Raw genomic sequence first — 119,151 nt, forward strand, 5'->3', positions numbered from 1 at the left:
AGCAGTTGTCCTGTAGTGATACACAGATTACCCTGGACATGTGGTGGCTAATTGCCACAACAGTGCCCTCCAACAGGATGGCATCACCCTGGGATAAAACACTGAAGACACAGCTGAAAATGATGTTGGTAGAGAATGACTGAAAAATTCATTTTCCATTAAGTTTTTTTCAGCCCACACTTTGCTACCCAACGTATTTTATTTACTAAAAGCTGAACACAACAACCTACAGGTCTCCACAGACCTGTGCACTTCTGTCACAGGTTGGCAGTGCACATACTTTGCATTAAGAGGATTAATCAGATTACATTCATTAACCAAGGTGTCATCCTGAGACTGCACACTGGCATTGATTACACAGAGTAGCCAGTAATTTTTGAGGGCATTCTTTTAAGGATTATTTCAGTTGGCTTTGGTGTTATTATTCTGTGGTTTGCCAGCTTGCTGCTGTAGGTGCCGCTGTAGGAGAAAGATGTATCTCTGCATTCTTCTGTGAATAAAAATAACTACTTACCAATGCATAAAATTCTAATTTAAAACTACATTCTGAAGAAGTATTTGTACTTTCAGTTTTTCACTAGATATTTAAATAGAGTCATCTAAAGTTTTATCCTCCCAGCAACTCAAAAGATATTTTTTATTTATTCTCCAAGATAAATCAACATCTGAAATAGCTCAGATGTACTACAACTTTCACATACAAAACTGTTACCTTCTCATAAAAGTTTTCTTTCTTTGGATAACAAACAGAAAATAGAAATTTCCAAGCAAAAAGGGGGAAAAAAAACTTCTATAGAACTAGAAAGAATTTTTAAGGTGTTTTGTGAAAACCATAAAAGAAGTTTGAGACTGTTTACATCAAGTATAATCTCTCATGAAGTGTTTTACACAGTAACATAAATACCCTATAATATTCACTTGGAAATACCACACAAAAATAACTCCTGGGTACTTGAGCAAAACAGGAGAAATATAATGAGCAACTCCAGAATATGTTGGTGTTATCTGAAAAACTCACTGTGTCTCTGGAAGATATTATACTGTATAAAATGAATTCTTAATGCTAACAGACACAGAGAAAAAAAAGACTACTTGGGAATATTGGCCCACACTTGGATGCAGATTGTGCATATTTTCCAAATCCTTATAGAAAAAATTGTAGTGTCTGGAGTTTGTCATGCAGCTCTCACATATTTGCAAGTGAATGAGGACAGTCACTCCTTCTGCTTTTATTGTGCACATAGCTCAGATACTCCATGTCTTTCCCAAATCCTGTACTTTTCATTAAAATCCTGCTGTAATAATTCTGCTTTTTATTCAGTGCTTTGATAAAAATACTGGTAAAGGTAAATTTTTGCCAAAGAAGGTTTGCAGGAAGATTTTTGACATTCTCTGACTTGGTACATTCCTCAAAGAGCTGGTCCATGAGTCACTGCTAAAACCTCCACAGACTGCAAGACTGGGTCTCAGGGAAGAGCCCCCACTTCAAAATTATCTGATGTAAATTGGTAATTTTTACACAACCATCACTAATCTTTAAGCCCATTCTCATTTCATAGATTTTTCAAGGCACACCCAGCTCAGCAATGCAAGTGCCATGAGTTTCCCCATGGAATTGTTCTGGAACTCCTGCCAGCACTTGTGGAAGCCCTCCCTCAGCCACTGCAAGGCTGGCTGTACAGCACAGCTTGATTTCATTCTGTACCCTTGATACAGGACAGTTCAGGTTTGCTTTGTCCTTTTTCTCCACACTGATGATAATGAAGTGCCTTGTAAAAGAGGTTAAATTTTGCAGCAGTTCTGCTGCTGTGTTTCTAATTATGAAAGTAGTTTTGTGCTTTGGATAGAGGCTGGATTGAATGAAAGTTAAGTATTTTATACTTCCTGTAAGAAAGCCAGGCTCTGCCAGGCTGGCTCACAAGCTCCTTTTAGGTTGGTATTTATTGCTCACTTTCCAGTCAAACAGCACAGGCTCTTGTACTAACAATAGTACACAGGGGGGGCTGAACCTTACTCTTCAACGTTATTGTGATCTACAGCCTTACAAAAGAGATAAAGGCTTTGTTTAATATAAAATTCTTCTTAGAGCCACCTTTGTTTCTCTCTCACACACTCTCCATATGACAGCACAAATACTTTAAATTTCACACAAACCACAAATGAGACTCTGCGTGAAAGGTGTGACAGTCAAATTATAAGGCTCTAAATCCATTGAACCTGGGACACTCCAGCAGACAGCCCTGCAACCCATCACAGACGTAAAGAGTCATTTCTGATTTTTCAATGCTGGAGAAATAAGAAAACCAGAATGGTAAATATTTTTAAACCAGACATTTCAGGGCCCTGGTAAGAATTATTTTCATAACTAAGCATGGGGGTTTGAGATAACAGTATTAATATTTGTTTAAATTATTATAGCATAGGTTGACAAGCAAAAAAGCAATGAGCACTATCATGAATCCTTAAAAAAAGAGAGCGATTAAGTGTACTTGCTTCTTCTTTTGGCAATAGAAAAATAAAACTTCTGTTGCTGTCTGCAATGCAATTTTCTGATGCCAAAGCTGTGTCTCCAAAATCCTTTCAATATCCTTTCAATTCTCTTCTGTCTTCATTAAAACATAAATAAGTGTGTAAGAATGTTACAGCTCAGTGAGTGACTTTGGATCCCAAACATGCCCAGAACTTTACTGAGCACAATACCATGGGTTTGCCGTTTCTGCAAGCAAAGAATTTGCTCATAGAATGCCACAGTACTAAACACTGTCACTTCCACAATTAGATGAAAAATTACCCTTTCACATTTACTTTGCCCTTTTTTGGCCTTTTTACAGATCCTTAATGTTATATGACAGATAGGATCTAAAAGGTAGTGTCATCTTGGGAGGAAATAAGCTAAAATTTATATTAAAAGATACCAAATGGTAAGGAAAAACTAGGAGGGAAAAAATCCTAAGAGCACTGAAAATAAAAACTAGATGTCCTTTCAGCAAAATTCTGAAAGGCCGTGTTCCAAAGAATCTCCATGTGGTCATCCAGATAAGAAGCTGGAACAAAAATTAATGAGTGAAACCTAGACATTTTTTGTAACTTGGAGAAGGACATTTTTGTTATTCAGCATCAATTATGCAAAGAGATCTACTATCTGAACAAATGCTTTGATATGTTCAGCTATAATGGAAAAACTTAGCTGCTGAAATTTTGCAGACACAAGAGAAGAGCTGTGTTACAGAATATTCCAAGGTCACCCAGAACACCCTCAGCTCTAAGCAGAGCTGTGAGGCAGCAGCAGATCTGCAGCTCACCCTCGAAAGTGCCAGAGGTGTTTGTATTCCATACACACAGTAAAAAGCAGCATCTGTAATTCAGGGAATCTCTGTGAGACTGTGCAGGGGATTAAAATTTTGAGATGAGCTGCAGGGGATGCCCTGAAATTTCCACGTGGTTATTAACACTTTGAGGATGTCCAGTGTTGCTGCTCTTGAATTAAACATGTAGGTGATTGATTGCTGGTTAACTGTAATTAATAAATCAATAAACCACTTATTCTTGATTTAAACCACAGAATTGAACACTTTTTCCACGTGATGGTCATTAGGGAATAAATAATGAAGAAGGAATAAGTGCTCTTTTTTCTAGTACAGGAATACAAAGACATCAAATGATGCAAATTAAAAAGAGGAGTTACTTCTCCAAACAATGTGTAAAGAAATCTAAGAATTATTTTCCAAAACATGCTAAACAGGCTAAAAATTGATTGAAAGAAATTTGTGTGAAGAAAATGGATGTTAAAAGTAATACATGTATCTGCTAAACTACAAATTATTGAAAATGATGAATATATTCATTATACTGAATGTTTACAGGGGTGAAGTAACACTACATGTTTGGGCTACCCAATATTCGAATTTTTTTTTTTCCCAGGTACTCACCAGCAGCCACTGGTAGAAAAGAGATGGATAGATCTTTGGTCTGGGCAATTGTCTGTTGTTTTCTCTCTCTAATGCAGGATTTCTTTTCTCTATTAAAAACTAATCAGAACTATTTCTGCCATGTTTCTTCAGTACTGCATATAAATCTCTTTGTATGCCACAATAAATACCAAGGATATACTGAATTTTCAGAAAACCACAAGTAGCAAACTTCATAAACCAGAATGAGTCAAACTGAATGAAATTCCACTCATTATGCTAATGAAGTTTCAAAGTCCCCTGAAAGCCCAGAAATGGTGGCAGAGAGCCCAATTTATATAACGAGCCTGTGGAAAACCCTTAGAAGTGCTGGAGCAAAGCTCTGCTTTTCCCCACCACAGGAATGATCCACAAAACTACATAAAAACAGTTCTCAAATCAGTGAATTTTAATCTAGACAAAACAAAGAAGAGAAGATGACCATAAGCTGGCTTCCTTCACTTTCTTGGAAAGCTTTCTGCTATCAGCATATGCTAAGAGAGAAAAAACAAATAGTCCTCATTTTCCTAAGAATTTACATTAAATGCTGCAACCAAACAGTAAATGAAGGGCCATTCCTATGTGGAATTGGAAATCACTTGCTTTAAAATGCTCTCTTTTTTTTTTCTCTCTTTCTCTCTAGGAAATATTTTTTACTAGAAAAAACAGTGTTGTTTTGTTTTTCACAGCCCAGTTTTGCTCCAATGATGAATTCTAGAACCACGAAGAAGTAGATGTCATATCTAAGAAACCCAGTTTTAGGCCTATAAAAATACTTTTCAATACTACTAAACTTACTAAGTTTAATTACAGTAACATCCTAATCTTTCTAAGAAAGATAAAATAATACATCACAGTTCCACTTAGTTTCAAGGGGAAGTGTTTTCAGAGGAATTGTGATAGCACAGCACACTGGCAAAATATCCAATGACTCCATTGTTAGAGAGATATTGGGAAGGGCATTAAACTGATTAAATATTCTCTAACAGAATATGAGGATACTTACCCTGCTCCAAAGACACATGCTGATGTCAAGACAATGTGCTCCAGAAAATTCCAAAGTTTGAAACAAATGTCACAGGGAAAAATTCAGTCACTGGGGTAACATTTTGCTGTAGTTAGGCACAGCACACCTGAAGTGATCTTACCTTCAAATGCAGCATGTGGAAGGGGTGAGTGAGGCAGGAAGGTTGGACCTAGACTAGGATTTACTGGCAAACTACTGATCTACTACAGGCTTTGTAGAAAGTAAATTCTGGAGACATCGTGTCAAAGATTGTTTAATGCCAGCATCTTACAGGACAATAATAAAATGTTTCATAATATCAACATAAGTATTGATTCCATTCATGCTTTTATTGAATGACATTTACTCATTTTGATTCCCTTCTTCTTCTCTCCTCATTTACAAGTATGGCTTAAACAACTATTTTTCTAGAAAATGTCAATATTGAGATCTGTTTGCAAAAATTTCTGAGACCCCCCCCCATTGGCGTAATATTCAAGTAACAATTCTGCATGAGTCCCTATGTCTTCATTTGCCAGTTCAGTCTCTAATGGTTGAAAGAGTGATGCATTATATTACAAAAATAATTTGCAAAATTTGTTTGTGTATTTTAAGGAAATTCTGAAAGTATTAACTTTGTCTTTAAAAAAATCAGACTTACCACTTTCTTTACTATTCCATCTGGCTTGTTGATTTGCCTCTTTTTGGAGATTACAGATAGGGTTTTTAAAAACCATAAATATTCTCCAATGAGGAGAAGTTTTGGCTCTGATCCTGGAAACATATGTGTTTCACACAGCAACAACATATATTCCCCCTCCTAGAATACCTCAGAGTTAGAGGACTTATGTAATGTAGTCTTTTGTAGGCAGATATACAATCCTTTGTGTATTGCACAGTATAAACAAATAAAAAAATGTTTTAGAAGTGTGTATTTCAAATTCTTAGTTCTATCAAACAAACAAGTGTGATATTCAAAAAATTATCCCTGTACTCTAAAGTTATCTAGGCCAGATTCTGAGATCTGTGTGTGCCTTTTTGCACAGAATTATGTGCTGACAGCAAATAAGAAGTCAGCCTTAAGGCCCTTGGAAAGTCCCAGGCCATCACTTACCCAGGCCTGCATTTCCATTACCATCCGCTGACCCATGTAAATTTGGCAACTTGTCCTTTCTTTAATTTAGGTCCTTGAACATTTTACCAATGTATGAACAGAATAAAAGTAGGGGGAATAAATTATGGAGTGATGTGGAAGAAGTTTTACAGAGAGCCAGAGAGAAGTTTGACAAAAGGATCCATGTTTACCCCTGAAAGAATTTTCTACCAAGGTTGTTGACATAGAAACCAAGAAAGAAAGAAGGATAAACAAGAGAAACCTACAACTGCCTATTCCAATAAGCACTTTGTTTGTCTCTCATGACCAATGAGTAAAGTGTAAACTTAGGAGTTTTGTAAGAATGTATAAAAAGCATGCATGCTATAATAAAAACAGCTTTGAAGCCTTCTGAAAATGGAGTGTGTTGCTTTGTATTGTCACTCAATTACAACAGAGTGATACCAAAATTTTTAAATATGTACCTTTGTTTATTTACTGAAACTCCCTTCAAGTAAGGCACATTATCAGTAAACTGCCCTGCTAGTAATATTGGTGTGTTGCTGATTCAAAGGCAAAGATTACACTGTTACAATGTATAATTGATTTGTCAGCATATTACACTTTGATTAAGAGGCGAACGCAATTTACCTCCTCAGCAATTAATGTTTCATATATCATACATGATAAACATGATTGTGAAAATGATTGTATCAATAAAGTATGATTTCTCTCATAAAAGTATCCTGAATCCAAACATTTTCTTCAGTCTTTTTCAAGACATTGGCACTTAAATTATATGCATAACAGTTTGCTTTGATTTCATGAAAAGATTCCTTCAAGTAATAAAAATTGATCTGTTTCCTGAATAGGCTTAAAATTCATCTACAGTAGTCTATGCTACTTTAGTGTTAAATAATGAGGTAGCACATTGTTCCAAAATTGTTCTGGATTATGTAAACCATTTGCTACATGACGTTTGGATTTCACATTTTGTTTAGAGCTGTTTGGTAAAGCAGCACTTCCTGTCTTTTCTGACTTCCTGGGTTTGCTTTTCTTTTCTGGAAGTTTACTACTATAATTTTTCCTTTCATCTTTTGCTTTTTCCTCTTCTTCTTCCTCCTCATCCTCATCTTCTCCCTCATCCTCTTCTTCCTCCTCTCCTAAATCCCCTTCCTCCTCATCTCCTTCTTCTCCCTCTTCCTCTTCATCTTCTCCCTCCTCTCCCTCTTCCCCTTCTTCTTCCTCCTCACCCTCTTCCCCTTTTTCTTCTTCCCCCTCTTCTTCTTCTTCCTCCTCACCCTCTTCCCCCTCTTCTTCTTCCTCTTCACCCTCTTCCTCTTCCTCCTCACCCTCTTCCTCTTTTTCTTCTTCCTCCTCACCCTCTTCCTCCTCTTCCCCTTCTCCTTCTTCTTCTCCTTCTTCCTGTCCTGCCTCTTCCCCCTCCTCTACCTCTTCTTCTTCCTCTCTTGTTTCCTCATCTCCCCCTTCTTCCACTCCTTCTGCTTCCTCCTCATCTTCCTCTTCTTCATCCACTCCCTCTTTTCCCTCATCTTCCCCAACACTCTCTTCTTCCTCTCCTACTCCCTCATCTTCTTCCACTCCTTCTCCCTCTTTATCTTCCCCTTTCTCTTCATTTTCCCCCTCCTCTTCTTCCTTTTCATCTTCTTCCCCCTTGTCCCCTTCTGCTTCTGCCTCTGCTCCTTCCTCTTTCTCATCTCCTCTTTCCTCTTCCACTTCATCCTCCTCATCTTTTCCTTCTTCCACTTCATCCTCCCCATCTTTTCCTTCTTCCATTCCATCCTCACCCACTTCCTTAGTTTTTGTATTTGCATCTTCCTCAACCTGCTCTTCTTCAGATACCTCTTCTTCCTTCCATGCCAATGATTCTCCCAACTCCTCCTCTTCACCCTCTTTGTCTTTTTCATTTTCCCTTTCTTTTTCTTCTTCATCTTCCTTTTCATCTTCTCCTTCCTCTTCTGCCTCTACCTCTTTTTCTTCCCCTTCCTCTGTATCTTCCCCTCCTTCCTCACTCTCATCTCTTCTCTCACTTTTAACCTGTTCTTTGTCTTTTTCAGTGCCTTCCTCTTTCTCATACTTCTCCTCCATATCCTCCTTTTCTCCCTCGCTCACCATTTCTTCTTCCTCCACCAACCTGCCTTGCTCATCTCTTTGCTCTTTGCCATCTTGCTGGCTGAGCTCCTCATTCTCCTCTGTACCCTCATTCCCACTTTCTCTTTCAGCTTGTGATTCTTCTTGTTCATTTTCTTCCTCATTATCTTTTCCCTCTTCATCTTTTTCTACTGAAACCTCATCTCCGTCTTTGTTAACCTCACTCTCTTCTTCCTCCCCTAATTTACCTTCACTGTCAATTGTTTCATCCAGTTTTTCTTTCTCACTTTCACCCTTTTCACTGCTTTCATTCTCCTGCTCCTGATCAGATTCCTCCTCATTCTTAATTTCTACTAGCCTGTCTTCATCAGGTTTATCATCAGAGCTTGTTTCTTCCTCATTCAGGCTTTTTAAATCAGTCTGTTCTACACGTTCTTTCTCATTGTTTGTAGCTTGCATCTCCTCAATCTCACTGTCTTTTTCTGAGTCCAGATGTGTCACTGTCCTCCTTGCCCTCTGCACAACTCTGTGTTCATAGAAGGCCTCTTCCTTAAGTATATATTTTTGGAGATCATTAATACTTTCCTCAGTTGAAGATGATGATGAAGATGATGAAGTTACAGATACTTGTTTCAAAAACTGATGCTTTTTTTTATGATGCTCCTTCTGTTCTGCACTACTTTCTTCTCCTGTGACATTCATTCTTTCATACTTGTCAGATTTTTCAACACCATCCTTTAGTTTGTTTTGACTATCTGCTGTTTTTTGACTCCCTTGCTTTTTAACAGGATTGTATTCTTGTACAATTAATGATTCAGCCTGGGGCTGATCCCTGGGAGCAGAAGGAAGTACCTCTATTTTAAGGGACTGCTTAGATTTAACAGCTTTTGGCTTTTTATTGGAAGAATTTATTTTTTCAGTCAGAATTTGATTTTCACTGGGAAGATTATATCTTGCATCCTCTCTGAAAAATTCAGGATTTTCCACACACTCTTTTTCCCTTTTCACTAATATGCTTTTGTCCTCAGTAATTTCTTGAGCACTGCTTTTCAAAGTACTATCACTTTGTGCATGCTCAGATTTACCCTTCTTTATACTTTTTCTGGCCACAGGCTTCCCTACAGAGGCACTACTCTTTTCTAAATCTTGTCCAGTTGACTCTGAAAGTGAAGACTGCTTTTGTAAAGAGCCAGACTCTAATTTTGAGCCCTCCTTTGTGGAATCAGAATCCTTGTTTTTCAGCCCACCCTTACCATCTCTTTTCAGTTTCACATTTTTATTGTTCTTCTATTCCACATGAGAAGCAGAAAATTAAAAAGAAAGAAAACAAGCATTAAAGACAAATGGCAGCAAAAGAAAAAGGTTACAAAAGCATCTGAACAAGAAAAGAAACAATTTGTGAGAGGGGACGAAAAGACAGCATAAAAGGTAGAGTATTTCACATGAAATGAATTTACAAGTGCACATATTAGAAATGCAACATCCTGGTAATGATCAGTGTAGTGCTACATCTTCCCCACTACCCAAGGAAATGCAGCAGGAACTGTGCAGCCAGTGCCACATCCCATAAACCAGAGCAGGGGCAATGCATGAGGCTGTGCAAGCAGAAGGAAATTCATACAGTTCTCTTACATCTTCCTCCTTTGGAAATCTGATGCACTCACTGTTATGCCCTTTCTAAGAAGTTTTAAAATATGTTGTATTTCTGCTTTAAATTTTACACTTATTTAACAAATTATGAATTTAAAAATCTAAAATAAAATTGTAATGAAATATAACAAAGTGCTGAAAAGCTGGGATCATTTTAGGAGTGAAATATAAAGTACTACAAAGTACTTTAATTTCATAATTAAGACCAGTATTATTGCTTCTTTAAATATACTTCATGGTGAATATCTGTAAATAAAATCTTTATTTACACTGTGTCCCAAAATATTTTCTTAGCAACAAACCAGTAGAAATTTATGTTACCACATGAAGTTACAGGGTGTATACAATAACCTCTAGCTTCTTAAAATAGTGAAATATTACACTCTTAAACTGCACTGGATATGTGGAGTTCTAGGTGCCTCCCCAAATTCTCTCTGCCTTCATGCAGCTTCTTAGAATTTTAGGTCATGGATATTCAGAAAATTAGCAAGAGGAGGTCTATAAAATTTGCCTGACTTTTTAAAAACTCAAAGCAAAATAATGAAGTAGTAGGACAATACAAGAATTGCAGATTTTTAAACATCAGTATCAATATAAAATATGTAATTAGTTACAGTACCTTCTGTTTTTGGAGCGGTGATAATTTTAAGGACCAGTCACCAGGATTCAGCTTCATTGCATGTGTCTGCAAAAAATAAGATCTCTATTAAAAAAATAAATATATTTAATACAGAAAGCAGCATCAAAGCCCAGTTTTACTAAACAGAGCTAGTTTATGAATATTTTAATATTATGCACAGTCAGGGTGAGACAAACCTGTATGATCATTCAGCTCAGCTATTTCACTTCCACACCATCATTTACTGCTTAAAAAGAGTGTGGTGAATAAATGTCAACACCTAAACTGCCTGTAGAGATGGAACACTACAGACATGTTTGAGATCCACCTTCCAGCCCATATAACCTCACCTTCCCTGTGAGGTTACAAATAGAACCGTACCTCATTATCATCACAAACTTAAACTCCACATCCAGTTTGGCACCACAGCCTTGAAAGAACATCTTCAAAGAAATGTTGCACAGCAGAATTTTTCCTTGGAATCTAATGCTTTTATCTCTTCCACATAAAGCAAGAAACCAAAAGGCAACAAAAAATACTACTAAGTGGGAATATATAATGAAATTTTGCTCATCCCTTGCCATATATTCCAAATGACAATATAATAATATTGTTTGCTGTTGATTGTTAACTGCTCATGGTTTAACTATATTCTTTTTCAACACAGTAAGCATGAAGAGTTCTGGTTTCAGACTCTCAATAATTTGTATCATCAATATAACATTAAAGGTTGTTCCTCCTCTTGTCACATGTATCAATAAGATGTATGTTGCCACAGTCTAGGAAAATTGAAAAAAACTATGCTGTAGCAGATTGTTTTCATTCAGATCCAAGAAGAGGAACCATTTATCTTGTATTTTGGCAAGTTTTCCTGATAGGCTTTTTTACAAATTTATGTTTAAAATTTTTTACATGTTTTAAAATTGATTCAGGACAGGTATAAAACTGAAAAGGAGAAGGAAGTCTAGCACATAAAGTGTGTAACATGCAAATAATGCTTCAGTAAATTAATGGAGGCCATGCTGTGCATTGGATCTGATCACATTTTTTTCTTGTAAATAAAAATGAAGTTTTATAATGTAAATTACTAAGTACTTTTAAATGCAAACAAACAATAATTCCTGTAGATGTTCAATCCCTCCAGCATAACTGTGGCTGCATTAAGGCCAGGACATGTTCCTTCTGCTGAGAGAACAAAATGTTTTGGAAAGTTGTACAAGTGATAAGGTGAACATGTTTTTTAAATAAAAGAAATATGTAGGAACAAGCTGGGGGATCACCAAATAATAAAAATGTCTGGATTTTGGCCTTCCCTTTAATATGATCCACCTGTATTAAAAAACCTTTTCTCAAACAGGAAAAGATGCTCTTCTGCTTCATTTCCTGCATTTCTCTGTTAGAAATCATCAAGAAAAGCAAGGTCAGAGATAGAGATCACCATGTGGCCTCCAGCATCCTTTTCCTTTCCTTTCTGATTTCCAGAGCTAAAGCATGGGGAGGCATTGCACTACTTGGACTGCTTCATGTCACAACACTACTTTGAAGATTAAAACATATTTTAGCATTGGGTGATGATGATACAAAATGCATGCTCATCTAACAGTATATCAGTATGATGTGTGTCACATATGATCTTCTGGTAGTCAGGAATTCTGCATTAGAACCTGGAACACAATTCAGTTTCTTTGTCTTCCCCTGCAAAAAATTACTGAATTATAGATCCATTACTGGAATATATTACCATATTTAGGATGTCAGTTGTATCCCCAAGGTTTCTGTCGATATTTTCATTATCTGAATCTTGTTCTGAAGAGTCTTCACTAGGTTTATCATTTTGATGATTATTTTCTACAAGGTAAAACAGGGGTAAATAAACAAATGTCACAGGAACAAGCACTGTACAGCAAACAGAACACCCCACTCTTATAAAATAGAGATTATTCCTATTTTAGTAACATAGAACTGAAATCCTCAGATTCTTCACTCCCCCAGCCCAAGACACAGCAAAACCACTTCCATCTCCTTTCATCATTAACAACAGAGGGAGCTCAGCAATCTGGTGAGTTGCACAGTGGTACAGTGCACTGTAGATCTCTGACCATTTCTGCAGGCGTTAAAAGCCTAAATATTACCTGGGAAAGAGATTCTTTTGGATAATCTTTTTAATAATAGTGTAGCAATTAGACCAAAGTAGCTGCAGTTGTGTTATATCCATTGCACCTTATCTGTGTTATAGATGGAGAGACAGTGAGTTTCATGCAGCATTATAAAAATGTCCCTAAATCATTAAGCTCATCAGGTCTATGACCATTTTGTACAGCACAAAACCTGAGGTTTTAGGTCTAAGAAAACTCCAAAAGAAATTGAAATTTCACTGCATTGCTTTCCTGGAACCAGAAATGCTACGGGACATGCTGGCAGATTTAAAAATAACCATCTTCATTCTATGAATGAATTACTTTCAAATTAGATTTGGCTGTCCAGTAAATCTGAACTAACAGTTACACAGAAGCTTTGCATCCTGCACTCTTCAGCATTGTTCTTTCTAGGAAATCACACAGGCCCAGGATGCCAGACAAGTCCAGAACTGCTCTAGAGAATCTGCCAAAGTCCAGTACTCTATTATGGTTATCCAGACTTTTCCATCAGCTGGAATATTACAAATCCTTATTATCTTAGATAACAAAGAGTGAAGAGTACTTCTGCATTTCCAAGTGAAGAAGAAAGGTCCTGTAAGAATTATTAGACCTCTTTTCTTATGTTTTCTTATCCAAGTTCCTTGTAGGCTTACCTGTGTCCTTAACATTGTTCCTAACTTCTTTTTTTTCTGTAATTCCTTTTTTTGTGTGTGTGTGAAAACAAAATAAGTAGTTAATGTTCTTACAGTATTTTTGTGAATCTTATTTCTAAAGGCTTAAGGAACCACAGGTACAATCAACAAATTGTTTTTCTTTCACTCAAGCCTCCTCTTAATCTTTAAACTTGTTTTGCAAACATGAACAGTGTGAGGCAATTTTTGTCTGCATTTCTCTGCTTTCATGCCTGTATGCTGCCAGACTGTCCTGAGGTAAGACTGAATCTAAACCTTCTTTCAGGTTCAAACTGCACATTTGTTTATGAATTTTGAGTCAAGTCATTCTTATCAGAAAACAGCAGCAAGATGTGGGGGCACTTCACCTTTCTCATGGTCTCCATTCCTCCCAGATTCAGCTTTAGGATGACTTGCAGAAAACCAGAATGGGCTGGTGTTGCTTGCCACAGGCAATGAAGATTTTAAGAAGCTTTTCCCCATTGCAGGCAGAGTTTGTGCCATTCGAGCAAACTGCTCTGGTGACCTTTCCTTTAGGAGATTGAAAAACAATAAATTGAGAAAAAAGCTAGAAGAACAAAATGTAAGCAATCTCTCAGACTAATCAGTGGTATTTGCTGTTAGCTTGGGATACAGTGTTGCAACTTAATAAGCAGAAACAAATATATTTTAAAATTTTAATTATTTATAGTCCTAGAAAGTGGACAGGTACATAAGGAGATTTTTAAGATCATCTCTATGGAATGATTTCAAGTAATCCTAAAATACAAACAAATGAGAAAAAGAAGTTTTTCTTTTTATCTAAAATGAAAATCTAATCTCTCAAATAACATCAAGGTATTTAATCCACAACATCAATGCATTTTTATAGAATAAATTCATGTTTTGGTACAGTTAGTTCTCAGGTAAGTGAGGAAATGATCCAATTCATTGTGATATTTAAGGAAATCACCTGGAATGTGTAGTGGAGATATAAGAGCAGAAAGCAATATTTTAAGTAGCTACATCTAATGTTCTCCTTTGATATTTTATAAATTATGAAATTGTTAACATATTAAAGGATTCAGAGGGAACAGTGAAAGAGTCAGGTTCTTGCTATTTTTCAAAAAATATTTCTAAGTTTATAAAATGCAAAGGAACAGGTTCTACATTTTTAATAAAAAAAAAAAATTACAAATCCAATTTGAATCTCCTTCACAGAAATAATTAAGCAAAATCCGCCTAACACTTTTTTCCTCCTGCATCAATTTTTGGGACCAGGGTAAATATCTGTTTTTCATATTATACAATAAAATTAAACCCTTAGTTTAAGAAGATATATTTAACTGCTTGGCACATGCTGTGATTTAGCTTTTAAAGTGGTTTTGATTCCTGAAAGAAGTATTGCAACTCTGAATACCTCTGAGCTTACCCTCTCTCGACGCCGCATTCGTGCTGCTGATAACTGCAAAGTATTTGCCAGCACAAAGTCCCCTCTGCTTTGAGAGGCAGCAGCAGTCAAACGAGGCTCATACAAATCTTCCAAGGCTATTTCAGATCCTTTAGGCCTTGGAGCAGCAAAAACCAGCATGTGACAACCCCCACAAGCAACCTACAGCTCAAAAAAAGGTCTGATTAGTTCATTTGCAAGTATCAAGGATGCACTTTTCTTACAGTCATGTCTAGGGACTTAGATGATAAGAAAGAAATGTAGTAGAAGTAAGACATAGCAATTGGCTTCAAATTTAGTTCCAAATTACACCAAGATAAAAGTACTTAATTACGTTTATTAATGATTAGTGATCTATGTTCACTTCTTCTTAGTTAAACACAATGTATTTGTACTGAACAGAAGACAGGACAATCACATTTTTATATAAAATATAGCAAATATGTTTCCACTGATTTTCAAGAGACATTAGCTATTTATGTTGATAAAAGTCACTTGAAAGCAATACTGATAGTTTCAAACCTACATGTTTTATTTTTTTACAAAATCAGCAAAATGTAAAATAAATTCAACATCCTCCAGTAGACACAATATTATTATATAAAGATGAGAGGTTTCACTTTTTAGAAAGTTTAAAACACTCACTGCTTCCAATAAAACTTCCTTCACCTCTAATTCCAGTAAACAAACAGAAGTGATCAATAAACTTCTGTTGCAAATTTTTTTCAATCTTGAGTCATGTTAACATTTTTGATGCTGACAATTCTCTGACATTTCCTCCACACCTCAAGAAGCTGATGAAAACAACTTCCCTTACACAATTCTCAAAAAAACTACTATTCTTGCTTTCCTGTCCAGTTTGGATTTAAAAAAAAACAAACTCAAATTTTCTTGAGGTTTAAAAATATCCCACTGTACAAAAATAGTCAAAATTTAAAATATTACTCTCTCGTGTTTACAGAAAATATATAAATTTTCCCATACTTCCAACTATCCAGGAGTAATAAATAATTCAGTTTATGAGCTACCACAGCTCTGAAGACCAAAACACCATAGCACAAGAGTACTGAATAAAACCCTGAAGATGAATCTGTATGTCAAGCCCAAGTCAAAGACATTCTAAACTAAATGAACACTGTGATAAGCATGTAAAATATCCTCTTTCCTTCAGTTTCTGTTGTCTACTATTTAAATGTTATAGAAAGAAATAATTCTATAATGATATTTCCACTCTCATTAATAATCTGTTTCATAAAAAGATAAATATTATGATGTCTGAGAGGAATGAGCAAAGGTTTTACCAAAAGGACTGTGAACTTCAAGAAATTGTAACACAGAGTGGGATCAAACAGATTTGTAAAACTCTCTTCTCCAAATCCTAACTTGCCATGTCGTCCATCTCCAAAAGTAAACATCAGGCCATTCTCTGCATGTGGGAATAAAAAGGATGTTAAAACAAAGATTCAATAGAAAACCAGGACAGAACCATCATAAAGTAACAGGCTATGAAAGTAAGAAATATTTCCCTTCCCAAAGCAAAATCTGAACAATTATTTTTAGATCTTCAACAGATGAATATTATTAAAAAATATGCATGTTTTCAGACAAAGTACTGTCTGAGATGTTGGTCTAGACAATTTGTAAAAAAACCCACACCAACTAATAATAATAAAATTTAAACTATACAGAAAAACAATGGCTTCTAAACAAGAATATTTGTTAGCAAGGCATAATTAGGAGGTTATAATTGCCCAAGAGATCCAGAGTTATGCATGGCATGGCTGTGAGTCAGAAATTCCTGTTGAAGTCACCTTTCTCACTGGCTCATTTCACCCTTAGAACCAGTAATGGATATGTCTGCTCATTGTATAAGGAAAGCTTTTACAGCATAATAGAGAGTTCTAGAAGTGGTTCCAGAATTTTGCACTCCCATACCTGCTATCACAGCAGTGTGGTTTTCCCCACATGCAATGTTGCAAATTTTATGCCTCTTCAAGTGTTTCACAGGCTTTGGTACTGAACTTTCAAACACAAAAGTTCCATGTCCCAGTTGCCCATACTGTCCAAGTCCAAAAGTGTAAACATCTGTCTCTGAAAATATACAGACAAAGTTAACATCAAATATGCTGATACATATATTATTTATACACGTATTTATTTATTATATAATTATATAATGTATTATACTATTATATTATTTGTTATATTATTTATTATATAACTATATTATTTATAAATAATTATATGTAGTATATAATTTATACATATATTTATATAATAGCCTAAATTCTATTCTCCAGATGGAATGACATAAACATCATTCAAAAAAATGTTTAATCAATTAAAAATGTGACAACTAGTCAATTAATTTATCAATTATTAACATACAACAAAATTTAAAAACAGGAATTGAAGCACTGAAGTATACAAAGAAAAGAATTGTAAATGGTTCAATGTGTGATATGTTTTTTAACATCAGTGCAAAACAATCCATGGATCATATGTACACAAAACAAAAATTTAAAAATTGTATGGGAACTTACATACTGCAATAAATTAAAGACTAAATGTTTATACATTTATATGCATTTTCACAATAGCCTTATTTTAATTACTCATTAGCTCCATGAACACTGTATGGCCCTAAATACAACAGACAAGACCTCATAATTTGTATGTGAGAAGAGACTGCAACAGTAAGAGAATTGGTTTCAGTATTCTGCTCAGCTACCAAATCAGTCCTGCAATAAATACAGAGAACACTATAATTGTGCTATCTTGTGACAGAATAATCATCTTTCCACATTTATATTTTGTCTGTTTAATGGACTGTGTGTGCCAGGAAAAAGAATGAGAGCTTCTCCAAAGCAATAAAGATTCCTGGTGTGTCCACCCTTGGCACTCCATGACTACAGGGGAAGATTGTGAAGCTTGGAAATCTTGATGAGGTCATGCTTGAACTGAGAAGTTCTTTGGGAAAAAAAGGAGAAGTTTTCCTAGAATTTCATTTCCTGCCTGTTTTTCTTTTGCGTGTAGGCAACAAAGGAAAAGTGAGAGAATTCCTACTCAAAGCACTTGAAAAATTATTATGAAAAAATGAAAAAGATTATGAATTGACAAAAAATATTCTATGTTAAGTTAAAAGAACTTTCCAACTTCAAAGGAACTGTGATGAAATAGTATCACTACATATGGAAATGTTCTTTCTAGGAAAGTATTTTCATTTCTGTTCCTTATAAATTGTTCCATAATAAGATGTCATGAATTCACACCATAAACAAAAAAAAGCACAATGGTCTCAAATTTTTTATAAATTGTAGACAAAAAGTATTGAGCAAATCTGGTTTATTTTACTAAATGTAATGGTAAAGCTCCCTCTGCTGGAAATTTTAGTGCAAGACAGTAAAACCTTCTTGGGAGCTTTATAAAGTAAAAGAAGTAGCAAGAATTTTCCTATAATATTTAGACTTCCTGCATAATAATCAAGAAACTACATCTGAAAGCTCCTGAAAGACAGGAGCTTTCTCTAAGCAAACAAAAGTCTCGTCTTTATTTTAGTAAACTGTTTTCTCAGGATGACTGATTCAAAAAATTCTGTTTAGAAGTACTTAATTTCTTTAAACAATTCTTTGTAAACTGGCAGATATTTTAACTACATGGCTTTATCTGATTAACATAATTACTTTGAATGAACTAAAAGTTTTTTTTTTTTCTTTAATCCTAGCATCAAACATGCAAAGTCTTCTGCATTTTTGTTGAGAGGGAGATGTTCTCAAATGTTAACTTTAAAAGTGCAGGGAATTTTTTCTTTCCTGTGTTTCTACTGAAAATGAGGAAAAAGGCCAATCCCAAGCCAGGTTAGAGTGCCTTTATATGATGAAGAATTTCTTCTGCTGCCCTTATGGACCAGTGGCACCTAAATGTGCTCATCCTAAATTTGCTTTTTAGTGAATTATCAGGGTAGAGGAAGAAAAAAACCTTGCACCTTTCTTAAATGATTCACCACTCTGGTGCAGAAGTGGGGTCACACCTCACTAACAACCCCCTTCAGTAGAAATGAGGTATTTCCTCCCATCTGTCCTTATAAACGCATGGAAAGAGGAGAGTATGGAAAAGCAACCTCACACACTTGATAAAATGGCAGGGGTGAATTTCATCATTCTGAGCACAGCAGCGGCCCAGGAGAGGGCCCTTGAAGGATAAAGAGAAATGGTTGCAGAGGATGCACAGAAGACAATGGCTTTGCTGTTCCAAGTGACCTCCAGCACCTGAGTGCTGGAAGAGCTGCTTCTTTACTTCCTAGTCCTCTTTTTGGAAGAAAGGGGATATTTCCCTGTAGCTGTGCTATCTTCCATCTTTGCAGGCATCTTTTGTAATCTCTGTGATCATTTGCACTATCAATAAAACACTCCTAGGCAAAAAGCTTTATAGCTTCCATATTATTTTTTACAACATGCCATTTGCTGACAGAACTGTAGGGGCTCAAAGAATGTTTTTCAGAATCATGCATTCCCTGCTATGTATCTAAGGCTACAGATGAAGCTAAAAATCCACAGAACTAAAAAGGTAGCAGACAGGTAAGCTTATATCATAGTAACATAGAATGGTTTGGGTTAGAAGAGACATTAAAGATTATCTGGCTCCAACATCATGCAATGGGCAGGGATACTTTCCATTAGACCAGGTTGCTCTCATCCAGCCTGGCCTTGAACACAGGGATGGGACATCCACAACTTCTCTGGGCAACCTGTGCCAGGGCCTCAACACTCTCACAGTAAAGAATTTATTCCTAATAACCAACCTAAACCTGCTCTCTGTCAATTTGAAGCCATTCCCCCTTGTCCTATCAGTCCAGGCTCTTGTAAATAATCCCTCTCTATTATTTCTTGTAGGCTCTGTTCAAGTACTGGAAGGCTGGAAGCCATTAGATCAGCCCAGAACCTTCTCTTTTCCAGGCAGAACAACCCCAGTTCTCTCAGCCTTTCCTCACAGGGGAGGTGCTGCATCCCTCTAATCATCCTGATGGCCTGTCCAAATTCAATCCCCTTGAACATCACCATTATTCTTATTATTTTTACTATGACTATTATTCCAATGAACTATTCACTCTCACAATAGCTTTATTTTTAAACAGCTTATGCTGAAAAATGTTACTGTAAAAAAATCAACTGTCAACACAATGTTCATTAATTCAGAATTAGTAGCTGGATTTGGGGATTTCAGTATAAATAGTATACAGACTTAAGAACAGTTTGAAAAATCTAATAATCCTATATGGTATGAATTGTGAGTTCTGACAGGAAAAGGTAGAGTTTTTTCATCCTTTTTGTCCCCTTTCAAAAGGGTGCCTTGGCTTTCTTTTCTTTTTAAAAGACCTTGAAACAGAAGATGAAAAATCCAACATTTTACATATTAACGCATTAATGTTCTTATGTCAAACATTTTATTCTCCAAGGTCTGCTTCACTTTTTCCTTTGAAGAGCTATCTTTGCTTTCCTTCCTTTCAGAGAATGAAAGGAAGTAATATATCCTTCTATAGAAAAAATTATTCCCAGAGGATCTGTCCTCATCGGAAAAAACTGCAAGAGATTAAGGCCACTCCAAATAATCTGTTTCTTCTTTTCCAATTTCTAGATTCAGATTCATTATTTTTCTACCTTTTAAAACACCTTATTGAAAAAAGCACACAAATTGGGATTGCTGCTCACCCATATTTAATTTGAAAGTGATGACACCAACAGCTTTCATTTGCAGCAGGAAGTACCTGCAGGCATTGGGGGAACCTGGTGCAATTCTCAGTCTCTGAGTGAATGAATCTGAGATGAGGACAGGATCTTCTCAGACTCGCTGACAGACTGCCATGAAGTGAAAAGCTTTGTGCTATCAAGATTTTGCATGATAGAATTTTTAAATGCAATTCTGCTTATTTTCTAGAACAATTGCAAATATTAAAGGCAGAGGTAACAATAGAGTTTGTAAAGATGATGGTTTCCAATACCATACTCAATATTTCTAAAACTAATCTTTTAAAAATTGGGCTTTTCCTTAAATTATTGCTCTTGACAATTTAATTCTTATTTTCTGGGAAAAAATAATTGAGTTTCTCATTTTAGAATTTCAGAGGAAAAAAACCCAAAGAATTATTTTAATATATGCTTTCTACCTTTTACTCTGATGCTTGTAGAGATTCCAAGCAGTACCTTTACTTAAAAACCCAGATAACAGTGGTTCTCACCACACAAAATTGCCAATACTATAGACAACAGTCACAAAAAAAAAAAACCAAAAACATATGAAGTGCTTTGGAATAGACTAATTACACATGAAAGTCAGGAAGAAACTTTCCGTATACTCTCTAAGATAACTGAATTATGCTTTCTTATAATTTGATAAACTCTAAATAGAAATGATGTTGAGAAATGAGCCAAGATGAGCAAGAGTTTTTCCATAGGACATTTTCTCTTGTGTTTTTGCTATGTCAAATGAGATAGATGAATCAAGGGAATATTCAATAGTCACACAGTCAATTCTCATTTCCTGAGACTGAAATGTCACATCCTGAAAGGATGAGAACCACACCAGTACATATTGTGTTAATAAAGGCAAGCAGCACCCATTTTCATGGAGGATGACACTTGAAATTCAGAGTTTCTTCAAAATTGTATTACTTTCTTAATTTATGAAAATGAGCTTAAAAGAAGTGTAAATTTCTGCCCCTCTTTGAAGATATCTCATCAGAATTCTCTGTTTCTGGTCACACCACTTCACCTCAAGATGTAATTTAGGACCAATTTCAAGTGAAGTTTCTGGTGCAAAGCCATTAATGTAAGTATGTCACAGTCTCTTAAAATTTTTAGTACCTGTATCTACCTCTTTTCACAACTTTTTGCTCAAATTTTGCTGTGAGTCAGAAAATGTTCTCTGTGTTAACACTTCTGACGAAGTATCTTTCATTTGATACAACATCGCCACTATTCTCTACTGTTTCACTCAAAGTGTCTTAGTCAGAAGTTCACATTTGTCACTTTTTTAATAACAGCTGAATCACATTAAAAAACATCTATTTGATTTTTCACTCTTATCACAACTATTAATCTTCAGGAAATGTATTTTGTTGGAGGATATAGTTTTCCTCTTTTTTATGACTCAACTAGGTCCTCTGGCACTCAACACTTTGATCATCAACTGCCAGCTCAGCCAGCACTGAATTTCTTACTTATTCTAACAAAGAATTTATTTTCATAAGCAAGCAAATCTTACATATATGCATATTTATTACAGTATGTTTTTCACTGCATTTTTCTATGGCATTTATATTTCCCTCTTTGTTCTAGCTCTAGTACAGATTTCACTACAATGATGATGGCATCCAGGTCTGTACCTTTCTTCTAAATCTCTATAACAGTCATTGGTTATAATGATTATTTTTATCACATGAAACACCATAAAATCAAAATATCTACTGGTTGAATTCAGATTTATGGTTAAAAAAATAATCAATGATGATAATCAAATTCTTTCTACAAAACTTCACTTTATAACTCATAAAATAATGCTATGATTTATGCATTTGTTGGTCCCAAATTTATGGCCATTTTCTCACTAATAATGATAATCTGATTTCACATAAATAAATTTATTTTGTGACACAGAATGGCCAAGTTCATCCTGTCAGGGTAAGACTGTATCTTGGTGGAAGAAGGGAGACAAAGGCATTGAAATGTAGACAAATGTTTATATTCCTTCCTGAATTAGCTACTGCTATTTCCTCTTTATAGTTTTCCCAAAGGAATTTTAAACTAGCCAGAATCCTGCAGCTTGACTCACTACATAATCTTTCCCAGCATTTCACTTCCCCTTTTACTCTTTCCAATGGCTTGCAGCACAACACCACTCACAATATCCCTCAGTTAGATTTTCAGTTTATATTTAGAAAGTTTGGCTACATAACCTTGAATGCACACCACAAGATTGTCAAGAGACAACCACAGAGAATACAGATTAGAATACAGATTTAAGGACTGGTATCTATATATCTAATATATATATCTTGGTTATATATCTAAATATATCTTGGTTTTGCAGCTTTTTTATTTTGGCAGAAGAAAAATCGTAAGCTATTCAGTTTTACACATATTATATTCATTACAAGCTAAAGCTGCTATTTTTTGAACTATCTTCAGGCAAAGTCAAACTTACCTTTCCTGCTTCTACACCACTCTAGGTCAGGATAGGATTTGTGGAAAGAAATGGCTGGCACTGCTTTGCATGAATGCCTTGGAAAAGCTCAGTCACCACTGGCAGACAACCATTTAACAGTTCAGTAACACACAGCATTTTCCAAGTACTATATATGTGGCCCTGTGAATTAATATGTAACATTTGTATTTGCTGATTTTCATAACCTGCACAATATGTCAAATGTCTGTACTGGTTTCATATTTATGCTAAAGATTCTGCTCAAAGGCACAAGCAAATTCTGTATCACAATAAGAGATATTTAATCCATTCAGGCATGCAGTAGATAGTGAAGCTACTTGAAAAGTGACTTCCTACATACCTTCCTAAATATTCAAGAGCATTTAAATTTACTACAGAATGGAAGCTTTCCTCTAGAATTTCCCTCTCACTGCAATAATAATTTCAAGCTCCTTAGAGGAAAAAAAACATCAATCATCTGTGTTGCACCAGGTGGTGCTGCCTTATTACAATTCCAGTAAAAAAGGCACTCAGCCTATGTAAAGTTCTCTTAAAATGTTATTTATTGGAGGTAAGACTATAAGGAAAAGAAGACAGGATGAATAACCTTCTGTCCCTTCAGAGGCTGGGAGTCCCGACCTATGTGGAATTGAAAAGGACCCCAGCACACTCTGCAGATCCTATCCATGGAAGGCTACCTCAGTTTGAGCTCTTACAGTATTTTCTTATACACAAAACCACTCTACACATCATTTATACTGATAACTTCAGCATTTTATACTGAATAAAAAGGACATTCACATTGCTGAAGTTCCAGATAAAGCAAGGACAGGCAAGTGGTGTCAACCAGGAGCTGTCTGTTAGCCCCTCCGTTAAAATCACCTGGCCAAGTCCATCCTGTAGCCAAGGGACATGGGCAGTGCAGCACAGGCCTGCCTTAGCTGGGTGGTGCATGGTTTTCTACCTGCTTGGTGTACAATGGCCCTCCAGCTAGGAACAGCATCCAGCACTTCAGTGGGATGTAAATTCTTTAGAGTGAATGGAGTTTAAATTACAGGGCTGTAAGAAGAGCCAGTTAAATTGCATACCTGTCAGCACCACAGTGTGTTCTCCACCACAAGCAACCTTATTAACCTTTTCCATAATTCCCAGTACAGGCTGTGGGACTCTATTGTTCTTCAGCTGTTCAGGGAATAATCCCAGTTTCCCATTCACAGCTTCTCCAAAAGTATAGAGCTCACCATCTCCTGTGAAAATACAGAACAAATTATGGTTTCTAGCACACACTCAGGAGCAAGAATGGGTTGTCAAGACTGCTGCAGACACAAATTATAAAGACAGAAAAATGCATGAACATTACAGTATACATATTTGTATAATGCCCAAACAGCTGTGAAAAGCACAGAATTCACAGAATTGACCAGGTTGGAAGAGACCTTCAAGATCATTGAGACCAACCCAGCCCTAACACCTCAACTAAACCCTGGCACCCAGTGCCACATTCAGTCTTTTTTTAAACACATCCAGGGATGGTGACTCCACCACCTCCCCAGGCAGACAATTCCAGAACTTTATTACCCTTTCTGTAAAAAACTTTTTCCTAATATCCAACCTATATTTACCTTGGCACAGCTCAAGACTGTGTCCTCTGGTTCTGTCAGTGCTGCCTGGAGAAAGAGACCAACCCCACCTGAGCACAGGCACCTTGGAGGGAGCTGTGGAGAGTGATAAGGTCACCCCTGAGTCTTCTTTTCTCCAGGTTAAACATCCCCAGCTCCCTCAGCTGTTCCTCACAGGGTTTCTGCTCCAAGCCCCTCACCCTCACTCTGCTTTGATGGGACACAAAGGTGCTAGATCTGAGTCCCTTACAAATTCCAAATCACATTATTTAGCCTGCAATGAATGTAGTCACAGGAAAAACAAAACCACGTGCATCCTGCTTCTGAAAGGTGGTAATTCCCTCTGTAATCAATATTTAAGTTAAATGACGAATTGCTTGTAAGAATCTGAACTGAAACAGAAAATAATTTTGTGTAGAATTTTGATGGAAAATCAACCCGCTCAAGCAGGGTTATCCTTAAGCACATGGCACAGGATTGTGTCCAGACATTTCTGGAATATCTCCAGTGAGGGAGGCTCCACACCATCTCTGGGTGTCTGTCCCAGTGCTCAGTCACTGCACAGTGAAGGAATTCTTCCTTGTGGTCAGGTGGAACTTCCTGGCCATCAGTTCCTGCCCATTTCTCCTGTCCCACTGCTGGGCACCATGGAGCAGAACCTGGTCCATGCCCTGACCCTCCCTGCAGACAGGGATGAGATTCCCCCTCAGCCTCATCTCCTCAAGGCTCTCTTACATTCTTCTACACCTCTTTTCTAAGAATTTTTTGCAGTCATTTCAATCTTTCTGTGCTTCTTAAGAACCAGCAAATTACCTCAGCTGCAAAAAGCACATTTCATTACATTTTAAACCTATGAACTTAAGCTTCTCTGTTCAGTTTGATTTCCTGTTTTAATTCTGATTTTGTTCTTATATCTATATGCAGAAATACTTTGCTGTTATTTGCATCAGCACCAATTTTCTGTTCTAAAACAGTGGCCCAATTAAAAAGATAAAAATCAACTGCAATGTGAGGTTTTCTGTAACCAAAACATTCTGCTGACAAAAAGAGATTTTAAGCATCCTAAGTGGAAAGAAAAAAAAAAGCAACAAAAAGAATCCTGTGTTTTTTGGAAGGTAAGTATTTTTTCAGTACTCTTAGATCAGCCATATATTTCTAAAAACAAGTTTAAAAAAACCCAAAAGCACTTGGGAGATAACTACTTGTGCAGTTCTCTTTGAAGAGACCAGCAGTTCTTCTTAAACACTATTGCACTGAAAAAATTAATCCAATCATTATCTAATTAAGAGGATTAGAGATTCAAATGGCCAAGCCTCCCAAACTCATCAAGTTTATTACATTTTTTCCACTTAATAATCCAGCTAACAAAGATAAACCCATTTACCAAAGCAATTTTTGAATACATTACACATCCCTTTTAGGCAAATAGTGGTCTAAAAACTATGAAAAATAGCAATCAAGCATGAACAGAACCCAGTCAAACCCAGATAAATTTTGAGTGCATCTGCATGCTGAGGACATGATGTACTGTGTGGAGTACACCTGAATTTTAAGGACACTCTGTTCACAACAAAACCTGGTTATTTAATTTGTTCCTCTCATATGAGTCACACTCTCACACGTTGAACTTTCCCTAATGTGATTTTCTGTATCACTAAACTTAAAATCAAAGGAGCACATCGAGAAAATGGACAAATGAATGGAAAATGTCCCTCAAAGGGAAATGTGCATTTGAGTGCATAGATAAGAGATCTGGCTGGTGGAAAATGAGGGACAAAAATGAGTGGACAAAAGACTTGGATAATTCTAACGTTTCTTGAATAAATTAAGAAGAAAAAGAAAAGAAATATCTATTAAAATCAAATTGGTTAAAACTGTCTCAAACACTGAAATTCAGAGCATGGTAGTATTTGTGGCATGAATGATTCTTAAACCAATCCTTAAAAATAATGACAAAATATATTTAAAAAAAGAATTCAAGGAACCTGCAAAACTCTTTATGAAAAGATATCTTCTCAGTAAGAATCTATCTTGACCTTGATTACAGTTACAATTCAGGCAGGGGAAACACCAGAAGGGGTCTAATATATTCAATTCCTTTCTGTCTCCACACATCTAATTCTGCTGTAGAAGCCAAGCAGTGGTGAGATACATCAGCTTTTCCTGCTCTCCATCTCCTGCAGTGGACAAATGAGCTGTACATGCTTGCCAAGCTTAATGCTTCCTGAAAAACTGTCCCCTCCTGAGTGTGTGATCAAAGGAGAGTCAAATAAAGATCTGTATAAGTGCTCAAAATTGTTGCTACACTCTCCCAACAGTTTATTTCTCTTGTTGATTTGCCTGAGGCAAAACCCTGACACTGGGACACAATGTCCAAAGCCTGCAAAAAGGAAGGAAAGAAAACACACTGAAAAAATCCTGAAGAGAGCTGGAAGCTACAGACTAAGAACTTCTTTTCAGTGGAACTCTTTGACAAGCGCAAAGGAGAGGGAAAGGGAGCAAACAATCATCTTTCAAATATGAACTGATTAATCAGACTACTTCCTAATTTGCATATGGAATTGAGTTAGCCATTGCCTGTGCATGTTCATAGTCTAAATTCCAGAAGGTGGGGTTTTTTGTTTAAAATATTCAAGATTTATTCTGTTCTTCTATTCTACAACCACTTTGGCATCAGTGGAGTCCACGTGTACATGGCAGAATACAGGTGACACATGTTCAGCATTTAATTGTCTGCAAAGAAAGCCTTCTAAAAGCAGAAGGAAGAAGGGTGACATCACTTTTTGGAACTATAAGAGGCATTGCTCTTGTCTTTATAGCAGTTAACCACCTTAAAGTTAAAAGTCTACTAAAAAAAAAGTCTAAAACCCAGCAATGTCAAAAAAAATAAGAACTTCATTTTAAAAGGAAAAAAAAAGCTGGCATCTATGCTTTACCACTTTTTTATCCAATACTCTCTTATTAATGAACATCCTGCCCTGGAGAGGGCACTCTGTGTCCACACTATGTTTCCTAGTGTCCTCATGAGCCACCTTTTAGTTTTAACCCAGATATGTCTGTGTTCCCAACAGGTTTTTCAGCCAGCACACACCTTATGTCAAACATAAACATATTAAGAAAGGGAGCCATATGGTGCCATGTTTATCAGTTCAGTCTGACAGCATCTACCAAGTTTGAAATCCTGCAAGTATGTTACACTATTAAAGAGAGTGTATTATTTCATGTTTAAAAATCAAAATGTGGTAATTCTACAGTATTGTAATAACTGGTAAGTAACACATCCTGTGACTATGGTATACTCAGAAAAAATGCATAAAGCTAATTTTTAAACACTGTGTAGATACACACTGACAGCAGTGCAACAGAAGATCGATTCTGCAAAAGTACTTGGATGCCCAATATTAAATTTTTATGGCAGCTGAAGTATCAGTCAAATAAAACTGATGGCAAGGGGACCAAGGAAAGTACTAAAAAAATTTATGCTTTCACCACGAACAAGACCACATGTGTGTCAGTAGCTTCAGTGACATAGACTGAATTCATGCAGGACTTGTAGATATTAAGGCTAAAAATTAAGATTTTCGACCTCATACTCAGGCCTGTTTAAGTAGTAATAGGTTCACCAACTCCTCATTTTTACAGGTGATAACCCGTTCATTCTTCCTATCAATATTTTAAGAAGCTCCATTTTTCTTAGCCAGGTACAACTCTAAGCCTTTTTTCTTATCCCCTTCCATCAAAAGTTTCCACTTCCTTAGGGCACTTGGCACACACTGTTCTCTCTTTAATCTCAGATGTTTCTCCTCAACCCTTCTACTAATAAGAACTTTTGTGACACCCTGCTGCACTCCTGGAACTTCAGCCCTTGGCTCAAAGGCAGAGATGCACACATTACTACTACATCCTTGAAGCAAGCATCTTTTTTTCCCCCATTTATTCTGAGTCCAGGAAGCTGTGTTTTTCCTAACAGATGCTGAGGTCCTGATCAGTCCCAGACACTTAATTCATTTACTGTAATAAAGCATTTGTAATAAAAAGTTGCACACTACCAGCCTAACACCTAATTAATATTTGTGCACTGTAGCAAGCTCTCATTCTGTTAACAGCATGTTCTCAGAGAGCAATAAAGATATTGTATGTGGAAAAGTAACATTTATCAAGTAATCTGGGAAAGGTATCTGATGGAATAGCTCCTGGGTACCCATTAAAAGCTTTACAATCAAAACTATTGATCCTTTGAAATCTTTAATTACTCTAAGGGGACCAAACAGTAAAGTTTAATAATGTAAATCTATATGGCTGAGAGGAATTCATAGCTGCTCATACATAATGCCATCAATACTGGCTGATCATTCATCCATACTGGCATTATTAAAAGGTGAGTGGAATCTTCACTTTGGAAACCAATGGAGAGCTGGGAAGAGAGAGGTGGAAAGCAATAGGGAGGTGGTTTGGTTTGGTTTGGTTTGGTTTGGTTTGGTTTGGTTTGGTTTGGTTTGGTTTGGAGATCAGGCAACAGCTCACTGCAGCATTGCTTCTCCTCTATCACATACTGCCAGTTTAAATTATTTCAAAACTTACATTTAAGACCAATAAACAAACTTGGACAACAATCTTTTACTTCTAACAAGATTAATTTTTCCTCATAAAATAGCATCTCAGTTCAATATTGGTATTTCTAGAGAAGATAAAGTTTATTGTTTGAGCACCAAAACAAGAAAAAACTCAAAAAAGTTGGATTTTTGAAACCATGGTTTTAATCCACAATATATGCAATAACCTTTATAAAAACAAACTGTAATAAGATACTTCATTATTTCTAATATTCTTTCACACAACAATGTGCAAATGCAGAAAATGAACTGCAAGTTTTTTCTCTACATAGGAGGCTTTCTGTCACGTGGCAGTTTTTAACAACTATAGAGTTTTAACAACTATATCAAGTTTCAAACAATATTTGAAAGCTATTGCCTTGTCTCCACTAACCTCTATTCCCATTCTCTCACCTGAAATCAAGGCAGAATGATAATATCCACAGGATACAAAGGAAACAGGTTTTCCAATATCCACTTTGCAGGGGACACTGACAGAGGCTTCACTGGCCAGGCCAATCTGCCCCTCTGAATTATCACCCCACACAAAGAGCTGCCCATCCTCTACAATGAAGACACAGATAGTTAATAGATTTAAAACAAAAACTAATAAAAGTTAATCTATTTATTGAAAAGTACTTCAGAAACTCTCTATATGATACTAGTGAATGTCATGATCTCAAGGATATAAATGATAATTTGGCTCAATGCAAAAAGGAATTGGAAATAAGAGGGTTTTTCCTAAGCTTTTCAAAAGTGACCCAGAACACTTACACATAACCAACATTAGGCCATAAAGACCAACAGAAAAAATACTGTGTAAAAAAACATTCCTTCAGATAGAGGAACACTGAGTGAGACAATTCAGTTGCCAGAGGTCAGTATGTAAATATTACAGTGAATTTAAGGTATCATCTCATTCCTAGGTGTAAGTCACCCCTTTCTCAGTCTTCCAAACTTATTTTCTGTTCTGACTTTGGTAGGCATCCCAATTATTCATGCTTTATCTTTCAGTTCTCCTCACAGGTAGTTATATTGACCAGCTTCATTCTCCTCTCCTTAAACTACAACAGTAGATGTTCCAGGTTTATTAAGACCAGCTTCTATTGAAACAAAGACCAATGGCAATAGTAAAAGAAAAAAAGAACTAAAAAAAAGGCGGTGAACAACATGAAAAGTCTGTAGATTCTTCTAGAAGATATAAAATCTTATAAACTCTTCTCTGTGTATGTATGTGTATTTCTTATTGGTGGTAAATAAGTTGTGAATAAAAAGTACCACCTACAGTACTACTGAGGTAGTGTTAGGAGTTAAAATAATTCAAAATTGTCCCAAAAATCAAAAAAACTCAGGAGAATATCAGCAATTGGCATAAAAAAACCCAAAAACCAAACAAGCAGGCTAGCATCTCTCTCAAGTTCTGAAATTACAGCCTCAATAACTTACCCTGAACAGGTACAGAAAAAACTGCTTTACAGCAAGACATGAAAAATTGCATTATAGGGTAATAAAGGACCACCCATCCAGTGACTGGAAGTATTGTAACTGTGCGGATTTCAGCATGTTGTGATGTAAAATTGGTACAATTCTGCCACCTGAGAAACAGGTGAGAGGCTCAGCCTCTCCCAGAATTAGTAAGGAATGACACAGCAGTGCAGCCTGAAGCAATGGACTGCAATAGCTGCAGTAACAGATGGAATTAAAGATACTTAGTCTTCATAGGATTCATGTTTTGCAGCTGCTTTCCCTGGAAATAAACTGAAGATTTTTTTTTTCCATTTTGAGGGTATTCATACCACTCCTCCTCTGTAAGTATTTCTCCTAAACTTTCACAAAAACTCTAAGAAGTTTTTGAGACATACACCCCTTACCAGACTGTTGAAATAGGAAATTGACTGACAAAAAATGGTTGTGGCTACCAAGGAAAGAAGACAGTGAGGACAGAAAATGCACCCACATATACAGACAGAATACTGGACAAAATGTCTTCCTGGAACCAGGTTGGACACACATAAATAGATTTTATTAGCATTTGTTCTCACCAGTTACTGCTGCTGAGGTGTACGACCCAGCTGATAGTTGCTTGATCTTGTGCTGGTTGGTGAAAAATCTAATTAAATGGAATGTGGTCCTTTCCTCTGTGTCACCTAATCCCAACTGGCCTTCACTGTTACCTCCAGCAGCATAGACATTTCCTTTTTCTGCATACAGAAAAGCACAGGTAATACAGAGAGAAAGAAGAAAGCAGAACAAGTGATTTAATTTTCAATGGAAAAAACATCACAAAAACATTAGGGTCTATTGCCCAGAAACACCCTCTAGCTGAAATTAGCAGTTTCTGTTGCAGCTAGCAAGGTTTTCCTGCACACACTTGGAGCAGAACTTCCTAAAGACCTTGCTGCATTTCCCACTGTTCTGGAGACTGATGTAAAAATAAATGTGATTGGAGGTTCTGCAAGAGCTCTGAGAAAATGAACTACCAGTAGCCCTGGCAACCAGAAGCAGCTCCTTCCACAAACAATGTATATTTTGAGATGAAGCGGGAGGAAAAGGGTGCAGGATGTTACATACAAGAAAAACTGAAGCTGTATTAGTACGTAAATTAAACAAATTAATAACTTGATAATTTTGAGTATTGTGAATGAAATATATTTCTACTCAGTTTTTTTATTAGAAACATTTTACTTATTTTAATATTTAAATAACTTCCAATTAAATTAACCAGGTGGTTTTTCTAGAATCTTGAATTTAACACTGATGACAGATATCTTCAACAAAAAATCTTCAATTTTAAACTTCTCTTTAGAGAACTTTGAGATTTATACTTTTAATTTTAGTATGTTTCACATCTAAAGTGCTCATCTATGAAGAAACAGATACATCCTATTATTGACAGAAACCCAGACAGAAATGTGATAAATAAACTGACATATAATGGCCACAAATTACCTAGCCAGGGTGTACACCAAAGGTGACTTAATATTTACCTTGTGCAGACTTGCATTCTCAATTGTTATTAATATGATCTATTTTATTCAAACAATCTTACTTACATTGTTCAGGGTCTCCATGTATATAAACCTCCTAATAATCAAACAATCCTCTTTACAACATTACTGAAAGCTAAAGAATTGCAACCACAGAGATGGCTATTCCATTACATAAATTATAGAAGCATGACAAGAACCTTCATAAATTCTCTGTATACTGTGTCTCTACACATTTTTTTTTAAGTTCATATTTACAGTTTATTTATTTATAGCTTAATAAAGCAACTTGTCACTGAAATAGCAGACTATGTTGTGTAACCAAAAATGCAGGAAAATTTGAAGACTTGAAAACACTCAGTTCTACTATATTTATTCAAATATATATTTCACACTAATAAAGATTATTTATCAAAAGTAAATTTGAGTACAGATGTATATAAAATTAACAATATATCTTTACAGGGCTTAAAGGACATATTAATAATTGTTAACCACACCTAAAATGCCAGCAAGAAATTTTTCCATATGTCTTTTGGTAGGAAATTACTATCTAACATTAGTTTATAAATGCATTTGCTCAGAATAAATTTAAAAATTCTAAAAAATTCGGAATTCTAAGAACTGGATGTCAAACCCCTGAGTTTTAGAAGACCGTTTTTTCCCCTTCTTCAACACTTCTGAGGTTCCTAATTAATTTTGCACGAAAGCAAAGGAAGAAATGCATCTTGAATATGTACGAAATAGAGGTTACATACCTGTGTAAACTAAGGTGTGGTTTCTTCCACAAACAGCAAGTTTTGGTTTTTCTGGTTTTAAAGCTAAGAATTAAAACCAAAGAGGAGGGGATGTTATGAACAAACTGATAGCTGGTTCAACAACAACATGTTCTATGCTCTAGAGGGAGCTCTGATTTCTTCTTTTCACATTTTTACAAACAGAATTATTACAAAATTCATTGCACATTTGAATCTAGCACATGACTTATCAAATCAGTATTCCCCCGAGATAAGAAAATAGGTCAAACCTTAAAACTTAAAACACTCAAGTTAACTTGATGATGGTTACTTCACCCCAGTGCCACAGTCCCTGGAATTTGCCATTCATGGGATATGCCTCAAAGAAAATATTAAGTTGCAGGATGAAATTAATGATTTAAGCTGTCTTCAGTTTTCATTAACAGTGTTATTGTTACGACCCCCTTAGACTTTTCCCAGTATTGTAAATCTTTGAAACCATCCTGTTCCTTTGCCTCACCATTCCTACCTCCCTTTGTTGTGCTCCCATCCCTTTTCTGCTGTGCTCTGATCACTTCCTGGTCCCCGATCTCAACTGCCAAGGGCAGCCCTACCTGACCAGTGCCTGCATTTTTTGCCTGTGTCACCCTGTCTCCATTTCAGCTGAGTTAGCACCGATGAGACTCCCATAGCATGTACTACTCTGCAGTCTGGTCACTTTGAAAGACTGGGAATGGATGTGAGGGGAGTCAGGAGTTATTTTGGTGGGAAAGAGAGAAAAATACAGGGGCTCCTCTTCTCCTATGAAAAGTGTCTTCCATTTCAGAAATAGAGAGGAAAAATGTCTCTCTGAATTTTCCATCCTTGCTCCAGTTACTGTTTATTGTCAACAAATTATCTTTTCTCAGTCATGTCCATGTCCCCTATACAATGCTCTAAACCAGGATTATTTTTACATAATAAATATTTAATTGCTTTTCCATTGCACTAGTCCATAACAAAGTTAACAACAATCATCCCTTTCACAAACCCTTTTTCAGCCCTTTCAGATCAGCTTTCATCAGCTCTTTAACATCCAGATTAAGGTGCCTTCTACCAAGTCACCAAACAAATCTATCAACTTAAGCATGAACTGCCCCTGCTCTGTCACACAGACAGAAACTTAATTTGTCCAAATTCAGGTTCCTGCTTCTATCCAACACCTACCACTACCATCAGGGTGGAACCATAACATTTCCAATGGTGGTTTCTTCCTACAATCTTTATGACCCAACACTCTTCGGCTTCAGAGATGGTCTTAATCAGCTCTTCAGAAGCCTGTGATCCCTAAAGTTCCTCCTACTTAAGCTAACCAATTGTATATTATGAAACATGTTATATTTACAGTGTTGCTGGTGATTTTTCATAACCAATGTCATTAATCTCTAACCAAGTCCCAGAAATACTTTTTTTTCAGAAACATGCAGACATAAACATTTGGCTCCAAGCAGAAAATTAAAAGTATCTTTGCAATCCCATTCCCAAAGCCAAGTGATGACCAAAGGCTAGTGTGAAAAGCTCCAGGACTTCCTCCTGCTGTCTACTGCCAAGAGAAAAAAGACACCCCTCTTGTGACTTTTTTCAATGGATGCCAGGTCTGGTTTGAATTGCTGTCATCTTCTCTTCATCTTTTATTCTCCATTGCAATTCAACAGCAAACCCAAAACTTGAAACCAAATCTATTTAAGCCAAGGTAGGAATCAATCTCTCACATGGCTGACAGAAGATGTGTACCTGATAGTAGCTGCATTCTCAATCTGAAGAGAGATGGAGGCAGGAGCAAATAAAGGACAGTAGAATAAACTAAATCAGGAAGAACAGAGTTTGAACAAGCAGGATAATTTGTTTTTAACAATAAGCTAACAGATCGATCCGCTGGCAGAAAGAGTGAAGATAAACATTTAATAGTGAAAAGAAATGTGCTAATGGGATAGATCTGACTTGACATAAGTAAAAGGATAAGGAAAAGTATTGACTCAGCTTTGTTTGACAAGATAAAAACAGCTAGGAAAGATCAAAAAGATCACAGTGCAATGAAAACATATTTTCCAACACGTGAAAGAATACAAGAATTTATTTTACTGCCTCATAAAAATGTATTAACATTTATGTCCCCTGGGGCATTTCTCATACTTGTTAAAAATGTAACAGTACTTGTGAAAAGTTTCTGATAGATTTTTTTAATTTACAAAGTTGCTAAGAAAATAGTGACACAGAGGTTACACAATGCTGCTGGAACTATGCCTTCAAACACATCGACCATGCAGAGACCAAGCATCTGATTATGGTCTGCAGTAAAAAATGAAGATGTGGTTTGAGAGAATAGGCAAGTACTACATAAAGTCAGAGCCCTCAAAAATTACAGGATTCTATGTATCTGAAGTAATCCTCAGATGCAAAAGGACTCAGAATCTGAAGTAATGGAAAATCAATAAGGGATCCTTTAGAGCTACATTTCTGATCTTGTGCACTAATGTGCACATGTGATGAAAAATAAGAATCAGTTATTTTGGAATTGCATCCTATGAAGTACCTTTTCACAAGGGTTTTTTTTTTTTTTTTAAAGACAAAAAAAAAGAAAAAAGAAAAAGCCCACAAACCTTTAACACAGGTTGGTTTGCTGACAGTGCTTTTTGATCCCAGTCCTAGCTGGCCCCAGTCGTTACTGCCGAACATGTAGAGTTTGCCTTTCCCTGAAAAAAATCACAGACAAAATCCATACAGGGGTTTGAACACCTCATTCCAGCCAAAATGGTCATTCACTCACAATGAACTTATTACTTCCTTTCTAATGTAAGGTTTAAGTTTAGGCAATTCAGTACATAAGTGTAAACAATAATTAATATCTTTGTGATTTTACAGTTCAAAAATAGTAATTGCATTGTTTAAGTAAAAAATCCCCAGCCAGAAGAAGAAACATCCTCATCTTTAGTTACAGCACAGATGAAGTGCTCTTCAGAAAACAAGATGTACTTTTGGGCAGACCCTGCAGTCCAGAAACCCCAGTATCTATAAAATAATATATAATACCTTATAAAATAACAACACATCTAACTGAGCACTCTCATCTTTTACTCCAAAGACATGAATGAATAATGCAGCTATTTGATAAATACAAGTACAGATTTGTAACATTTGACTTCTTTGATTGTTTAGGGTGGGATATTTATTTTACTGCTAAATGTCTTAAAATTATTTACAAATATGCATTTCTATCAAATGTAGTTTCTGATAAATTTTCACAAACTCTATTAATTTGTTATTTTGCATGTAAAGACAGAATCTATAAAGCCACCGCACAGAGAGTTTTGTAAACCTAAATGCAGATATTAGGTTACAAATGTTCAACAGGGACAATGCTAGAATCACCTTTCAGAAGTTCCTATGATGTGTCATTGGACTTGCATGTTTGACCATTGCAAACAAACTGTTACAATTCTGAACAATCAGTGTTTTTTTCTGAGGATGGTATATGAACAGATGAGAATTTTGTCATCTGGGATGAAAATTAGCCAAAACTGACTACTGACAATACCTTAAAATGAACTCAATTAATTTCATTTTTTTAAATTATCACACCTTGTAAAACTGTAAAGTTCCCTGGAACCGGAAATAAAACCCTTGTTCCAACAGAATTCTTTGCAAAACAACAGAAACTGATTTATCAAAAAAACTCACAACAAAACAACATCCTCTCCCCAAACTCCCACCCTTTCACAACAAATAAAAGGAGTTTTTTACTTCTGAAGGTGTGCAGAGCTTTGTGCTTTAGACTCCATCATAATGTTGTTATCCTAGACAGAAATTTGGTCATAGAGCTCGTCACCCTCATAATCTACAATTACCACAACCACAATCCACAACTGCAATTCCATATAATAATGACAAAATAATATGGCTGTTCCCAGTGAAGGTTCTGATTGTGATTTACAGAAACTTTGAAACATGATATTGCAATGTTTTAAACATTACCAAAAATCCTATTCTAATAAAAATATCCATTCATTTTCTTAAATATAACCACATAGTTAAAAAGAAAAAAACCACACCAGTGCTTATCGGTAACTAGTATCTAAAATCCTGATTGTTAGATTTTACAATTCTTGGCACGTGGGACTATGTGTCAATATTATGTCTTTCCAAGAAAGCTGGAAGGGAGGAAAGACAGAGGTCAAATTCATGCTCACAGTGTTCTACTTAACAGGATTTATATCTCCATCCTAATTTTGATAATGCAATCATGTCAAACACATGCAGAGCTGTCCCTGACAGCAAACACACCTTAAACAGAAAGGATTTTTATCAGCAAATGACATCTATCCTATATTGGTATGGCTTCCTTGTATCCTTGCTTTACACTTTCCAACTGCTTTCCTAAGACAACAGTACTTTTGTGGGAGTATGATGCCAAGCTGCCCTAATTCAATTTAAGCACATTCTCTTTTATCCATGCAAAATTCAAACAAGGTCATGCTTTTCATCCTATAATCTGCTGGGTTTTATATCAGTCTTTAAATTCTCAGGCATTGCTTTGTAAGTCAAGGAGCTTAATGGATGAGAGGAATTTTTCCACATTCTTTTACAACTGACTGACAGCCTTTTGTAATTTCAGGTTTCCTAGGAGTATAACAGAAAATAACAAATCTGGGAAGCAGTTAATTTAGAAAGAGAATGAGAATTAATAGGCACTACAGAGGAACCTAAACAAATGCTTGTAATGAAGCAATGTTTTCCAGTCTGTACAACAAATCAAGTTTCAGAACAGACATGATTCAGTCTAAGCTGTCCGAGAAATCCAACATAATTTTGCATGCAAAAGGCACAATTTTCATAACTGCATACTGAGATATCCCAGCCATCACACAGACACACTGAATCCAACAGCAGACAAATAGGCAACAATCAAATTTCAAAATTTTGTAAACTCAGATTGCTCTTGGTTTCTTTGCTTCTACTTTGGTGCCACCATCCAGACTGTGGCCACCTGCCAGGTGGAATGGCTGGCACAAGAGAGAGTAAGACTGTGACACTAGGCAGGAGGGAAACAATAGGATACAATGAAAAGGCCTACTCAGACTGTTTTGGTGATGAAAACACACTTCCACCACCTTTATCCTGATGCAATACTGAAGTATTTCTCCCAAGCATGTGTTCCCTGGCAGGTACAGCAGCAGATGTTTCACCAGCAGCAATTCAGGGCTACCAGGGAAGCCACAAGACACTTCCATGTGTAGCAACAGAGGTTTTGTGGGACACTTCAGTAAGAGATTGTCTCCCCCCTCATTTCTCATGAACAGTTGCTATCACAACTGTGATTCCTGGCAACCCCATCAGTCATGTGCACTTGGTTCATGGAGTGCTTTTAAAGGCAATCATTGGGCAGCTGGGAAATATCAGCTGGAATCCCAAGTGCTTTGTCATAGCAGGCAGCCAAGTACTCTAATCACCTATGTTGAAAGGTATGTTTTACATATTGCCCCTTTTTCTTTTTAAATTATATGAGTGTGGGAGAGAAATAAGATGGGGAGGCAATGTACAGGCCTTGAATATTTACTATAAGATCCTTCTGAGAAACTGTATCTGAATAAAACATAAAAGGTAGTATTTTGTACAGAGTAGCAAATGCCAAGGAACCACGATTATTTTAAAAATTATTTTTATTTGAGCTATTTAGTGAATAAATTATGTTAACAGTTGATTTAAAACTCATATAGAAGTCAAATAAATCCCAGGAAAATAAGAGTGGCATCAGTTTCTTTAGACAAGTCATAATATTTTCAGAAACTTTATTGAGCAACAAGCACAGTCATGCTTAGGACATTTGGCATCACACAAGCAAAACCAGCACAGAACATTGCTTGCTCACATACATCAACACAAATGTGTACTAATCTTTCTCATCCTCCCCTTGCAGCTGATGCAAAAGGTATTGTGCCATGTTCTGATGACCTACTGGTAAGCAGAAAGAATAGAGAAAAACTGGTGACAAAACACCTGGAGGGTTTCCAAGATCTCTGATGAATGCTTAATGCCTTACAAAACCTGAAATTATGAGTATACTATCTTGTGGTTCCATATGCACCTTTCACTCCCACTTTTGCAACTGATACTTCTTTCTTTCCTTCTGCTTTCTTGTGTTGGGGGCTTCAATTCTCTCCAGGGCACTCAGTTCAGAAAAGGTGTCTTCATTCATCAGCACTTTCCCCCTTGAGAACAGGATCAGTCTCTGATCAAATGTGGTTAAGCTGCCTAGGATACTCTAATCAAGGCAAATAAACAATAAGATAGCTGTTAAGTTTGAGGGTTTTGTAGGAAATAAAATTTAATACACAGGCATTGGAATGAGGTCTTAAAAGTACGCATATTCATACTTCTTCACACCAGCCTCATGAGGATGAATTAATTGCTTTCCAAAGCCTGCAGTTATAGAAGATGCAGTATCAGTATTCTTGGGCCAAAAAATACAGAAATGAGGCAAGAACCATTATGAAACATGTTACAAGTGATGGTGGAATATATATTGCTCATCACTGCATTAAAGACCTAAGGAAGACCACTGCTTAAAAAAATTCCTGCTTGGACATTTTAATCAAGCTTATGCCAATGATATGCAAAAGAATAAAGAAACACAAATTTCAATCCTAAACTTCCTTCCTGAAGAAGAAAACATTTCAACTAGCTCAGCAAGCCAACTCAAAGTCTGCAAGTAACTATCACTGGTGCCTTCAATTCCAACATGCAGCTACAGCAGGTAAATAAAATTTTGGACTCTTAACTCCTGACCTAGAAATGCAAAGGATGGAGTGTTTTGTATTTATTTTACACTTGTCTTTATAAAAGTCATATGGGAATATTGATGCTGGATTAGATAAAAGAAGTATTTGAAAGGTTCTGAATATTTTGTTTGAATGCTAAATATCAGTTCTTATACATTTTCTTCATTAGTATTCAGTCAAGATTTGATGCTAGCTGTAGCCATCTCTCCTGCCCAAGTCCAGCATTAAGGAATGATTTGTATCAGTTTGGGGATGATTGTTTTATTTAGGATTGTTGAGCCATGTTAACTGTAAATTTGGTGTATTTCTCAATTTTAACCTACCTCATATTCCTACTGTCCCCTAAAAATTTACCTCTCACTCCCTCTTTCAAGGTGTGGGAAAAAAAGGAGGGGGGAAATTTTGTGACCTGCAACTAAAGACTGAAGGTAAAATGAAGCATGCATTAACACACACCTGCTTGAGATACTTTCCTTCCTTGGTGATGTTTGCATTTTATCTCTTCCAGGTCAGGTTCAGCTGAAGAAGATCCTGGTCTCCCACAGGGTCTGCACCCTTCTCAGTAAACTCATTATCAGCATGAGCTTCTGGACCATTTATTCCAGCTGTTACTGCAGCTCAGGGTCATTCCCAAGGACTGTATTATCCAATTCCATCTAACTGCAGAAATGTGAGGTGCACATGGGCATGCACTGGTGTGAAGAACAAATGAGGGAGAAGAGCTTTTTCCTTCCTTCTTCACTTTTTGTGTATGACTCTTGCAGTTTCTCTACCTTTGCTTGTTGTTGATCCACACTTTACTTTCACTTTTGCCTTTACTTTACAATGACCCAGAAAACCTTTTGCTACCAAAAATGTCTTTTTCTCATGCTTCTACAGTTCCTTGAGGGCAAAATCTTTGAGGAAATAAAGATCTGATCATCTAGAAGCCTCCCTGGTGATGTACCTGCCCACTACAACAGCTAGGACAAGCTACAGAGACACTTTTGAAAAAAGCTGCATATACTAAAGTAATGGAGAGAAGGAGAAATTATACAGAAATGGTGCTGCATGAAAATCTCTGCAAGATGACCTCTTCAAAAGCTTTATCTAAGTGGTAACTATTACAGTGATGTGGGAATTAGGGGATTGTTGCTGACTGGGGTTAACAGTGCTGGCCCAGGCATTTAAATTTACTGGTTTAAATTTAAATTTACTGGTTTAAACACAGAACTATACCTGTGTTATTTCAAACTGGGTGTGAGCATATAAAAGTATATGTTAAAAGGAAATGCAAAAGGAAAATGCCACAGTGCCCCAGGTAACATCCAGATTAGTTCAATGCAACAGGTAATTTAATATTATTGGTTCAATCCAAGAAGAAGTGCCAAGCTTTGTTCAAAATAAACTATTAATGTATAATTCATCTGCCGTGAAGTTAGGCTTGAAAAATTCATCACGTAATTTCACCTCAGGGTGTTCTGCAGCCCATGAAATCTACAGTCTTTTTTATCTTGCCTGGAATAGTTCTTTCTAAAAATTCAGCATCTTCAATGTTGCTTGTGAACATTGCAAGAAAGCCTCAGGAAATTATTTAATACACAACAACCAATTGTAAATTGATGAGCAATAACTACATTCCAATTTTAAAAGTCCTGAAAAGACACATATTTTTTTTTCAACAACAAAGTCTTATTATCTGTCAGCAGTTGATCGTCAATACAACCATCACACATGCTCATCCACAGAAGAGTAGTTCCTTCCATGTAAAATAAAATGAACAAATTCTTTAATGAGTATTTTTTCCATCATTTCAAAGAAAAGAAAAAACCATTAATGATGCTCCCTCTATTACACCAGAGTTTCTTTGAACGCTTTTTCCATTTATTTCTGATTTTTGTAGGATTTTCTGAAATCCTTTATTGACTTGCTCTTTCAAGGGCTATTTTCATCTGACAGGCAACAGTAATTCCAAGCTTAATTTGAGAGATACAATTATTGTTTCAAGGAGATTTCTAGTGAACTTGTGGTGTTCAGCAGTTACTGTTACTTCCATGATACAATACATGTAACATACTAAACATTGTCAGATTCATGAGAAACATTCAGCCTGAACTAAGTTACACTTAGTTTAAATCCTGTCATACACTCAGTTGTTACAAACTTCCTCCAGGCAGCTCTTGGGCAAGTCCTGTAAAAACCTTGGTTTTCACTAAGGTTTAGACCAAAGATTGGGAAAAATTTCTCCATGGAACAGGATGCCCAGGGAAGTGGCTGAGTCCCCATCCCTGGAGGTGTTTATAGATGTATAGATGTGTTTATCTATAGATGTATAGATGTGCCACTTGGGGACTTGGTTTGGTGGTGAACTTGGCAGTGCTGGATTAATAGTTGGACTTGGTAATCTTAAAGGTCTCTTCCAACCTTAACAATTCTGATTCTATATCCTCCATTTCCAATACTGACCTGTAATAATAGCTGTATGTTCATCTCCACAGGATATGAGCACAGGCTTGTCATTTTTGAACCAGAACTTGCTAGGAATATCTTCTGCAAATTTGCTTTTCCCAAATGTGAAAACAGCACCTGACTCTGAAACAGAAAAAGATGTCAGTTTTAGTGAAAGCAAATTTTACTTCACATATTTTGAAGTAGATATGCTGTATCAGTTCAGTGGCACATTTTATTTTCTTATCTTTCTCTTCTTCCTTCTCTCAGCCTTCAAAACATGGGTTGGAAAAACTCTAATTTCACCCAAACAGGAGGAGGAACTTTCCTGTGTGAGTGGCAGAGCACTGGAGCAGGCTGCCCAGAGAAGCTGTGGAGTCTCCAGCTCTGGAGATACTCAAAACCTGTCTGGAGGTGATCCTGTGCAACCTCCTCTGCCTGACCCTGCCTTAGCAAGGGGGTTGGACCAAATGGTCTCCAGAGATTTCTTCCAAGCCCAGCCATTCTGTGATTCAGTGGTAGGACCATGAACTAAAAAATCCAAACAAAACCACCCCAAAATAAAGTCCAAGCAGCTCTTCAGGCTTTGTAGTTTGCCCGGCTTCTCAATTCTTCCCCCTCTCAAATATGTTAGCAACATAGTTGCTAAAACACAGAATGTTAACTATTTGTTCAGCTTTTGGTTAGGCATGTGGTTTGACAGAAAATGCCAATTCTACAGAAAAATACATGAACTTACAAGTTAAATAATTTGTCAAAATCCTTGCAGACAATGTCAGCTCAGATATAAAATCTCAATTAGACTTCCTATTTTAAAATGTCAAAGCCTGTGCTATAAAATAGAGATGTTTTTAAAAACAAAACCAATAATAAACCAAACCTTTTCCTTGTAAATTTTGTTAGCACGTAACACATTAGGAAATACACACAATAACAGTAGACTGTTTCTGAAAATGACATTGAGACAACTTAGTGCTTTAACTTTCAAAGAAAACAATCTCATCAACAATATGCACCCCAGCTCCAAAACCTAAAAGTTCTTTCTTAAACTGTATATTTGATTTGCATTTAAAATAATTATTTATTGCAAAAGCTTCCCCTACTTCCAAAGATGTTATTTTATGTATCAGATGGGGCAAACATGTATAAATTGCACTTATTACCTCACTAGATGTGGTTTTCATTTTCACTTGCTCAAAAAGCTTTGTGCAGACAAACTCAAGCCTTTTTAAAGAAGAAGTTGAGCTTTTTCCTTATTTTACCTAGACACACCTACAACTACAGACAAGCTAAACAGCATCTGAAAACTCTGTTTGAAGTCTTCATGTCTAGCCGGACAGCCATGCACTTCTGAACTTTCTTAGCAATCTCTCCAGCAGGTAGAGAGCTCTCTGGTTCTTTTCCCTTCAGAAGGGTTAACATGAAAACATTTTATATTCTTTATTCAATGCATACAAAAAGCTGATACATTTTCCAATGCCTTTTGTATCTCGTTCATTTGACTAAGCCACAACATATCACATCTGGACACAACTGCTGTTCCCTGTTCTGGGCTCATCAGTACAAGTGAGACGTGGAGCTCACAAAGTGGGTATGGGGAGAGGCAATAAAGACGTTTGCGGGACTGGAGCACCTCTCTTATGAGGAAAGGCTGAGGGATTTGGGCCTGTCCAGCCTCGAGAAGAGATGGCTTACAGGGAACCTTAATGTGTATTTATATACACCTAATGTGTATAATTATCTGAGCCCAGGGGGTGCCAAGAAGATGCAGCCAGGCTCTGTTCGGTGGTGCTGAGCAATAGGGCAAGAGGCAATGGGCAGAAACTGACGCTCGGCAAGTTCCACCTGAACAAGAGGGAGAAATTCTTTCCTGGGCAGTGACCGTGCATGGTGAGGAGTATCCCTCACCGGACATACCCCAGAACCATCTGGACACAATCCTGTGCCATGAGCTGTGGGATGGCTCTGGAAGGGACCAGACAACCCGCGGCGGTCCCTTCCAGCCTGGCCCATTCTGCGCTTCAGCGCTGCCACTGAACCCCATTGATTCGGTAACTTTGGAAACTGAACCCCACCAACTCGGTAAATTAAATCACACAGGATATACACGAGGCGTTTGTTATCCCAGCAACGAGGCGACGTTTAAACATTACCCTGGGCCAAACCGCGACACAAACCAACCATTAATGCTCCGAATTAACCGCGTCCCCCGAGCGCCGGCGCTGCCCCCCGGCCCCGCCGCTGGCGGGGCTGCCCCGTCCGAGCTCTGCCGGCAGCGGACGCGTTTCTCCCCGGACACCGTGAGGCACCAGCCCGGCGCGGGGCCCGGAGCCGGGGGAGCCCTGCAGGGAAGAGACGGGCAGGGCGGGCACAGGCAGACGCACCGTCCCCCCGGTGCCTCCAGGAGCGGCCGCACTCACCGGGCACGGGCAGCTCTGTCCCCGCGGCGGGCGCGGCCATGGCGGCCGGGAGGAAGCCCCGCCGGGCCGGGGGCGCCGGGGCGCGGGCAGCGCCGCCTGGCGGCCGGCGGGGGCGGCACCGGGCGCGGCCGGGCCCTGAGGGCGGGCGCGGGGAAAGGCCCGGCACAAGGCTCTGGGTACGGCATCACCAAAGGATCGGCTGTGCTGGGCGCGGGGAAAGGCCTGGCACCGGGCTGTGGGTAGGGCATCGCCACAGGATGGGCTGTGCTGGGCGCGGGGAAAGGCCCGGCACAAGGCTCTGGGTACGGCATCACCAAAGGATCGGCTGCGCTGGGCGCGGGGAAAGGCCTGGCACTGGGCTGTGGGTATGGCATCGCCACAGGATGGGCTGTGCTGGGCGCGGGGAAAGGCCTGGCACCGGGCTGTGGGTATGGCATCGCCACAGGATGGGCTGTGCTGGGCGCGGGGAAAGGCCTGGCACCGGGCTGTGGGTATGGCATCGCCGCAGGATGGGCTGTGCTGGGATTGGTACAGGGCTGTGGGCACGGCATTGCAGTATGGGCTGTGCTGGGCATAGGGAAAGGCCGGGCACGAGGCTGTGGGCACGGTGCTGCAGGATGGGCTGTGCTGGGCCTGGCACAGGGCTGTGGGCACAGCATTGCAGAAGCGCTGTGCTGGGCAGGGGGAAAGGTCTGGTAGAGGGCTGTGAGCACGGCATCACAGGATGGGCCGTGGTAGGCAGGGGGAAAGGCTTTGAATAGAGCCGTGGGCACAGCATCGTCACAGGATGCTGTCCCCTTCCTCTTATTGGTCCATGTGGGAATTGGGGTCAGGCAGCCTCTGTACAGGGGTGTGGTAGATTGGCCATCGCTGGACACCAGGTGCCCACCAAGACACTTCATCTATACCCCTTCTCAGCTGGACAGAGGAGAGAAGACAGGAAGCATAGGTTGAGAGAAGGCAGTTTCCTAAAGCAAAAATGAAATGTTGCATGCACAAAAGCAAATTAAAAAAACAAAGAATTTTTTCCCTTCTTCCCATCAGCAAGTGATGTCCAGCCAATTACCAGGAAGCAGGAGTTAAGCATCTCACCTTTGCTCCAGAAGACACATATTGTAAAATAATGAATGTTACCCCTTCTGCCTCCCTTCCTTAGCTTTTCCATCTGAGCTGGCATTACATTATATAAAATATCCCTTTGGTTAATTTGGGTCAGCTGTCCTAACTGTGTTCCCTCCCAAGACCTTGTCCACCCCCAACCTACAGATGGATGAGAATTTGGAGGGACAGTGTTGGTGCTGTGCCAGCACTGCTCAGCAGTCCCCTAAACTCTTGGGGTGGCATCAGCACCTTTCCAGCTGCCAGTGCAGAGCCCAGCAATGGCAGGGCTGCTGTGGGAAAATGAGCCCAGCTCAGCCAGACCCAGTCCAAGAGGCATCAGCAGTGTCCCCTCCCTGGACAGTGTCCCTGCACTGGAGCCCTGGGCACCTTGGTCACATTTGCTTTGTCTGCTGTCTTTTCTCCGGAGCATCACCAATGGCACAAGCTCAGTCCCAGGGGCTGGGCTTGAAAGTCATGGGAGTCATTTGCCAGAGGACAACCAAGAGGGAAAACATGGCCTGACATTTTTCTCTTTCTACCCTTTCTTCCCTTTCTTCCCTTTCTTCTCTTTCTTCCCTTTTCCCCCCACTGCTCATTTCTCTAGGATTTTACTTCTGTTTGACATTTCCCCTGGCAACTGCTGCATTTCCCAAGTATCTCAGGGTTGGTTCAGCATGAGCAAATCCCACCAGGAGCTATCACCCTGCATGATGTTTTCACAGCTGTCTGTCTTTCCCAGAAGTCAAACTTCTCTCTTGTATGTTTTAATTATAAGTTCCTTGAATTGTAATTTCAAGGTATCACCCTCTCTGACAGATATGCCATCACCTTGATTTACCCTAGTGAGTCTCTCTTTACAGGGAGGAAGAAATGAGAAAGTAATGGTCATATTTCAAAACCACCTAGAGTGCAGGTGACATAAAATCTTATCTGACAATTATATTTGAAGGTAGAAACTTAAATTAAATCACTTTAGTATTTAGCAACTGACCTACTTCAGATTATACAGCAAGCAGTTTAGCCTTAGGAGGTAGGCAGGCTGCAGTATTACACTTTCTGGGCCCACACTGTTGAACACTACCACAGCATAATTGAAAACTTGGTCCAAAAATAATTTACAAAAAGAAACAACAACAGAAAACAAACAAACAAACAAACAAGCAAAAAGAAAACCCCAAAGGAAAAAAGAAAAGAAAAAAAGAAAAAGAAAAAAAAAAAAAAAGCAAAAAAAACCCCCCACCCAACAAAAACTGCCAGGAAAATGTAGATTTCTTTAATGCAGACTACTTCATTCTTGTCAGGGCCCCAAAAGCATGAATAAATCTTTATGTCCTGCCCGGTTCCTCAGCCAAGGACCCAGAACCCTCATTTAGGCTCAGATCAGGGCCAGCAGTCCCTGCCTGGGCTGTGCTAAAGCCCCCATGGCCACAGCCCCATCCCCTGCTCATGCTGATCCTGCAAGTCTTCTTTTGCGTTTTTCCATCAGCACATGCTCCTGTACAAATATTTAACCCCAAATAGCTATGAAATAGTATTGACACTAGTGATATGACATGATGAGCCCACACAGAGGAGCACAAACTGCAAGTGGTGCAATGGGCCCTGGGAGAAATCTCTGTATCTGCAGGGTTTGACCAAAGAAAAGGTTCAGGGTCAGCCCAGCCTGGCCCAGTGCTGGCTGAGACAGCCAAAACAAGGACCTTGGTTCTTGGTTTTCCCTCATTTGCACAGCAGCACCGCTCACTCTCTGCTTCCTACACCTTCCTTTCTCATAACTTTATTTGTGGCTTAAGAGAAGCCTTGATGCAGACAGAAGATGCTGTTTAACAGGAGGAATTTCATCAGTATTGCAAAACTAGCAGGGACCAGCAAGAAGCTGCTGCGACAGTTTTGGTGAGCTTATCCTTTAATTTTATCTGGTGTGTGGTGTTTCGTCAGAAACCTGGAGCCAAAAGCAGCAGAATGCTGTGAAGGAGTATTTTGGAGAAAGGCTCTGGGGGGCTTTTCCCTGCAATTTTAGTGTCCTTTTACCTCACCAGCCAGCAAGCTCTGTGACTTCAGGAGATTGGAGTATCATCTGTTTTTAGTGTTTGTGAAGTACCATTAATTTGTTCTGTGGGATTTAGCTGCCAAGTCAGGAAGGAATGTTTATTCTTGAGGTCAGTGTGTGCTGCAGCTACTGTAACCAGTATATAACTAGTGAATAATCTGAATAAAGGTGATCTATCTGCATTTAGACATATATTGTAGCCAGTTCAGGTGGGGAATTCTCTCCTTGAAGCTGCAAGGTGAATCTGTGTCTCATTATTTTGAGTGTATATATACCCTGGAGGCATGCAGCAAAAGCATGATGTGAGGGGAGATTCAAAGTCAAGCAGGCAGATCTGCCTCTGTGACCTGGCTTTGGGTTCTTTCTGCACCCACATAGCTGTGCCTGCTCCCCCAGTTTCAGGAAAGTTCCTGTATGACAGCATTTCACTAAGCTGCTTCTCAGGTTTGTCACATCTCCAAAATCAGGTTAAAATTTTAGAGCTGAAAGTCAATTCCATGTTTTCTCATGGTTTTAGGTCAGCTTCAATAAGAACAGAATTAACACTTGTTACATAACAAGTCATTAGTTCTAGAAAACAATATGCATAAATTTCACATTCACAGCAATCCTAATATGCAGTAATTTTTGTTTATAATTTCTACATTACATCATATGAAAACCAAATGTTTTCCAAATTCTATAATTTATTTGCTACAGATTTAGAGCAGTCCTAAAGGCTGGATGTTAATTTTCTTATGAATTTTGGGTTTTTACTGAAGCCAGTTGGGAAATTTCTGCAGCTCACAGAGGTGATGGAAAAGCAATTTTGGAAAACAAGTGTAGTAAAGCTGGTTTTCCAAGGATGAAATCCGATTTGTTAAGTTCCACACACAGCATTGTTATTTTTATTGGGTTTTTTAACATTATAGCATAATATTGGCATAAACTATCACCACTGTCTGTGGGTATTCCCAGCTAATAGCACAGTGTTTAATATTGCAAAATAACCTAATGTATGTCAGTCTGTGCTGAGTCCAAAGTTATGTGTCTTGCTCAGAAAGGAAGAAGCCAAAACTGCTTGACCTTGCAATTCTGCCCGTTACATTTTAACTTTGGTATGTTGTCTCATGCTCCTTCTCTGGAATTAATTTTTTCCACTTCTGCCACTCTTTCACATATGGATAACAGGGAAGGGAGTAAATTTCTTGGAGGTCATAGCAATAAAACAGAATCTTCAAGAGGTCAGGAGCAGATCTGTAGTCCAGCTTTCTGCTTGCAGCCTGTCAAACACCATATGGGAACAGCTATGCCTTTGCTTAGGCACCTCTTGAAAATACTTAAGGATGGTAAGTCCAAATCCTCTCCAGCAACAAATTTAAGTGCTTCACTATCTGCCAGTGGAGAAAATAGTGATGAATATTTCTCAGTCCACTTCTCAATCATGCCAGATGGTGAAACAAGAGCAATGAACAGAAGTTGTTGTTTGGCAAGTTGAGATTAGATAATCTCTAAGTCCCTGGAAGGAATTGCAGGCTGAAATGAGAAAAACAAGGAGCAGCCCCAAAGCTGTTCTTGAAATAAGGAGAGTAGGAAGCAGCAAGAAATTGCATAGATTTTAATGCAGAACAAGTTTGTTTTTTTCCCCACAAACAAGTTAAAAAAGCAAATCCCTGTTCTGAAAATTTAAAGTAATTAAAGAAGTCCCAGTTATAAAACTATTTTCCTTTAGAATATGCACAATGAAAATTAAAGCAAATCTCATTATTATAAACTGCTGGTATTAAAACTCTTGATATATAAGAGTGGATTTCAGTAGCTTATCTTGGTGGGCTGTTTTTCATGGTGTGGTAGAAACTACCTGATCCATGAAAGACCCTACACTTGCTCCCATTTTCTTCCTTCCTCTGTTTTGAGCTGTGAGTGTGATTGAAAATGTCTAGCAGACAAACATTTCCCATCTGCTCTGAGAGCCCACATGGCTTTGGGACCTTGACACCTTGTCACCTGCACCCTTGGGAGGCAGAGCAGAAACAGCACCCCAGGAGCCCCAGTAATTCCCCTCTGTGATCCATAGCACACCCTGCAATGGTCTGGAATTCCAGTTTCCAGCAAGGAAAAGATGTTCCTGCCCTCTAAGGCAAAGCTCTCAAGGGCTGAAGCCCAAGTGGAGCAAGATTTTACAATGACATTTCACTGCCAGCCTTCATGACTTAACCCAGGGCTGTTTCAGCACATGGACTGGGGAAAAAAATCAGGGGAGAGTTTTTGGCTGGAGCTGCATTGGGAAAAGACAGATAATGTGAAAGAAACAGAGCAGGCAAAGAAGGCAGAAGAGAAAGGAGGACACAAAGAGCACTAAGCTCAGAAGGTGCCACTCTGAAAACCAAATCAGAACCTACTGAAAAGGAATGGGACAGAAATAAAGAATTTGGAAAGCTCTGAAATGGCTTAAACCTGCAGGAACAAGAGCCCTGAGGGACAGCCCTCATCCCTGGCCTGCAGTGCACATGGAGCCCCTGCCCACAAGTCCCAGGCTGTGTCCATCTGGCCAATGCTTTGTGCCCTGCTTAGCCCACCCTCCAAAGCCAGGGCTCTGCACTGTGGGGCTCAGGCTGTTGTGCGGGATTGTGTCCAAAGCCTCATGGGGGTATATCTGGGCATATTTTCCTAGCTGCGGACTTCAGGGCTTGGCAATTAGCAGGTGCTCCATCTGAGCCTAGTCTCAATGCTGAGCTAAAGGGAAATATAAACCACAAACACAACTGGAAATAGAAAAGTATTAACTGCACTCAGTCCACTTTTTTGCACTGCTTTGGTCTCCATTTCATTTGTTCAGTCTAAATAAAATACATGTTTAGCTCATACCCTTCAAAACCTTAGCAAGAGCAGAGTGTGGGCTGTGTAGTGCTAAGGGGAGCTGTAAATACAGGGCCAAAAAGGGCTGAACTGCCACACCTCCCTGTTAACCTTTAGCCTGTGAAACAGGGGCTTGGACAAGACTTTCATTAAGATGCCTCATTTAATCCAGAGGAAATTTGATCATGTAACTTCTGTGGGTGATTATCAACATCCAATTTCATGTGATTCTGAAGTCCTAAATCTGGATGGAGGCCAGAATACGCTGAACAAGCACCACATGTCCAGAATGTCTCGTGTGGTACAGCAAGGCTGTTTTGTTGGGCTTTTTTACCCTTTTCTCCAATGTAATGAAGAGATTTCATACACACTTATAGAAATGCCACCTTTTGTGAGAGTGGGATTGGAATGTGGCAAGTATCTACTCATGCACACAGCAAAAAGGGGGAGAAACAGCACCAAGATCCATTTCTGTTGTTCTGTTCCCAGCTTTGGGGCCTACACATAAGTCATTTTTCCAGGTTCTGACTTTATTTGATAGGCAGCATGCAGTTGCCATATGCATCTCAGAAGACAGAAGAAATCACATCTGAGGTACATTTTGTAACACAGTTTAAAACATTGTTACAGTGGCCATAGATGCAGTGCATAGTGGCATGTGGTGCCTGTCTGACCACATCTGTTAATTATTTAAACTAATTAACAAAGTCTATCAGGATGATCCAGCTGGGTCATGTGAGGGAGTGGGAGAGATTTCAGGTGCTTGGTCACTGGCTTTAGCACATGTATAATTTAGCATTGAATGGCAAAAAATTACACATTTTCTGCTCTTTTGACACAGGTATGGGATACCAGCTCAAATGAATGTTGATCTGAAAGGTCGGGACCTCCTTACTCTACAGAACTACACAGATGATGAACTGAAGTATTTGCTGTGGATGGCATCAGATTTGAAACAAAGGATAAAGCACAAAGGAGAGGTAAAATGATTTAACTGTCATTTAGGTCCCTCAGATGTTGAAATAAATACTGTTCTGAAGGGTACTGTGAAAAAGCTTTTCAGCTGTCATGTCCTAATCAAAATCTCCTGAGGTCTTAAATACTGTAAATCATGTGCTGCAAATCAAAGAACCTTCCTGCAAAGTGTCCAGAGATATTCTTTAAACACTTTAGAGGACTTTGTGAGTGGAAAGGTTAAACAGGTTTGTGCAGCAAGTTCCCTGTTGTCAGATAACCCCATCCATCCACACATGCAGCACTAAATGTAGAAAATATAAGACACTACCCTGCATGGGATTAAATTAGTATCTGAGTTCTCCTTAATGCTGGCTCAAACTGAGTGCCAAAATGCAGTTGCTTTTGTGCCTAGAATTACTTCTTTGCCTTTAACCTTTCCACTGCTAGTAAATTTATTGAAGGGCAGGAGAACAAAACTACAGGTAAGAAGCCCCACTTTTGGAACTTTTCTAATGTTGAATTAAATTTTGCAAGAAGTATTTCATACTTTAAAGACTATAACAATTATAAAATTGAAATAAGTTCATTTTTCATGTTTCAGTATTTGCCTTTGATGCAAGGCAAATCTTTGGCCATGATTTTTGAGAAGAGAAGCACAAGAACAAGATTATCTGCAGAAACAGGTAGGTCTGAGCAATGGCACAATGAGACTTTATATCAAACTATATACATTGAGTATGTACTGAAAAACACTGCATAATTTTGCATTTAGCAATTTCTACTCAGGAGAAACCTAAGCTTTGAAAGGAAAAATAAGAAAAGAATGGAGGCTGTTTGTGTTTCACCTTGCATAATAATTTCACAAGCACATGGCTCTGGTTGCTGAAATTTTGTCAAAATCAGAAATAATGTAATAGGCAGAAATAGGTATTTCTGGTGTAAGCTCCCAGCTGTATTGGCAAGATGTACATTTCCTAACATCTACTTCAGTAAGCATGACAAATTTAATTTTTTGCAAGCTCTAATAAATATTTTTCTAATGTAATATGCATTACCATTGTTGCATTTCAAAATCTGTGCTTAGGCTGGGAATACAGTAATGCCTTGATATAAATTCAGGGGAAAAATTAACATGATTACCTACAGGAGAAGATAACTTGATGGAGACTCAAGGATATTAGCCTAATCATATCAGGCACTGGAACATTTTTCTTTTGGGTTACAGTCCTGAAACATTGAAACATGTACCTACGGTATCTTTATTTACACAGTAGTTGTTCTGAATTCAATGACACTGCTGAAATTAATCACTCATCAATCAATCATTCATAGCAAGAAATAACTCTGATCTGGTGATACATCAAGAAGAACTTGCTCTTCTCTCTTTTAAGCTGACCCAGTATCCCTCACTTCTCCCTAGTGAAGGAACAGGAAACCTGTTGAGTATTCCCATTTCTTTACAAATTGTAAAGAGAAGGTAAAAATAATGGAAGGAAAAAGCAGATACATTAATTCCAAGCATTTCTGAATTTGCCTTTGTATTGTCTGGCACAGCCATTTGCCTGCTGATCCTGCTCTTTAAGCAGCCATGTTGTTGCTTTCTGTTTTCTCCTGATAATGAGGACTTACTAATGCGCATTCCCTCTCTGTGAAGACCACCCACTTTTTAATTCCTGAGTTTTTAGTCCAGTTTCTTGTTTCCTGCCATCCTGGTGTATGGCCAGGTAATGAATTCTCTGGATCTGTTTATCCTTCATTCTTCTGTATTCTGAGGGAAACACTGCTTAGTCCTTGGCTTTTGAAGGCTTATGGAAGGGGGAAGCTCAGGAAAGTTTGAATGAATTAACTTAAGGATGGGAGTTAATGCACATAAATTCATCCAAGGGAGAATTAAACTCCAGTGAAATTTATTTCTGAGTGAGAGCTTCCACAAGAGAGTTTAATGCAGTTTAGCCTCTGTGCATTAACTTCACACCTTCAGTTAATTGGTCTTAAGTCTGTTAAGCCTAAGACTTTGCTTCAAAGGCAGACTCAAGTATTTTCTGTCCACGAAAACTCTATACATTTCAGCTGCTTTTTTAACATAAATGATTCCCTCCTTTGAATTTCTAACTCAAAATAAATGTGGAGCCACATGTGTTCCTTTTAGCTAAACAAGATAATTTAATACCAATTTTCTAATGTCTAGTGAAAGTGGACAATTGCAGTGGATTGAAGTGTTTATTTATAAAGTTCCTGAGTCATCTCAAATAGCTCTTCCCAAGAGTTGCCCCTTCAATAGCTTGAGAGAGGTCACTTGTAGGGCAAGGTCCTGATGAGGAGATTAATCTAAACAAACCTTGCAACTCTCAGGAACTGCTAAATCAGTGCATTTCATTACAGAGCAGAGACTTGGAAAGCACTGATTACAAAATCTTCCTTGTACAGTGTCTAGGAGTTTGTTGGGACATGCTAACATCATGGAAGAGTTTTCAGAATTCCTGCTGTCCCTATGCCTATAAAGAATGACATTATTGAAAAAGAAATAAACAGAATGGTTGAAGTTGGAAGTAATCTCTGAAGGTCGTCTGGTCCAATCCCCTGCTCAAGGAGGGTCTTATAGAGCCAGTTTTCCAGGACCATGTCCAGAAGCCTTTTGAATATCTCCAAGGATGAAGATTCCACAATCTTCTGTGGCAACCTATGCCATTGCCCAATCAGCTTTTCAGTAAATAATTTTTTTTATTCAGAAGGATCTTCCCAGTTTGTGCCCATTGCACTATTGAAAAACACCTGGCTCTGTCTTCTTTGCCTCCTCCTTCAGGTGTTTCTGTACATGAGCAATATTCCCTCTGAACCTTCTGTTCTCTGGGCTGTGCTGTCCCAGCTCTCTCAGTTTTCTTCTTGTCTCAGTTTGGAAAGACAGCACTCTGTTAAGGAAGGCAGGAGCCTCCCCTGAAATGGAGAATGTAAACCCTCCCCACCCCTGAGAATTGCTATAAATTTTAAATTAAGGGGCTCTCAGGCAAAAAATATGGGAGCAGGAAATAACAGTTCTTTAATAGGGAAGAAAATAAAAGGATAAAATAACCAATGCAGTACACTAGAACAATACTGGCAAAGGCAGAACCCAACCTGATAGCCTGTGGGTCAGGGTGTTGGTGGCAGTCCCATTGGAATTGTGGCTGCAGCCCTCCTGGAGTGTCAGGGATGGTTCTGCTGGAGCAGGAATCCTGTAGAAAAGGGTGTAGTCCTCCTCCAAAGATCCAGTGGAAGTAGAGGCAGCTGCTGTTCCTCTGGGATATCCAGTGGAGAAGCCATGCAGTTATTCCAGAACCTCTGGATTATATCTGGGTAGGAATGCTTGGCTCCTCCCTCTGGGCAGAGCATTTCACAATGGGATGCTGTAGTTCTTATCAGTCATGCAGTGACATTCAATAGTCTGTTATCAGCAGATGTCCCCTCCCAAGAGAGGAGTGATTGTGATCACTCAGAGAGAGATAAGGCAAACTGCCTACTTGACAAAAGACAACTGCCATATAGATGGTAATAGAAAACATCTTGCATTGCCATCTGGAACACTTCTCATATGAAATATGCTTCAGTCCCTCAGCCATCTCTGTTGGCCTTTGTTAGCATGGACATCCCAACTGTATCCCATATAACAACATTTCTCATACTGAGGACCCCAAATCCAGACTCTTGAGGTCACCAGTGCTGTATAAAGAGGAAAGATCACCTTCCTCCACCTTCTGGCAGTATTTGTCTGGTGCAGTCCAGGACACCATTTACCACCCCTGCTGGAAAGGTACACACATGGCTGGATCATGTTCAATTTGCTGTCCACCAGGACCCTCAAGTCCTTTTCTGCCAAGCTGCTCCCCAGATGGGAGGCCCCCATCACATCCTGGTGCAGGGGGTGTTCTTCCTCAGGTGCAGGACTTTGCATCTCTCCTTGCTGAACTTCATGGGGCTCCTGTCAGACCATTTTTCCAGCCTGTCAAGATCCCTTTGGACAGCAGCATGACCCTATGATGTACCAGCCATCCCTCCCAGTTTTGTGTCAACAGCAGAATTGCTGAAACCACACTTGGTCATCGAGACCCTTAACACAGGTGTTGAACAGGACTAGACACAAATGGACCCTGAGAGAACTGCTGGTCACTGGCCCCCAACTGGACTTTGTGCTGGTGGCCACCACTCTCAGGCCTGGCCATTGGACAGTTGTGAAGCCATCCCATGCTCTGCTCACCCAGCCAGGCATCCTCAGCTTGGCTAGGAGGATCTCATGGGATTCACTGTCAATGGACACCATGCAGTCCAAGTGGACAAAACCCACAGCCCTCCCCTCATGCACCAGGCCAGTCATGGAACTACAGAGGTTGATCAAGCTGCTCAAGCATGACTTCCTCTTGGTGAAACCATGCTGACTATTCCTGACAATTTTCTTGTCCTTAATCTGCCTAGAAATGGTTCCCAGGATTAGCTGCTTCATCACCTTCCCACAGACTGAGGTGAGGCAGCTTGGCCTGAATTCTCTGGGTTCTCCTTGCCCTTTAATTTAAGAGTGACCTTTTTGCATTTCTTCCAGTTGTCAAGATTACTTGAAGATTATCAAAACATTAATTTATGATGCATTGTAATAAATCAGTTGATATTTAAAGTTTTCCAACATCCTGTTTCTCTGAACTGTTTTATTCTAATGACATTGCAACTGTACTGAATAATAAACCTCTCTTTGGGGTATAATTAATTGCCTCTTTAATCTTGTCCCAATGTGTATTTCTGAAACACATATAATTTTACTATATCTAAGATAAGTAGTGATGTTGTAAGTTTAATGCAGAACTAGAAGTAACTTCCATAGAGTAGTGGCAAAGTAAATCCAGTTCTGTAAGCCTAGGAGATTTATTTCTATCACTGGCCATTTTATTGGAAAATGTGACATATCTGCTATTACACTGGAAAATGTCAGCTCTTCACAGCCAGAATCCCATACCCATTCTGCATAAAATTTTGTGTACTTTTTGAAAACAGAACTATTCATATATGGTCATATATTACTTGTAAAATAAACATCCTCACGTATGGCACAAGTTGAATGCCCTGTTTTTGTTATAGCTTTGGTGTAAAATAATCTGATTGTCACTGTTGCTCTTAAAATATACAGCTGCAGTTATGTTTTAGTGAATAAGTCATAAATAAATCCAAGCATTTCCCAGACACTGAATGCAGACAATATTTCACAGAGCAGAAATGGAGAGGAAACAGGGCAGGTAGGAAAGCTCAGCCTACCTTCTCTTGTTGTGCATTGGAATATACAAGATCTTAACAGCCTTAGGGGGGGTTCAGTGCCCCTGGCTTTAGTGGAATTACTCCCAATTCACTCCTCCTACACAGTGTGGGGAGAGGAACATGATGGCCATGCCTAAAGACTGCTACACAGAATCACAGAAGTAATTGCATTGTAGCATATGAACTAAAGTGGGGATGATAATACATGGTACAGGGTCTGTTTTCTGTTGGAGTGGCTAAGTAATATTTAGCTTGGCCTCATTACAGAAGGTCCAAATGCACCTTAGTTTACTCTTCACTTAAAAGAGTAGCTTAAAAATAACTTTTAAAAACTGCTTATCAGTTTTTAGCTTCTGCTTTAAGAATGTTCTGCAATTTCTGCCTAGGAGAGTTCTTTGTTATTAGTCTAAATGGAAAAATACTTTCTACTTTGTAAGTCCAGGCAGGCAATGAGGAAATTAATAAATGCAAATCCATATGTCTTGAAATTCTGAAGAAGATCCTTCCTTTGAGTCTGAGAAGATGACTGTGTGTGTCTCCAGGTAACAGCTCCAGACCTGTGTAGCCAACCTGTGAATTAGAGGATTCATTTTGTCCCTCTTGGCCCATGCAGCAGGGACAGCCTGGCATGAAGATTTCACTCATGTCCTGTCTGAAAGAGTCTGCATAAGTGGGGTCAATAATGTGCCACAGCCTGAGGAGTGAAACTGTGTATTTTGATAAATAACAGTAGTGAGAATTGTGGACAAGAGGTAATAATCTATGCTGGATTTGCAGTATGAACATGTAGTAGTTTCTTGAAGATATCACAATTCATATAAATATTTAGCATGTGGCCTTGGATATGACCAGGTTGTGACAACAAAGGATTAGATCTCCCAGTTTAACACACCACTCCAATGTTTATTTGCTGAATTGGTGCCTGCATACCTTCAAAAGTCATCATTTTTTTTCACTTTCTACTGGCAGTCTGGATGAAAGAATCTGAAAAATATTCTGTCTCTGCAACTATATACAAAGCTAGAGCACAGAGCTCCTGTATTTCCAGCTGGAAAGTTTTGTGTGAAAATATGTTGCCAGGCCCTGCACAGATGGCCAGTTCATGAGCAGAAAGCCCAACACATCAGGGCTCTGCTATGTACACAGACTCCAGGTGGCAGCTCTGACTGGCCTGCCTGACGTCTAGCAATTCTGAATGAATGTTCAGATTCCAGTTTTTTACCTGGGCATCATTTCTAGAAAACAGAATATGTCCATTGGAGCATGCCTGGACTGCAAATCATCTACAAAAGTGTATGTATTTAGAATCCTAAAATGCAGAGCTGCTGTATTGTGTGGAACTTGCAGGAATAAATACCTGACGTAATTGTATATGACTCAAAAAATCCACAAGAATTTGGGAAAGAAAAGTTACTGCCAATGACAGTTCATCCTTGAGGTCCTCAATTAAAATTTTGCACTGAATATACAGGCTGTAATGTGTAGTTTGTATACACTGTTCTTTAAATACAGTGTTTGTGTCTGAGCTGCAGAGGGGAGGTGAAAAAAGTAACAGTAGAATAAATGGTGCTTCATTTTTAAAAGTTTGCTCTGTGTGACTTGCAATATTGTTGAGATTTGGAGCAATCCTTAATGAAAACAACAAGAAATTTAAGAGGGTCCATTCAATAAAATGAGTGTACACTGGTTAGGGGAGCAGAAATTTGCCCTTTAGGTGGGACTTGGAGCATCATTACTTTTAATCTGACATCTAAGGAAATTGAGGCAGTCCAAAGAAAATGTTTTGCTGGTATTTTTTTTATCTATTGTATTTTAAACTCCCGAGGCTGGCTGAACTGATGCAAAGCAGAAGACCTCTCCTCATCCCTGCTGCTGGCAGGAGATGGAAGTTAATAAGGGTTGCTCTGTGTAAGGAGCCCAGCTGTGAGGCCCAGACCTGCTGCCTGTACCTGCTGGTTTTATCTGTGAAAGGTTTTAATGTTCAGTCCTGGATTAATCCTCTTTTAAAGAGTAACTGTGGGATGAAGTTTTTAATCCATGGCAGACCTGTACAACCACCGTGATGAAGCCACAGTGCTGAATCTGTCAGCAGTGCCATCTAATGGATACAGCCAGCTTGAGCAGCTTTTGACCTTTTCTTCTGTTTTTTTCTTCCTTTTCCACTCTTCTTTTCTCTCTTTTTAATTTTTTTTCCTAGCAGCATGAAGTTCATCAGCATCTCCACAACATCACAGTTTGGTAAACAAAGTAGGAGTCTCTACTGTGCTGTGTGCAGCTTTTCTCTTCCTGGAAATATAAAGATGGGCTTCTTTCTAGATTTATGTCACAATAAAAGACTCACACCCCCACAGTGTTGTCTCAACAAGGCTGGTTTGTCCATGCTAAGATTCTCTGGCAATTTCCTCCATCAGAAATGCCAGTGATCTGCCTGCAGAAAATTTCTGCACTAGAAGGGAGTTGTTCTTATCACACAGAAAATGCCATACAAGGCTACATACAGCCCAGTTCAGATCCTACACCGTGTACATCCCCAGCTGTGGAATCCTGTTCCCCATGCTAGGATTATGCTAAACCATCTGTGACAGTTCATAAAACAGCCCCATCAGGCCCTATCCTCCCAATGTGTGGCCATGAGGGACTTTACACTCAGATTCAGTGGAAAGAGGTTTCAGACCTAAACCAGGCAAAGACAAAGAGACTCATATGTTGGTGAAAAGAAGATATTTTCTTCCCTGTCTGTGTCGGATGGTTTCTTTTTATAACTTTCTACTGGTGGTGCCATTAAAGTAAAGCAGCAGAGAACCAGAGATTTGCCTTTAACATGTAATTTTTCTTCATCCAAAACACTGTTCAGACACCTCTGAAGTTCCCCAAAGTGTTTTCTTCTCTTAAATGATGCTCAAATTTCCATGGTTTCCTGCTCGGGAATGGATTTTACTCTTCATAGCTAATCCATCCAGCTCTTTGGACCTCCGTGTAAATTCCTAATTATTGCAAGGTAGAGGGATGCTGGCAGGGCTTGAGACCTTTCCTCTTCTCTCTCTCACATTATCATTTTTAGGGCACTTGGTCATTTGAGACCAAATTCAGGTTTGTTACAGTTGTGAGGAGGGTTTTCTGTCTGACTTTACATGAAAGACAATGTTGATCCTTGCAAGGATGTGGAAATGCACCAGGTGACTCTGATGGTCCTTCTAGGATGCAAAGCCCCATGAAGCAGAAATGCAGCGTGATGAATGGATTACCTGGCTCTGAACAGGGAGCAACTGTGATGCTTGTGGCAATGTGTAGCCCTGGAGCTGGAATCACTGTTCCTGTGATCACAGATAGGAACTCATGGCCAAGGATTTCAGTAACAAATACATTTGAGTGGGGTTATTCCACAGTACATTTATTTGACATTTGTGTGTCAAATGCTAAGATTTTTAACATTTTGATGTCCTGCTGAGTTCTACTTCTATTTTTGACAATGTATTTTCTATCAAGAAGATTTTTAAACTTGGCTGCAAATATGAAGTGCTGGTGTTTCATTTCTTTTTTTTTTTTTTTTTACATTTTTCCTCACTGTAGGATTTGCTCTCCTTGGAGGACATGCTTCCTTCCTTACAACACAAGATATACATCTGGGCACTAATGAGAGTCTCACGGATACAGCAAGGTTGGTAGAATGTCACTTGATTGATCACTGCATTTGGTTGTTAATTGGGCTGACACCTGTCTTACAGAATTTTGGGAGCTGATATTTTCTTTCTGGAAAATGCCAGAAGCTAGTCCAAATTTCTTAAATATTTACAGATCAGTTCACAGAATCTGTAGCTCAGTAAAACTTTATTCCATCCTCTCAAGCTATCCTACACTTCCCACACTGTGGTGTTTGTGAGATCCTCAGGACGAGGTGAAGAGATGAGAATCTGACTCCATGTTCTCAGAAGGCTGATTTATTATGATATGATATGATATTACATAATGCCATACTAAAACTATACTAAAGAATAGAAAGGATACAGACAGAAGGCTTAACAAGAATGAAAATGAAAGCTCGTGACTGATGCCAGAGTCTGACACAGCTGATGGTGATTGGTCATTAATTAAAAACAATTCACATGAAACCAATCAACCATGCACCAGTTGGTAAACAATCTCCAAACCACATTCCAAAGCAGCAAATACAGGAGAAGTGACTCAGATAATTATTATTTACATTTTTCTCTGAGGCTTCTCAACTTCCCAGGAGAAGAAATCCTGGAGAAGGGATTTTTCAGAAAATATCATGGTGACACCACACTGAGAACTATTTTGGCATATAGAGTGTTAATTAGAGCTACATTTACTAATGGAACAATTTTATGAACCTCAGTAGTCATGCAATTCCACTGATGACAGCACATATATTCTAACAAGACTCAAACTGAAGCAGGAAATGGCATCACAATCCAATATCAAACCTTGTGGTTCTGCTGCCCTTGGAGCAAAATCAAAAAGCAAAGACACAATTTATGTTTGTTAGGCCGGCTGCTGGTGGGCCTTAGCCTGCTGAAGTAGTGTCCCTGCAGTGGCAGGGTGGCACTGAGGGCCTTTCTGATCCCCTCATTTCAGCAGCATGAAGCTGGACCAACACTTTGTAGCCAGTTTCAGATTTTCCTGCACCTTCCTTCCCAGCTGTACCCACTGCCAGGACTGCTGTGGAGGCTGGGCTGTGGCTCCCTGCCCTCTCTGGCATCCCTGGAAGATGCCAGTCATGCCCAGTCCCACATGCAGGGGTGGGGAGCAGCCTGTCTCCATTGCTGTGCAGGGAGGACCTGAGCTCAGAGGTTTTCTGCAACCTCTGATGTTGCAGAAAGCTGGCAGAACATGAGGTCCTGTGTTGCAGGTGCTCCTGCTGTTTACCATGGCACACCAGCTATTAAAGCTTCATCCAGCCTTAGCATTATCCTGCTTTCTAGGCAGTCCTTTTGCAGCCTGAGGTTGATTCAGTCAGGCCCAGCTGTTGGAAGGTTAGCAGTGTCTGAGTGGTCCTTTTTGTTCTGGTGAAAGATATGCAGTGTCAAGGTCATCAGGCTCGATTCAAAATGTGCAAATCAGGCAGATGAGTTCCACTGCCTTTGCTGAATACCACAGTTCTCTTGCTGAATACCACTGTTTGAGAACTGTGTTGCTGTTCTCTGCGGTGAAATCCAACAAAAATTAAAGAAAAAAATATCAAACATTTGGACATTTTAAATTTTCCTTCCTTGTTTTTTTACTACTGAAATGGAAGACATATGGTGTTGATAGTAGAAAGTAAAAATCTCAATCCCTTGAGGCCTGGAAGTACTAGGCTTAACTCTCTGCTAGATACATAAATCTGCCAGAATCAAAGTGAGCTGCAACAACAGAATCATAGAATATTTTGAGTTGGAAGAGACTTTAAATATCATGTTGTTCATAGAATATTTTGAGTTGGAAGAGACTTCAAGTATCATCTTGTTCCAACCCTCCTGTCATGGACAAGGACACTTTTCACTAGACTAGGTTGCTCAGAGTCCCATCCAGCCTAGCCTTGAATACAGCCAGGGATGGGGCATCCACAGCTTCTCTGGGCAACCTGTGCCAGAGCCTCACCATCCTCACAGTCAAGAATTTTTCCTAAAATCATCTAAACCTACTCTCTGTCAGTTTGAAGCCCCTAAATAGTCCCTCTCCATCTTTTGCGTGGGCTCTGTTCAAGTATTGGAAGGCTGCAGTTAGGTCAGTCTGGAGCCTTCTCTTTTCCAGGCTGAATAATGCCAGTTCTCTCAGCCTTTCCTTGGCAGCAAGGTGCTCCCTCTCTGATCACCTTGCAGCTCTCATCTGCACTACTGCAAAGCTGGCTGTAAACCCCAGCAGCCAAACCTGCAGGAAGGGCAAGGATGAAGTCAGGGCCCTTCCAAAACATTTTTCTGTAATAACCTCTGCAAGCATTGTCCCACCAGCCATGCAGGACTGTCACCTGCAGCCTCTCTGCCAGTCAGATGCCCATCCTACAGGAAATCTGACGCAAAAACGGATATGCTTAATATAAACTAGTTTTCATTTCTTCTTCTTCCCAAATGTGTAGTAAAGGGACATTAAATCTTTTGTTTACAGTGTCCTGAATGACCTTTGTTTGCACAAGCAAAAAAGGAAAAAGGCAGACAATAAACTACAAGAAACAAGGCAATAAATAGAAGCAAGTAAACCTTCCAGCCATTCTGAAGGCATTCCCATTCTGTGGATAAAGTTTCTACAATATCTACTTCCCAAATAAACCTCCAGCCCCCTTTTCTCTGTCACTGCTTGCTCTTCTGGGACAAGCCCCTATTTATGACTCCTACCTGGGGATTTTGCTCCTCTGCTCAGTCACAACTCTCTCTTGCTACAGTGGACAGGGGCTTTTCCCAAATCCTTACAGTCCCAGTGCTCTGCTCCACTCCTGCTGTCATTAGCAGAAATACTACTGACTGCATAATCAAGGCTGAGTAGTTTACCCAAAAGAACAACTGGAGTGTTAATTCCTTGGTGCTTCTTGTGAATGAAAGATGACATCCCAACCTCATTCAGATAATGTAAGAACAGAAAAAGAATGCCTGTAGTAGACCCAGAGGGTATTTCAAATATTTACAGGCATGTGTCTGGGGCTCTGAAGGCCTTTGAAGTATTTGAGATTGAGACTTAAAGCAAAAGGGGCACAGATCCATAAAAGTCACAGGTTTTATTAGAACTGCTGCAGGTGAGGGTTGAAAGCATTGCTGCTGTGAACATATTTTTAGTGACTTATTACCTGCTCATAAATCAGTTTCTCCATGCTTCACAAGACATTTACATTTATGCTGACACTGTGGCAAAAAGTTTCCGTCCATTAAGGAGCTGTGAGCCTTTCAGTGCTGTTTAACATGTCTGATCTGTCACCTGAAATGAAATATAAGTACTGTGTCTGGATTTCCCACTGCAGAGCAGTTCCACTGGGCACCACTAAAGCTCAGGGGCCATCTTCAGGTTCAGTGGAGCTCTGAAGAGCTCATAGGATGATTTAACCACTGGAATTATTAGGGCATTAATCTCTGCATTTATGGGGAACGGGTTTATTTTGCTGAGAACACATCCATTGTCTGTCCCTGTGAGACTATGAGTGAAAGTGAAGTGGTTTTGTGAGAAGTTTAAAGCTTTTGAATGGATATAAACTGTCAAAACAAAAGCAAAACTACCTTGCATAGCAGTATTCTGTACAAAACATATGCAAATGCCCCATTTTCAAATTCAAAAGTCTGCCATACCAAAAAGGCATACTTTGTGCTTCATTTTGGATGCCTCAGAGGATACAGCTGAGGTAAAAAAAAATTCAGGTTTTCTCCATACAAATAAAAATTACTTTGAAAAGAGAGAAATGCAACATTTCAATGTACTCAATGTTCCAATATAACATATTACCAGGCTCTGGGATTTTGAAGGTGATAGTCTCATGGTTTTGAAAAGGAATGAAAAGAGAGAAAGACCTAGTAGTTGATAAAATAAGAACATTAAATGTAGTCACCTGATGAACTCGTGCTTACAGCCCTCAGCTTCCAAAACTTCACCTTTGATAAGACTCTTTTATATATTCAGGACTTTTTTTCCCCTATGCAATTCCAGCCTTACACAATTTCCTTTCAACTGATTAAATTACTGGAGACTTAATCATTCTCCTGTAATCATAGACCTCCAGGTGAGGGTTATTTGTGTTTTTTTTTCCCCAAGTTCAGTTTCATTTTGTTTTCACAAAAAATAAAGCCAGTTTACCACTGATTTTCCTACTGTAAAACATGACATCTAGAAATGCTGGCAGAAGGACTGTCTGATGTCCTGCTGGTAGGTGTCTAATAGATCTGATATCTACTTCCAACAGACTAAAGATGAAAATCCAGCAGTTTTCACTAGTTGTTGATTATGACTGAATTTTCCCTAATGGCATACCTTATGAAGGAACCATCTTCTTTAATTTCTTGATCAGCTGTGTCAAATAGGAATCCGCTGAGCTGACATCCTAAAAGAAAAAAAAAGCTATAAGGAAAGTGAGCCATTTCCCAATATGATTGTCCCTTTCCTTGACTGTTGGGGGCTGGCTGTGTCTTGTTCAGGGAATCCACCAGTGGGATGGCTAACAAAAGGAACCATGCATCACATCCATGATGACCAGCTCAGAACAAAACAGGTTTCCCCCTGAGAAAGGAACTGGTGAGCTGAGAAGAAATAATGGCACCAACAGTAACTCTTCCAGTACTTTGTAATCAGTAAATACCTTGTTCAGTTCCTCCTTTTCATTTGTAGCTTCTATTGACAGTCTTTTCTTCAGAGAGAGCTCTACAGGCAATCTTGTAATTTTATAAGAGCTTTGCTTGTGTGAGGAGCGTCTGATATGAGTAGAAAATTCTTATAACTGACTTCATCAGGAGCCCTTGATGATGATGGTACTAACAGCCTTATTTCCACAAGAGGAGATGCAAGAATTTGCCATGGCTAATCAGGAAGGCAGATACTGCAAGGATTTTTTCCACATTTTCCTAATTCAGTCCTCCCTTGTTTTGTTTCAAGGTCCTATTTCAGATAATATGAAAACACACAAAATGCTACTTCAAAGTCAAGCTTCAGGGCCTGATTAAAACACAGAAATGCAGAGAAATTAAGAGCTCCAATCCATATTTAATTTATCTAAAAAATTCAGAATATACTATGCTAATTCCTGTGTCTTTCACACTTCAGCAAATGAAGTTAATGCCAGAATGGTACAGGGGCTTCTGCAACCCCTTCCCTTGTTCTGAGTTTGAAATTTGGGCATTACTTGAACCCTGTGAGTCAATACACAGGTGTGTAGGTAGGAGAAAGCAGACCAACAATCCCAGCCTGTTGTGTTTCTGTGTTTATTAAGATCAGTAAACAATTGTGGTAATCTAAGATCTGTATTGCTGATCCTCACAAAGTCAGGCTACCATACAGAGTCTATAATATTCAGTCAATGCTGAATTTGTTCTTTGCTAAAAGACTGAAAAAATCATATACCTTATCTCTTCTGAGGTTATCCAATTCTTTAACTGTCACACTATCACATAATCTCTTATCTTATTCAGAGAGATTAACATGTATCAATGTTCCATCTACAATGAAAAGCTAAAGAGGAAAGAATATAAAATAGAGCAGCAGTTTTCATTTACTTACTATAGTAGTGTTAGGAAGTGAAACTTCTTACTTATTAGCAGCTTGTTAAATGACTACATTTGAGTCAGTTCTGCAGGCATGATAAATTATTCAGATAGCTGAAAAATATTGATTCATTACCATTTCTCATTAATATTTATGTGTTGCATGGTGAAGAGTGCAATAGTGGTATATTTATTATGTTTGACTTGAGTATTTTCTGCCATCTCTAGGGTGCTGTCCAGCATGACAAATGCAATCTTGGCTCGAGTTTATAACCATAATGATCTGGACCTAATGGCAAAAGAAGCCACAGTCCCAATAATCAATGGATTGTCTGATTTATACCATCCTCTTCAGATTTTAGCTGATTACCTAACTCTTCAGGTAAAAATATAAACAATTTTTTTTTGCTAATTCTTAGTGAGTATTTGGGGAAGTCATCTTCAAATCCATTTATCTCTAGGTTTTTCAAAGTAGCAATTATATGGCACTTGTTGTTTAAAGAGATCTTCATCCAGCAATACAATTAAGGACCTGTTTAATTTAAAACAATTACATAGTCCTATCAGCTGTAGTGGGGGACTGAAGTTAAGCATAAAATTAAGTATTTTATTGGAATTAGTCTGCAATCCAAAGAATGTACAGAAGGCTGTACATATTAAGACAAAGATGAGAATCTTGCTCAGGCAAAGTCAGCAGATTTTTTTCATTGGCTTAAAAACACTCAGTAGTTTGCTCTTGATTCCTCCCTAATCTGTGGACATCTTAAAAGGAATCACTATTTATGTATTAGGAAATGGTTGAACAAATTTGTTTTGAATAAGCAAGTTAATGTTACCAGTACCAACACTTAGTGTTCAGGCACTTTAACCAGTTTAAACCTTTCTCACCTCAAAGAACAGTTATAAGAGATTGTATTTTTTATTTTTCATCTAATGTAACAGTGGATCTGACAACTGGATAATATTTTACACACACAGAATACCAGATGTTTATCTGTGAACAGAAGGACTGTATGGTTTTACAATCAGTTGAGGATCTGGCTTATAAAAAAGATTATTATACTGCAGGGCTGGTTGACAACTATGATGAACTCCTCTGACCTTGTTTACTTTCTGAATGAATAAAAACCACACTGCTTGAAAATGGTAGGGCAGAATAATTTTCTGATTTATTCAGCTATGTTTCTCAGTTGTTGGGGACTTTGCTATGGGACATTCAGTGTGTGGAAAAGATCAAGTGCGAGTAATATTAAATTATTCATGCTTTACACCTTAAGTACTGGAAGGCTCATGTGTTTGGTGAAAATCACTTCTTTATTTTAAGTAATTTTTTGTAAATTTTTTATATTCATGGTGAAGAGGCCAGCAAAAATTGGTGAACTAAAGACTAAAATGCTTACAGACCTCAGGATAAGGGAGATTTGTGAGATCACATTGAGCCAGCCTCAATGTTCAAATTGCATAAGAGACAGTAAGCTATTATGAGAATGTCATAATTTTATTGTTAACACTGTGTGCAAACAAAAGTCAGGAGAATCTTCTGTTTGTGTTTTGTGGGGTGTTCTGTTTTGGAAACACCTTATTAATCAGTATTTTATCACTTGTGAGTAACACTCTCCAGAGCAATCTGTAACTCCCAGCCCACACAGCCATGGGTATCTCTGCTCCTAAATGTGGTTTTATCTCAGCCACTGACTGACTCCAGCACCCAGGCTCACAGTGCTGTTGCCCTCTACTCCACCTCCAGCTAATGAAGAGAGTCCAATGAGCATCCCAGTCACCTTCTGGAGATGCATCTCTTTCTGCACTGATCTTAGGGGGAAGCCTGTGGAAAGCAGCAGGATGGGAACATGCCCTGTTGATCACCCTCTGCTCCTCCATTGCATCCTTGCACAGGACAGCTGTGGCAGAAGCTCCAGGTGAATATGAACCCGGGCTGCACTCTTCCCTGGCTTGACTTCCAGGGGCAGCACCAACAGGTGTGGGTGTTCTTGCTGCACCAAACACCAGGGAGGATGAATTTGGTGATGAAGAAACAGGTCCATAGTAGTTGGTGCTCAAACAAAAGACATGGAGAGGTGTCATGACAAAATGAGCGCTTACAGTGATCACAAAGAATGGCTCAGCTTTTATACAGATGAGGAAGTTTTTTTTTTTAAATTTGCAGCACTTTCACACTCAGCCCAATAGGCAGAGCACCACTTCATCCATCTACCCATCTCTCCCTGACTCTTTCCAGCGTGTTCCTCAGCCCAAAATTTGTCAGGAGATCTTTATAGGGCAGCTGGGTGGCCACCCTGCTGTGCCAAGGGCATGTTGCACTGCTGGCTGCTGACTCACTTTCCATTCCTGTTTCCTATCCAGGAGAGAGGGGCAGGCAGGGGAGAGCTCTCAGCAGCTCCCTGTGAGTGATGGCACTGCCTGAACTCTCCCTTTCTGTCCCTCTGCTCCCTTTTTTTCCTCTTTGCACTGTACAGTGAGTTGGAGAAGACGGGGGTGGCATGTAATGAAACAACATTTTAATCATATAATGAACTTTACCAGGCCACAGAAGTGAGATTAACTCTTGAAGACGTGTGAGCCACAGGGTCTGGTTGCTACTTAGCCCAATCAAGTTTCTTATGGGATTTTCAGCAAGATGTCATCCAAGTCCTGCCTGCAAGTAGATTAATACAGGAAGGATGTGGAATGGTACCACTGATTCTTTAAATGAGTTGAAAGACCATACATAACATTTAGACCGTTTCTGTGCAATACAAAGGCAATTTATTTGATTTATACATATATGCAAACTACAGTAGTGGCACAGACTGCTAGCCTAATATTTAAATGTAACTAGAGATTTTGTGCAGCTTATTTCTCTTTAAAAAATGTCTCTTCCCTATCCCTGTAAATATTTTCCTGCCTGGATCTGTTCCTCCCTGCTGTCAGTACATACCCAAGATGTACTTTTTTTATTTTCTTTTTTTTTTTCTTCTCTGTTTTTCAGTGCAGCTCTATACTCACTCTGGTCCTCTTCATGCTTAGCACATTTTTCTTCTTCCATTTTCTATATTCTATTAATTTAGTTGTATGCCTTCTTGAACCCTCCTCAAGAACTTTCTCTTTGGTCTGAAACTACATAATTGCATGGTTTGTTTTGAAAAAATGTTTTCTTGTTTATAGCTTCTTTTCTCTTTTCACAGGTTCATTTTAGTATAGTCCATTGCATCCCCCAAACAATGCAGCTGGTTTATTTTCAGGGCTGTCAATTCTCATTCTGTATTCAGAGCAAATTCTCATCCTGGAAATGCTCTTTTCAGATCATGCAGTGTGTTCCTGTTATGGATATTGGGGTGAGATTCCTCAGGTTCAGCATCTTCCTGCCCAGTGCCTTCTTCCTGAGCGACCTGGACCCCCTCATGTGTTTGAAGTCTAAGCTGGCTCTGTCCTTTAATATTGTGCTCAGGGTTAATGCCCTCCATTAAGGCAAGAAAAATGTTTTACTTAACCTATATATACACTATCTTCCTTCTTAAAGGTTGTGTTGAATTGAGTGTGCTCAAGTTATAACCCACTTGGAATGGTTGCAAACACATAAATAAGCTATTTTTGAGGATTTGGGGATTTATCCTTTAAAGACTGTGAGTTTGTGAGCACACACTGAGCGCCTGAAGTGCCCTGTTTGTTCTGAAACAGCCACGAGCTGAGTTCACCCAGTGCCTCTCAGTGTCCTGGGCAGGAGCTGTGGCTCAGCTTCTGCTCTGCTCAGCGTGGCTGGAGGGCAGCATCACACCATCTGTATTCCAGAGACAGCCTGGCTATTGACATTGATTCAATTGATATTAATGTCACTGGCCAAATCAGCTCGCTTCTAGCTGGCCAGACTGGTAATTAGAGTGGATCCATATGCCACTAGCTTTTTATGTCACTGGTCTGGGGGGAATTTTCTTTTTCAGAAAGCAACGGTTGGCATAAGAAATACATCGGTGGTTTCTTTTTAAACAGCATAACAAATAATGCTGCCCAGCTAGAAAAGGGCTGCAATATATTCTCAAATTCTCCTTGCTGTGTGATCCCAAGACCTCAAATTATTACAATTTTCAAATTCATCACCATAATCATCCTTATTTTTCTAACAATTAGAAATCCCAACTAAGATCTGTCCTGATCTTCTAAAATATACTGCATCAATAACCAGGACAAAAACCAGTGTGGGAATAAGAAAGAACTGGCCCAGCATCTGCCCTAAGCCCAGTTTGAGAAGCAGAAGATCCAAGTTTGCCCAGTTTCTCATTTACTGGATTGCACTGTCTCCTGAAGGGCTAAAGCTTTGATTAGTCCCTGGCATTCCATTTTAAAATTTGACAGATTATTGATTCATTATTCAAAAGCTTGTTTTAATTGAGGGCTGTTATGACAGTTGTGGTCAAACATTTCAGAATTAATCTATAATGGTGTCAGAGTTTCAGTCTCGCTGGAAGCAAGTCCAGGCAGAGGCAGACACAAATGTCCCCAATTAGTTAACCCAGGCTTCTCCACACATACAGCAGGGTCAAATCACTGAGCAGACTGATTTTCTCCAAGAGTTGCCTACACTGATACACTGCAGCCATGGATAAGAACAGAATGAAACATTATAAAAGCAACATGAGGGTGAGAAAATTGAATGTAAAATTGGTATTACTTATTTAGCTGGGATTTTTCATGAAAATAACACAGGCAAGATTTATGGCACTACAGCAGCAATAACTACTTTGTCAAAGAACCTTCATAAGGGAGAAGGGCTCTAGACTTTCTAAATGTGTTATTTTTTGTGTGGATTTACTAGGAGTCATGTTCCAAATGTAGAGTGAAACTGCAGAGCACCCATGCAGGAGTAAAGCCTACATCAATATGACATAATTTGTAAAAACTGGGGAGGGATGCAAAGGGGAAATTTCTTCAGAGGTTCTGGTGATCAGCAGGTATTGATTGTAAAGGCTCTCATTTAATTTAGAGTGTTACTATCATGGCAAAACACTTTCAGCAGGATTTCACCTGTGTGATTGTGTAAGCACATACTACAAGAGGGAGAGGGTGGGAGGGGAAGTGTGTCTTATTTACTGTAGCTTTTGTTTTGCCTCCAAGCTTTCTGGTTCTGACCAACAGAGTCACCTCATCTTTGCTGGAAGCTGAGGGGGTGTGTTTGCTTATAAGCAGTACAGTCACAGACACAGTGATCTGGCTTTAGATGAAGAGGTTTGAATTACAGCAGCAGTGCACCAGTGGCAGCATAAAGCCTAGCACAGGATACAAAACAGGCTTCACTGGCACACACACGGCTTGATTCTGCCCTGCTATGACTCTTTCCATTAGCTAAACATCTTCATTAAAATCAGTTCAGCTATGTCCACTCTACACAGTAGTCACTGCAGATGTGGTTTGCAATTTGCACTGCATATCAGGGATCATTATACAGACATGTCCAGTACTCCATATTTTATCTGTAACAGCCAGCAGCTTGGGAAAACAGAGGAGAGCACTTAGTATGCACTGGGCTTCTTTTAATGCAGAGCAGCAGCTGGCAGTAAGGTGAAGTTGTTTAACATAGCAGTGTATTTGTGACTCTAGTCAATGCTTTGAGTATTAAGGCTGAGATGTCTATTTTTAAACAGTGAGATGAAAAGAACTCAGGACTGTCTCACTTGCTTCTGGCTGTGGGTTCTGGTCTCAGCTATCACTAAGCTCTAAATGGAAACAACACCTTAAATAAATGCTTCAGTTTGGCCTTCTCCTAGCAGCACTATTGCTAGGAGATGTGGAAGGACTTTGAAAGATCCTTGGAGACCTGCAGAATGGTTATACTGAAATAACTTCCATGTCCACACAGTCCTGATTTGTTCTCCTGTAAATGCCCTTGCATCCAACCTCTGCAAATGAGCCTGCTGTTAACAAACTTATCTGAAAAGCAATATTTTTGCAATAGCATAGTTTTAGCCCTTAAACCTGAACAGTCTAGGACTCTATCCAGTCTAGGTATTTACAGCACTTTAATGTCATTCAATTTTCAAGTACTACCATTTTTGACTCAAAATTGTGGTCACTGAAAGAAATGCTAATAACTTTGTTCCAGAACAACCTCACAAACTATTTGTTTAGGAGAAGCTGCTTCCAGGAGAGGAGGGGGTGGTCCCAGCCCTTTTCCTGTTTGGTCTTTTGGCATCTTTTCTGCAACTGCCTGCAAGGTTGCCACTTAGTACAATGTGGATGCTTATCCTCTCTGACAAGCATTGAATCATGTCACACAAAGTGTTGAAACACTGTCTGGCTTCCAGCTACTACAATGCAATTGTAGCATGGCCCAGATTTGAACTAAGAATAAAAGGCTCTCCAGAATTTGTTTCAAGTCATGAGGTAGAGTTTTACAGGGCAGGCTTATAGGAGAATTTGGTTATGTTTTTGTAAAAATTTTGGTAGCAGCTTAAGTGCCTATAAACATGGATATTTAAAACAAGGCCCATTAAGGAGCCTCAAATTGTCCTGCTCTGGATGTAACTCCTGGTACTCTTGTTCCTCCTTAGGCCTTATCTGCTTGGGGTGGAGGGACAGAGTAACTGCACGTGGCCAGGCTCTAAGTGCCGCCAGGCAAAGCCACAGTTAACTCTGTAATGCTGTTTCAAGTTTGGGTAATCCACATTTTTTTAAAAAAATCCCTGCACTCTTTGGCTGAAGAGTGGAGAACAAATGCTGCGGGCCAAGAGTGGCACAGCTGCTTTCAGAGTGCTGCTCTTTGCTGTCCTGTGCAGCTGGGGGTGGAGATGCACCCCCAGGACCTGGCACTGCCATGGCCATAGGGAACAGTGTGCAGAGGCAACCAAGCCAGAGCAAACCTCAATTGGGATATTTTCACAATCTGGGGGAAAGCTGGAAGGAGTTCCACTCCAGGCGTTTAGACTATCTCTACAGTAATAATTTCCAACACTCACTGATGTTTATGAGGCCCAAAGAACAGCTGTTCATCAGCGATGCTAAAATCACTTTGTGTCGGCTGCTGAATCTCTCAGCCTGAGCCTCACCACGTGGCACATATGCCAGTGTTTCCTTCTCATATGTGCCAATGTGTCATCCTCACATGTGTCAATGTGTCCTTCTCACATGTGTCAATGTGTCCTTCTCACATGTGCCAATGTGTCCTGCGGTGGTGTTCACAGGGGTCCAAGGAAGAGGGAAGAGACAAGGATTTGACTCCATGTTTCAGAAGGCTGGTTTATTATTTTATGATATATATTACATTAAAATTATACTAAAAGAATAGAAGAAAGGATTTCATCAGAAGGCCAGATAAGAATAGAAAAAGAAAGAATGATAACAAAAGCTTGTGTCTTGGACAGAGATTCTGAGCCAGCTGACTGTGATTGGCCATTAATCAGAAACAATTATTGGAGACCAATCACAGATCTACTTGTTGCATTCCACAGCAGCACATAATCATTGTTTACATTTTGTTTTTGAGGCTTCTCAGCTTCTCAGGAGAAAAATCCTAAGGAAAGGATTTTTCATAAAATGTGTCTGTGACAATGTCCTTCTCCAGGGGAAGCAGCAGCACTTGGCCCTTCTTGTACGACAGGGGGGCTTCCCTTCCATGACCATCCTGCAGGAGCAGCAATTCCAGGTGTGCTCCATGCAGGCAGCACTTGAAGGCAGCCAGCTGCCTTTGCACAGACCCTTCTGATCATTCCCTCCTGTCCATCAGCCTGCCAGCTCCTCTGGAATGTAACCCCAGGGTTTGTGGTTGCTTTGGCAGGAGCACTATGGAGGGCTGCAGGGGCTCACCATGGCCTGGATCGGGGACGGCAACAACGTCCTGCACTCCTTCATGGTGAGCGCTGCAAAGCTGGGAATGCACCTGAGGATTGCCACTCCCAGGGTAAGGAAAAGCAAACCTGAGCAGAAAGGAAGGCAAACTGCACCAGGCTTGTCTCAAACACTCAGGCATGGCTCAGGGGCCCAGCTGGGGGTGCCTGCATCTATCCCGAGTGCCTGTTTTCAGAACCAAGGTACAAAATCCCGTTATTTGGATGCAAAGCAGGAGTGATTCCACTGAGCCCAACATCAAAAATGGGAATACATGACAGGAGTATAAACCATGGAGGATCACAGTTCCATCTGATAAAGCCTTACAAAGCCATCCAATGCACTTTCCCTGTCCAAAAAAAAAAAAAAATTAGGCCTGTTTCAGATAGGTGGAAGTGTTGCGTCTCATTTCATGTAAATTGGTGGTGCAGCATTTTAGAATGTGCAGCATTTTATATTGCATTGTAATACAATATAAAATATTTTTAAATCAGTTTAGAACAAAAAAATTAAATGTTGTATATGCATTTAATTCTGTAATTGTCAAAATACATTTTTCTTATATTTTTAGAACAATTTTCACCACTTTATCTCCAAAATAAACTTTCAACAAAATCAACAGTTTCCTCAAGTTTTACAGTTTTGAAGGTATTCTTCTTCCATGGCCAATGGTTCACAATGGTTCAATAAGTATTTTTCTAACTGTTCTTATTGATAAGTGAAGATCTAACACATGTATAATGATGTCTTACCCATCATCTCTTTTGTCAGGGCTTTGAACCAGACCTCAGGATAACTAAAATAAGTGAACAGAACTCCAAAGAGGTAGGAGCCTAAGAAACAGCCCAGTAGAATAGTTTGAATAGAGTTTATTATCATTATAAATGAAGTTCCTTGTCTTAAAGATTTTCCTAATTTTATTCACTCTAGTATGGTACCAAGTTGCTTCTCACAACAGACCCTTTGGAAGCTACAGACAGTGCCAATGTCTTAGTCACAGACACTTGGATAAGCATGGGACAAGAGGAGGAGAAGAAAGAAAGACTAAAGGCTTTTCAAGGTTATCAGATTACAATGCAGGTAAAAACTGAGATTTTGGGGTTTATTTATGTTTTCACAGTTTCCATATCACCATAGGACACAAAACAACATGACACACACACCGCTGTTCTCAATGTGAAAAAGGGGAAGTTTATTTTCTAACTCCAACATTTATAGATTTTTAAAAGTGACAGTGGGTTGGAGGGTGAAAGTGCCACCTCTCCAATGACACTGGACAAACCAACAGTCCATCAAATTTCTCTTCCATAAAGGAACGTAAAACAATAAGTTATTTACATAAAGTGTGTGAGAAAGTTCGTTACAAGAATGTAAATATCAGAAGGTTTAGAATATCTTAAAAAATCAGAGCAACACTTTGCATTTATAAGAATCAACATCAACCAAGCAGGAGTTTGGGGGTCTTGAGTGGGGCCATGGAAGAGCCACATGCAAACCTCCCTCCAGCTGAGAAAACCTCACAAAGATAACAAAGTTTTAATTATATCATACACTCCACATGGCTTGGCCTCTTTCAGAGCTTCCCAACGGGATCCAGCTCCAGAACATGTGCAGCAGAGAGGGTTTCACTCTACTTCTAAACTCAGAGAAATTGGAGTGACTTTTTGACTTTTGTGAAGTCAGCATTGAACTCTTACAGACTTGCATGGAGATATTCCCATCTTATTCACAGATGAGGAATTCTTTTGAAGTCTGTGGAATTCTTCTGAGTTCATCATCCAAGTAACCAGAGTGGGAGTTAATATAAAATTTGTTAACTTTTTTACTAGTTAAGGATTTTGCTAATGTCCTCACATATGTCTGCATTTTATATGTTTTTTAATCTACAGACTGCAAAATCTGCTGCTTCCAACTGGACTTTTTTACACTGTTTACCCAGAAAGTCTGAAGAAGTTGATGATGAAGTATTTTATTCTCCACAGTCATTAGTTTTCCAGGAGGCTGAAAACAGAAAATGGACAATTATGGTAAGAATAAAAAGAAATAAAGATAACATTATTTGGAGAATCGGGTCAATTCTGTTCTACCTTCAATTCAACCTGGTTCCACAATAAATAGTGAATGTTAAAACATACGTTTCAAATTTACCCCAGAGCACATCACAATTTTGACTATGGAAAACATTTGTAACACAAATATTTCTGGGCACAAATGTGATCTATTTTGGTGATATTCTGCTGTTGCTTGACCCAGGTTTTATCACTAATTGAAATCTACAATATAAACTGTTGGGATTTTTGGTAATTAACTCACTGGATTTACTCTAATGATTAACTCAACCTCTCAATTAAAACATGTTAAATGCTGAGGTCCCAGGGTCTGGTTTAGAAACTGCAGTTTCCCAAACACTTAAAGCCAGTTATTTTCTCTCAGGAAAAGCTGCTGCTGACACCAATGGGAACTTTCCCTGAGAAAATGCTGGAAGAGCAAAGATTTGAATAATCCTGAAAAGTTATGGTGTGGGTGACGCTGTGTGATCATGGGAGCCATGAGGGACACTTGGCATTTAACATAAACCACAACTCCCCTCTCAGCATTCCTGGAATTTCAGAAAATTATTGCCAGATCTCAGTAGCCTATTATTTTTTTTTTTGGCTTTCGATCTACCAAGCTGACAAAAGCTAGAGAAAACTTTCAGAGGTAAAAAGAAAAACAGAGATGGCATTGTCAGAGTTCTGAGATGAAGTCTAGGTGTGCTCCAAATGAATAAATAAGGGGTTTAGTGTTGTGTTTGCTAAAACCTCAGACATTGGACACAGTCAAAATTACTAACAAATTTGTGTTAAAATCATAGTTTTGTCCTTAAAATTCAACAAAGTGCTTGGATTTTTTGTTTTAATTTTGCAATGTTTCTAACTGCCCTAAATATTATTTTTTAAAAGAAAGAAGCCCTTTACTTTGGGTTCCAGATGCACATTTTGGGGGGGCTGGGGGGATGAAAGGAAAATGTCATCTTTGTATTTTATCAACCTATAAAAATAATGAATGTGTGGGTCGTGTTTATATAGTATTTTCTACCACTTGTAGCACAGAGAGCAAACTGAAGAATAGATTATTTGCTCAGCTGGAGATGCAAGCAGGGCTGAGATGCAGCCACGAATGGGCAGCACTGAGGGGCTGCACAGCTGTAACTCAGACACCTCTGTGTGCCTGGCTGGCCCTGGCTATCAGTTTCTCTGGGTCTGGATTGAAGGCACTTGAGAGAATTGTTCATGTTTGGACTCAGGTGTTTATTATTTCTTATCAGTAAAACAGTCTCACTACTGTGAGTTTGGCAGCTTTTCATTAGAAGGCACAAAATGGCAACAATCTCTTGTTACAAGGTCTTTTAAAGCTAAACTATCCAATAAAGAGCTGACACCTGGATTATTTTCCATTTTAACCCAATAACTGATCCCAAAGAGCTGCAATGCTTTTCTGCCCAGTTACAAAATGCCACCCAAACCCATGGAGAAGGAGGAAGAAGGTAAAGAACAATCTGCCTCCACCCAAAGCCTCCATCTTGCTTCCATCCACAACATACTAAAAATCCCAAAACCTCAATTTCTCACCAAGTGGTACACCTACACTACTCTCTATAATCTATTTCACACTTTTGTGGATTCCAGTCTATCTTGAAGTCTGGGAAACTTTCTCCATGAATGAGGGTCAGAGTCACTGCTCCCCTGGGGGTCAGGGCACCCCAGAGCAGACAGAGAAATATTCCCAGTGCCCTGGGTTTCCACACCTGGCAGTGATGAGGGGAAAGGAAGAACAAGACCACAGCCCCTGGAGAACCCTCACAAACCCAGTGCTGGGCCAGAATAACAATGTGCAGTCGGACCTTGTTGTGAAATCACAGCACCAGGTAAAGAACCAGGTAAAGCCTTATCAAGGCCAGGCAAGTGTGGGATTTGTTGTGAGCACAGGCATGGAAGGGGCAGCAGAGCTGCTACAACACCACATTTCATTTACCTGACTAAATCACTGCCATTTCACAGCTGTGCCAAAGGCTGGCCAGGCAGGGCAGCAGGGCTGGATGGCACACTCTTAACCTCAGTGAGGATTTTCCATGTTTCATTACAGAAAGTACAGTTAAACTGGGATAAATTTCAGAGCCCATCTTCTGGTGTGGCTCTCACTGATGCTAATGGAAAGTGCTGGAATCCACAAGCCAGCCCATGTGATGTCTGGGTACCCACAGCATCTCCTAGAAGTAGCAGAGAATACATCACAACATGCCAAAAAGGCTTCAGCATTTGATCTAAATGCTTGTGTGAATTGCTCCTAAGCTGTCCATTAATATATTTTGTCCACACTGAGAAAATCTATCAGCTGCAATACACTGATTTTCAGCTCTTGCCTGATTCATCATAAGAAATTCTAGCAAATAAATCTGAGTGTACCATTTTTGTCAGGATAATAACTTTCAACACAAGGCTTCAGAGCTGGAAAATATTTCCCCCTTATTTATTTTTATGGAGTATCTGTTTCCAATGTGATTGGATTTTTTTCTTCTCTTCCTCCTCTAGGCTGTCATGGTTTCCCTGCTGACAGATTACTCACCACAGCTACAAAAACCCACATTTTGATGCTTGGATTCCTGCCAGGAGAAAAATATTCCTCATCAGCAGAATATTCTGGTCTGCAAACACATAGATCTTCTTCATAAAGGACAAAGGCAATGAGTGATTTTTTTTTTTAATAAAACCATATATTTAGCTGTATAATATTGCATTACAGTTCTGAAAATGTTCAAGACAATAAACACCATTGCAGAAGCTGCTTTTCATCTGGATGCTCCCAGCTGGCCCTCCTTTTAGGGGATCAGCATCATGGAACACATTCCAAGGTTGTACCTTAATGGTTGGGTCTACCCCATGCACAGGCATGGTATAATCTAGGTGTAGGTGTGGTGGCCTTGCACTGTGTGATATTGATTTTTATAAAGATTTTTAGCTTTTTTCATATATTTGTCGCTTTGTAGATTTTTAATATATAGTTGTATAGTTTATAGTGCTTTTCCTCCCCTCTCTCACATTTTAGAACAATAAGCTAACCCTTTCTAACACATTCTTGAAATTCTGTTTAGTCTTATTCTCAAGAAGGGAATTTCTAACAAGGACATCTTGTTTTCCACCAGAATTTGAGAGACATAACAACATATAGGACAAAAAAAACCCCTGGACCAGCTCCAGAGGGGCAGAGCCAAGGGTGGGTTACTGGGGCAACTGATCTCTGATTGGATGTACTGGCCAGATGTACCAATAAATTAACTTTATAAAAATTATACAAATCCTGTATCACATGTGTGCAGAGCCATTTTTGTGCACCTGAAAACTTTCATTAAAGAATTGCTTTTTATCTTACCACTCTTATGTTGTTTGGAAAGTTTTGTCTTTTGATTCCAGGCAGCAATACAACAGACATAAAATTAAATTGCTGATCTTGGGAAGTGTGTGTGGAGCAGCAGTGCTGCAGTTTGCCTTGGCTGTCTGCATTTCCTGGGCACCCTGGCTCCTGTTTCTGTTCTCCAGCCAACCTCCAAATCCCACTCCTGTGTGACACCAAAAATACAGAGAATTTGTGAGCATTATCCTCCTCCATTATATTCCTGTGGGCTGGTGCAGGGGGATACTGCTGTGGAATTGGAATAGAGCTGGATGCAGCAAAGAGAGACAGCCAGAAGGAACTGGTTCATTCTGTGCCCATCTCCCCTAGACCTTCATTCCCCAAACAGAATTTTGGCTAAAGAATTGAATATTATATTTTTTTTTTTCCTAAGCAAACTCAAAGGGCACTACATACAGCTTGTTTGCAGAAATTGCTGCATTTTGCCTTGCACTGTAACACACCATACATTTTGGCTACTCCTTCTCTGTAGCAAACAAATTCATGACATTTGTAGTTTTTGTGATATCTAGGTATGTTCATGTAATATTTCAGGTAAAGCTTTGAGTTCACTATTAACAAACACCTTCTTTGTTGTTTCTAAATAGTTTCACTTTTTTTCCCCCCCACCGTAATACTGGGACAATGTCTGTGATATTTTAAAAAATTCTGCAAATGGGTTTGCATTTTCTGACCAGCTGCAAAACATTATTCAGTTCCTTTCCAAATTGGAGTTCACTGCAGGGCCACAAATCACTGAAATGAAAAAAAAGATACTTTTTTTCCTATCTATTTACAATTGATTTCTTGTTCTTGCAGGCATTTGTGTGTCTTGTTAAGATTAACATTTTCCTTTACAACATTATAAGTGTTTCAATAATTCAATGAACATTTACACTTCAGCAGAGATATAGCTGCATCAATGATGTAGGAATAGGGTATGTGCTAGAAATCAATGTTTAACTTCCCAGTTCAGCATGTGGAGGAAAATGCATGGAATACAGTATATTTCTGTATATGGTTGCAGTAAGTCCTGTTTTTTGAATTAGGTTCCAGTTCAGCAAGATATGTAGAAATAGGATTGATCCTCTTGGACCTGGTGAGCTGCTCATGTGCTCAAATTTGAAGATGTCCCCATTGACCTGATTTTAGTGCTGTCTGAGAGTAAGACAGCTCACTTTGCTGGTCCTTTCATAAAAGCCACATCAGTACCAGGTTTATGGTGTTGTTCAATGTACTCTCAGTGAAGTCACACACATTTATAACACCAAAGCTGCACAGTTAAATGTTTCAGGGTGAGCAGTTTAACAATCCTGCTCCTCTTTTGATTCTCAGTGCTCTGATTAGAGCCAGCATGCATCTTGGTTAGTGCTGACTCTTTTTGTACTCAGGAGTCTGAGCAGGATGCCAGGCAGCTGAATCCCTTCGACATTTTTATAACACATGCACAGAGCTGCTGGCATGGTGTCTGAGTTAGAGGGTCCAGCATTTCCAGGAGGGTGATTTCACTTCATTCTATTCCTCTGTGAACACACAAGGATGACAGCCCCTGCTCTATCTTGCACAAACTACTCACACCATGAGCTGTTCTGGTGCTTTATAGAAACACTGGGTGGACTTCACATATCCTGAGCACTGGATTCCACTGTGTGGAATCACTGAACCTGCTACACCCTGCTGCACGTGCAATACCCAGCCTGTGTGCTGGGAGCCAAAACCATCCCAGCAGGCAGATTTATGGAACATGTGTAGACTGTCTGCAGAGTGCTCACAGAGCAGATCTGACACTTCCTAGAGGCATTGGATTGGTACCAAATAGACTTTCTGCCCCACAGACCCTGAAATGTGGTGCCCTGAAGGGTTTCTGTTATGCCTGTAGGGACTTTCACTGCCTTGACATACAACAGAAAAGCACTGCAAGGATTAATCCACTTGGGCAGGTTTAAGCATCCTGGAATTGCTGAGTGGTAGCTGTGGTAGTGTGCAAGACAGCATTATGATGCCACCCAGACTCCTCATTAATTCATTACTTGAATTTACTAGTGATGACTGCAAATGCGGTGAATAAGGAAAGCAGCAATAATGCAGGGAGATTTTCTACAGGGGAAAACAGTTTATCAGCATTCAAAGGGCTTAAACCAAATGCATAACAGGTAGCATAACTAATAGCTTACAGTGTTTTTCATTTTTCATTACATTTATTCTGGTTTAATCTGTGGGAGTGCTGTTTTCATTGCTGAGTGTACTTGAAGGATAGGGTGTTGTTTTTCTCTGTGTTTTTACAGGGATGTTCCTGCCTGACTCCTGATAGCCTAGACCTTCCTTCCACAAAAGTCCTGCTCTTCTGTGTGACCCAGAGAGCAGAGAGCAGCCCTGGGTCAGTTCAGGTCTATCAAGATTTACCCACATTTGACTCATTCAATAATGCCCTGGTCCAGTATCTCACCCCACACATCTGCATGGCTGTGCTCTGGTGACCCTGCACTTGTGGGGGCAGCTCCCAGCCTAACCCATCTTCACAGAGGCACAAGGGATGGACTGATGCCTCCTGTCCTGTTCCTCTTCCCTGCAGGGCTGGCTGTGTGCTCCTGCTTGAGCAGGCACACCCAGACCTCACACACAGGCAGCACTGAGGCTGTGCTGTGCCCCAACAGGGAATATTCACGCTAACTTTGGTGCTCAAAGTCCAGGTGCAGATCCAAGGTTAGTACTGAATCTGGCTCTGATCCCAGCTGAGGCCATGGGGACCACAGGGGCCCAGAGGTACTCTGATGTCATTTTAGATAGCTGGGAGTCTTGGAAACATCTGCACAGATCCAGCAGATGGGACACAGGAGCAATGGGGCACTGAGGGCAGAAACTGGTGGCCAGCAAGGACATCCTACAGCACCTCAGATGGCCCCAAATCCAGTGATTTGGCAACCACTCCTCACTATGGCCTGTAGAGGATTACTCCTATTCTATGCCTAGAAAGAAAAGTACAGGATTGCTTTTTAGCAGTTCCCAGACCCTGTACATTCTTGTTCTGCAGCACATTAACATCAGTGGGGGAATTCTTTGGTTATCTGTGATCTTCCAAAAGTGAGCTAACATTAACTAGAGATTTAGCAGGCAAAGAGGGGCAGAAATCTTCTTTATCATTTTCTCAAGGAGGAAGAACAGCTTTTTTTCCTGTGTACTACAAGGGAGAGAGCACAGTAACCACAGCAGGTAAGAGGCCTGCAGAAAGAATTTGCAAATGATTCCTGTAACTTAGGGAGGGCTGAATGGGGAGCCTGGACAACCAGGAGAGAACAAAGTAAAAATTTTCAAACATAATTAAATATTTTATTTGAGCCAGCCTACATCAGGAATAACACCATGTACAGCAGATTTACTCATTGTCTGGTAGCGGAAGCAGCCGCCTGTGAAAGCCTGAGCTGCTAAAAGGGAAATACAGGAATAACTAAATAGCAAGGAAGCACCAAGGCTTGGTTGCCTGAATCCTCTAGAACTCCTGAATTAATGTTTGCCTCTCATAAAACAGGGCTGTAAGTAATCCATAATTATCTTGCTCCATTTCAAATTTTGTGGAAGAAGGAACAAGAGCTGCATGAAGGTCTGAGCAGTGCACTGAACTGATTGTTCAGTCTGGGGAAAGATTTTATGGCTGAGCTGAGATATATTGAGCTTAGTTTTGTTTTCCAGGAATGTACAATACTGGTGGAAAGTCTGAAAAACAGATTTCACAAAAAGGGAAAGTTTCTTTTTTCTTCTGTGTCTCCCATTTCTCAGCTAATCACTTGGTTAATTGAGAAAATAAACGGTGCTTTTTTGATTATTTTTCCATGGCTGTTTAGTCAGCTGCCTTTAAAATGCAGAGCCCAGAATTTTTGGGTCTTGCCCAAGGTTATGTGTACAGAGACACTTCATAAGCCACAATCAACATTTCATTAAGCCCAGCATTTGTTCTCGTGGCTAATGGGATACAGCTATTTGCAAGGTTATTTGATTCTTACACAATCTTGTTACCAGCTTTTTGAAGAAATCCCAAACCTTTGTGGCCTCTGTAAAGGCTGATGATCTTTTCCATGTGTATGTGTGTAGAGGATTTTTCTCTAGGGGCAGGAAATCTGAGGTGCCTCCATTCAGACAACAGATCCTTCACAACCACAGTCAAAGCATTGCCTGCCCTTGCCAAATCCCTTGGAAAGTTCCTTGTGGTCTGCATTATAGGCCAGAGGATTAATGAATGCTGTTGCTCTTTAATGGGCCTATTTTCAGGGGATTGGCACTCATGCAAAGTAGGCTCCAATACAAGCATAATGTATCCAGAGAGGGACAAGCACCAAGATCCTCAATCTTTGCTGCTCAAAGTTTACTTATTTGAGCCAAAACTCAATTCCAACTGTAAGGAACAGAAATGATAGCTGGAGAAGTGTACTGAAGAGTTGGCAGGGCAAATGTGGGTCATGCTTAGCGATTTAAGTGCAAAATAATATTAATTGAAGGGAGAAAGATAAACTACCCACACAGGTTATAGAATCATGGAGTCACAGAATGGTTTGGCTTGGAAAAGACCTTAAAGATCCTCTTGTTCCAACCATCCTGCCTCAGGCAGGGACACCTTTCACTAGGCCAGGCTGTTCAAGGCCTGATCAACATGGCTTTGATCTCTCCCAGGGATGGGGCACCCACAAGTTCCCTGGACAACCTTTTCCAGTGCCCCACCACCCCTGAAGTCGTGAGACATCACAACTCCATCTCAGAGTCAGCACGTTCAGTGCACCTCACTGACTTCTGTCTGTCCAGCAGCCTCACCTGGTATGCTCATCCACTATCTGTCTGCAGGGGAGGTGAATGTTCTTTTGGACTCCTGGAGGAAGAGCACTCCGTGGCTCCCTGGCTGCTCAGGGTGTGTGGGGTGGCTGTGTCCCAGCCCTGAGAGGTGGGAATCCCCCATATCCCTGGTTTGGCCCATGGGATCCACAGCTCCTCTGCAGCCCCAGTGTGGGACATGTTTCAGAAGGTAAAGATGAGACTCACCTCAGTAATGCCAAGTCAGTGGTGTTAAAACATCTCTTTTGGGTGACAAACGAAACTCTGTTTGTGGCCCAAAATGGAGGCCAACTTTCCCATCCTGTTCCCAATTCTGGGCCCAGGTGAACTTGGCCTGAGTGTTGCTGGGCCAAAGGTTTGTGTTTGACACACTGCCAGCCACTGCTGCCTGGGTTCTGTGCCACACACAACGCTCATGGCTTGTTGCTCTTGTTTGGGTAACAAAGAAAGTTAAACTTGAGCCGCTGGAATAAGAAACATTGCAGTGCACACACAGAAATGAGACCCAGCACAGGCAACTGCACAGAGTCCTTGGCTTAGGATAGAAATGAGGGTGTCAGAGTGCCCTCCTGCCATGTCCCTGCTGGCAGGGCAGCCTGCTGTGCTCCCTGGTGGTATAATAATGGGATCTGCACTGCTCTGGTCTCCTGGGAGGCTCTCCCGCATGTCTGGGGTGTGCTCTCCCCATAGATGACAGACAATGGGGAAAACCCACAGCAGAGCCCTTGGGTTTTCTACAAGGCACTGTGCCACCCATGGGTGATCACATCCCATGATCTGCCCTTTTGTGCTGCCCCAGGAGCCCCTGCCCTGTGCCATGGGGCTGAACCACCACCCCAGGGCAGCCTCAGCGGGGCAGGTTTGTCCCTGCCCTGCAAACCCCAAGAATGGAGCCCCACAGATGGTGCACTGCTCTTCTCCTGAGGCAGACTGAAATGTTTGTAATTGATATCACTTGGAATACATCTGCTGACTTTGGGAATTGAACTGAATTGAAAAGAAATGTCTGCCAGCAGCACAGGATCCCTGCATGATTCACCAGCAGGGTTATGGGACCCACTGCACAGCTCAGATTCCTGATTTCAGTCCCAGAGCAGTTTGGGGGATTCCTGAGCACAGGGTGCTGGAGGAGCAATGGCACAAGTATCTCTCCAGGGAATTTCCTTGTGGCAGAGCAGCCCTGGGGCTCCTCTGGGGCACTGTCAGTGTGACAGGACACAGCCACCTCTGAAGGAAGAGTCAGGGTGTCTAAAACACTTCAAACTCAGACTGACTTCAAGCAATAAAATGTCTTTATCCCGATCCAACAATTACAGAACACACCTCATGTGGTGATCTATGCATATGCCTTACAGGCATATAATCCTATAATGGAGAGCTATTGATAATATGGTCTACAGAGAATGAAGAGAAAGCTTTCAGATCCCCCTGTCTTAATCCTCTGTGCTGTGACACAGCTGAGTCTTTCTTAAGTCCATTTGTAACCCTGAATTTCCTGTGTTTTGTGTAATTTCAATGCCCCATGTTTTTCTTTAAATTTCTCACACATTCTTCCAATGGGAGGAACTTTTAAAAGTGTTGCCAAATAATTTGATTTTGAGAAGCACTGTGGAGGAGATAGGGGAAGATGTATATAATTTGTCTCCTACCAGCTTTCTGAATGTCTCTCTCTCAGGAAAGGTAACAATTCCATGCAGAAATAATTCCATTAGACATGAAATATCAGAGCCGTGAATCACTGGGCATTACAGAGCATCTTCCCAGCAGGAGACAATCTGAAAACTGCACCAGAGAGAGAAGTTTAATTCCTATTGTAACACTAGGGAGGACAGTGCAATCAAAAACATCAATAGGAAGTTGCAGTACAGCAGAACTATCTATTTTACTGGTTGTATTCTTGGGAAAAGGAAACCAGGGGATTATAGTTATTCTCCCAGCCACACTGTTGATTTGCTCAGGGTAGTAACTAGAATTCACAAAACTGCAATTAAGGACTCAGGAAAGCATGTTAAATAAATTCCTCTGAAAGACTATTGTAGTGACTGTGCACAAATTGCTTCTAGGTGTCCATATAGCAGGAATAACTGGGTCCGCCAAGGAAAAGCTTTTCTGATGTTCTGGGAGGGCAGTGCATCCAGCCTGTATTAGAGGTTTCTAAAGGCAGGATGGATCCTGAATTGTGGGGGCAGTCAGTTTTTGCCACCTGGAGGGGTTCAGCTCTGACTTTAGGAAAAAGGCACCAGTTCTTTGTTCCTGTCCCTGCATCTCAACAGAACTCCACTATTGCACTATTGTGGATGGCTATGGGAGCATCCTTCCCACACAGGTGCCCTCTGGGGTCATCATAATTAAGCAGTAAAGTTGTTTCACCTATAATTTTTGGACTTGCCCCATTCTGCCAAGGGACAAAGCTGTTTCCCAGGGCTCACTGCTGATGCTCAGGGCCACAGTGCATTTTCCTACCCTTCCCCATTGCTGAGGTGGACAGCAAAAGAATCACAAACATGTTTATTCTGAGCACTGTATATTGCAAGTAACAATAATCAGGGTCCTGCTGACTTGCCAGGTTAATTTATAGACCTGGGACCTAACCTTTGGGAGAAATAAATTCACAGAAATTGCTTGGACCTGAAGCACTCAGTGACTCTGAAAGCAAGCTCATACTGCCTGTCTCCAGATTACTGCTGCCTGTGAGAAACAGGTGTCAAAGGCTATTACACAAAAAAATAAAGGAGGTCCTTGTAGCTTGTTAGCTAGGCAGCTAAAAAGGTAATCTGCAGAGTATTTGCCTTACATGGCTTAACTGGATTAGCCTCTACATGCTGAATGTCTGGACTGTCTCCAAGAGAGGTAGCCAGTGCCTTTCCTTGCAGCAGTCCCCTTTTTCAACCGGTTATTGGAGAGCCATGGCTCACAGATTGCCTGGTTGGCTGATAGCAGGAGGAAGATGGAGAGCTTGCATTACAGGGGCTGCTTGCAGAAGCAAACACAGGACATGTTTAAGCAAATGCTTAAGCAGGAGAACACTCTTTGCAGCAAAACTTCTGCAAAAACTGGAGGCAGTTTTTTTCAGCTGCAGTGGTGACAGTATCAAAACACTTTCCCGTGCCAGTTTTTCACAGTAGAACTCAGTTTTTTTCACGAAATTTTACTTGTCTTTGAGATTATTTTGTACAGGCTATTGAAGAGAATATGTGTCCTTTAACCCGGGTGTTTACCTGGTCAGAGGACAGAGACCCAAGTGCCTACCAGCTTTGGTGACCCTCCTATCCCAAACCTCTGAGTCCATGGCTGCCTGAAAACCTGGGCTCGTGGTCTGGAGCCACCTCCAGTGTTTGCTACAGAGGTGCTTGGCAGGTGACTGTGCTGTAGCCAGGATCTTCATTCCATTTTTCACAGACTTTCAGCACAGTCAGAATGATCCAATTCATCTGCCCATTCCTTTCTCTCAGTCCTAAAACCTCCAATGCATCTCCCAGCTTACCAGGACCCAGGAACATAAGACAGTGAGGAACAAAGGCCTAAAATGAGAATTTTTTTACAAAAAAACGCCCTCAACTCTTAAATAATGAATGCAATGTGATGTTCCATTTATGTCATATATTGTCTGTAACCACAAAAATAAAAGTAAAGCAATCCTACATTTGTCTGAGAAGAAAAATTCTGGAACAGGATGAGAGATGCTAGAGATGTCTGGATCTGTAGAGAAATGCATGCACAGCAAAGGGGTGGATGTCCAGTGTGGCAGAAGACCTTGCTGAAATAATTTATGGTGTATTTCCTGCCTCTGCCTTGAACTGTCAGGAGGCCTTCAATGTGTCCTTCATAATTTCCCATCCTTTTTCTTCTTAAACTTCAGTCTCTGCATCCCAATTGGCATTGTGGTCTCATGTGAAATACAAGGGCAATACCCTTCTGGGCTCTGAATGCCATTTTGCATTAAACTGGGTGCTGGCCATCAGCAAGTGAGATGAGCCACTCCAAACATTGATTTAAACATTCCTGTGCGCTAATCTACACAAAGTCATCAGCAGAGTGATTTATCATGTGTGTGCATAAGTGTAGGGGAAAAAAAAAGGACAGTCTTGAAAACTGTGCTGAAGTGATCTATGTCCTGGCTAGAAATGTGTTAAGTTGGTAAAGGCTGGACAAAAATATATAGGAGTGGGATGATTCACTGATTCTCACCTGCCTTCTACCAAATAAGTCACAAAGGCTGGCTATGCCTCCTTTGAGATTCTTTTTTTCCTGCTCTTCCCCCAGCCACAATGAAAGGGGCTTTTCTTCCGCTTGAACTGACCTTTGGCAAACATTTCCCTTCCAATTAATATCTGCAATGTCCTTGTGGACTGCTGCTTCTGGAGACAGCAGGGAGGTGGCTCTGAAGCCACTCACACAAGAGCCAGGGCAGAGAATAATTGCCTGAATTCATAAGGTTAATTCCAGTCTAGACGAAGGCAGAGAGAAGTTAACTAGAGGTCTTCTTTGGAGAACAATTTGTTTGTTTTTCTGGACGCTCTGGTCTCCCTGTGCTGGCTGCTATCTATACACTGTGATTATTTCTCTTATGGACTGCTGAGCAATTACAGTGTCTGAGCACTGGGCTCACTGTCCTTGTGTCATTATCAGTTTTATAGCCCAGTGGGAGCCTCCCAGGAATGAGGCTTTGACTGGGGCTTGACCTGGCTCGCTGGATGAAATGGAAAGACAGCAGGCTGGGCGTGGGTGTTTGGCAGGGGGGAAGTTGCTGCCTGGCTAAACCAAAGGGATTTTATTAAAAACATTCATCAAAATCTTGCTGCATGCAAATTTACAGGTAAAGCCTAGAATGACTTAATATACAGTCTCATTAAAAAGGACCAGGATAACTAGAAGAGGTAAAAGAAAAACATCAGATTAATGACTGCAGGAAATTTAAAGTTTGCACTGAACATTTTCTCATCCAGACCAAGTTCTCAGCATTTTGCAAATTCTTGCTAAGGGGACAGTATTGCAGGCAAATTACTGGCTAGAGACAGGCTATGTGATGTGCTGTGAAACAATTGGGTTTTCATGGTACAATTATCTGGGTTTCATGGCACTGCCATGTCAAGCCAGTGGTGTTAACACCGGTGTCGCTGTCAGGATGGATGAAGGACATGAGGCAAGGTTGGTCAGTGAAAATAGGTAAGATCCTTCAAGACAAAGCTTTTGCCACACAACTAAAGTTCTCTCATGTGCTCTTGGGCCAGGGTAAGCGCAATGGGATGGACAGTGGTGCACTGCTTGTGCAGTTGTTGGTGGGTGGCACATACACTGTTGTTGACCCCTTCTTTCCCAGCTACTCCATATCTTTAGGTCATCAGCCTCCTTACTGGCCTTGGTGACATTCATTTTATCCCCTTGCTGAGACCTTTTCTTTCTGTGGCTTTGGCAGTTCTGTGCCTCCTAAGACCTCTTTTTACTTCTCTGTTTATTCCTTTAATGCTTCTCATCAATGGCTTCCTCTGTTCTTCTTGTTTCCTTTGAAAAGAGAACGTCACAGTACATTGCTCATCCTCTCTGCATTCCAGCCACATACTCTGATGAGCTTATAAGAGCCATTCATTAACATGGAAGTAATCTTTCTGGGCTAAAACATCAACATCCTTTGCATCTTCCTTCCTTTCCCTTTGTCATCACCATTCTTCTTGACCTCAGAAGCCTCTCATTGACCATTCTGCCTGTCTTTCAGGTCCACTGTAAGATGAATTTCCACAGCCTGAGTTACTTGCTGTGCCCCACATGGTATTTGTAATAGTCCATTGTGAGGGGAATATATGAATCCTCCCACTCTTGGCTTTCCTAGTATGAAACCCATTAAATCTAATGCATGTGCATTGATAAAGCAATTTCCTTCCCTGCTCTATCCCTTTCTGCTTCTGTCTTCCTTATAAATACATCAAGCACAAACATTCTCTTTTCCTGTTCCAGACTTCTGTCCATTTATTTACTTTGATGCCCTCCCTGTTGATTTCCATCCTCTGCAATGCCAGAAATCCCAGCCCTGTTTGCCTGGATATCCAGTTTCCCACTGAGTGCACACATGCTTTTCCTCCTCCTGCAAGGGGGGCCCTTCTCATACAGGTCTTTAAAATCTGCATTTTGTGGGCATTTTCATTGTGCTGCCCACACAGCAGTGCCAATTAAGCATGATGGCACAGGCACCAAGGAGATGAAAAGCCTGTTCTGTGTGGTGTTTTGCCCCCACGTTGACATGTGTGTGGCTGAGCTATTCATAGGCATGACGTGATCTCTCTAAATGGGACCCGAGTATGTGAGGAGGAGGCAGTGTGAAAGGGAAGGGCTGGCCTGTGACTGGGGTTTTGATGCCAGCTCTGTCACCGCTTTGGCATGCTCTGACAAGTCACCTGCTCATGCCTCTGTTTCCCCACCTTTGAAACAGGATAATTTTTCTTACTCTGTTTTCCAAGTGCTTTGAGACCAAATGATAAAATATGCTCTGCAGTAACCATGCACTGTTGTTTTTCCTGTCCCATTTCTCCTCATTATGTGTCATTCCAACTGGTTTCATCTGTGGCTAAATTAGTCTGTGGGCATCTGAAGAAACCCTACATTTTTCATTTTTCACAGCATGATGGCAGAGGCGTTGCAGTGCTCTCTAACTTGCAGGTACTAATGCAGCACAAATAAAAAATATAATAAAAGCACCTCTCCTGAAGCTGTGGACAGTGCTACAAAGGGGAATGCTGAGTGTCTGCACTCAATAATGGGGATCTGAAGTGACTTCTTGTGACATTTTATAGTCGGACGTTGCCTGACAAAGATCCCATCTGGGATGTAAATTGCATGTGCTGCTGCCATATGCTTGGGGAAGAAGGATCTGTTTGTTCTGTTAGGGGAGAGGAGCCTGCTGAATTCAAACCAGAGTCAGGTACACATCGTGTTCATCCCAGCTTGTGTTAGAGCTGTAGCAGCTTTTTATTCTTTTTATTGAGTGCTGCACAGAGCTCAGTTTGGTGAGGCTGAGCTTCTGTCACAGGGAATTTGTTGATTATTTGTGAAGGCATGTATCACATCCTGGTTGTAAACTATATGTTCACTCCTAGAGGAAAAAAACCCAAATGAGCTCCCCCATTTAAAAGGAAGCCAAATTCAGGCAAAAGCCTGACTCCATGAATTTCCTGACTTCATGAGTGTGCCAGTCACTTAAATGAAGGCTGAATTTGGCCTGGGATGCACATTAGGACACTGGATTGCTATTGAAACACTAGTAAGTTTCTCTTTAATCTTTTCAAGATTCTTATATTCCAGTAAAGATAGATAGAATGGGTAAGGACTGTTGTCTGAATTTTCTCTACCCTCTACTTCTCTGTTCTGACACCTCATAATGTTTTAGGGCTTCTTATTTAAGACCTGTAACAGTTTTATGGCTGTGCATGAATACAAGAAACTGTAACTTGGAAGGCACAGAAACTGCCAGACTGAACTCCTCCATTAGATGCTGATCTTACCTCTCTCCTGCTGTAATTCTAAAAACAAGGCAATTTTTGATTAAGGAATAATGTTCTGCAAGGAACAGCCCAATGGTTCAGGCCCTAACAGTATCTGTGATTTCCTAATAGCATATTTCCCACTTGTTTTTTTTTTTTTTTAGATTTGGCTCTGACATTCAGGAATCTTGAGGCAGCACAATGCGGCATTCACATTCTCTGAAGAAATCCCTTTGCCCAGGATTTTTCTCCTGGGAAGCTGAGAAACCTCAGAGAAAAGGAAAACAATTCTTATCTCATTTGCTTCTCCTGTGTTGTGCTCACATATGGAATGTGTTTGGAGATTGTTTACCCACAGGTGATTGTTTCATTGGATTCTGGGGGGAGTTGTTCTGACTCTTTGGCCAATCAGGGCCAAGCTGTGTCAGGACTCTGGAAAGAGTCAGGAGTTTTCATTATTATCTTTTTAACATTAAGTAAGTATCCTGTCTGTATTCTTTAGTAGAGTATAGTATAGTATTCTTTAATATAATATAGTATTATAAAGTAATAAATTAGCCTTCTGACAACATGGAGTCAGATTAATCATGCCTGCCTTTGTCAGGACATTTCCCAGCAAACGCAATAGCACAATCCTAAGAGGACATTTTCCCATAGAAAAAAAAAAATAAATCAGGCTGTTAGATTTAATTTTTTTTACAAGATCCATGTACAAGATCACAAGAAATGTTTTTGCTTCCAAAACACCTGTTGTACAGGTGTCACCTGAGGTTAAGGGGTTTTCAACCACTCAGCAGCTGGATCAAGCAAAATGCTGCAGGGCAGGTGCTGCAGCCTCTCACCTAACTCCAGATCCTGCACTGCTGATAGCTGGGCATGGTGAGCCCTGTTGGCTCCCCGTGTAGTCTGGGGGTAGAAACAGGCATTTCTGAGAGCTGCTTTTGTCCTGGTGTGAGCACCCAAAGCAGCCCAAGAGGTAAATATCTGAAGCCCAGCCACTGCTTTCTCCGGGCTGTAAATAGGGCGTTTGTGACCAGCTCACATATGGACATCTCCAGTGAGAGAAATTCCTCTCACAGTGTTTCAATTTGGTCCCCTAAAGTTAATGGCTGCTTTGAAAAGGTGTAAATTGCTTTCCTTGGGTCACAAAGTAAAGTCTGCACCACATCCCTCTGTGAGGCTTCAGGTGACTCATTCCTACACTGGTCACATCCCAGTCTCTGCCTCTCTCTGCCGTGTTCACATCTCTTATTTTTTGATAATGTGTCCAAATTAACTCTTTTCACTGTGAACGTTTGAAAGAGACACTCGCTGTCTTTCATTTATATGCTGATAAAAGTTATAAGCCATGAAATAGCTTAGTCATATATCATCCATGTTCCCACCTTCCTGCAGGGATTCAAGTCAGTCTCCCAGGGAGAAATTTTAGGCAGTTTAGCCACCCCTAGGCAAGGGCAAAGCATCTCTCCTCATTCTTTAACCCACGTATGGACTGCATCACAGTCACCAAACCATTTAAGAGAGAAAAAAGAAAAAGCAAGACTAGACTATGAAAAAAGTCCCTGGAGGAGAAAAAGAGGAAAAAATAAAAAGAAAAAAGCCCCACCAACAGTAAATAAGAAATGAAAAAGCAACTAAAATGAGTTAAAAAGAAGTTTTCCAGGGATGCTGCTGAATGAAGCATTTGTGGCACTTGGATGCTGTGGTACAGAGCACAGAGCTCAGGCCATGTCGTGTGCTGCACCCCTTCGGTCCCATTTCTGTGCCATAATCTGCCCAGAACTAGGAGCAGTCAGAAACCAGAAATCCCATCCTCAGGAAAGCTGCAGGATTTCAAAATTTGGTTTCATTCTGAATCATAAATAAAAGTGACTTGCACTGATTTTTTTTTTTTTAATGGGGGCAAACATTCAAACATTGAAGTCAAATTGTTTCCTTTGGGCTCATTAAATTAGACTTGATTTTGCATTTATGTAAAATAACTGTGTAACATAAAATCTGTAGCACAAAGGTAAGAACGGAATGTTTCAACATATTTTGTAAATTTTTTAATGAAAGCCATATGTACCAGCAAAAAAAAATCAGTTTTGTCAAACCAGCATTTCCCACCTGAAGAAAAAGAATCCCTCTAATGTATCTCTGCCTTGTATTTCCAGTGCATTCACCTATTGGTTAAAACTAAGTGTTAAACAATCAAAAATATGTATCTCTCATTCTCTTCTTTCGATTTCCTTTCTGGAAGGAAGAGGCTGTCCAGTGATTTATGGAGGCCTATGAACACCACTAGAATTTTTTTTCTGATGGAGACCAGCCTGAAGATTTTTCATCTCTGTGTCATACCAGGATTTAGGCTTCAGAGGCAAAACCAGAAAGTTGGTGGCAGAGGAAGAAGGGACGGACCATAAAACAGCTGTGCTGGAGAGTTGTAGATGAGTAAAGGTTGACTCCACTATTTAAAACCAGGCCAAGATAAATGTCAGATATTTATAACATCATTGCTTGTCATCATTCTCTTATCAATATGTTGTGGGACATAGGGCCCAGGCATCCCTTGCATTCACACAGGCAGTGAGCAAGTGAAACACCAGATCACTCAGGAATGTAAATATTTTTCTGTGCCTCTATGGGTCATTTACCTTCTCCTTGGTGGTCTCTTCAGGTCAGTATAGAAGAATAATGCATGTGACTGAGCATTTATGAAACTCCAATAACCTGCAGAAAATGAGCTTGTGCATTGTTTGATAATCCAGCAATTACTAAAGGTCCTGCTAGTTTCCTTTGGGAAGAAACAATGATTTTCAGGAGAGTCACTGCATGAACAAAGCATTCAAAATGCATTTATGAAGTGGATAATATTTTATAAGTAGTTCTGTAAAGATATCCCTGGGCAAGGAGATTCAAATCAAGACTTAAACTAGGGAACACCTCCTCTGATGAAAAAAATATGTTCCTGAGAAGAGTTGGAGCCATTTGCTGAGATAAATCAGATGCTATGCTCCACTTTTATGGGTTGCTAAACCCCAGAAATATATGGTATGTCTAGGATCTGTTGGCTGCATTCTTGTGCTATGAACACAGATATTGTAGTCCAGTAACAAAGAAAGATGATGGACCCAGCAGGCAACTGCAAATATCTTCTTTTCTCATTCTTACTGATTAGAGCTGAGAGAAAACTGCTCTGGTGAAACCTCTGGAGATGTCTGATTTTATCCTATATTAGACATGAGCTGAAAGCAGCCTGGGTCTCCTATTGCCACTTTTACTTCTAGAAAGGGAAGTAAAGAAAATATCACAGACCGTTTTTTAAAGTAGACCGTTTTTAAGGCTCACTAGCTGTTACAAATACCTGGAAAGAATAATGGATTGTTAGGAATGCTGTCTCAAGAGACAGTCTTAGAGACCACTAAGTCCCTCATGTCTCCAGCACCTCCAAGTTTATGATAAACACACCTTCTATTCTGGACACTGTCAACTTATTAAAGGGAAACTAAATTACTTATATTAACAATGGGTTGCAAAAGCAACAATAGAGGAAATATATTACATTGTCTTTCTTTCCTCCTCCCCTCCCACAAAAAGCATTTCTCCACAAAAGCATTTCTCACAAACAATTGCACCTGAAGACTTTGAGCCAAGCCAGGGAGCCATGGGGACACAACCTGAGTGTAGGTAGAAATGATCAAGCATGAGGATGATGTGAGCAAAAAAACACAGGTATAAATTAATAAATACAGAAAGCAGATCTCAAAATACATGTGAGGCATCACAAAAGGGCAACAACAAAACAATAACAACAGTTTTGTTGCTTTGCAGCATCAGTTCAGGAGACAGAGAAAGTTCCACTTCCAAGAAACCCCAGCAAAGATGGGATGTGAATGATCTGCCCAGTTCACATCTTGTCCCATTTTCCTGAAGCTTGTGTTTGTGTTTCTTGGCTGAGGTGGCTGCAAAGGTAAGGGACAGATGCTGTACTCCAGACACTTAACTCTGGCTGCCAGAAAGATGCACAGAGTTTTCTTTTGGAGATGTTGTGTTTTCTCCCTCTATTGTTCTGCTTAGTCTGTGCTGCTATTTATGTTACAGTTGTTCTTCTGCTAATCAGTAAATGGCTTTGAAAACCTCCCAGTTGAATTATCAGCCAAAACTCAAAGTGATGTTTTTTTTGGCAGCTAAGAAAGACATCACAGCATTGCATCACACTGAAGTGTTTAACCTTCTATTCCCACTCTTTTTTTCCCCCTTCACTTTTCTTTGGCCTAGATAGAAAGCAATGGTAAATATGTTATTAGCACTTATAGGACAATATTTCCATTGTGAAGTCTCCAGGACATATTCTATTCAATTTGTAATTTCACTTCTGAATTTTCAGACTAATTCTCTTAGCAATTCTTCTCACTCAGCTTCATAAGGAAGGGGATTTATCTGCATTTTTTTCCTAAAGCGATTTTAGCCAGTTGAACTATACACATGTTTAAAAAGAAAGATGTTTCTTCCTTCCCCTCTCATTCTGCTTCAGCACTGACACTGCTGTAGCCTTTTGCTGTGGAAATGTGCGGTTTCCTGGTGGGTGATGTAATGGAAGGTACCACAGGGAAGCTCCAACACACCTGAAGTGAGAAAATGCCTTCCTCCAGTTTTGTGCCAAACACAGAAACATCACATTTTTAACTAATGACATTTTGGGGTGGCTTAGGGGTGCTTTTAAAAGGAGTGCAAATTAAGTTAGACAAAAATCCTGCAGTTATAAAACTCTGTTTGGCAGCTTGTGTTGAAGTCATGAAGGCAATTAAAGATTTCAGAGAATATTCTAATGCTAATGGCACCGTGTAGGGTAAGTGTGGACCTGCCTGCTCCTGTGCAGGCCAAGAGACAGGGTGGAATGCATACAACAAACAGCATAAAGAAGATAAATTCACCCCTCTCTGTTCATATAATTTCCTTCCTCCACCCACTTGACCCCACTTTAACAAACCAGCAGAGATGCATCTTCTTCCAGCCCTTTTTAAATCCTGCACATTGAGTTATGCTGATAGCTAAGAAAAGCATTTCTAAAGGTCAGAGAAGTGGTGGGTTTTTTCCACCTACTGAAGCAAGGAAACTTAAAAACCACTATAGTGATCAATACTAACAACAGCATAGAGTAATAGGAACAAAGTGCATGCTCCAAAGAAAGATCAGGGCAAGGGGTGTGCTTTGAAATGTTTATAAAGAGAAGAAAAAGAGCATTTTGTTGTGGTCATTACAGAAAAGGTATTTTTTCAAAGTCTCAGAAACCAGGGAAGGGAAGATCTCCACACCCTTCCCACAGTTCCTCCTTCTAGACTGGAAAGAAAGCAGCATTTGACACAGCTCTGAGGATGAGCTCTGTGCAGTTGTTCTCACATGGGTGACAACCACCACCAAAAAGCCTGCAGCAGATGGCAGGCACGTGGGTGGGGAGTGGATTGCAGAGTTTCCAGGAGTAACAAGGGAGAACATTGGTTATTAGAACCACAGGGATGTGGCTTCTCTGGTGTTTACCCCCCTTTGGTGCACAGGCCTGTGAGACACAAACACTCTGGAGGGGTGTCAGCCTGTGGGAGGAGTGTGCTGGGACAACAATACCCTGAGATGATTAACAGCAGCATGGAGAGAGTTTAAATTTATACTTATTCTGCTCCTCTGTGTCATGAATCATCTGACACAGCAGAAACTGGGAACAGATTGTGCAAAGTTTGAAAGGCTCATGCCAGGGTGCTGCTCAGGTGGCACAGGTCATGCTGGCCCTGTGGGGAGCCCTGCAGGCCTGCTCTCCACTCTCTCCTCTTCTTTCCGAAAGAAGCACAGGGAAAGTGTGTCACTGCTCCTTCTCTGGACAGCTCATGCAGGCTTCTGGAATGTGGAGACAGGGGGCTGACCAATATCCAAGTTGTGATTCAGCCTCAGGAATGGAAGTGGGAAGAAGGCACGCACAGACACAGATCTAGGAGCTGGGAATACCCCTGGATCCCACAGAAGAGGCATAAATCTGAAATTAGCAGGCAGATTGATGAAACAGTAGTCCAGACAGTTTTTGAAAAGCCAGTGTTCTTCAGGAGCCTTTTCCATAGTACCTTCATCAGAAACCTGCAGAACAGAGCAGTTGGGATGCTGGAGAAAGATGCATTTGGGGCAAAAGAGTTGCCTGCAGCCAGTCCTGCAAAAGGGACATGGAATTACATTACTGTCTCCTCCTACATTCACATTGTTGAGATATCTTAGCATGAGCATAAAAACAGAGGCATCAGACAGAGAGAAGGAGTTGTAGCAGAGGTAATGATCTGGTGGAACAACTGGCCAGGAGATCAAGTTGAGAACTTAATTCCATTTTATCTCCTCTTTTTTCTGTCCTGGATGTCTAAAGTATCCCATATGGGGACAGCAGCCAGTGTCAGTGCCATTCTCTGTCACAGGAGCCAGCAGGAGGTACTCAAAGCCCCAAAGAATGGGATGACAGCTGTGCATACAGCATCCAGTGCTGTTGCACACACCCATGCTCAGATATCCACCCCTGAAAATAACATTGAGCATGAAGAAGAAGGTTAATCCAAGCATGTGCCAGCTCCCAGTGATGTGAGGCCACTCAGGGCAGGATCTGCACTGCAAGGCCCTGGCTGTTCAGCACAGTGGGCTCAGGGTAGGTTACCCTTATCCTGGAGCCCAGAGTCATGCTCTGGAACATGAAATATCCTTTTTTTAAAACTTGCAGCGCTTTTGCTAGATGAACTCCCACTTAGTACTGCAAAGTCCTAACACCAGGAATTTGTCTGTTAACAAGTATTGGAGAAAGGCTTCTCTGAGCCCCCACAGGCACACTGCTTCTGATGATGCCATTTCAGAAGATCCAGAGATGTGCAATGTGCAAAACTTTATTCCAGGAATGTCAACAGCATCAGGGACAAGAGGTCTCTTGAAACCTCTTAGCAGAAAACAAAGGCAAGCTCTCATTTCCTCTCAGTGCTCATACCTAGGTTATATAACATGTCCTGGTCACTATTATTTTTGTCTTCCCATCCTATCCCCATGGCAGATGGTTCACCTTGTGTTAATTTGATTCATAAGATTTCTGGGCTAGAGAATGTATCTCGCTGTGCTTGCAATGTGTACATCTGGCATTTCCTGGCTTTCAAGTGCTTGACTATGCAGCCTAAATAAATGCAATGTTTGTACAGAGGTATTTGTAATACATTTGAATGGCTATACTTATATTAATAACGTATTGTTAGACATAGGAGGAAAGTAATTTGAAATGCAAAATGAAGAGAGAGGTGGATATGAAAAAATTATACTGCTGTAAAATGTGGAAAATTGCAATATATTCACAAGGTAACTGAATTAGGCTTTGCAGAATGGCTTCTGCATACAGAACTTTTAATTTTCAAGTATCTGACTTTGCAACTTGTTTCTTAACAAGTTGCATGCTTCTGTTTTTAAATGCAATTCTCCATTTTTCCCGTGGTGTGGAAAATGATGAAGAACAAATGATATGTAACTGTAGGAACCTGCTGTTGTTGTGAGAAGGACCTGAACTCCAGACACAGACACAGAAAATGGGACTTGCCTCCAGACCCAGGCCCCAAAATTTGGGCATTGCTGGAATATCAGTCTACATGTGAAACTCTTACCTGCCCTGCCACTGTAGTCATTGGGGTCTACAGAACTTCCCTAAAATGGGATGTCTCGTGAATTCACAGCTCTTCAGGTCCTACTAAATGGCTCTCCAGTGACAATAACAGGAGCTGAGACATTCACTGCACCTGCAGGTACCTGTGGTGAGGATAGGTGTGTTTGGGTGTCTGAAAGTGGAGACGAAGAGGAGCCTCTGAATCTGTTCCCTCATCAAGGACTTCTGCTTTTGTATTACACACTCTAGGGAACCCCATTTACCCTCCAGCCACATCTCCAGAAGATAATGGGTCTCCTGCTTCTCCTTTGGTCCCAGAGAGACCTGCAGGAGGGAAGAGGGTGTCTGAAATAGCACAAGGGGTCTTGGGACAGCAGCAGAACTGAGTCCTGAGTGTCCCCTCCAGGCTGGGGAATGGACACACCCAGGGCTCCTCGGGCACCCTCTGGAGACAGGAGGGCCCTGCAGGGTGGGGAGGCAGGAGAGGGAATTCTGCTGTTTAACATGGTGCCCCAGAAAAGAAGGCATTCTGCTGCTGTGTACAGTTGCATCCAATCAGTCTCCCTGTTATGGAATGACAGGATTAGCTGTAGCAGCTGCTGCAGGGTGTGGTTGATTGGTGAGTTTAGGGGTTTCTTTTGTGTCTTTGGTGCTGGTTATGGTTTATTTAGGGGCAAGGTTGGTGGTGTTTATTTATTTGGTGTTGTTGGCAGCGGATCCTTATCCTAAGCTTGGACTGATTGAGGGTTTGTTGGTTATGTGTGATTGTACAGGGAGAGGGAAGGCCCTGGCCTGTCTCTCTTCTCATCACTGATTGCTTCAGCAGAGATTCTGAGGCCTCCCAAGAGGAGTAAATCAGTGGTTTTGCTGCAGCCACAGCCTATCCTCAGAAAGCTGATGCCTGGCAAGGAAGCAAGTTTTTCCCAAAGATTAAAATTAAGGGTGATGTTTTGGGGACAATATACTTTTTTACACAAAAACCTAGCAAGAATTTCACTCTTTCAGGCAAAAGGCTTTGCTGCTGCTGAAAATCCAGATCCCCTCACCTCACAGCAGAACACTGAATATATGAAAGTTTCTGGTGAAACATCATGATGGGCTTTTGTAAGGGAAAGCATTAAGCAATGTAAAATGACAGGGCCCTTATCCACTTCTACTGAATTAATCAGAAAGTGGTTTAAGCTTTTTAGAGAGGATAATGAGGAGAGAGTTGCTTATCACAGACACAATGCCATTTGCATAGGTGCCTGACAGGCAAATCATCTTGGAAGTGGTGAGTGTTGCTGTGCCAAGCCCCTGTGCTGGTTTGTGATGCTCCCCGAGCCTGGAATGCAAAATCAGCTGCTCTGATGGAAACCACAACTCTGTGAACTATTTCCAGAAGACACTAATGAGATTTTGCTTTGCTTTGCTTTTATCAGTACAAAATGGAAAGCCCAAAGAAGATTGAAGGCATGATTGCTGTCTTAAAAAAATATAACTACATCCACAGAAACCAGAAGTTTGGGTTTACCAAGAAATAAAAAATTGGTAAAAAATTATTTTAAATGGGGCATCACATGATTTGTTACAAGTCTGGCCCTGTCCTGAATTAGACTGTGCCAAGTTTGTCTATGGCCATCCCTTCTTAGTCATGCCCCAGGCACGTCTGCAGCACCCCCAGGCTGTTGTTCTGTCATGCGTGACAAAGGCCTGCTGCCACATTCCCAAAATGTGCGCAGCTGACAGGTGCTCACTTCCATGACTGTGCCATCCAGCAACCCTTTCTGACACTGAGTCTTGCCTGTGCCCTGTTTGACTGCAGATGACAAGCTCACCTAGTTATGTTCAGCCTGGAGATGAGACTTCAGTGAGGTGTCACACCCTCCCTGTTAATGGCATCCTCAGCCACGAGTCACCCCAGCAGCTGAAAGCCTGACTTGTTCTGAAAGGGGATTTTAGAACACAGCCTTTGCTTTCTCCCAGGGTGCTAGGACTTTATCCCAGCTTCCTGCAATCAGAGGGTTTGTGTTTCCCTGTGCTGCTTCCCAACTGCTGTGTTTAAGTGCTGCTTTGGTACCCTTGTTGCTGGGCATTTGCAGCAGCAGCTGTGCAGGAGCTGGAGCAGGCTGGTGGCTCTGCCATGGCAGGGGCAGAGCAGCCAGAGTCACAGGGCTTGTCTTCCAAGCTTCCTCAGCATGCCAGCTGTGAATGGCTTCATTTTCCTTCATGTGCAGCCTCGGCATGCTCAGGGCTAGAAGGCAGTTCAGAGGTGTCAGGGAAGTGGGCTGGACAGTGGAATGAGCCATGAATCCATCTCTGTGTGATGCTGAGCTCAGCTGGGGCTGAGGCCAAACAGTGACTGAGTCCACTCAGGCACCAGTATGAAGCTGAAACAACAGCTACAGCACATTTCTGCCTGTGTTACAAATAATTCATGTCTGACCCCTCAAAAAGTCTCTGGGAAAGTCCCTGCTGTTGTCTACCTTTCTACTTCTCAGCTGCCATATTTCAGACTTTGGAGCCATATTATAATGGACCAGCTTGTTATGCTGTCTATTAGCAAAAGGCCACTGTGACCTCTGCAGAAAAATATTGGAATGCTATAAAAAATTCAATAAACTTAGCCATGAAATATGAATGGGTTAAAAATTCACAGTTCTTTGTTTAAATATTTTGTTTTCAGCAGAGCACAGAGCTGTCCATAGTGTGCTATTAAAATACAGTTAGGCAGAATATTATATACTGATGGAAAACCATAACAGCAATAGAAGAAGAGCTGTGGTATGGAACCAAATCAAACCATGTATTTTGTAACAGCTCAAATGCACCCTGACTCTAACTGATTACTACATTACTGCTGTAGCTGCTGCATGGACATGCTGGGAATGTATAAAGAGTCACTCTCACTGTTACTCAAACCCTTTTCTCTGTGGAATGACAATTTCCCATTTTTCAATCTCCAGCACTCCTTCCTGTCTGTTCAGATGTGCTGAATTATTCAGACCCATTTAACTATTTGTCCTACTGCAGTGTGATTCATACCTCAAGACTCAACACAGTAACTGTCATACCAAGAAAAAAATACTCTGCCATCCAAGACAACCTCTTGTCAACTGGTCATCCCTTCATTTTCTAGTGGAAAGCCCTTCTGCTTGGTTTTATCTTACCAGCAAGACAGAAGTTTTACTGTTTCATAGTATTGCTTTTGTTTTTGTTTTTTTTTTTTTTTTTTTTTTTTTCTGTAGCTACTGGGTACAGTATACAGCTATTTTTGTCTCCTATTTTATTCTTATCTTTTCCATGAATTTCTCCTAACAAGCTTGGAGCCATACTGGCTGCCATCAGTTCTCCTTATTTTTGCCCCTATATAGTTGAAGGTTTTTCCTCTCCCCAGTGTTGCCATTCTCAGCCTGCTCAGAACAACCCCTCTAGTGGAGAGAGGAAAGCCCTTTCCAGGTATTTTGGCTTTTCTAGGATGAAAAATTTTGTCCAAATTTTATTTTTTTTCCACAGGAAAAGTAACTGACTTTTGGCTCAGTGCATAAAGCAAGACAAGAGTGGAGCAATGGTCATTTTTATGGGTCTGCCTCTCTGGCATCTTCCTCAGGGACCAGGCCAGAGGAACTGGTTGATGGCTCTGTGTTGCTCCCTAACTTTCTACATTTATATTTTCTTCCTATAGCTCCTCTGGAGAAAGATTCTGCCTGAGGCCATGGCTTTTTAGCATCCTGGATCGTGCCTCCCCTGGGGCAGGGGGATCTCAGGGGCACCAGCTGGGTTAGGAGAGAATCTGAGGAGAGTCCTGCTCCTCCCTGCACTCTGGTATAAACACACTGCCTCCTTCTCCTCAGACTCATTTGCAGCAGCTGTGCTATTTGTCTGGCAGAGAGAGGTCACTGAGCCTTTCAGATATTACCCAGTGCTCCCTGAATAGAGTTATTGGCAGTGCACAGATTGGAGAATTTGAGAAATTATGGGCATTTCTTGAGTTAGCCTCTGTAGACTCACCAAAACTGTCTGTAGAAGAGAAATATCCTGCAGAGAAATTTATTACACCCTTTTGCTGACTGAACATTGATCCTATCAGGTTTTAAAGACAAGCAGCTAGGCATGCAACTCTCATCCATTCCCCTAAATCCTCCCTATGACTTTTGGAGTATGAGGGTTGTTGTGGGTTTTTTTTGGTTTTTTTTTTTTTTTTTTTTTGGTTTTTTTTTTTTTTAACTAGCTACAAATATTAGGATCCTGCAGTCCCTGTCTGCTGAAGACACTGGGAATGAGATCCTTCTGAATTCTTCACAGATAAAATGCTGCTCTTCTCTAGACCATGGAAACAACCAGCACACACCAGGCAGAGGATGCATGAGAATGACAATGGGGAATACAGCAAATGCATGGGGAGTACAGCAAATACAGGTCCCCATGGTCCCTGCAGCACAGGCACTGCTTTTTCTCCATGGTCCTGAGGGAGCAGGACAGAACTGGGAGAAGTGCAGCTCTCTGCCTCTTTCCATGAGCACACACACAAAATCCATGTCATGGGCTGGTGAAGACAGACACAGACCAAGCAACACCCATTCTGTGCAACCCTGACTGACATATCTGACAACATACAAACCCTCTATTTGAGCCCTCCACGTGGAGTTCAGCCAAATCCCCGACGATTTTCAGTCATAAATCATTAAAAAAACATAATTTGTTTTTCTTAGCTTGAAGAGAAATTAAGAAACTGTCTAGAGTTTAGAAGACAGGAATTAAATGACTTTTGAAGGTAAGGTTGGGGTCAGGTTAATTTTAAGACTGTTTGCAATAGGCAGAACCTCCAGGAAGGTTTAATGTAGCAAAGTGGGAAAACCACAACATTCAGTGCAAAGAAAGGGAGGGAGGAGACAGGAAAAAAAGAAGGTGCAGTAGTGGGTATATAAGATGGTGCAAACATTTCTCTGTTTTCTAGGCATCCAGAAAGTCTCATATTTCTGTAACCTCCAGCTTTAAGTAATAGATACCTTTTGCCCTTAACACAGACTTTTGCAGACTGAAGGAAATAGATATGTTTCTATATAGACTAAGTGACAAGAGTTAAAAATAACCAATCGAGCCAAATAAATCTGAAATTCAATAATTAAATGACACTTAGTACTTGCACCATACATTAATTTCAGAGCCTGAACAGTAATTAATAGCCATCACAACAACTGAAAGACTGTATAAATATTATCCTTTGTTTATAAATTTGAGAAAAGGGGGGGGGACAAGAAGTGAAATGCCCAAGGCTACTGAGGATTTATAGGAGAAGCAAGATGAGAAAGTGGCTATCTTTGAACATCATCTCCACTGGTGAGCAAAATGGGCTGTTCTTCACTCCATTGGAAGGTGAGCACAGACTACAACCAGTGGGAAATGGGGGAATATTCCACTGCTGCTGGCTGCTTTAAACAGCTGCAGGAATGATGGGCAATGACACAGTGGAATTTTTGCTCCCCAGTCCCAGGGTCAGGTAATAACATCCCCATGCATCACCCCTCTGCAAAGGAAGTATGGTTCAGTTACCAGCAACTCAGGGCAGAGCTGGAATCAATTAGCTCTACATGAAAAGCTAATTTTTTTAGAAAAAAAAATCCATGTTAAACATTAATACTGGGAATTAAGTTAACTATTACACAAGAGCAGAACATAGTACAAAAGGACTTTATACACACAGGCAAGTTTGTGAACATAAAGCAAAATCCAGGTCCTGGTGAAGTCAGTAGGATCAAGATTTTATCTGCTTGGCTTTAATGAATTTAGTAATTTTTCCACAGATTCTTAGCCTGTAGAGGACATCATATGGTTCACCACTTTTGTTATTAAAGCACAGAGACAAGGAAAATGATGGAGGGTTTCCATTTCCTAGGACAGGTTAGTAATAATGCAATACTTCCATCACCCTGCAAGGAGGTGACATAAGTGCTTCCCTAGCCATCCCTGCTAAACCACATATTTCTCCTCCAGCAGTGCTCTCAGAACTGTTATGGCAGTATTTTTACTCTGCCAGAATCCCTTCTCTGTGAGTAAAAAGTGGTTATACAAGCAGACAGCCCAGCAGCTACGTGTAACTCTGTGCTCCTCTTCACGTGCACTCCCAATATTTTGTTTTCAAGGGCTGGCCATGGGGCATCTTCTGGCATGGGGCATTTCTGCCCTCACATGAACAGGCTGGTGGCCCCAGCCACCAAAGCAGAAACTGTGCAGACAGAGCCTGGCTGTAATTGGGTTTTCTAATTTTAAAGCCACGCTACATTACAACTGGTCAAATTCCTCAGGGCGCTGAAATCGATCTCTGCAGTAAAGCTGCACCCACAGATGCTGTCCATGTGATCCTGTTTAAATTGGAGCACCACAGAAAACACAAACTATCGTGGTCTCTTTTATTCTGCTCTCTACAGCAGATATTTTCCAGCCTGGTAGGTTGATAGGAGAGAAAAGCAGAATAATCCTTGACTGTCTTAACTGTGTCAGCAGAAGCCTCTGGTGCAGATCCAGCTACACTGGTGAGAGTTCGTGTTTTCTGGGATAGTTTGGCTTGCTCATAAAATACAGCTTTGCTTTCTTTAGGAGCACAAAGAGCAGAAATGGTGATACAGCTACGCAGCCAGTAACAAACTCTGTTGCTCAAATCACTGTACCTGCACTACTGTGCAAGAAAAGTCCTTCCAGGGCCAGCACAGCTTCCGACTGCCACGCATCAGCTTTGAGAAACGTGAGCAACTGCTTTAATGGGTGACCAGGTCCAGCTGTCACTCATTCACAGTAAGGTTATTGCCCCCTTAGCAATGTGAGGTGAAGGAAATATCACCTCTTCTTTGGTGGCTCCAAATTTTGATCCACAGCCTTAGCTGAAGGCTTTGATGTGCTGGATTGGGAATGGGAGCAGATGTAGGTGGGTGCACATCTCCTTCTGCTGGCTCTTAAAGGGTTGTGACTTTGAACAGAGGGACAGGGCCCACAGCTGGAGGCAATAACATCTTAAACTGCTACAGCAAGGGTTACCATCTGACAAATCCCTTTGTAATGAAATTGGGTATGTTGACTTGAGAAACACAGATGTTAACATCATCTGCTAAAGCACAAAAAATAGGGAGAATATGTGGTAAATTTCCTCTGTGGGCCAGCATTGCCCCAGGACTTCTGTGGCTGAAACCAGCACTCAACCCTGGTGCTTTCCCTTTTGTGCTTTCCCTTTTCAGTCAGTCTCTAGCAAGGGAGGGGTGATTTATGTTCAAGCTTTCCTGTGCTTGCTGTTAAGGAGATCTGCAGACCTGGGGATTTTCTGGTGCTCACCTGTGTGAGTAGGAACAGTACAACCCTGGGACCTGTTCTGACAGACACCTGAACAGGAAAAGAATGCCTCTGATTATCCTGACCAATCTCTGGTTGGAAGGTGAGAGTGATGGAGCCAGAAGGGGCAAGAGCAAAATTGCGCCAGTTAAGGGCAGTCAGTGCCTTGTCCCAAAACACCTTAAACCCTGCTCTGTGACTACTTTTGCTATTACTGACATGTTGCAGGGAACAGAGCCTCCTGCTGCTTCCCAGATGAGACTCAGACTCCCTCTTGCTAACTCTCCTGCTGAGCCCCATGAGCTTTGGGAGGTGGACCCCTTTAAGGATTTCAGAGATCCTCTGCCAACAGGAGGGGCAGAGGATTCCTCTCGCTCCCTCCCTGGCTCCCCTCCATGCTGAGGTTGGCATGCTCTCATATCAGACAAATCCAGATCTTCTTGGGCTCAGGAAAGCACAGAGCCAAAGCTATTTTCATTCAAGGCACATTTTCCACCCCCTAGTCTTATGATGTGGTGAGATGGAAGATGAAGAAAAAGATGAGCTAATGCCACTGCCTTTTCTTTAAAAAGCTGCTGATCCTCCTCAGAAAAGCAGTACCTCTGGTGGAATGAGTCATCCAGCATTTCCTACTCATTTCTTAAATTTTCAATTGAGAGAAACAGAGATGCTCAATCTAAGATGTTGAATTAATATCTAGAAGCTTCTAGGGATGCCTTCTGCCCTCTCAAAAAGGCAGAGAGAATTTTCTTTAGGAAGACTGGAATAAATGTTACTATACCATGGGCTAGAGGCCCAAGAAGCAGGCTGGTGGTGACCTAAATGAGATCATAGAATATTCTGAGTTGGAAGAGACCCACAAGAATCATCAAAATCCAGCTCCTGGCCCCACACAGAACAGCTCCAATAATCCATCCATGTGCTGTCCAAGCACTTCTTGAGCTCAGTCAGGCTTGGAGCTTTGACCACTGCCCTGGGGATCCTGTGCCAGTGCCCAGCCATGCTCTAGATGAAGAACCTGATATCTGGGTGCTTGTTTATGCTTGGATGAAGAGCCCAATATCTGGGTGCTGGTTTATGCTTGGACAATGCCCTCTCGGGAAGTCCCAGGGTAGGAGCCCATCTCTGGTGCTGCAGTCACTGACTGATCCCAGCTCATGGGCCCAGCCCAGGGCAGATCCAATGTCCTGCAGTAAGGGTGAGGAATTCTGGCTGCCAGAAGAGCACCCCTCCACCCCTCTGTTTCCAGGCCCTGCCTCTGCTACTCCTCCTCACAGGCTGATGTGAACAAAGCCCAAATGAGGTGGCATTTATCAGGCTGTTTGCTGCCTTCCTTGTGGCTATCCTGCTCCTTTTCTCCCTTCTCTCTTACCACTGTTTTCCTTCTTGCTCTTCCTCCCACTCAGCAAGCTGCTTGATTTCCAAGGATAGCTTTGCCCTGAAGGTCAGAGCTGCTGCCAGCAGCTGTTTTATTTCTTATTAGTGTTTTAGGAGTTCCCTCCTTGCCTCCCAGGTCTGCCTGCAATCCCTGCAATGACATATTTATAAAATATCTGCACCTCCAGTCTGATGACACAAACTAGATTTCAAGCTATTGAACTAACAGGGTATCTTAGCAACAAATATTTATTTTAATAACAGTATTCCCAGCCATGTTAAACAAGCACCTACTTCAATAGTCAGAACACCCTAGAACATTTTATTTTGTACCACAACCTACCTTCTGTTGGCTCATCTTCACTTTAAAGAGTTACTAAAGCCAATGCCATTGTCCCAGAGAGGTTGTTCTCAGTGACTTCCCAATATTTTAGAACAATACCCAGAAGAAGCAGGTCACTGCACTCCTGCTAACCACCCACACAGATCTGATGTGGGGGTTTTCCTCTCACTACTGCTGGAAATTTCTTCTTGTTGCTGGTGTTGATCTGCTCAGAGGAGTTGTTAAACTGATTTCTTGCATTATTTGTTTATGTATTGTCTTGGTTTGGAAAGACAGGAAAGACAGGAGTCTGCCAAGGAAGGCAGGAGCCTCCCCTGAAATGGAGAATGTAAACCCTCCCTACCCCTCCAAATTCCTATAAATTTTAAATTAAGGGGCAAAAAAATATGGGAGCAGGAAATAACAGTTCTTCAATAGGGAAGAAAATAAAAGGATAAAATAAACAATGCAGCACACTAGAACAACACTGACAGTCAGAACCCAACGTGACACCCTGTGGGTTGGGGTGTTGGTGGCAGTCCCATTGGAAATGTGGCTGCAGCCCTCCTGCAGTGTCAGGGGTGGTTCTGCTGGAGCAAGGGGGATCTGTAGAGAAGGATGTATTCTTCCTCTGAAGATCCAGTGGAAGAAGAGGCAGCTGCTGTTCCTCTGGGGAATCCAGTGGAGAAGCCATGCTGGTGTCTCAAAACCTCTGGATTATATCTGGGTAGGAATGCTTGGCTCCTCCCTCTGGGTGGAGCATCTCACAATGGGATGCTGTAGTTCTTATCAGCCATGCAGTGACATCCAATAGCTGTTATCAGCAGATGTCCCCTCCCGAGGGAGGTGTGAATGTTGTCACTCAAAGAGGGAGATAAAGCAAACTGCCCACTTGACAAAAGACAACTTCCACACAGATGGTAATAGAAAACATCTTGCCTTGCAATCTGGAACATGTCTATCTGAAGACTGCAATGCTCCAGCTGCTCCCCCAGCCAGCACCACCAGGCTGATCCCTGCTCTGGTCACAGTCAACCCTTGGCTCACATCCTCTCCTTGAAGCTGTCAGGAAGCAACAAGTGACACCCCAGCAAACTCCCCTGCTACTGCTCCTTCATGCTGCTCACCCAACTTGCCATGAGAGGCTTTCCCATCCATTTCCTCTGGCCCTTATTAGGATTCCAGGAAGGATTTTTCTTTAAAAGAAATTTCCAATTTCCTCTCGAAAATTAGCTGTAGTGGAAACATTCGCACATCAGAAATAATGGCTAACATAACCACCTAGCTTTACTGTTTTATTGTCATTGTACATTTTGCAATTACCTTTTCCTCTCCCCTGCTAGCTAAGCCAAGAGACTGACTGTGACATCAAACCATAATTTGTATGGTCATCGTTATAAATTTATGAAAGCAAGTAATAGTTTGTCTTATGGAATAAAATAACACAGCATGAAATTAGAGTAGCTTATCTTCATATTCCTTGGACAGCACATTGTTGCTCCCTGATGGGTTGAAAGCTCTTTCTTTTGATAAACTCACTAGTATCTGCCTTTGTACTCTCCTAGTGAGATATTTTAGTGACAGAAACATCCAGAAACATTTTCTCAGCATTGCCCTATGAAGGATAAATCCAGCCCTTCTTGTCCCCAGTACTCACTGGGGTTCAGTTTTGTTTCAAGAAGGGAACACTGTGGTCATCAGAAAACACAGCCTCACCAGTGCACATTTACCTGGGGACTGTTGAGCAATAATCTCTCCAGTTCTCTCTATTTTTCCATATTGCCTCCTGTTAATTTGTGTGTCAGCAGCAGGAATCAAGTGGCCTCTGAGCAGTTCCACTCCAGGAATTCAGCACGATCCAGCCTGGGCCAGTGGGCACTTTCCTGGCTCCTGGGGATGGTCCAGCATGGCCAGAGTGCCCTTGCTCAGCTCCTGGACACAGCTGCAGGTTCCTCACTGAATTGCTCCACTTCCAGGCTGACTTTAGTCCATGTATTTTCTCTCTTCCACCTGCCACCGTCCTCCCCCAGTTACAAATGAATGTTTGTGTACAGCTCCAGAAGAAACACTTTTCAGAGTTTCATAAAAATAAATTATGTCAGCGTGCCACTGAGTTAGTCAGAAGTTCTGCTGAGGACAAAAGCTGCTCTAAAGCTGCATCACGCAGGATTTAGCAATCCCACCTGTGCTAGAGGATGGACCTACTATCACACAAACTGTGTGCAAGGACAGGGGAACTGGTAATGACACCCATCTCCCTGAAACAGCCACAGGGCTTCAAAAAATATTACAGCAAGAATCACTGTTTACTTCTGGATAGCTGAGCACTTCTTGTGTTGAAAGAGGAATATTGCTCACCTCTCTCTTGCCTGGTGAGGGTCAAAGTCCAGACCAAACAGGTGGCCTGACCTGTGCTGCTCCCCAGACAAGTGAAAGGAGTGTTTTGGGTTGGATGCCAGACACTTGTGGTCTGAAAACAACTCTTCTTCTGATTCTCTTAGCATAACTTCATTAAGGACAAGGACTGAGAGTGAAAGTGACAGCCTCATCATTTGATTTGATTGCTTATTGTGTTAATTTGGTATGGAAGCACTTTGAAGCTATTAATCTATTGATTCATTTTTACTTGAGAACATAATTTGATTACTTTATTTTTTGCATTTCTATTAGCTTTGTAAATAAACCAAGTAGCATGCTTGCTTTCAATTTATGTTTGCTCTATTATTCAGTTTGATAAATTAAATAAAAAAAAGGCCACTGAGCTGGTTAGGTTAGACCATTCCAAAGACAAGCCTGCCTAACATGGCAAAGTCTACCCATGTAGGTCTTCCACATTATCCATATACAACCTTTTCAGCTTTACCCTGTCCAGCAGCACTACCCACTCCCCTATTGATAAAGCACAGCTGGCTCCTCCAAATGCATCACAGTTCTATTTTCTGATGTGTGAGCCACATTTTTTGCAGCTGCATTAACCAGCCTTTGCCAATGTCCCTCTAAGCCAGCACCAGCCCACAAACACCCTCCAGTTTTTCTGGGTGGATTTCTGCTCCCCATTCACCCACAGTGGCTGCTCATGGGTATGCACATGAGCATCATAAATTAGGGCAACCCGAATTCATAAAAGCAGGCAAGCTGTTGGTGTTTTGGGCTGTTTTCAGCACTGCTGCCCAGCTGAAGCAGGAAAAATGGATGCAGGCTAGGCATTTAACTTGCTGCTCTCCAAATACAAAGCACTTTTCACCATTGCCAAGGTATTCACTTCCAATCTCAGATTCGAAGGGAATCTGTCACATGTTGTAAGGAAACTTCTCTTGGGATAAATTTGCTTTTTATAGGTCTCAAAAGAGGAGATGCCATGAAAGCCATAGTGTTGAGTGCTGCTTCATAAACTGGCCTAAATTTAGGTTTTGTTATTTACAGCTTGCATTTCAAAGCACTGGTTGGATTGTAGCTAGGAAATTGATGAAAGATCTGACCTTTTAAAATGTGTCTTCTTTATCTAATGAAAGATAGCCACCTATTCTTCCTCTCCCCTGTGAAGGCCAACCTTCACCCTCTGGGCTTTGCAGCACCATCACCCTCAGTGTGGCCTGGGAGAATGAAATAAACTTCCCTCTAGAGGCTGTCAGTGTTTCTTGGTCATGGACACTGACAGCGAGTCATCAATCAGTTAAGTATGAAGCTGGAAATTCGCTGGGAAAATGATGGAGAAAGATCCCCTCAAATATTTGTGCCTAAGCAGACAGAGATCCTGCTCAGCCAGGCTTGAATCCATTTGTGTTTAAGCAAACATTTGAGTGGGCAGTGTTTGTTCACAGGGAAATGGAGAGGGGCTGTTCATCAGTGCTTGCACATGCACAAATCCACACTGCAGGAATTGGTGCCAATGTGGTTTAACCCTCACTGTGTGGGCAGGGGGTGTTTGGGAGAGGCGAGGAAGCACAGAGAGGCCAGGGAACAAAGCAGGCAACACTTTCAGTCCAGATCCATGTGATGGATGCCTGGCAGTGGTGAGGAAGAGGAGGAATCCTTGAGAAGTGTTGAAGTCCTTGAGCAGAATCAAGGTGCTTGAGGTCATGAGCAGGAGCTGGGAGGGTGCAGCAGAGCAAAATTCTTCATGTGCACTGCCCCACTCCAGCTTTGACCTTAAAGATCACTGGGATGGAGCTGTTTGGTTGGGAGAGGGAGGCACTGATAACTTTTTAGTACATGGTTCAAAGCCTGACTCCTGTCTGGATGAAATGGACAGCTACCAGCTCTGCTGTCCAGAGATAAGTGTGGAAAGAGAACTGGGTATCTTGGCAAGATTTCTGCTGGTGCTGAATTCAAACTGCAAAGTAATTCATCACTTGCAGCTCTTCAATCCTTATTACCCTCTTTGCTATCTTGAATCCAAATCCTCTGTCTTCTGGAGTTCAGTTCTTATTTTAACTGAGATATTTTTCCTGAAGAGCAACTCTCCAATTTAGGGGCAGGCAATAAATTAATAAAAAGATAGGCATAAATCATCACTTGCAACTTGGAATAGCTCTGCAATTATTCGGGTCTATAAGGCTTAGCTAATGTTTCTAATGTAATATTCTGCCATGAGATTTAATTTGCCTCATATGAGTCATTTAGTAACCTAAGCATGGATGTAGAACTGACAAATATCTATTAAATCAGTATGTCCAGGTACAATAGGATGGATTTGTCCATCACTAGGTATTATGGCAACACTAAGCAGATGATTTTGGATAGATAGCCTCAGCTGTAAACTCTATTTAATTACAGGTTTGTTATTCCCTTATTGTTATCTGTCTTCTATTGAGCCAAGTGCATCAAGACCTCTCTCACATGAGATTTCTGGGCATAAACAACTAATTTACATTAAGTGGTTTTCTTAGTCATCTGCCTGTTATGTTCCCATCTGGATACAATTCCACACCATGGATTTGGCCTTTTTCTGTGGATTGGAAGTGGCTTGTTGTCACTCTGGGAGCTCATGACTTAGGTGTAAGATACCACTGAGGTCACAAAAACCACAGAAGGTTACAGCAACAATTACCACACCTCCAGTTATTTTAATTGAATTGTCTGTGGCATTCCCAACACACTTCCACGTCCTGTTTGAACGTGCTAGAAATGATATTGCACTTTTCATAAGATAATGGCAATTTGCAGAACTGTGCTTGGTGGTTATTTTAGGCAGCATTGTCTCTGATGTGAACCCTCAGTTTTCTTCTCTGCAGTTGTCATGGTGGACCTGAACATGATATTCTTCTTGGTCACAAGGTCCTTGACTATAAAAGTGGTTAAAACTTTTATGATAAGTCCAAAGTGACTTATCATAAAAAAACTCTTCCAAGCAAAATCAGTGGGAAAGCACCTACTGGCTAGAGAGAAAAATGTAAACAGAATTGCAAGGCAAAAGCTAAGAGGGGAGGGTATTCAGTCAAGACCTGACACTCTCTGTGCCTGATCTGTGCTTTTCCTCACCATCTTTCTCCAGACAGGAAAAGGTGATGCACTTCTTGCTGCACCTGCATGTTATCCAGGGAGATTAAATTCCTCAATAAAAATGAAATGCGAGGCTGTACGCTTTCAGAGCTCTGCCTCATTTTTTAAATTCAAACTCCTCACATCTTCAGGCAAAATAGCATGCAGCATTTAATCTACAGACTTCTTATTCCCATGTTTTGAATTAATATTAACCATGAACAATTCCACTGGAAGAAAAGACTGAACAGCAGTGTTGCAGGATGTGTACAAATTTCTGAAGAGCCTATCAGCATTTCCTCTCCTTGTTTTATTGTGCCTAACTAGAGGAAACTCCCAAAAAATCAGATAAGCCTGGAACCATAGAACCTTAAAATTCCCTTGTAATCTACCTTCCAGTCTTAATTTCTCTCTGCCCTCTTTCTACTGCATTTTGGAATAAAACAGGGCTTTAATAAGTGTCAATTACAAAATGCCCTGATCCCATCCTGCTTATATTGCATGAATGGCCTATTGCTAGACTGTTCCCAACTTGACCCTTGTTCTGCATCCAAATTCAATGATACAGCCATTCATCAGCTTGATTTTGGCAGTGTTATACATGCCCTCTGAAACATTATTTTTGGCAGGCTCTCAAAGCACGAGTGACTTCCAGCATACAAATCTCATTTGCTGCATCATCTCCTTCGTGATCCTTGATCAGCAGGAGCTCAGCACCTCGGCTGACTAGCACAGAGCCAAAAATAGTGTCTTTGTCAGTGCAAGTCTGAATAACCATGAATATGGAACCTCAGTGACAGCAGTTGGTGTGTGCATCTGTGCTGCTGGGTATGCGCTCTGGGACTGCTTTTCTTCACCTGTGTTTGTGTGAGCTGGTCAGCAGGAGGAAGGTGCCCTAAAAGCACTTTCATCTGGTCCCTAAATTTAGCAAATGTTGCAGTAAGTTGATTTGTCCCACTGAGAACTGTCTGGAGATGGTAACTACAAAGACCAGGCCCCCAAATCAGGGCCTTTTTTGTGGTTAGAAAAACAGTAGTAATGACTGTGTGTAGTTTTTAAGCTCTGGAAAATTTTAGAAGCATTTCTTTTGTTTTTGATGGCCTGGAGTTCAACGTTAGTTACCCCTGTGCTACCAGTGGGGAAATGGCAGCACAGGACAAGCCTGGGGATCTCTCTGCCACTCAGATTTTCTTCTTGAAGGACCAATTCTCAGGCTTTCTCTAAGATTGCTGGATCTCACCTCTTTAACTTCACAAAGGCTCCAGCAGAAAGCACAAGGTGCCCTGTGTGCAGGGTGTGAGTGTCCCTGCAGCAGCTTTTTAGGAAAGCACTGGGAAGAATTGGATTGCTGCAGTGCCTTACATAACCCAGCAATACCCACACCCCTGGAACTGCAGAAATGCTGTGGGGCTCAGCTCAAGTCCAATAAGGCACAAGAGACACCCCTGCACCCCAAACACCCCTCTTCAGACACCCCTGCAGGGAAAAAGCTGAGGAGCTGCCTGGACACTGGCAGTGTCCTTTACTGCCTCGGAGGGAAACCTCAGGACAAGTGATTCAGCAGAAGATGATGCAGTGCAGGAGTGATTTGCTTGGCAGAGACCCCAGTGCAGGTCTGAAGCTGCTGCTCTACAGCTCCTCTCCCACTGGAAATTAGTAAAACCAAAGCCTTTGCCTCTCACAGAGGGCAGATACTAAACATGAAGCCACCTCAGGTGCTATCCCAACCTAGCAAGTAGGAGTCAGCCTCCCTGGCTGTAGTTTTGGAATACATGGCTTTAATAAGTGTCAATTACAAAATGCCCTGATCCCATCCTGCTTAGATTGCATGAGTGGCCTATTGCTAGACTGTTCCCAACTTGACCCTCATTCTGCATCCAAATTCAAAGATACAGCCATTCATCAGCTTGATTTTGGCAGTGTTACACATTCCCTCTGCCACCTCAGGTGATATCCCCACCTAGCAAGCAGGAGTCAGACTCACACAGCTTTGTCCTTTCAGCCAGGCTCCCTGGAGTCCTCGTGCTCCTCAGAGCTCTGAGAGCTGAGCCCAGCTGTCGCAGACATCTTTTATGGAAAATCCTTTCCTTAGGATTTTTCCTCCTGAGAAGCTGGGAGGCCTCAGGAACAAAATGTAGACATTGATTATCTGTTGCTGTGGAATGCAACAGGAGCATCTGTGATTGGCCCATGTTGGATGTTTCCAATTAATGGCCAATCACGCCCAGCTGGCTCAGACAGAGAGTCCAGGCCACAAGCCTTTGGTATCATTCTTTGCTATTCTATTCTTAGCCAGCCTTCTGATGAAATCCTTTCTTCTATTCTTTTAGTATGGTTTTAATGTAATATGTATCATAAAATAATAAATCAAGCCTTCTGAAACATGGAGTCAGATCCCCGTCTCTTCCCTCGTCCAAGAACCCCTGTGAACACCATCACACCCAGCCCTTGCCAGAGCAGGTCTTTGTGCCCTTTAATGACACAAAAACCAAGCACTCAGACTGCAAGTGTGATTCTTCACTGAGTTGTGCATATTTCATGCCACTAAATAACTGCAGTAAAATCTATGCTCTAAGCCAGTAAAATCTATTTTGTGATGATGAGGGATCAGGCTCAGTAAAACGTATCCAGAAATTAAACAAGTAAAACAGAGCAAACAGCTCTGTCCTATCAAGGTAATTTATATCCTGTTAACCACAAGGAAAAAAAACAACCCAAAGTGCTCAAGAGACATCTGGAAATGAAAATTAACTAAAACCAGACAGATGACATAAACAAGAGAGAAATACAGCCTCCAGATCTGTGTAGCTGAGTCTGATGTATATCACAAATGAGATTGCTTGGGGTTTTTGTTTTTAAAAGAACACAACAAATCAGGGAGGAAGTTTCCCATTTAAAGCCATAACTTCTCAATTCAGACATTTGTGAGAGCATAAAAGACAGAAGCACAGAGGAAAAAAATCATCTGCTAAGAGTTCCACATGCATGTTATTCCCAGAACTGACTGAATAACAATAACCCTTATTTGAGAATCATTTTGGTTGCCAAAATTCACAAATAATATCATTTACAATCTGGTGTATGACCACCTTCAGATTTAACTGAATTAAAAAATACATATTAGCACGTACACACAAAAATTTTGAAAAAATAGTTTTAATTTTAATTTAAGAAATGACCATTGAGCAAGCACATGGTTTCCCTGTTGCAATATTGTCTTACACTAAGGGCATTTGCTCCTCGTTGTGAAAAAATCTCTGGGTTTGGTGCATTTCCTCTAAATGTGTGAGAAGGATGTACATGCCACATAGCTGAAAAAAATCTGGGCATGGTTTTCACCTCATCACTGACCTTGACTATTCTCTTCCGCATCTAGCTCTGAAATCTTCATCCAAACTGCAGTGGGATCTGCCATCTGTTTGATTCCCCTGCAGATCTGGGCAGAGCAGTTTTATGATCTGTTTCCATGTCTATAATAGAATTTTTATAAAGGTGGCAAATGCTACTACTTAAAACACTGAGGAGATGTTGGCTTATTTTTTATTTTCAGTATTGGAAAAAATATCATTATGGAGCTTTCATTTGCCCATATTATCCCCAAGACCCCACCAAAACAAACATTTGCTAAAATAATGGTAAGCTCAGCAAAGCAGGAAAGTTCAGGTTTTGAATTATATACCATTAGATCTTAAACAGTACTGCCTGCCAAATCCAGAGCCCTCATCATTTTCAAGCACAAGTAATTTTAAAATTTTCAAATACCAGGCTAGTTTTGCAATGCTGACAGACTAAAATGATCTCCTGCTTTACTTAGAAGTTGACCCAATTTGACAGAAAAATCTTCAGGAGAAAGCAAATGTAGAACTTTTTATTTTATTTGATACTACTTTACCGGCTACATTAAAGCTCTGAAGGTCAGTAATGTTATCCAGGCACTAAATGCCAAATCCTGCATCAAAACACATCCCAGAAAAGTGTTCCTGGTTCTTTTATTCCTGCATGGAAATGGTGAGGTCATTCCTTATGGTACCCCTTCCCTGGTGAATCCACCCTGTGTCTTTATTGTCCTGCTCCTGCACAGAAATAACACAATGTCAGTGATTCATAAAGATCACAGAGGCCCCAGAACCCTGTAAAAGGCAGTTTACAATTTAGTTTGGTGTGGAAACCCAGGGCACCAGGAATATTTCTCAGTCTGCTCTGGAGTGCCCTGACCCCCAGGGGAGCACTGACTGTGACCCTCATTCATGGAGAAAGTTTCCCAGACTTCAAGATAGACTGGAATCCGCAAAAGTGTGAAATAGATTGTAGAGAGCAGTGTAGGTGTATCACTTGGTGAGAAATTTAGGTTTTGGGATTTTTAGTATGTTGTGGATGGAAGCAAGATGGAGGGCACAGGGTGTTGTCCTGGGTTTCTTCTTCTTCCTTCTTCATGGGTTTGGGTGGCATTTTGTAATTGGACAGAAAATTCCCCAATGCAGTTCTTTGGGATCAGTTATTGGGTTAAAAGGGAAATAATCCAGGTGTCAGTTCTTCATTGGATAGTTTAGCTGTAAAAGACCTTGGAACAAGAGACTGTTGCCATTTTTGTGGTGCTTTTCCAGTGCGCTGAGCCTGGTGTGGACAGCGTGAAAACTCTAGATAAGATGACAATAAACAAGAACCTGAAGACCAAAATATCCAGTGCATCTCTCTTTGCTGACACAAGACAACTACAGGAGGGTCTCCCTGACAGGGGAGCCCCCTGGGAGGGCTCAGCCAGAGTCCCAGAAGTCGGAAAATTGGCAACAGGTACCCGACAGTTTGGGTTTGTGTGACTGGTGCTCCTTTACTTATGGACATCATAGAACTGCCACATGAGAACCTCCCTAAGCGGGTCTGAGGGATAGAAGATCCTGTGCAGGTCTGCAGGCTGGCCTGGGCTTGGAGAGAGCTGCAAAATGCAAGGTGGAAGGAAAACACTGAAAGGGAAAAAGAGGAGAGTCAGAGAGACTTCATCTCCTAAAGCCTGTAGGTTCTCAGGCACCAAATTGATGAGTAAGAGACTTGCTGAGGTCTTATTCCCCACAGGGGACATTCCACAAAAGTGCCACTGGGGCTGAGGGCAGGCTTTGTGTCCCTCATCCATGAGACCACCATGCCATGGGATTTTCTGGTACTGACCTGGGGTTCTTGGGTTAGAAGCTCCAGGAAGAGCTGGACAATGTAGGGAGTTCTTCAGAATTTGTTTCCACAGGCTGTGGTTGTGGTGAGGTTTATGCAGCCCTGTTTTTTATTTTCTCTTTTGATGTATGAAATTGAGTATTGGATACAAATGACACCATTAAAAATATTTCAAATTAGTTAATAAACCATTTATATCAATTCCTAATACAGGCACATTTCTGGGGGGCTGTCCAGAAAAAGAAGAAATTTTAACAAATACATACAATTTAGGACAAATGTGGACATCCCAGATTTCAAAGGCAATAAATCAATAAAAAATTGATCAGCCTCCCCAATGCATCCTTAAAGAGGAAAGCTCTAGTTGATTCTCTGATAGTTAAAAATGAGGAGAGGAGAGGAGAGGAGAGGAGAGGAGAGGAGAGGAGAGGAGAGGAGAGGAGAGGAGAGGAGAGGAGAGGAGAGGAGAGGAGAGGAGAGG

General features: G+C 40.6%; 2 protein-coding genes across 2 annotated transcripts; one reads left to right on the forward strand and one right to left on the reverse strand.

Annotated features, from left to right (window-relative positions):
- Positions 1-6,395: 6,395 nt before the first annotated feature.
- Positions 6,396-44,504, reverse strand: RPGR (retinitis pigmentosa GTPase regulator). Its single transcript, XM_058824690.1, has 16 exons — positions 44,462-44,504; positions 42,060-42,185; positions 35,439-35,531; positions 32,821-32,883; positions 31,118-31,276; positions 29,490-29,639; positions 23,953-24,111; positions 16,601-16,756; positions 15,967-16,091; positions 14,648-14,827; positions 13,605-13,767; positions 12,169-12,275; positions 10,428-10,493; positions 9,791-9,835; positions 7,544-9,445; positions 6,396-7,393 (listed from the first exon to the last, which is right to left on the reverse strand). The coding sequence occupies exons 1-16, from the start codon at positions 44,499-44,501 to the stop codon at positions 6,947-6,949; spliced, it is 3,981 nt and encodes a 1,326-aa protein (XP_058680673.1). The 5' UTR covers positions 44,502-44,504; the 3' UTR covers positions 6,396-6,946.
- A 2,828-nt stretch (positions 44,505-47,332) lies between these two features.
- On the forward strand, positions 47,333-78,626 carry OTC (ornithine transcarbamylase). The gene is made up of 10 exons (XM_058800340.1): positions 47,333-47,455; positions 51,292-51,430; positions 52,009-52,090; positions 60,252-60,339; positions 66,080-66,233; positions 73,617-73,739; positions 74,438-74,491; positions 74,597-74,746; positions 75,556-75,693; positions 78,238-78,626. Exons 1-10 carry the CDS (start codon positions 47,379-47,381, stop codon positions 78,295-78,297), a joined length of 1,065 nt encoding a protein of 354 aa, XP_058656323.1. The 5' UTR covers positions 47,333-47,378; the 3' UTR covers positions 78,298-78,626.
- Positions 78,627-119,151: the final 40,525 nt, after the last annotated feature.

This window comes from Ammospiza caudacuta, chromosome 2 (genome assembly GCF_027887145.1).
Source record: "Ammospiza caudacuta isolate bAmmCau1 chromosome 2, bAmmCau1.pri, whole genome shotgun sequence".
Lineage (NCBI taxonomy): Eukaryota > Metazoa > Chordata > Aves > Passeriformes > Passerellidae > Ammospiza > Ammospiza caudacuta.

What these genes read in the sequence shown, in the direction of transcription:
- RPGR (XM_058824690.1), bottom strand. Translation starts at nt 44,501, where the DNA reads ATGGCCGCGCCCGCCGCGGGGACAGAGCTGCCCGTGCCCG. An exon ending in ACATACAGCTATTATTACAG is followed by an intron (nt 35,532 to 42,059) that starts GTCAGTATTGGA and finishes GATTTTTTTCAG; the next exon opens with GGAAAGGCAAACTCTACATG. An exon ending in ACACACTGTGGTGCTGACAG is followed by an intron (nt 16,757 to 23,952) that starts GTATGCAATTTA and finishes GTATATTTTCAG; the next exon opens with AGACAGATGTTTACACTTTT.
- OTC (XM_058800340.1), top strand. Translation starts at nt 47,379, where the DNA reads ATGCTGTTTAACAGGAGGAATTTCATCAGTATTGCAAAACTAGCAGGG. An exon ending in GGATAAAGCACAAAGGAGAG is followed by an intron (nt 51,431 to 52,008) that starts GTAAAATGATTT and finishes TTCATGTTTCAG; the next exon opens with TATTTGCCTTTGATGCAAGG. An exon ending in GTGAACAGAACTCCAAAGAG is followed by an intron (nt 74,492 to 74,596) that starts GTAGGAGCCTAA and finishes TATTCACTCTAG; the next exon opens with TATGGTACCAAGTTGCTTCT.